At 32.6% G+C, this 144,179-nt stretch overlaps 9 protein-coding genes and 2 pseudogenes across 12 annotated transcripts; 2 read left to right on the top strand and 9 right to left on the bottom strand.

The window, feature by feature from the left end:
* Window positions 1-9,082: 9,082 nt before the first annotated feature.
* Window positions 9,083-9,612, bottom strand: LOC148763218 (uncharacterized). The gene is made up of 2 exons (XM_088805753.1): window positions 9,380-9,612; window positions 9,083-9,257 (listed from the first exon to the last, which is right to left on the bottom strand). The coding sequence occupies exons 1-2, from the start codon at window positions 9,610-9,612 to the stop codon at window positions 9,083-9,085; spliced, it is 408 nt and encodes a 135-aa protein (XP_088661879.1).
* Window positions 9,613-10,489: 877 nt separating this feature from the next.
* LOC18601769 (uncharacterized) lies at window positions 10,490-12,299 on the bottom strand. 2 transcript variants are annotated; one of them, XM_088805634.1, is made up of 3 exons: window positions 12,005-12,299; window positions 11,116-11,904; window positions 10,490-11,037 (listed from the first exon to the last, which is right to left on the bottom strand). In XM_088805634.1, exons 1-3 carry the CDS (start codon window positions 12,159-12,161, stop codon window positions 10,778-10,780), a joined length of 1,206 nt encoding a protein of 401 aa, XP_088661760.1. In that variant the 5' UTR covers window positions 12,162-12,299; the 3' UTR covers window positions 10,490-10,777. The 2 variants fall into 2 exon arrangements, with proteins under 2 accessions (XP_088661760.1, XP_017975578.2); XM_018120089.2 differs by having other exon boundaries at window positions 10,490-11,904; window positions 12,005-12,298.
* A 34,345-nt stretch (window positions 12,300-46,644) lies between these two features.
* On the bottom strand, window positions 46,645-47,770 carry LOC18601768 (uncharacterized). Its single transcript, XM_007032822.3, has 2 exons — window positions 47,501-47,770; window positions 46,645-47,410 (listed from the first exon to the last, which is right to left on the bottom strand). The coding sequence occupies exons 1-2, from the start codon at window positions 47,667-47,669 to the stop codon at window positions 46,893-46,895; spliced, it is 687 nt and encodes a 228-aa protein (XP_007032884.2). The 5' UTR covers window positions 47,670-47,770; the 3' UTR covers window positions 46,645-46,892.
* A 1,135-nt stretch (window positions 47,771-48,905) lies between these two features.
* Window positions 48,906-49,783, bottom strand: LOC108661590 (cytosolic sulfotransferase 17 pseudogene; annotated as a pseudogene).
* A 76-nt stretch (window positions 49,784-49,859) lies between these two features.
* Window positions 49,860-51,871, bottom strand: LOC18601767 (glycerol-3-phosphate acyltransferase RAM2 pseudogene; annotated as a pseudogene).
* A 5,709-nt stretch (window positions 51,872-57,580) lies between these two features.
* On the bottom strand, window positions 57,581-65,988 carry AUG5 (HAUS augmin-like complex subunit). Of its 2 annotated transcripts, XM_018120235.2 has the most exons (11): window positions 65,188-65,988; window positions 63,915-64,180; window positions 63,638-63,758; window positions 62,749-62,890; window positions 62,307-62,480; window positions 61,960-62,169; window positions 60,972-61,157; window positions 60,047-60,206; window positions 59,521-59,716; window positions 58,524-58,656; window positions 57,581-57,922 (listed from the first exon to the last, which is right to left on the bottom strand). In XM_018120235.2, the coding sequence occupies exons 1-11, from the start codon at window positions 65,730-65,732 to the stop codon at window positions 57,794-57,796; spliced, it is 2,262 nt and encodes a 753-aa protein (XP_017975724.2). In that variant the 5' UTR covers window positions 65,733-65,988; the 3' UTR covers window positions 57,581-57,793. The 2 variants fall into 2 exon arrangements, with proteins under 2 accessions (XP_017975724.2, XP_007032877.3); XM_007032815.3 differs by having other exon boundaries at window positions 63,638-64,180.
* A 24,421-nt stretch (window positions 65,989-90,409) lies between these two features.
* LOC18601761 (E3 ubiquitin-protein ligase At3g02290-like) lies at window positions 90,410-95,733 on the top strand. Its single transcript, XM_007032814.3, has 5 exons — window positions 90,410-90,695; window positions 91,324-91,692; window positions 92,477-92,897; window positions 93,710-93,819; window positions 95,431-95,733. Exons 2-5 carry the CDS (start codon window positions 91,573-91,575, stop codon window positions 95,455-95,457), a joined length of 678 nt encoding a protein of 225 aa, XP_007032876.1. The 5' UTR covers window positions 90,410-90,695; window positions 91,324-91,572; the 3' UTR covers window positions 95,458-95,733.
* Window positions 95,734-96,548: 815 nt separating this feature from the next.
* On the bottom strand, window positions 96,549-99,986 carry LOC18601759 (Thioredoxin superfamily protein). The gene is made up of 8 exons (XM_007032811.3): window positions 99,869-99,986; window positions 98,555-98,722; window positions 98,363-98,482; window positions 98,208-98,251; window positions 97,976-98,101; window positions 97,260-97,344; window positions 97,086-97,142; window positions 96,549-96,996 (listed from the first exon to the last, which is right to left on the bottom strand). Exons 1-8 carry the CDS (start codon window positions 99,911-99,913, stop codon window positions 96,919-96,921), a joined length of 723 nt encoding a protein of 240 aa, XP_007032873.1. The 5' UTR covers window positions 99,914-99,986; the 3' UTR covers window positions 96,549-96,918.
* Window positions 99,987-100,854: 868 nt separating this feature from the next.
* On the top strand, window positions 100,855-106,968 carry LOC18601758 (Regulator of chromosome condensation (RCC1) family protein). Its single transcript, XM_018120310.2, has 9 exons — window positions 100,855-101,000; window positions 101,667-101,925; window positions 102,604-102,797; window positions 102,892-102,939; window positions 104,002-104,074; window positions 104,274-104,445; window positions 105,608-106,033; window positions 106,112-106,303; window positions 106,605-106,968. The coding sequence occupies exons 2-9, from the start codon at window positions 101,667-101,669 to the stop codon at window positions 106,666-106,668; spliced, it is 1,428 nt and encodes a 475-aa protein (XP_017975799.1). The 5' UTR covers window positions 100,855-101,000; the 3' UTR covers window positions 106,669-106,968.
* Window positions 106,969-107,951: 983 nt separating this feature from the next.
* Window positions 107,952-118,004, bottom strand: LOC18601756 (agamous-like MADS-box protein FUL-L). 2 transcript variants are annotated; one of them, XM_018118824.2, is made up of 8 exons: window positions 117,543-118,004; window positions 113,742-113,820; window positions 110,242-110,306; window positions 109,655-109,754; window positions 109,518-109,559; window positions 109,351-109,392; window positions 109,114-109,244; window positions 107,952-108,397 (listed from the first exon to the last, which is right to left on the bottom strand). In XM_018118824.2, exons 1-8 carry the CDS (start codon window positions 117,725-117,727, stop codon window positions 108,289-108,291), a joined length of 753 nt encoding a protein of 250 aa, XP_017974313.1. In that variant the 5' UTR covers window positions 117,728-118,004; the 3' UTR covers window positions 107,952-108,288. The 2 variants fall into 2 exon arrangements, with proteins under 2 accessions (XP_017974313.1, XP_017974314.1); XM_018118825.2 differs by having other exon boundaries at window positions 109,114-109,238.
* An 11,040-nt stretch (window positions 118,005-129,044) lies between these two features.
* Window positions 129,045-136,868, bottom strand: LOC18601755 (agamous-like MADS-box protein MADS2). The gene is made up of 8 exons (XM_007032803.3): window positions 136,574-136,868; window positions 132,316-132,394; window positions 132,045-132,106; window positions 131,750-131,849; window positions 130,540-130,581; window positions 130,409-130,450; window positions 129,480-129,616; window positions 129,045-129,383 (listed from the first exon to the last, which is right to left on the bottom strand). Exons 1-8 carry the CDS (start codon window positions 136,756-136,758, stop codon window positions 129,299-129,301), a joined length of 732 nt encoding a protein of 243 aa, XP_007032865.1. The 5' UTR covers window positions 136,759-136,868; the 3' UTR covers window positions 129,045-129,298.
* Window positions 136,869-144,179: the final 7,311 nt, after the last annotated feature.

Genomic DNA, 144,179 nt, shown 5'->3' with positions numbered 1-144,179 from the left:
ATAACCAAATTAAGATGGCACCAGAGGATAGAGAAAAAACTACCTTCATAACTATGTGGGGGACCTTTTGTTATAAGGTAATACCATTTGGTTTGAAGAATGCCGGGGTAACTTATTAGCAGGCCATGGTGACTCTCTTCCATGATATGATGCACAGAGAGGTTGAGGTGTATGTGGATGATATGATTATAAAAGCTCACAAAACAGAAGACCATGCGACCAATCTTGAAAGGATGTTTAAGAGGTTACGAAAGTTTCAGCTCAGATTAAATCCGACAAAGTGCACATTTGGAGTCACTTCAGGAAAGTTACTTGGTTTCGTCGTCAGTAAAAGAGGAATAAAAGTTGACCCGGATAAGGTTCAAGCAATCCGTAATTTGCCTCCTCCCAAAACGCAGAAAGAAGTTAGAGGATTCTTGGGAAGGTTGAATTATATAGTCCAGTTCATATCACAACTCACACTCAAATGTGACCCGATCTTCAAGCTCCTTCGCAAACACAATCCTGGGGCATGGAACGAGGAGTTCCAAGTTGCTTTTGACAAGGTTAAAGAATATCTGTTAAGTCCGCTAGTGTTGGTGTCACCTATAGTCGGGAAACCTCTCTTTTTGTACCTGACAGTAAATGAACGATCCATGGAATGTGTGTTCGGACAACATGATGAAACTGGTAAGAAAGAAAGGGCAATTTATTACTTGAGTAAAAAGTTCACTGAGTACGAATCCAAGTATTCTTCGTTGGAAAAGATGTGTTGTGCTTTAGCATGGACGACGTATCGACTCAGGCAGTACATGCTATATCATACCATTTGGCTCATTGCAAAGTTGGACCCTATTAAATACATCTTCGAGAAACCATCCTTATCAGGTAGAGTGGCAAGATGGTAAGTGTTGTTGTCTGAATATGATATTGTATACGTGTCCCAAATATGAATATGAACCGATGGAGTTTGAGTTCCCAAATGAGGACTTGATGTCAGTTTGTCAAACAAATAAGGAAGAATCAGAGGAGAAAGATAATTGGAATATGTTTTTCGACGGAGCTTCGAATGCCTTAGGGCATGACATAGGGGTCGTGTTAGTGTCACTAGAAGGAGATCATTATCCTGTCATAGCTAAACTCAACTTCTATTACACTAATAATGTGGTCGAATATGAAACTTGTGTCATGGGTCTTCAGGCAGCAATCGAGAGGAAAATTCACGTTTTGGAAGTGTATGGGGATTCTGCTTTGGTCATTTATCAGTTGCGAGGAGAATGAGAGACACGCGACTCGAAGTTAGTCCGGTATCATAAGTATGTTTCAAAGTTGATTAAAAATTTTGATAAGATTCGCTTCACCCATTTGGCCCGAAAGGAGAACCAAATGACGGATGCATTAGCCACGCTGGCAGCAATGTTCAAAGTTGGTACTGATGTCAAGATTCAACCCATCATGATTAATCTTCGAAAGTGCCCCGCACACTGCTCTAGTGTAGAGGGAGAAGTAGACGGGAAACCGTGATACCATGATATTGTGCATTATCTCAAGTTCTAGCAGTATTTGGAGCAAAGCTCAAAAAATGATAAGAAAATCATTCGAAGGTTGGCAATGAATTTCTTCTTGGATGGGGACATCTTATACAAGAGAAGTAGGGATCAAGTGCTTTTGAGATGCATGGAGTCAGCCGAAGCTCGAAGAATAGTTCAGGAAGTTCACGAAGGAATTTGTGGAGCACATGTAAGTGGGCATATGTTGACAAGACAGGTCATGAGAGTAGGGTATTACTGGCTCACGTTGGAAACAGATTGTATAGATTTCGCTCGAAAGTGTCACAAGTGTCAGGTATACGCAGACAGAATCTACACTCTTGTAAATTCACTGAATGTACTGACATCACCATGGCCATTCTCAATGTGGGGCATGGATGTGATTGGGTTAATAACCCCGAAGGCATCAAATGGGCATCGATTTATTCTGGTGGCGATTGACTACTTCACTAAGTGGGTAGAAGCAGCATCTTATGCCAATGTTACCTAAAAAGTGGTATGTAAGTTCATCCAAAAAGAAATAATATGTCGCTATGGTTCCCGGAAAGGATCATCACAGATAACGCTAGTAACCTCAATGGTTCAATGATGAAAGAGGTTTGTGCCAAGTTCAAGATCAAACATCACAATTCAGCGCCTTATCGCCCAAAGATGAATGGAGCGGTAAAAACAGCCAACAAGAATATCAAAAGGATAATTGAAAAGATGACAGATGTATACAAAGACTAGCATGAGAAGTTACCATTTGCTTTGCATGCTTATCGCACAACAGTCCGAACTTCCACAAGAGCTACGCCGTTCTCTTTGGTGTATGGGATAGAAGCAGTTTTGCCACTTGAAGTAGAAATCCCTTCCCTAAGGGTCCTTAAAGAAGTACAGTTGGAAGAAGTTGAATGGGTTAACGTTCATTATGAGCAATTGAATCTCATAGAAGAAAAAAAGTTGACAACACTTTGTCATGGGCAGTTATATCAAAAGAGAATGATGATGGCATATGGTAAGAAGGTACACCCTCGTCAGTTCCAAGAGGGAGAGTTAGTATTGAAAAGAATTCTTCCGAACCAGCCGGATCCTCACGAGAAATGGACGTCAAATTGGGTAGGACCATTTGTGGTGAAGAAAGCTTTTTTAGGGGGAGCACTAATCTTGGCAGAGATGGACGAAAGGGAGTTTTCCAACCCAGTGAATGCCGATGCTGTCAAGAAATATTTTACGTAAAAAAAAAGAGAAAAAAAAAATAAAAAATTTCAAGTTGAAAACCTGAAAAAACGGCTTGAATATAGGAGATGTGTTTAGGGCGAAAACCCGAAAGGGCGGTTTAGACACGAAGGAGGTCCAAGAACTATAAGGGCTTAACACAAAAGGGGTGAAAATCATGATCCGAGATGTGCAGACCAAAGACAAGGGAGTTGACGCTTGTGTCTGCTTTGAGATAAAATTTCGAGGCTACTGTCAATATCTATCGGAACAGTCATTAAGAAAGAACTATATCCCTTTTGTATTAATTGGTTTTCCCTTGTTCCTTGTCATTATGCCTGATTGTAGAAACTTCCATTTCTCTAATGAAAAATAGCCTTTCTGCTCCCTACATGGTCATCATTTCCATTCTGCCAAGAGAGGAGATATGATTACATTGCATTGCATTTGTCATAAAATTGAAATGATATTTAATAAAGAGCATGATAAAGTAAAGAAATGTTTGCAGTATTTTGAAAAAGGATCATAATTGACCAGGAATGAAATTGAGTCTGGTAATGTAAAAAAGGGAAAGAGAAAAGACTAAGAAAAAAGAGAAAAAAATGGAAATAGCAACAGAATGGAGAACAGTAAAAATGTGAAGAATGATTGGACCATGCATATGATAGAGGAAGAAAACAGTTGTGAGCAATGAATCGGGGAAGACGAGAGATCAGAAGCATGATCGATTCATCCCCCATTGATAAAAGAGAAGGCTCTAAAGAACTAAAAAAAAAAGGGGGTCTCGTTGCCTCAATTTTGAGTAGTTCATTTTTAAAAGTTTCGTTGCCTTGATTTTGAGGAGTTCATTTTTAGAAGTTTCATTGCCTCAACTTTGACGAGTTCGTTTAAAGAAGTTTCGTTGCCTCAAGCTTTGAGGAGTTCATTTTTAAAAGTCTCGTTGCCTCAGCTTTGAGGAGTTCATTTTTCAAGTTTCATTGCCTCAATTTTGAAGAGTTCATTTTTAAAGTTTCATTGCCTCAGTTTTGAGGAGTTCATTTTTTAAAGTCCCATTACCTCAGTTTTGAGGAGTTCATTTTTTAAAGTCCCATTACCTCAGTTTTGAGGAGTTCATTTTCAAAAGCCTAGTTGTCTCAGTTTTGAAGAGTTCATTTTTAAGTTTTGAGGAGTTTATTTTAAAAGTTCGTTGCCTCAGCTTTGAGAAGTTCATTTTTAGAAGTTTCGTTGCCTCAGCTTTGAAAAATCTCTTCTAAATAAAAAATAAAAAAATAAAAAAAATATATAAAAAAAAGACTTGGTAAGAGAATTAAAGAATTAGTCAAATACAATGTTTACGTCTTTGCACTATTTCGAATTTCCGAAATGCGCAAAGAGGGGCAGTTGTAGACACTATAAAAATTATAATTTTATTAAATAAAAATCATAAACAAAAAATAAATGAAAATGACAAAAAAATAATAATGAAAAAATGAAAAAAGAAAAAAAAAGGTGGAAAGAGGTACGACTGGCAGGGTGCGTTCTGCTAGGCACCTCCCTCACCTTGCCAGACGTGAAAAATTCGCGTCTGGCAAGGTAGTGAAATGTGCCCCCTTTAGAGGCCAAGAACTGGGTATAAAGGAGAGGGGGCACTGTAGCAATAGAGGGGGGGATCCTGCAAACCAAAGAAAACAAGTACAACCAAAAATTCCTAAGTCTCTAGTAGCCACAACAATCCACAAAAAAAAAAAAAACCAAGAAAGATACATCAAAAAGAGACACCAAAAAATTAAAAAATGTGTAATGAAATGAGGGGAAAGCGGATCGATAGAGAGAGAGAGTGAAAAGGAGCTCGGGTTTGCGCCTGCAGGAGAAGAGTGAGAGAGAGGAAGCCCGACCGACGTTGGATCTGGTGCTTGGGTTACCGTCGGTTAGCATGGGTAGAGAGAGAGAGAGAGAGAGAGAGAGAAGCTAACGCCGGATCTGGTGCTTGGGTTGCTGCCGATTAGGGTGGGTAGAGGGAGAGAGAGAAGCCGACGCTGGACTTGTTGCTTGGGTTACTGCCATTTAGCTGGTGAGATCTTAGAGAGAAGGCAAAGAGATTTGTTTCTAGAGAGAGAGAATGGTGAAGAAAATGAAGAAGAGATGAGGAAAATAATGGTTTTATACTTAAGGCTTTGTGGTAAAACGGCGTGGTTTTGGGAGAATTCAAAAAAAAAAAAGAAAAAAACCCTTCCCAGGCATTCGAAACGACAACGTTTTGATCTTTGAAGGAGACTGCTAAAGTGGGCCGACCCAAACCCAAGAGGAGTCATTGGTTTCCTTGGACGTTGGGCTTCAATAGTCCAAATTCGGTATGGACTCTTTTGGACCTTACTGTTTGGATTGCTATTGTGTTATTGGTTTATTATTCATTGGGCCATTTAATATTTATTAATTTAGTTTTTGGGTTATTTGCCTATTATATTTATTGGGCCATTTATTTTTAGTATTAATTCTAATTTAGGTCTTTAAATTTTAAAAAGGCTTGCTTTTAGTTTAATTCAAGGTCATTAATCAAAATAATGACTTATTATTTAGATAGTACCGATAATGGGATGATTGGTCAAGGACGCGAGAAGTCGTAATCCCGAGCTAATTTTTTTTAGGTTCGAAATCCGAATTAAGGCTCCACCAGTACGATGGGAGGGCCTCGATTTCGAGATCCCAAAATTTTTAATAAATAAAGAATTCGACTATACAAAAAAAATTAATTACTTAATAAAATTAACAAATAAATAACAATAGATAAAAAAGAGAGGATAGAAACAATAAATAAAAAAATAATTCAAATATACAATAAAATAATAAATTTATAAAAAATGCAATATAAATAACAATTAAATAATAATAAATGATAAAAAATATATATAATAATAAATAATAATAAAAAATCTAAAACAACAACTAATTTAAAACTAAGCATTAAATATCAAGTGGCACAAGCTATGAATTAATAAATATTATAAAAAAAATACGAAGACAAAGATAAGAAAAAAAAGAATAAAATATAGATATATAAAATAAGATTTTAGGTTTTAGGTTTGGATAAAAGATTATTTACGAAAAAATATAATAATAATAAAAATATACAAATATACAAAAAAATAGAAAAATATAAAAATATAAAATAAAATAAAATAATGTAAAATTTTTGTCATTAAAGTAACATGGAATCATAAACAATTTATCTAATTATAAAAAGAAAATATAAGAGTAACTTAAAATAAAAAATGTAAAGTATAAAAAATAATAATTAGAAATGAAATAGAAAATATGATAATAAAAAATAAAATAAAATGAAAATAATAATTAATAATAAAAAATGGACAATTGCATTAGCATAGTATGTACATATATATTGCATCATGCATATCATTGCATATAAATATTTCTGTTTTCGAGTTTAAACCTTGATGATGAGATCTTTCGAGGATCTTGCGAAAACGGGTATTTCTCAAAAAGTTTCCTAGGTGAAAAGATGTCTTCGGATCCCACCAGTATGATGGGAAGGCTCGAGAAGTATCTTTAATAAAAGGCTTTTGCCCGAATTAGGTTCATTATGCACAAAAATATTATTTTAAAAAAAAAACGTACGATGACCCTGATGACAGGAATTATTCGTCGAATTTGCGAAGGCGAATTTCTCGGATAATTCCCTAGGTGAGAGAATGCCTCGAGTCCCACTAGTATGATGGGTGGATTTGGGAAAATATTTTCGATAAAAGGTTATTCGTTCGGCATTTTTGTCTCACGCCATGCATTTCATCTTACTTCACATTTGCGTTCCATTTTAGGATAAATAAGGGATAAAATAAGAGAATCATAACTAAGGAAATATAATAAAAGTCTAATAGGATAATCTAAAAATGGTACCGTTCATGGAAAGGGTGTCCCGGGGGTGCTAATCCTTCCCCGGGCGTAACTGTACTCCCGAACTTAGATCTAGAAAAATGTAGACCAGTTTAAGGTTCTTTTCGGTGGGCTTAAAATTAATTTAAGGTTTTATCGATTAGAATCGAGTCAATAGGTGGCCAATCGCACCTGGTAAAAAAGATTGGTGGCGACTCCTAATTTTTAGTTTTTTTTTAGAGTTTTCACCTCGCGTCTGGCGATCGGGTTCCCGGACCCGCACGTTACGACAGGTTGAAGAGGTAAAAACAAAAGAACTTCGCATTCTTTACCAACAAATCACAACAGCCAGCAAAAAATACATCAGCCAATGATTGAAAATAAACTTTATCCTTTTTTTACACCATATTTTGCAAGCCTATCCGCAAAATGATTTGCCTTTCTAAAAATGCGGTAACATCCCATTTAGCAATCTATCTTCCCAACTTTTCCATATGAAGAATGATCTTCCTTATGTGCCACGGGGCTGTTTAGATGTGTTTACACCATTTAACAACATTAATGGAATCACTTTTAAGGACAAGATAATAGTTATTTCATCTAGAGGCTAAAAAAACAGGAAAGGCTTCTCTAATAACTATCAACTCTGCCAAACTTGAATTAGTAATCCCAATAAACTTAGGAAAGATAATTTTGACATCCATGTTGGAGTCCCTAAGAACTCCCCCTATGCTTGTTTCCCCAAGGCTACCTCTGGCAACCCCATGCACATTAAATTTAAGTTTTCCTTCACTTGGCCTCATCCATTTAACCCCATACCTACCTTTTGTCTTTACCTTTATTGTTTCCATAATATTTGGAAAATTAAACACATTTAAGACTGAATTACACATTTTTGCCACTTTGCATTAGCCTAAGTTGCAACCTTCAACTTTATGATGTCAAAGAGCTGCCTAGTATCTCAACACTTACCCCAAAAAACCATTTCATTCCTAAATGTTGGACTGTTTCTATTTCCTTATTACAAATGCAACACAAAGCTGAGTTATTTCTCAATAATCCTTTACGCACTAACTCGTTTTTGATAGTAATACGATCATGGAGAAACTACCAACAAAAAGCTTCCATTCTAAATGGAGCCAAATTAGCCCAAACTAGTTTTCAAACCCCACTCTTGTGCCCCATATCATCCATAACAAGCCTGCAAAAGGATTTCGAGCTATACACCCCGTTGGGAAAAGGTTTCCACACAAGTTCATCCTCCAAAAGTCTACTAAGGTGATATTTACCTAGAGTTTCCTTTAAATGCAGCCACTGGTTTTGTTTCTAATCAAAGGGTTCCCATCTAAAACTAATATCCCACTGCCACTCATCATCATGCCATCACCCGAAGTTAGAAATTCTGCCCTCTTTATTATTTGTGAGAGCATACATTCTTGCACCATCCATTGGAGACTCGTACCTTTCACCCAACAATTAATCTAGAAAATTGAGTTGTCTCCCTTTCTCACCACAAGCTCAACATTAGAAATAATCTACAGAAAAAATTTACAAGTTGGGGAAAGAGGATTTGTGATGTTCAACCAAATTTTAAAACTCTTCCTACTATTATGGTCCACAAGGAGAAGGTTGTAATGGTCAACTCCATATTTACTCAATTACCACCCTCATTCACAAACTACTCTTCTCATTACCAAATTGCAAAATCCATTTGTTAATGATAGCTTAGTTTTTTACCTTAAGATCTAGTACCCCGATCCCTCCATTTTCCCTATAATTACATATACTTTCCTAATCAACATAATGTATTTTCCTTTTGGCTTTCGTCCCACACCACAAAAACCCTATAAATTTTGTCGAGTTCCTTTTCATAATGATAAGCAGTTTAAAGACAGACATGTAAAAAATGAGGAAACTAGAAAACACTGAATGGAGTAAAATGATCCTACCACTTAAAGATTTATTACTTTTCCCTTCCATCCTGCCAATCTGACCTTAAATCTATCAACAACCGCTTCCACACTCTACACAAATTTTGGACAACCTCAAGCGGAAGGCTAACACTGTAGGGAACTCCCCTACCCTGCACTAGATGCTAGCTGTCTAACTTTCCAAAGAGCTGCTCTCCACACCCACATCAATTAAACTGCTTTTCTGGAAATTAATTTTGAACCTTGAGATAACTTGAAAACACGTAAGGATTCTCTAAACACTTTGAAGATCCCTTAACTCTAATTTACAAAAAATGAGGGTGTCATCAATGTACTGCAAATGAGAAACAACCAGTTCATCCCCCTAATGCTAATCCCACTACACAGACCTATTTCCTCAACCTTACGCATTTGAATGTTAAAAACCTTCACCACCATATTAAAGAGGAAAAAAGAAAAAGGGCATCCCTGACATAACCTTCTTTTCATTTTAAATGGTTCAATTGGGACACCATTCACTAAAATAGAGACAATGGTCATGGTTGTACATTCCTTAACTCATTCCCTCCAATTTCTTCCAAATCCCAACTTTCCCAAAGCGAAATCTAAAAAACTCCAATCAACACTATCATATGTCTTTTCCAAATCCACTTTAAGTAGAAAACCCCTCTTTCCCTCATTCTTGAGCAGGTCAACAATCTCATTGGCACTCAAGGAACAATCCAAAAAGTATCTACCACAAACAAATGCAAATGAGTAAGCCCCAATAACCTCTCCAATGACTATTTTCATTCATTTGTCAAGACTTTTGCTGCAATTTTGCACAAACTCTCAACCAAGCTAATCGGTCTATACTCATTGATCTCTGAAAGATTTGCACACTTGGGAATAAGTGTGATGAAAGAAACATTCACTCCTCTAAGAAATTTAGCATTACAGTAAAACTCCTCCATAAACTTTATAACTTCACGCTTCATCACCTCCCATTGTCTCTTAAAGAACTCCAAATTAAAACCATCAAGGCTTGGGGCTTTGTTACCATCGTAACCCCTAATTATATCCCAAACCTCCTCCTTAAAAAATGGCATTTCCTCTGAAATGGCAATTCCCAAACATTGAAATTGAAATAGAACTTGGAAAACTCATAGCATCAAGAACTGAATAGCTAGAATTATTTTAATAAAATTAATTTTTAAAGGATAAATATAAAAGGGTCTTTATTTTTTATTATATTTAAAATTCCTAATAGAGTAATTATTTGGGTTATATTTATTAATTTTAAAAATTAGTATTTGAGAAACAAAATAAAATTATAATATTAAATTTAAGTTTGGATCATTTTGAGTTATTCCATTTTAATCATTTTGAATTTGAATCGATTTAGATATTGATCAATTCGGGTTTGAATTGAATGAGTTTGAGTTGTCAATTTTTTTTGACAAAATTAGATTGATGGAGTTGGGATTCAGACCGGTGATCTTATATGGCCAAATATGACAGCTCTAAATTTAGTTGTCTTGGGTTGGGTTTATGGGGATGGATAGTTTTAAATGATCTAAAAGTTAGCACCCAAAACTTGAAATGGATCACGTGAAGCCCAATTTCAAGTTTGGGTTTAGAAAAAGCCTAATTTCAAGGATTGGGAGTAGCCAACCTAACCAAGTCCAAGTTCTCCCCCTGTAACCAGTTAGAAATTGACCCTCCAAAGCCTTTCCTTGTGGTTAAATAAGAAGGAAAATACTACTCCATAGTCCATATAATTACTAACTGTGGATGAAATTCGAAATATGTGATGCAACTTTTGCATTAGGAAGGCACTAAATTTTTTTTTTGGCAAATCCCTTTTCAATGTCAGAGTTAATTCATCCATCAGAGAATTTAAACGTTGTCACCTTGATCTAATCATTGCAAACAGCACCCCCATCTAGTCAAACAAACTAAAAGATTTTCCATGGAAAAACAAGAAGACCAAATTAATCATGCTTTTCTCTGATTCCTTGTGCACTACTAAGAATCCTGCCAGATAACTCCAGGAATGGATTTATTATAGTACAATAATTGTATCACGGGGCTTCTTATTGACAATCGGCACTGTCATAAAAACAATTCAGAGACGACCCCACAGTTTGGGCACTTACATGACTGTATAATTTCATCACTAGAAAAGGAAAATGGAAAAGAAACAAAAAAGGACTGACTAGAGTGTGACAAATATTATTGGAGAATTATACATTGAGGAATAGTATTCATTAATCAAGGAGAAGATTTCGTTGGTGAAGTCGATGCAGGGGGGATGCCGGGGAAAGGAGGTATAGGTGGGAAAGGGAATGGAGGAAGAGGAAATGGGAAGAATGGTGGTGGTGGTGGTGGTGGTGATGGTGGAGTTAGCCCTGGAATTGGTGGAAAAGGAAACAATGGTGACGGAGGTGCTCGAGGAGGCCGAAACGGGTTTGGAGGAAAAAGTGGAGCCGGGGGAGGCTGAAACGGGTTTGGAATAAGTGGAGCTGGAGGAGGCTGAAACGGGTTTGGAGGAAAAAGTGGAGCCGGGGGAGGCTGAAACGGGTTTGGAGGAAAAAGTGGAGCCGGGGGAGGCTGAAACGGGTTTGGAATAAGTGGAGCTGGAGGAGGCTGAAACGGGTTTGGAATAAGTGGAGCTGGTGGCGGCTGAAAAGGGTTGGGAGGAAGCAAGGGAGGAGGCTGAAAGGGGTTTGGAGGAAGCAGGGGAGGTGGCTGAAAAGGGTTGGGAGGAAGCAAGGGAGGAGGCTGAAAGGGGTTTGGAGGAAGCAGGGGAGGTGGCTGAAAAGGGTTGGGAGGAAGCAAGGGAGGAGGCTGAAAGGGGTTTGGAGGAAGCAGGGGAGGTGGCTGAAAAGGGTTGGGAGGAAGCAAGGGAGGAGGCTGAATGGGGTTTGGAGGAAGCAGGGGAGGTAGCTGAAAAGGGTTTGGAGTCAGGATGGGAGGTGCCGGAACAGCGTCATCTGGTGGAAAAACTGATGGTGTTGATAAGAAGGACTCAGGATGGAGTACATTTTGTGCTGGAGGTTCTTTGTTTTTGAGTTGTTTTGGATTTTGAGTACTTGGTTTTTGGCTACATAGGGTCGGTTGTTTAAGTGGCTTGAAGGTAAAAAACCCAGCAGAGAAAATATGAGTTCCGTGCATTCTTGACTTGAGATGGAGTGAAGAAGAAGTTGCCGTTGAGGCCACAGCACAGTATGGCTCACGGCTTCTAATCAGTTTCACTGAACATCCCTTGATTTTCTTGACATGTTTGCTAACTGAAAAAGGCAAATGAATTTTGAATTCTCCATGCTCATTGGTTTTCACTTCTCGCCGAAAAGATGGCCTTGAAGTCCCATCTTTGCATTCCACTGCAACTGATGCCCCTGCAAACAAAATCCAAGAAACTATATCAATTGAGACTAACAGATGGAGTCAGATCAAACTTAGGGAATTGGAGGTAATCATAGAAGTTTGGAGTTAAACCTGAAATGAAATAGCTAGTCCTCGAGAATTCCTCTTGGAAACATGTATCACAGTAGACAGTTCCAACAACAACTGCAGATAGTTTCTGATCATGGCTACTCTCGGAGAAATTATTAAAGAAGAAACCGAGCAACAATAAGAGGAGAAACCGAGACATATTTCAAGCCTCTTTTCCTTCCTGGAAGCTCTCTGGGTAAGATTAAGGATATGCTGTTTATAAAACTTCCTGAAATTCTATTATATTCTCCGATTATAATATAGAAATCTCATCTTTAAATTGTGTAAATTCAGTAACGGAGAAAGCTTATCAATATTTGTAGCCTGTCCCACCATGCCTTCTTTATGTCATTCATGCAAACACCAGTCAACTTCAAACTTGCAGCCGTGAATATAGGTTTATTTCCCACAATCAAACAGCTCAAAAGGAAGGGTAATTTGCTTGTATGAAAGCTCCAAGATATGACGTTTTCCAGTTTTGTTTTGCTTAGGTTTGTTGATTTTGTTCTTTTTTCGTGCTGTAAAACTTCCACTGGCCCTGGAATAGTTGGGTCCCTGTTGGTTCACGAGACTTTTAGAGTAGCCACAAAATAATTTCATGTGCCACTGATGCCCTGACAAAAAATTGGCTGTCAACTTGAAAATGGCAATGTGTCTGTTGCTCTTCAAGTTCCAAACAGAACCAAACATGCTGCAGGCTGTAGCTTTAACTTCTAAACTGCAACCAAGAAAATTATTAATGCTAGTTGGCCATACCAAGAAGTAAAACCCTAATTTCCAATCTCTAATATATACAATAGTTTCAATCTTCACCATCAGTGTCAAAGATTTAAAGTAGGATCTCTCATAGCCTGACCTCATAAATCTGACCGCACAAAGTGGGCTTATCTGATGATAAAGAGATCTTTGCACTAATCAATCAATACATTTGTTAAATAAACTAACAGAGTTGATAAGCCAAGATTATAACAATGCATTCCGTGCTGATGGCCATAGGAGGGTTAATGACAAACTTAAAAGTTGCTAGGATTTCATGAAGCTTTTCTTAGACAGGTGAAGAGATGAATTGAATCACATAATTGTTTTGATGGTGAGGCATAGTGGTATCCATGGATGCATCATTAGTTGACTTGGTCTGTATTTTCACAACTTTGCGGTGCAATCAGGGATCTCTGGCACCGCCAGCAAAGTTTATCAGAATCTGTGCTTTACTTTCAGTCCATTGTTACCGGAGATAGTAATAATTAATTCATTTACGTATTGGACCAAGATCTTGAAAATGGTCCTCCATTTGATTTGACAATATGATAAAGAAAGAATAAAATTCCACCTTTGGTTGACGAGTGTCAAAAACATGCACGTTGTCTTTTCCTTAAAGACAAGCTTCAGAAGTGTCCAATGTGGTTCTCCCTTGCCTCTTATTTGCTTTACTAGAAACAAAAAGGTTAGAAGCATCCACGTGAAGGTTTATTTCGAGTGACGTTATCTCAAATTTTACTGAAAGTTTATATTCAACATCCCGTTCTCCATGCATTACCACAATGATTTGAGTATCACTATCATTGAATTTACCCAAAATTAATATTCATCGTTTAGTTCTCCACTTATTACCACAATGATTTAAGTAAAAACATATTGAATTTCGCAAAAATACAAATAAAGGTATTGCAAAAGGAAAGAATTTCGGGGGCATGCCTTTCAGATTTTCTTCATATTTTATTTTGGTAACCAATTATATTTTTTCAAGTGTTTACCATATATAGTTAGGAGTGCGCACTCATTTAAATCAGTTAATTTGATTAAAGAATACCATTAACCAACTTAATTGATTTTTTTAAAAAAATTAACTAAATCGAAATGACTTAAGGATTTTAACCGATGTTAAATTAACTGATTTTAGTCGATTAAATCGATTTTAACTATTTTAATTTTTTTAACTTTTTTTTGTTTTTTAAATTTATTTAATAATATATTAATAATGTACTTTATGTTACCACATATTAAATTATTAATTATAATTTTACTAATATGCTAATATAGTATAATGTTAATATATAATTTTTGACTAATTAGTATATTAATAAGTATTAATATATTACTATATTTAGTTAATATACTTAGTAAAATTATATTACTATATATAGTCATATAATATATAGTTTAATTGTATATTGTTATATATAATAACATATTGTTATTGATTAATTAGTATATTAATAAGAATACTATTAATTTTTGGCTTGTTTACTCTTGCTTTTTTATTAGTTGTTTAGTTTAGTATTTGGTCATTTGTGGTTTTCAATTCTTTTTATTATTTTCAGCTCATTTTCCATTCTGAAATGCTGAACTTTTGTTTTAAATTTCTGATCGGTCGTTTTTGTAAATTTTTCTTATAATTTTTTATAATTAAAAGTCTAGAATTTATGTAGCAAATATTTTGCTATATTTTCTCTACTACTACAAAGTCAACATTGAATTTAAAAAATGGGGCAAAGATTTTTGTAGTTTTCTTATTTTTAAGATTAAGATTTTACTTTTTAGTTTTTGTTTTGTTTCCTTCACCTTGCATTACAAATTAAAGGCTATTGATGTCATGCTTTACTTACGTGTTTATCTATTTTTAAAACATCCTATTTTTTTCTTTTTTTTTGTTATTTATTTTTGCAGATGAGAAAAAATTTGAACAAGCAGTGGCAAGAAACACACTGTTTTGGACCAATTCGGTTCTTATATTAGGTCGGGTAAACAAATTGTTTTAACGGCATCAAAGTTAATTATTTTTTTTGTTTTAGCATTAATCTGATATTGATCTGAACGGTTAAATAGATTTTTAGCCAATTTGACTCATGGTTTTTTTTTTTTTATTATTATTTGGCTTTGCAGACAGGGGAAAATTCCAACGAACAGTGGCAAGAGTAACATTGTTTTGGACCAATTCGGTTCTTATATTAAATCCAGCAAACAAATTGTTTACACCCCATCAAACTTAATCAATCTCTTTTTTAGTATTAATCTGTATTGATCGAAACTGTAAAATTGATTTTTACCCAATCTAATTCATGGTTTAAAAAATATATTAAATTAAAATGACTTAAATGTGATTAATAGAATTTAAGCAGTACCATCGAGGAAGATGTAGCCTTTATTGTATATACAATATGTTTTGATATTTTTGCGCTGATTGCTTGCAGTTTCTAATCTTCATTACTGTTATTATTCAATCTCTATTATTGATGAAAGATTTTTTTTTTGCTATAATTTTTATTTGTTGCTACAGTTATTTTGGACGATGGTTTTTCCTCCTCTATATTTGTATTTTTTTTCCTTATCCTATTTCACTTATTTATTATAAACTAATACTTTTGTAATTTTCTCAACAAGTTTACTTTCTTCTCTAGCGTACATTGCAACAGTGGGGGGGGGGGGGGGGGGTCATTAACTATAAGTAACACTTCTTGATCTTATAAGTTTTGCTGATGTTATTTTTCATAGTCTTTTTTTTTTAATTTTCTTGCTACCAGTAGAAAACCGATTTCTTTATTTGTTTTTCTATGTTTATTTAAATATATTTGTTCATGTTATTTCAATTTTCTTTTATTTCACTTCTTTTCTTCAACTTGCATTTATGGTTGAACTAAAATGGCTATTACTAGTGTTACATTTGTAAAATATTATTTATTTTAATCTCCGTATTGTTATATTCATAAAGGATTTTTTTAAGTTCGTATAATTGTCAGGTTGTTTGTACAATTATTTCTTTCAATTTTAGTTTTCTCAAAGTACTTATAGAAATTTAAAAGTCTCTCCGGAGGGATTTAATTGGGATAAATTTTTTTTCAATGATTAACATATGATCATTCCTCAGTTGCTGCCAGTTTGTTTACTACATTTATCTCTGCTTGGTTATGATTTGTATTATACTCATACATATTTTTGCTTATGTTAAATTTACTTGTTGAAATAACGTTGAGTAAAATTTGATGTATTTTTTCTATTGTCTTTAACAGTTGTTTACCTTTTCCGTGGTGTAATATCAAGTTGGTGTAGTGTTGTATATTATAAAGCACTCAAACTCCTTTCTCTTTATAATTAGTATTTTGTTATTGTTTGTTCAATTTTTTCTATTGTTGTATTGTTTATGTGTTTATAATTATATTTATGTCAGCAATTATTAATTTTGCTGCTCATTTATATTTTGTGGTTAAGATAATATGTTCATTGGATTATTTGTTCTTTTCATTATCATAACAATTGAAATATATGTAATTTCTTATTTGTAGGCTTTTTTATTAGTCTTTTAAACTTTTGTGTTATAATAGATGTCACTCATCAAATAAGACTAAATAGGTTTAAGAGGAAGGAGCTATTAAAAGCTAAAAGATTGAGTATCCATGTTAATTGTATTGAATTATGTGCATCAATGTCTGGAATCATAATCGATTTCCTAAATACATTTTTGCTTTGATGATTCATTTTGTGATTATTAGTTGATAATTTTGTTTGCGATGATTAATGCATTGTTGTATTTTATTTATTGATCGTTATATTTATTTCATATAAAGTTTTAACCTGTCAAACAATATAACTTATATATTTGCTCTCTCAATTTTCTTTTATGATTTCACTTGCTATTTTGTTGTATAGAAATTGAAAATTACTTTCTTTTTGTTAATTTCTCTTTGATTTCTATATTTTGTTATTTTACTGTATTGTTTGCTTGAGTTGGAGATCTATGGTACCCACTGGCTATAATTTTTTTTAGTTCTTTAATATATTTTGAGAGAAAAACAAAAGTTTTGTTCTGGCATTCTGCTTTAAAAATTTTTATTACCAAGTTTTGTTTAATTATTAAGTTATTGAGCTTGAGTATGTTTGATAGTATTTCTATGTTGTTTGGTTAAGTTTAAAAACCATCTTGGTTTCTTCATGCAAATTTTGTTCTTTCTACTATCTAGATTGCCCATAATATTGTTGTAGTTAATGGTGATATATATTGTAAACATCTATGCACTTATTCATTACATATAGAATTGTGGATCAGTATTATCTGATTTTACTTACTGTTTTAGTCTATTGAAATTGAAAAGTACTTTTGTTCATTTCAATTTCATTTTTTCTTTGTTTGGCTGCATATTTATTGTCTAAGCTTCATTTTAATCTTTCTAGGTTTTATTGTTTTTGGTGCTTCACTATTCTATTTTTAGAGTTATAATTTTATATTTTCTCTTCTTTTGCTCTTACGAAAATGGAAATTAAAACTTACTATTTCTTGCTTTTTCTATTTTCTTTTAATCCAGGATAATGGTAAAGAAATGATGTTTAGAATCTCCTAACCTTCAAAGAAATCTTTTTATTTATACAGATTGATGGATTGAGTGTTGAATGAACATTTTTGGGTTGATATTGATAGGACAAATTGCATATTGTCAACTCCCTATCCAAGCTACCTATAAAATTTTTGGATTAACTAGCACTCAGAAACAAACACTCACAAAACCGTATAGCTCCTATAGTAATTTTTGTAACGGTGATGTATATCTAACCGATTAGGAAATCTCTGTCTTCAAGCTTTTCTATTTTAGTAGACTTCTTTTAACTGGTTAACTCTCTTTTTAACTGATTGGAGCTTCACTTCCTTTAGCCTTAACTGATTAACACAAGCTCTAATCAATTAAAAATTCTTCGAATTTACACTTCTTTATTTTGACTCCATTCAACTTTCATCTTCACTTTAAATTTAAATTTTGGAGCTTTGGATATTCTTCAAGTCTTGCGCTCTAATTGATTAACCGTATGCCTTAACCAATTAGCACACTTTTGTTTTCCTTTTTAACTGATTGGAGCTTCACTTCCTTTAGCCTTAACTGATTAACACAAGCTCTAATCAATTAAAAATTCTTCGAATTTGCACTTCTTTATTTTGACTCCATTCAACGTTCATCTTCATTTTAAATTTAAATTTTGGAGCTTTGGATATTCTTCAAGTCTTGTGCTCTAATTGATTAACCTTATGCCTTAACCAATTAGCACACTTTTGTTTTCCTTTATCCAGCACCTTCCTAATCAGTTAAGCCTAGTGCTAACTGATAAAGATTTTTTTTTTTGTTTTGCTTTAACTTGTAGTCTAGCCATTCATTAACTGATTATGGCCTTTTGATAATTAGTTACAAAAGACTTATCTTCACAAACTCTTTCCATTTTTCCCATTTAACTAATTAAGCTATCTATTATATGTGTAAACACCTTTCTTTACATATATATATATATATATATATAATGAAATATAATAAAACAAATTAAAAAAAATAAAAAATAAGAAATAAATTAAAAATAAAAAAACAAAAACAAATAAAAAAGAGAGAAAAAACAAGGAAATGATTGAGAGTACGCTCAGCCATCCCTCCCAAGTTAACCATGGCAGAGCATTTAATGACCCTGAAAAGGGAAGAGTGGACCTCCGATTACCAATTCCCCTTGTGCCAGAGCCTTCACCTTCGGATTGTCCAAATTTTTCGACAATCTAGCTTTTAAAAGAGGATTTTCTAAAACCAAAAAAGGGGGATCCAAAAAAAAAAGTAACCAAAAAAGAACCCCATCTTCTTCAAACAAAATCCAGCAATCAAGAACACCAAAAAAAGGCAAAAAAAAAAACACAGATCTTCAAAAACAAAAATCCTAAGATCTACCAGCCAAAACACCTGACCACAAGCACTAAAAAAAAAAAAAACAGAACCAAAATCACAACAAAAAGGCACAAAAAGAAAAAAAGGAGAAAGCCAAAGAAAGGGGCCTCAAAGACCCAGATTTGGTCGGTGAGGGAGAAGGGACGCTGGTAGGGAAAGAGAGGGAAAGAAGCTGGGAGAGAGAGAGAGGAGGGAGATCTGCCAGCCAAGAAAGAAAGGAAGAGAGAAAAATAAAAGAAGAAGAAAAAAAAAAGGGAAAAAATCTTAGAGAGAAGAGAGACAACTGGCATCGCTAGAGAGAGAAAGTGAGAGAAGAAAGTGAAGAGAGAGAAAGTGAGAGAAGCTTATAAAGCTAGGTTAGGGTGGGTGCAAATGGTGCCGTTTTGCTGGTGACGATTAGGTGTTGGAAAAAAGTTGAGAACGACGCCGTTTTAAAAGAAGATGGTTGAACCTTGGATAAGATTTAAATCTATAATTTATTGGGTTATTATGTGGTATTTGTGTTGATTGTTTCAAGTTAGGAAATATTCATAATATGACTTTATATTAATGAAAATAAAGTAATAGATATAAAGTGCATTAATGTTGTAGTATGAATTAAAAAATACTAAAAGAAAAAAATCATTGAAGTAGAAAATATAAAAAATAGATAATTACTATAAACAAAATGTTGAAAAATAAAAAGGGATGGGATGGATAGGAAAATATAGAAATTATTATAAAGTTAGGCAAAAAATAAAATAAAATACTTGTATATTATGTAGTTATGAAAATGTATACAAGAATAAAAATATACATATAGGGATATTATGAATGAAAGTGAATTTGGAGAAATGAGAAAATGAAGAATGTATTAGAATAAAATATGTAAGTATTTAATTATTTACAAAATAGATTTATAAAATGGATGAAGTTATAAACAAAAGGAGAATGAAAATGGGGGCAAGATGAAGAATTATTCAGACAAATAAGATGAATATTTAATTCAAACCGATGATGGGATTTTCTTTCGGAACGCGAGGAGTAGCAATTTCGGAAGGAATTCTCCCTAGGCTCGAGAATTAAATTAGGACCCCACCAGTACGATGGGAGGGTCTTAATTCTAAAATCTCGGTGTTTCTAGTTTTAAATAGGCAAAAATTATTATACAATAAGTTAGTCAAAATATAGAAATGAATATAATAAACATAAAAGAATAAATAGCATATGCTTGTCAAAAGATAAATGTAAAAATTACAAGATAACACTAATTAAATATTAAGATGTTTAATTATGGAAATTCATAATAATGAGCATATTTAAGGTAAACGCTAGGTGAACAAAGTATATAATAAAAAGGGTGACATTGAATCAAAATTGTATCTAATTATGAAATAAGATGTCTTACTAATACACTTAGATAACACATAAACATATATATAATCCATGATATACATATTTATAAAGAAAAATGTTAGAAAAGGGAAGTCTTAAAGAAATAAAAAAGATACATGAGGACTTAAGAACAAAATAATGAATTTCATAAGCATAACATGTGTCATAGTTCGTTGTAGAATGTCATGGCATATAGATATATTCTGTATGTGAGTATAAGCCTCGATGATGGGACTTTTCGAGGAAGCTTGCGAAGGTGAGTTTTTTTGGTAAACTCCCTAGGTGAGAAAGTACCTCCGGATCCCACAAGTACGATGGGAGGGTTCGAAGAGATATTTTTGATAAAAAGCTTTTGTCCGCATTAGGATTTGCATTTACGAAAATACTGTTTTTACTCACAAACGATTGTCTCGATGATGGAATTTACCTAGTAAACTTGCAAAGGCGAGTTTCTAAGATATTTCCTTAGGTGAGAGAATACTCCTGGATCCCACCAGTATGATGGGCGAATTCAGAAAATGCGCTCAATAAAAGATTTTCGTTTGACATTATCTCGATTTTATGCCATGTATTTCACAATTGCATCACGTGTACGTAAACCCGTAAAATATTTTAACTTAATTAATAGAATAAAAGACAAATTAAATAAATAACAATTAAGGAAACATATGAATAAAATTAATGGGTTAGGATAATGTATGATTAAATGGTACCATTCATGGAACGGGCATCACGGGGGTACTAAACCTTCCCTGTGCGTAACCGTACTCCTGAACCCAACTCAAAAAAACTTCGTAGACTATTTATCGTTCTTTCGACAGACCTAAAATTAATTTAAGATTTTGTTGAATTGAACAAATTTATTAGGTGGCCAATCACACCTAGGTAGAAAAAAAAAGATTGGTCCCAAATCACTCCATGTCAGCGGTCGGGTTCTCGAACCCGATACGTTATGACGGCTTGGCGACTCCACTGGGGATCAAAGAGAGTTGAGCCATAATTAATCATAGGTTATTTTGAGCCCTAAATAATTTAATGTTTCCTTTAAATTTGAGCATTTGTTTTATGCATTCGATTTGGTGCATTAATTGTTTTATAATAATTATTTTATTGATTTTTTAAATTGTGGGGGATTTAGGATAGAGGGATGTGAGATTGTTCGTCAAAGGTTGGTATGTTCCTTCACACACATGACACATGTTGCATTCATGCATAAGCCTTCCACTCGAGCTTTATCCTTAATTAAGAAGGGGTTAAGTAGTTACGCTCTCGTGAGGTGATAACCTCTACATGGGCTAGTGAAGACTCTCACTCAGATCAAACCCAGTCCATTTGAAGCTTGTAATAGGTGAGGATCTAGGTGCCTTACTAGTCCGTGTGGACGACAGTAAGGAGCGATTTGGGAACCTTTAGCTCTATTTTCAACCCAAACTCAGTATGTAGAATACCGAGAGTCACCTTTGCCTAGGTAGAGCTGTACCCTTGAGAATATACCCTATGACTAGGTACACATGAAGGAATTTTCATAATCCCCTTGTTCTAAATTCTTCTCCTCAAAGTAATAAAGATATCATGCTATTAATTATTTTCATTCATCTCTTTTAATTAGAATAACTTTTGGAAGTCCTATTTACTGTACTAACTTGAACTTTTGTCATTTTTATTTTGCATATGCACATTTTCATCACAATTTTGCATATAAGAAAAGTATGTCACCTGACAACCATTGACGGAATAAATGTAAAAGATGACTTTCGAATTGTAATAAAAAACAATATCTTATGCAATGGATTACTTTGTTGATGGGTTTTATGTGACAAATACTTTTAGTACATGATCATTCATTTATACATGCATAAATCCTCATTTCATGACAATAAGTTTTTTCGCCTGTAAATAAAGATAAGAGGTTCATTTCCTCATTTCATTCATGCATGCATCTAATTCATGTTTATGATTATAGTGAGGTTTCAAAAATAGCTCAACCACCTAAACGAAGTGATCAATGTGTCCATTACACTCGTCAACGAATAAGGATCATAAAAGAAAACAAAGGGAACGAATAGCTAGGATGGAAAGAGCTTAAGAAGAAATGAGAGAACAGTTAGCAAAGATGATAGAATTGATGACGAGCTTAAGTAAAGAAAAAAGAGTGGTTGAAGAGTCAGCTCCATCAGAAAACCCATAAACACAAGATATCGGCAACCCGAGAGATGATCCGCCTTATCCCCCAAGGTTCATTCCATCCCATGCCCAAACTTTTGAAAGGGTTCACCCACAAGTGATGCCACCTACTTATTACAACGTACCAACCTCAATAGGTCATCAATCGATCCATGGGCAATTTGGGTCAAATTTTGGAACAAATTTCGCTGAACCAATACACGTTCCGGATTTGGACGATTGAAAAGAGCAAGAAAAATTAAGAAAAAGTTCATCACAAACAGAAAAAATGAAAAAGTCCAGAAAAGTACGATTTGTTGAAAGAGCGCCTTCGTGCTATGGAAGGAGTGGATAGGTTCGGAATCATGGATGCAGTCGAGTTATGCTTGGTTCCCGATGTGATAATCCCTCCCAAATTCAAGGTACCAGAGTTTGAAAAATATGATGGGACAAAATACCCGATGGCACACATTACCATGTACTGTTGGAAGATGGTTGTATAGTCGCATAATGATAAGTTGTTAATTCACTTCTCCTAAGATAGCCTAACTGGATCGGTAGCCAGATGGTATGTACAGCTTGATCAGAGTCATATCAAAACTTGAAAAGATTTGGATAGAGCCTTTTATGGCATAATACAAGCATGTTGCTGACTTAACCCCTGATCGCTTATCACTTCAGACCATGAAAAAAAAAGCTAGTGAGAGTTTCAAGGAATATGCACAAAGATGGAGAGATGTAGCGACACAAGTGCAACCGCCCTTGACAGATAAGGAGATGATTGTATTATTTATAAATACTCTTAGGGCTCCTTTCTATGAACGGTTGATTGGAAATGCGATCAAAAATTTTACAAATTTGTCTTCTCAAGGGAGATAATTGAAAAGCAATTAAGAATGGGAAAATTGAGTGGAACGAAACCACTAGCTCCAAGAAAAGGACCACATTCAAAAAAAAGGAAGCAGATGTACAAGTAGTTGCTTATACTGGCCCACAAACCCAAAACATCAACCCTTACCATCCATATCATCCGTATCTACCTTTCTATCCAAGTGAAGCCAACATTGACCAGAATCTTTATATCTATCAACCTGCCCCACAACCAGTATTTTGAACCAATGCCCTCACACAAACACTAGCACCAAAACCGATATCTTCGACCAACAACTCTGGTAATACTCAGAAAGGATCTAGAACTACCCAAGAAAAAACCCAATTTGATCCCATCCCAATTTCTTACACCGCCCTGTTACCGCAATTGATTAAAAATCGACTTCTTGTCCGTACCCCTATAAAACCACTGAAACCTCTTTTTCCAAAGTAGTATGACCAAAATACACAATGTGACTATCATTTTGGGATTCAAGGGCGCTCTACGAAAAATTGTACTGTATTAAAACATAAGGTCCAAGCACTCATTAAGGCAGGACTCTTAAATTTTTCTAAAAGGACAATTCAAATGTTGACGGGAATCCCTTGCTTGACCATGGAAGGTCGATAGTGAACGACATACATGAAGGGATGACTCAAAGGGTGAAAAAAAGTGTTGATGAGATTCAAATGCCAATAAATAGAGTGTTTGAGGCATTGTTCAAAATAAATGCCATCACTCCAGAACCAATAGACACAAAGGAATTAGGGCATGATCTTGCTCATTTTTGCAAATTCCATATAGGGGCCATTGGACATTTTGTTCAAAATTGTGATGGCTTTTGTCGTAAGTTGCAAGAGTTGATTGATTTGTCAGTAATTGAGGTTTATGTAGCAGGCGAAGAAGAATTTGAGAAAAAGACAATTTCGTACTTGTATAATTCTTCTCGCTCCACAGGTTACATTCATCCTGAAGCGCCAAAAAAGGTCAATCAAGTTCTACAAATGTTTGATGAGCAGTCAATCCATATGACTAAGGATGAAGAACCTAACGAAAAGGTCCTTGTGGTGTATCCAGTACTACCGGGAAATGAGCTAACCAATTGGACAGCCACGGAGTTGCCTATCATCTTTAAGTTTTTTGAAATGTAATGAACAATTTTACCTAAATGCTTATGCCTAAGGGCATTAGGAGTAATTTTTTGCTTAAGTAAGGCTTTCTATTATTTTAATCATTCCAATAAATGACAAAGCATGATGTGTTCCATAATTCATCAAATTTTTCGCATATTTCCTTTTCATTCATTCTTTTAGCCAATAAATACTTGCCCATACATATATCCAATTTTACGTATTTGCAGGTCTTTCAATAATGAACATGAAGACAATCTAGAGAACAATGTGAATTTTGATTTCGAGAAAGTTTCGAACATTGATGAATTGAAAAATGAGAAGGAAGTGGATGGTTATGGCTTACCCTCTAATTTGTTAAGATTGTTGGAACAAAAGGAAAGGGAGATTTTACCTCATCAAGAACTCACAAAAATGATTAACTTGGGAAATGGGAAAAAAAAGAAAAAGGTTAAGATTGGTACTTCGTTATCATCTAGTGAACGACACAAGTTAGAAGAATTACTTCGTGAGTGTGTGGATGTGTTTACTTGGTCATATCAGGACATGCCTGGTCTTAATACTGACATTGTTGTCCACAAGTTACCTTTGAGATTGGATTGCAAGCCAATTAAATTGCAATTGAGAAGGATTAAGCCAGATATGTTGCTGAAGATTAAGGAAGAAGTAAAAAAGCAATTTGATGCTGGGTTCCTAGAGGTGGCTAGGTATCCTGAATGGGTAGCTAATATAGTCCTAGTTCCTAAGAAGGATGAAAAAGTTTGAATGTGAGTAGATTACAGGGATTTGAATAGAGCAAATTCGAAGGATAGCTTCCCTTTGCCACATATTGATACTCTTATGGATAATACAATAAAAGGTGTTTTATTCTCCTTTATGGATGGTTTTTCTGGGTATAATCAGATTAAGATGGCACCCGAAGATATGGAAAAAAACAACATTCAGAACCATGTGGGGAACGTTTTGTTACAAAGTAATGCCATTTGGATTGAAGAATGCAGGTGCCACCTACCAAAGGGCAATGGTAACTTTGTTCCACGATATGATGCATAAAGAGATAGAGGTATATGTGGATGACATGATTGCAAAATCTTGTACAAAAAGGCATCATACCGTTAATCTTAAGAAGTTGTTTGAGAGATTGCAGAAGTTTCAGCTCAAGTTGAATCCTATAAAATGTACTTTTGGTGTTACTTCCTGAAAATTGTTGGGGTTTGTAGTAAGTGAAAAAAGAATTGAAGTGGACCCGGATAAAATACAAGTTATTCAAGAGTTGCCACCTCCTAAAATGCAAAAAGAAGTGAAAGGATTTTTAAGGAGGTTGAATTACATTGCTCGATTTATATCCCAACTCATCTTTAAAAGTGATCCAATCTTCAAGCTGCTTCGAAAGCAAGACCCAAAAGAATGGAATGAAGAATGTCAGATAGCCTTTGATAAAATCAAAAAGTATCTCACAAATCCACCGATATTGGTACCACCAACGACTGAAAAACCTCTTAGTTTGTATTTAACTATGAACAAGAATTCCATGAGATGTGTATTGGGGCAACATGATGAAACAAGAAAGAGAGAACAGGCCATATACTACTTGAGTAAATGAAAAAAGAAAGAACATGCCATATACTACTTTTTGTGTTACTTCTTGGAAATTGTTGGGGTTTGTAGTAAGTGAAAAAAGAATTGAAGTGGACCCGGATAAAATACGAGCTATTCAAGAGTTGCCACCTCCTAAAATGCAAAAAGAAGTGAGAGGATTTTTAAGGAGGTTGAATTACATTGCTCGATTTATATCCTAACTCACCTTTAAACGCGATCCAATCTTCAAGCTACTTCGAAAGCGAGACCTAAAAGAGTGGAATGAAGAATGTCAGATAGCTTTTGATAAAATAAAAAAGTATCTCACAAATCCACCGGTATTGGTACCACCAACGGCTGAAAAACCTCTTATTTTGTATTTAACTATGAACAAGAATTCCATGAGATATGTACTAGGGTAACATGATGAAATAGGAAAGAAAGAACAGGTCATATACTACTTGAGTAAGAAATTCATGGAGTATGAGTCCAAATACTCTACGCTCGAAAAGATGTGTTGTGCGCTAGCGTGGACGACCTAGAAGCTCTGGTAATATATGTTGTATCATATAACATAGTTGGTGGCAAAATTGGATCCCATCAAGTATATCTTTGAAAAACTTTTCCTGTCTGGAAAAATAGCACGATGTCAAGTTCTATTGTCTGATTATGATATTGTGTATGAGTCCCAAAAATCAATCAAAGGGAGTGTCATCCCTGAATTTCTTGCAAATCGAGCTGTTGAGGATTATGAACCTGTAAGTTTCGATTTTCCAGACAAAGATTTGATAGCCATCTTGCACATCGAAAAGGAAGGTACCAACGAACTTAATCCCTAAAAAATGTATTTTGATGGGGCATCTAATGCTTTGGGGCACGGAATTGGAGTAGTATTGATTTCTCCGGATGGAAAGTATTATCTAGCCACGACAAGATTGAATTTCAATTGTACTAATAATATGACAGAGTATGAGGCGTTGGTAATGGGATTACAAGCAATAATCGACATGAAGGTCGACAAGATAGAGGTTTATGAAGATTCGATCTTAGTGATATGTTAAATGAGAGGTGAATGGGAAACTAGAGATTCTAAACTGGTTCCATATCAAAAGCTAGTTGTAGAATTAAGTAAACAATTCGAGAAAATTAACTTCAATCATTTGCCTCGAAAAGAGAACCAGATTGCCGATACTCTAGCCACTCTAGCAGCAATGTTCAGAATAAATAACGGGGCTGACATACGTTCTTTTAATTTTGGAATTCGAGGGGTCACTGCACATTTTTTGAATGTTGAAGAAGAACCTGATGGCAAATCATGGTACTATGATATTATGTAATACATTAAGCATTAGGAGTATCTTGAGAATGCCACAGAGAATGACATGAGATTTCGCAGAAGGTTAGTAATAAGATAATGTGGAGCTCATAAGATGTGTGGATGCAGTCGAAGCTAATAATATAATGGAAGATGTCCATGAGAGATCATGTGGAGCTCATGCCAACGGACATATGTTAGTCAAAACAATTATGAGAGTTGGATACTATTGGTTGACATTGGAAGTAGATTGTATAAACTTTGCTCGGAAGTGCCACAAATGTCAAATCTATGCTGATAAAATCCAAGCTCCACCATCTCCATTACACGTCTTCACAACACCTTGGCCTTTTTCAATATGGGGGATGGATGTGATTGGGTTCATTACTCCAAAAGCTTCTAATGGACATTGATTTATATTGGTGGCCATTGATTACTTCACAAAACGGGTAGAAGCAACTTCCTATGCTCATGTGACTCAAAAAGTGGTGTGCAAGTTCATCAAAAGGGAGATAATATGTCGATATAGGCTTCCAGAAAGGATCATTACTGATAATGCAAGCAATTTGAATAGTACAATGGTAAGGGAGGTTTGTGCTAAATTCAAGATCAAGCATCATAACTCAACACCTTACAGTCCAAAAATGAATGGAGTAGTAGAGGCAGCTAATAAAAACATCAAAAGGATTATCGAAAAAATGACTGAAGTTTATAAAGACTGACATGAGAAACTTCCTTTTGCCTTGCACACATATCGAACTTCTGTGCGTACCTTCACGGGAGACACCCCATATTCATTAGAATATGAAATGGAGGCGGTGCTACCTATTGAAGTGGAAATCCCATCCTTGAGGGTGTTAATAGAGACAGAATTGAAAGATGCTGAGTGGATCTGCTCTCATTATGAACAATTGGATCTGATTGAAGAAAAGAGACTCGCAGCCCTATGTCATGGTCAAATGTATTAACGACGAATGATACAAGCATATGAGAAAAAACTTCATCCCAGGTAGTTTCGAGAAAATGAGTTGGTTTTCAAGAAAATACTCTCTAATCAGACTGATTTTCGAAGAAAGTAGATGCCAAATTGGGAAGAACCATATGTGGTAAAGAAGGCTTTTTCAAGAGGAGCTTTAATTTTGGCTGACATGGATGGGGAAGACTTGCCTAATTCGATAAATGCAGATGTGGTGAAGAAGTACTATACTTAGTAAAAAAAGAGGGAAAAAATAAAAAAATATATAAATAAAAAGGAAGGGGTTTCGTGTTGAAAACCCGAAAAGGGTAACTCGTACCCAAAAGAGGATCACACTAAAAACCCAAAAATGGTGGCTTGAGGCTGAAAGGCAAGAAGCTAAAATGAAATTTAAAGATGTCAGCCCAAATGGAATACAAGATTGAGATAAAAATATACTATGAATGGAGGTCCACAATTTTAGCAAAACAAGGGGAAGTTATGAAGTCTGCAACCTATAGATTTGCTCAAAGCATCAATCAAGGACAATTCTTGAAGTCAAAAATCAAATTGTTTTCTCTGAATGGTCTGAGTGTTTATTACTTAAAAGATCTAATGTTTGCTTTGTAAATTCTCTTTTCCTTGAATTATTTGAATTCTCATATATGAAACTCTCATTCTCCTCTTTATTTCAACCCCTCTGTTCTTTACCATCCCATGATTTCACATAATGATTGTCATAGAAATGAATGATGACTGGTAAAAGAAATAAACTAATTAAGCAAGAAGTTACATTCATTGCTCAATAAAAGACTTACTAATGAAGAAAAGGAATGGCAGAACTTTAAACCTGAGCAAAAAAGTCAAATGTCAAAAGAAATGGTGCTTAAGGGAGATCAAGAGTTACCTAAAGTAACCAGAAGAAAAGTAAACAGGCCAAGATGATCAAAAGTTGTAGCAGTGAAAAATGGGATGAAGCAAAAGAAGGGTCTAGGAACCTTAATGAATCATAAACATGAAAGCATTCTATAATTTCAATCATGCATACATGCCTAGCCATGCACATGATTATTTTCAAAACAAAAATCAAAATTAATTCATGTTCCTAGCTTCGAAGGTAGGAATTCACCCGACCTAAAGAGTTGATGGAAGGATTTGAGTCTTTCATTTTCATGTTAATCCAATTAAGTGGCATTAGAGAATTAAATCGAACCTGTTGTGAGATAGGTTGAGCCTAGATTAAGTTTAGACATTTTAATTTTTTAAATCGAACCTGTTATGAGATAGGTCGAGCCTAGATATAGTCTAGAAATTTCAATTTTTAAATCGAACTTGTTTTGAGATAGGTCGAGCCTAGATCAAGTCTAGGAATTTCAATTTTTAAATCGAACCTATTTTGAGATAGGTTGAGCCTAGATCAAGTTTAGGAATTTCAATTTTTAAATCGAACCTGTTTTGAGATAAGTCGAGCCTAGATCAAGTCTAGGAATTTCAATTTTTAAATCGAACCTGTTTTGAAATCGGTCGAGCCTAGATTAAGTCTATGAATTTCAATTTTTAAATCGAACTTATTTTGAGATCGGTCGTGCCTAAATCAAGCTTATAAATTTCATTTTTTCAAGCCCAGGTCAAGCTTAGGGATTTCATGTTTTTAATCAAACTTGTTTTGAGATAGGTCAAGCCTAGATCAATTTGCTTAAATCAAACTTGCCTCAAGATGAATCGAATACGGTGTCTATGTCTTTACACTATTCTTGATTCTCAAAAATGTAAAAAGATGGGCAACTGTAGACACCTTTCTTTTATATATATATATATATATATATATATATGTATATATATATAATGAAATATAATAAAACAAACTAAAAAAATAAAAAAGAAGAAATAAATTAAAATTAAAAAAACAAAAACAAATAAAAAAAAGAGAGAAAACAGGGAAAGGACTGAGTGTACGCTCAGCCATCCCTCCCCAGTTAATCATGGCAGAGCATTTAATGCCCCTGAAAAGGGAAAAATGTACCTCCGGCTACCAACTCCCCTTGTGCCAAAGCCTTCACCTCCGGATTGTCTAAATTTTTAGACAATCTAGCTTTTAAAAGAGGATTTTTTGAAACCCAAAAGGAGGGATCCAAAAAAGAACCTCATCTTCTTCAAACAAAATTCAGCAATCAAGAACACCAAAAAAGGCAAAAAAAAAAAACACAAATCATCAAAAACAAAAATCCTAAGATCTACAAGCCAAAACGCCTAACCACAAGCACTAAAAAAAAAAAACCAAAATCACAACAAAAGGGCACAAAAAGAAAAAAAAGAGAAAGCCAAAGAAAAGGGCCTCGGAGACCCAAATCTAGTCGACAAGGGAGAGGGGATGTCGGTGAGGAAAAAGAGGGAAAGAAGTTGGGAGAAAGAGAGAGAAGGGAGATCTGTGAGCCAAGAAAGAAAGAAAGAGAGAAAAAAAAGAAGAAGAAGAAAAAAAGGGAAAAAAAATCTTAGAGAGAACCGACGCGCTAGAGAGAGAAAGTGAGAGAGAGAGAAAAAAAAAGCTTATAAAGCTACGTAGGGGGAAACGGTGTCGTTTTGCTAATGAGGATTGGGTGCTGGAAAAGAGTTGAGAACGACGTTGTTTTGAAGGAGGAGGGCTGAACCTTGGGTAAGATTTAAATCCTTAATTTATTGGGTTATTATGTGGTATTTGTGTTGATTGTTTCAAGTTAGAAAATATTCATAATATGACTTTATATTAATGAAAATAAAGTAATAGATATAAAGTGCATTAATGTTGTAATATGAATTAAAAAATACTGGAAGAAAAAAATCATTGAAGTAGAAAATATAAAAAAAAATAGATAATTAATATAAACAAAATGTTGAAAAATAAAAAGGGATGGGATGTGTAAAACTCGACCCTATAAACACATGTCATGACATACATGCACTGAGTAGCATGTTATTACGCTAGGAAAGCACTTCAGAATAGACGAAACCCGGTATTATATCTAACGGTACACTTGAGTTGATTTAATCTTGAACTAGTTCAAATAGGAATCATAGGATGAAATTTAATATTATGCAGTCCAAAAAAGACTAAAAATGATTGTTCGGAGTTCGATGGTGCACTTGGGGTAAAATGGAAAATTTCGATGTTTATGGGCAAAATCGTCATTTTGCCACCTAAGATAATAATTTGATCACGGAGTGAAATTTTTGACCAAGATTAACTATTTTGAGTATAATTTAATGATAGGAAGTGAAAATTTTCAATTTCGGCAATTTTAGAAACATAAGGGCAAAACGGTAATTTTATCGTCTCGGGATAAAAACCGTAATTTTCACCACCAAAAACTTTTCAAAATCATAGGATTTATTTATTTTTTGGTATGAACAACTATGGTATGTTAAGTGGTGAAAAATTGAAGTTTAAAAGATGAAATTTTAAAAATGGGCCAATGGGAAAGTGACACATGGCACTTTTTAATGATTTAATATTATTTTAATGAAAAGTCAGCCTATTTAAACCCCATTTTAAGTGATGGCAGACCATAAGGGAGAACAAGAGAGACAATACAGAGGAAAGGAAGAAAAAAAGAAAAACGAAAGAGAAACAAGAAAATTCAAAGGGAAATCGCGTTTTTTACCCGTTTACGTGTCTAACGGTAAGATTGTTCGACTTTAGCTTGATTTCTACCTTTCCTATGCCTTTGTTTCCATTTAGCATGCTTGAGGAGAGAGATCTAAAAGTGACAGCAAGGGCTGGCCGAATTTCGAGGGGGGAGAAATTGAAATTTTTAAGTTTTGATTTTTAGTTAAATTGATAGTTTTAGTTAGTTAAATGTGTTTAGAAATTAAATTGGGCAAGAAAACATTAAATTTTCACAATACCCACCCTTGGCCGAATCTGAAATGAGGTACAATGATGATGATCTGATTTTTATTCTAAGAGAAATGAAGAGAAAATGATGAAAAATGGTTAAATGTGATAGAAAAACAAAGTAGAAAATTTACCGAGTTAATGTCTCATTTTTGGCCTAATTTTCCAAGGAGGAAAGTGAACTGATTTTGGTGATTTTAGAAGGTTATTGGCTGATATTTAATGGTTAGAAATGTTGGAGAGAGAATGGAACGATTTAGAGCTAAAATGGAGCGCATTAGCAATTTATCGGGTAAAGTGCCAAAAATAGGTTAATACCACGTTTAAGCCGTTTTAGGCTATTGCATTTCATACCATGCATTAGTATAGGATTTAAGTCAATTATATAGTGATTTAGCATCAATGTGGTGAATTGGGTAAATTTTGCAATGTGTCTAGGGGGAGAGCCTTCCGGTAAAGGCAAGGAAGTCGTACCCGACCAACAGTGATCGGGGCACCTATGAAGCATTTCATCTGTACAAATGGTAAGTAAACCTATTATTATTGTAAATTATCTAGAGTTTATTTTTAAATGCTCTTTATGTATTTTATGAAACGAAAATGAGATTAAAACGAAATTTTTGATGTTTTAGAAATAAATGTGACAAATAAAAATATATTGTGTTGATTATGAAATTGAGTAATTGGAGACTGTCAATTATTTTGAAATATATATTTTCCTATGAATGGCTTATGATATATGAGTATATGTGGTTATATGTTATAATTGCATTGGGAATTTATGTAAGCTGTCTTTTACTATGCAGGCTGGGTAAATAAATAAAAGCCACGTTATACTATCGAAATTTTATTAAAATTGGTGGGTTTAGTCACTGTAGTGACGGGTTTTCGTGGACTGCCTATTAGAAGGGCATGGCAAACCCGGTTTCATAGTTACGCTAGTTGTAGAGGCGAGGAGGGTAACTCCCAGGGTAGTGTTAGAGTTCACTTCAAGTCGAACCCCCAGGTGAATGTGTAACTCGGCCAACGCCAAGGAACGACTTGTTTTCAAAACTAGAATGTGTTTAACATGTAAATATCTTAACAACCTTGGCGGACTCGATTAGATGCCTCGGCCAAGGTATCCCCGAGGACTAGATTTTGGCTTGAGTCATGTTTTTAATAAAGGTTATAAGCTTTGACAACTGTTTTGGTAAATTACAAATGTTTTATAGTTTAAGAAAGAAATTGAAAACTTTATGAAATGGTTTGTGATTTGTTGTTTAAACTGGCCTCCATTTTACTCGCCTTTAGATATTTATGATAACGTCTGTTTACTCATTGGGATTGCAAAATCTCACCCACCTCCTTTCCAAACATTTCAGGCCTGTGGTAGCTTGTAGATATCCGATTTTGTCGAGGATTCCAGTTAACCCCTCTATCCCACAAACAGTAGATTATCACCAATACTGGGTGTATTTATGGGCCACTTGTCATTGTAATTATTATTATACATTATAACTTTGTAAATTATTGTATGTATGAATTTATTTTATTCTCACGCTGCAAAAATTATTTATGTATAGTTCTATAAAAATTGTTTTATAAGAAAATGAAATATATTATCAAATATTTTTATTTAGTTTAATTAGTCAACTTTTCACTCTAAATGAATGATTTAGATTACAAAAATTTATTTTTAATCGGCAGTGGATATTTTTCTACCATTCGTTGTATCTTTATCAGGTTTCAAAATTTTTTGGTTAAAATGACCAAAATACCCCTATGTGACGAAAATTTTATTTTGATTGTTTTCAATCTAAAATAGTTTATATTTTCTTAAAACTCGATATTTAACAACGAATGCTCATAGGAAAGGCAAGAAACTAATTCGTTAGCCTTGCGGGGTTCCGATTGGCATTTTGGATAATGAGTGTCAATCGGGACGTCGCGGCGGTTGTCATGGGCCCGAGAGAGGTTCCGGGTTGTGACAGGATGGATAGGAAAATATAGAAATTATTATAAAGTTAGGCAAAAAAATAAAATACTTGTATATTATGTAGTTATGAAAATGTATACATGAATAAAAATATACATATAGGGAAATTACGAATGAAAGTGAATTTGGAGAAATGAAAAAATGAAGAATGTATTAGAATAAAATATGTAATCATTTAATTATTTAAAAAGTAGCTTTATAAAATGGATGGAGTTATAAACAAAAGGAGAATGAAAATGGGGGCAAGATGAAGAATTATTCATACAAATAAGATAAATATTTAATTCAAACCAATGATGGGATTTTCTTTTGGAACGAGAGGAGTCGTAATTCTAGAAAGAATTCTCCCTAGGTTAGAGAATTAAATTAGGACCCCACCAGTACGATGAGAGGGTCCTAATTCTAAAATCCCAGTGTTTCTAATTTTAAATAGGCAAAAATTATTATACAATAAGTTAGTCAAAATATAGAAATGAATATAATAAACAAAAAAGAATAAATAGCATATGCTTGTCAAAAGATAAATGTAAAAATTAAAAGATAACACTAATTAAATATTAAGATGTTTAATAATGGAAATTCATAATAATGAGCATATTTAAGCCAAATGCTAGGTAAACAAAGTATATAATAAAAAGGGTGACATTGAATCAAAATTGTATCTAATTATGAACTAAGATGTCTTACTAAGCATACAATTAGATAACACATAAACATATTTATAATCCATGATATACATATTTATAAAGAAAAATGATAGAAAAGGGAAGTCTTAAAGAAATAAAAAAGATACATGAGGACTTAAGAACAAAATAATGAATTTCATAAGCATAACATGTGTCATGGCATATAGATATATTCTATATGTGAGTATAAGCCCAGATGATGGGACTTTCCAAGGAAGCTTGCGAAGGCGAGTTTCTTCGATCAACTCCCTAGGTGAAAAGGTACCCCCGGATCCCACCAGTACGATGGGAGGGTTCGAAGAGATATCTTTGATAAAAAGCTTTTGCCCGCATTAAAATTTGCATTCACGAAAATACTGTTTTTACTCGCAAACGATTGTCCCAATGATAGGATTTACCTAGTAAACTTGCGAAGGTGAGTTTCTAAGTTATTTCCCTAGGTGAGAGAATACTCTCGAATCCCACCAATATGATGGGTAGATTCAAAAAGTACGCTCAATAAAAATTTTTCGTTGACATTATCTCGATTTTATGCCATGCATTTCACAATTGCATCACGTGTACGTCAAACCCGTAAAATATTTTAACTTAATTAATAGAATAAAAGACAAATTAAATAAATAACAATTAAGGAAACATAAGAAAAGAATTAATGGGTTAGGATAATGTATGATTAAATGGAACCGCTCGTGGAATGGGCATCACGGGGGTGCTAACCCTTCCTGTACATAACCATACTCTTGAACCCAACTAAAAAAAATACGTAGACCAGTTTATCGTTCTTTCGACGGACCTAAAATTAATTTAAGATTTTGTCGAATTGAACAAATTTATTAGGTGGCCAATCACATCTAAATAGAAAAAAAAAGATTGGTGGGGACTCCCAAATCACTCCATATTTAGCGGTCGGGTTCTTGGACCGGGTACGTTAAACAATATGATCTTGTTTTTAATAATTCATTTCATTAAGGGAATTAACTTTATCCTGCACACTTAAATAGTGAAATTAGATATTAATGAATGAGGAATGTTTTGTTATCATCGAAAACATATGGAGTCAACACTTGTTTCGCTGGAATCAAGATAACTTGTTATCCTACCCCTCCAAGTGAGCAAGGCAGAGGGAGGGCCTATCATTCTCAGAGGCAATGGGATCATCTTCACCATCCCTAATCAAGTCTGCCCTCATAAGCTCAACTGACCTATCTTGAATTGGATTGGATGATTAGGCAATCGTGTTGTCAAGGCTAGAAGGTTTAGACATGATTATGAAAGAAAGAGACAAACTTTTACTAGGCTTACAATAAGAAGAAGGCCTAGCCAATTTGGGCTCACTAAATGCTTTAGGCCCAACTATAGCCTTACTAGCATTATGAATTTTGAAATTTGAAAGGTCCCACTCAACCATTTTTCCAACTGTCGGTGATTTGGCTATGATATTGCTGTTTATTTCATCATGCCCACTCGAGGCAGCCAAATCCACCACAGCAAGATAAACACTATCAGAGGAAGACATAAATAGACCTTCAGGACAATTTAGGTCTTGATTGTCCATGGATAACTAGAGCACCACTTGACTTTCGTTGATAACCATCTCCTTCCATTTTTGGATGACCTTTTCTTCTTCATGTAAAATCAATACTCTGGCATGATCCAACCTTTGCATGGAAACTGTAGCCCAGTTAACTTTAATGACTCTGCCTAGACTCCTAATATTTTATAACATGGCCTCACTCCATAAGCGAAAGGGAAAATTGACAATAAAGAGCCAAATTGGTCTCATTCTTTTTTTCATGACTTAAGGATAAGGAATAATATAGTGAAACTAGGAATTGAACATTTTAGGGAACTTTTCAAGAATAAAATTCATTTTTGAGGTGTCTCTAAAGGTGATGAGCATCTTTTTTTAAAAAAAAACCATCAAATTTCATTAATAAGTAGGATATACAAAAGCAGGTTTTTCCAAACCTGTAACTCTCTGCATGAACAAAAAAATGCAAAGTTACCAGAACTTGTCCATGACCGACAAAGCCAATTCAAAGCTCGTTGGTATCGAGACAACCAATTTGTACATGGACAATATATACAAAAATCATATTCACCCCATGATTCTTTCACTTAGTCTACCTGTGGAGTACCTCAGTTGGGCTTTTATTCTGTGTTATTTTGTTGAACCCCTTGGTTATTGACCCATAATAAGTTTTGTAATCTTGTTACCCCTCCTTTAGCTATGACGTAAACCTCCCCATTTGCAAAGCATGGAGTATGATTACCCTCCCAGTCAATCACCTTTGCTAACAGTTGATGGATTTGTATAAACTTTTTTCTCATTCTCCATGGAACCTTATTTGATTTGCGCTCCCATTTAACCACATTGGATGAATCACTCTCAAGGGAGAGTTTATGAGAGTTCGCTCAAGTTGAAGCCATGAAAATTAGGACTACTTCTTTGGAAGTAAGAAGCTCAACAAAATTAAAGTCATTTTCCCCAATTGCTCTTGTTCCTAACTTATTTCATTGGGACAATACCCATATTAGGTATTCTCATCAGCTCATTATGTCACGACCCGATACTCCCCTCGAGCTCGTGACAACCGTCGCTGTATCTCGATCGACACTCATTGCCCGGAATGCCAACCGGGACCCTGCAAGGCTTTAATATCAGCTTCTCATTTCCAACTTAAAATAATATTTTTCGAGTCATACGTAAATAATTTTTGTTGTGTCAAAGCTAAATAAATTTATACATACTGTAATACAGTAAGCCAGAATATTTAATTTAATTTAATTTACAATAACAAGAGGGCCCCCGAATAAACAAAAGTAAAGAGGACTGTGAACCTACGGTTTGGAAAATTGCAATTCCAACGGTAGTCCTCGATGAGATTAGTTATCTACAGCCTTTTCTGAACCTGAAATGGGTGGACAGGAGAATGGTGAGATTTTATAATCCCAGTGAGTAAACAGACATCATCATAAACATCTAGAGTTGAGTACATGGAGACAATAAAGTAAATCATCGTAAACTGGTTTACAGCATTAGAACACATTTCATTTAAAATACGTAAAGAGGCTTATGAATCTCATAAAAACTAGGCTTGTGCCATAAATCCATTCTTGGGGACACCTTAGCCGAGGCATCCTACCAAGACTGCCAAGGCTATTAAAAATTCACATTTCACATAAATCATGTTTTTGTTTTGAAAATATAGCCGTTCCTTGGCGTTGGCTGAGTTCCCCCTCACGTGGTGGTTTGGCGTGAAGTGAACCCTAAGCTTTACCCGAGGAGATACCTTACTCGCCTCTCCGTTCGAGGTAAGAATATAATGGGGTTTACTGTGCCCCTCTAAAAGGCTAGTCCACAGAAACCCCCTACTGCAGTGATTAATTAATATATAATCCACCATATAATAAAGTTTTGACAGCATGACAGGGCTAATGAAATACTACCCATCCTGCAAGGGCAAAATAAATATATTGGTATAAAACTAACCTTGTATAGCACTAACATTGTTTAATGTACAATAGTGGGATATAATGATTGACTAGATCTTGAAACTCAAGATCAGGACTAGCGGAAGACGTCCATAGAGGTTCAGCGGCTAGTCTAATGACGACCACATCTAGCAATAGAAAGATAAGCTTTTTTCTATGTATGTAAGGAATCTTAGCCTTACCACTTCTTGGAAGTTATTGACGGATAGCTTTCGACCTTTCGGTGTCACGACCCGAAACCTCCCTCAGGCCCATGACAACTGCCGCGATGTCCCGATTGACACTCATTATCCGGAATGCCAACCGGAACCCCGCAAGGCTTACATAGTAGTTTCTTTCCTTTCTTGAGAGCAATCGTTGTTAAATATCGAGTTTTTAGAGAATATACACTATTTTAGATAAAAAAATAATCAAAATAAAATTTTCGCCACACAGGGGTATTTTCGTCATTTTTTTCTCAAAAATTTTGAAACTGGCTAAAACGTAATATACAAGTACAAAACACATAATTCATATTCAAAATGAATTTAAAAGTCTAAAATCTTCATTTAAAACGAAATTACAGTTATTTGAATATAATAAGAAAATAAAAGAGATATTAAGGGAAATATTCTATTTTCTTATAAAACAATATTTATAGAGTTATACGTGAATAATTTTTATAGCGTAAAAGCTAAATAAATTTATACATACTGAAATACAGTAAGCCAAAAATATTTAATTTAATTTACAATAACAAGAGGGCCCCCGAATAAACAAAAGTAAAGAGGACTGTGAACCTACGATTTGAAAAATGCAGATCCAATGGTAGTCCTTGATGAGATCAGCTATCTACAGTCTATACTGAACCTGAAATGGGTGGAAAGAAGTTGGGTGAGATTTTGCAATCCCAATGAGTAAACAGACATTATCATAAATATCTAAAGGCGAGTAAAATGGAGGCAAGTTTAAACAACAAATTTCAACCCATTTCATAATGTTTTCAATTTATTTCTTAAACCATAAAATATTTGTAATTTACCAAAACAGTTGTTAAGGCTTATGTCTTTTATTAAAACAAGGCTCAAGCCAAAACTAATTCTCGGGGATACCTTGGCCGAGGCATCTAACCGAGTCCGCCAAGGGTGTTAAAATATTCACACGTGAAACACATTTTTATTTTTAAAACAAGTCGTCCCTTGGCGTTGGCCGAGTTACACATTCACGTGGGGGTTCGACGTGAAGTGACCTCTAATACTACCCCGGGAGTTACCCTCCTCGCCTCTACAATCGGAGTAATTATATAACTCGGTTTACCGTGCCCCTCTAATAGGCAGTTCACGGAAACTCGTCACTGTAGTGACTAACCCACCAATTTTAATAAAATTTCGACAGTATAACGTAGCTTTTATTTATTTATCCAGCCTGCATAGTAAAAACAACTTACATAAATTTCTCAATGCACTCACAAAATATAGCCACATATACTCATTTCTCATAAGCCATTCCTAGGAAAATATATATTTTTCAAGTCAATTTGTAGCCTCAAATTTCTCAATTTCATAATCAATACAATATATTTTTATTTGTCACATTTATTCCTAAAACATCAAAAATCCCGTTTTAATCTCGTTTTCATTTCATAAAATACATAAAGGGCATTTAAAAATAAACTCTAGATAATTTACAATAATAATAAGTTTATTCACCGTTTGTACAAACTATGAAAATCAAGAACAAAAGCATGGGTAAACTAGGTATCAAGGAGAATTAAAGAAATTTTAACTTACCTAGCTTGTTTCCTTGAATTCCAACACTTTCTCTTTGATTTTTTTCACCTAGGGCTTGTTCTTCCTTGGTTTCTCTTCTCTTCTGGTTTGGCTGATCACTATGGGAGAAATGGGCTGATTTTTATGTCTTTTATAAAGAAAATAATGAATGGATGAGATTTTGACACATGTCACCATTCCATTGGTCCATGTGTCATACTTAGCCATTAAGCAATCTCTCTCCACCACACATTTCTCATGTTTATCCATTTACATGATGAATAAAATCCCTTGGCCTTGACAAGTGCTGAGGCGAAAAATTTACTGATTTGCCCCCGGGTTAAAAAAATTATGATTTTGCCCCTATACTCCGAAATGTACCGGAATCAAATTATTTCTACTTTTCAACCTCAAATAACACTAACATTGATCAATATTAACCAAATGGGGCAAAAAACTCGTTTTATAAAAATTTTCGTTTAGTCTTCTAGTGGCAAAATTACCATTTTGCCCTTGTGCTCAAAAAATACCAGGAATCATAATTTTTTCACTGCTAAACATCATTTTATACTCTAATAATCATAATTATATTTCATATAATTACTCTTGGTCAAATGTGATCAAATCTTGGCTAAAAATCTCCATTTTATCATCAAATGGTAAAATGACCGTTTTGTCCCTAATCGGTCAATTTTTCTGATGGACTCTAAACTGGACCTTAAACTCCAAATCACTATTCTAAGTCATTCTGTGGGTTTCAAAATTTTCAATTTCCTCTTAGAATTTCTATTTGAATTAGTTCAAGACTCGATTTAACTTAGTTGTACCACTCGGTACAATACCATCTTTTAATCGAGCTTGACAGGGTCTCACAATTAGGGTATCCTTACATCAAATTAGTCAATTTTTATACTTACTAAAACTTAACTTAGTTCTAATGTTAATGATGAATCCAATAGTCAATCAAATTAGCTTATATTCTTTTTCATGTTAAGTTATATATAGAATGTGTTATACAAATACAATAAAACTTCCATAAATTAATAACTCTGGGATCATGAAAATTTATTAATTAATTAAGATATTATTTAATCGATAAATTAATAATTTATTAATTTATACATTAATTAATAAAAAATTAATTTTTCAAGGCATTTTTTGTTTTTTAAAAACATTAAATTTAATACATGTATTGTATATTATAAGTATACGAATATTACCAAATTACTTAATTATCAAATTACGAATTATCATTATTCTATATATTTGTTTAATCAAAACAAGTTCATGAATGTAATTAATCTTATTAAATAGAAGTCATAAATCTATCTATTTTTACAACAAACTAACATTAAATTCGATATATACTTAATTAAAATACTTCATGAACATTAAGTCAAGCAAAAACATCTCTAAAAAGAACATACAGTATCACAAACAGTAAAATTAAACACCAATGGTTTCTCATCTCAAAAGTGTAAAAAAATCAACAATGATAGATGAAATGCGTAAAGCATTGTGTGAGTACAACATAGAAAATTAAAATTGCACCCAAAAGCAATAATCACATTGCATAATTTTCTCTTGCAATACGAAAACATTACACTAGAGTTTCTTAATGCACCAAGAAAAGTTAGAAATGAGGTCCAAGAATATATTAATTTCAATAAAAAATAAGTAACATTAGAATCATATTTTACAAAAGCATCCTAATTGATTCATATGTATATAATTTTGATATATAAAAAGATTATTAATTTATATATCAAGTAAGACCTATGTGTTTTTTGGAATGTATTATCTTATAAATTTAATGAACTATTAATTTACCACATTGGTCCCTAGTCAAAACCAATCAAAAATATTATTTAATTAAGGTTATTAATTTGTTAAGTATTAATTTATAGAGATTTTACTGTACAATATGAAACAAAACTGTCATAAAAAGACAATTGTTTAATATAACTATTAAAATACAATTAACTCATGAACAGTTTATACAATCTTTCAGTGTTAAGTTTTGTATGATAGTTTTATAGAAGTCAATTAACTGCAAATGTAGTTTGTAGTTGCTTTGGTTGGTTTCAAAGACAAATAAAAGAATTCCTAAATGACTCACCAACAAAGAAAATCAAAACCAAGTATGTAAATTATGTTAATCAACATACTTTTTATTGACCTTATAATGGAATGACAATCAATATATTAAACACATATTATCATTCTATGTTAACAATAGCTTTACAGAAACTAGCACAAGTACAGGAACTAGAAAAATGCTTTATGGAAAAAGGCGCAAGAAATTTTTACTAGAGTTAAAGCATTTTTTTGTAACTCCATTGTATTACAATCTTTATGGTAGATATGAACAAAAAATCAAACAGGGATGACATTTCTATGATTCTACAAGACAACTTACTGCTATACTATTGTGATTTTTTGGGGAATCTAATTTCCACACCTAATGAAATAGGTATATTTGACAAGTTGTTGAAACAATGTTAACTATAACATCTATCCAACCATTTATAATTTTTGTGACCATATTTCAATTTATATGGAATGTGTTTTTGTATGTCCATCTTAATCTCATTTTGTTGATCAATGTTCCTATAGTACTCTCCAATATATATCTAATGTTTATGTGTGTAAATAATCAACTGTTGCTTTGCGTTGTAAACGTAGCAAACGCTGCTCTTTGCTATTTCTTTTGCATGCTGAAAAGTACATTATTATATAGATAAATGATGCTGTGATGTAATACAAAAATAAACATATTATCGATGATAATATAGCTATTTTGAGCAAGTACTGGTTTTAAACAATAAAATTCGATTAATAAGTACAATGCAACCAACTTTTATATATTTAAATATACTTTTAAACAAATTTTATAGTTTTACTAAAAATTTATTATAAATTCAATAACCCACGGCAACACACACGCCACCCATCTAGTTACTATATAATACTAATACTTATATAAGTTGCTTCAGTTATATAAGTTATATTACTATAGTATACTAATATTAATAATTTAATGTAACATACTATGTTAATATAAGTTATATTATATTATATTACTATAATTAATTAATAACTTATAAAAAGTAAGTTACTATAGTTTTTAGTCTATAGCGTATAGACTATATATTGTATATCAATAAATATGCTATATAAAAAATAATATATTAATAAGTTAATATAATAAGTTACATTAATATGTTAATACATTATTAATTTAAATTTAGGGTATAGCTTTCATTATATTTTGCATTTTCTTTAATTTTAAATAACTTTTTGTATGATTATATTTATATCAATAATGTTAATATTTAAATAAAGCGTATTTTAATTTTTATTCTTTAATGCTTGATGATTAAATCTAAGTCATTTATTCATACATAAGTATAGAAAAATGTGAGAGTGAATACATGTAAGAAAAACCCTTTTGATGATTAAATCTAGCCTTTCATTCATTCATATATATCTGTGTGTGTAGAAAAACTGTGTGAGTAGATATATGTAATAAAAACCTTTAAAATATACTAATTTCAATATCGGTTAATTCGGTTAACTAACTTAAAAAATTTTTAACCAACCCGAATCAACTTAACCGAACTTTTTAACTGATTTAACCGAATCAAACCAAATTAATCAAACTGAATTAATTGCATTTGTTAGTTAATTCAGTTAATTCAATTTTGACTAAATTTTGCTAGCCCCTAAATAAATTAAGTGAAGATTTTTCAAGCCATTTGACATATTCAAGCTAAAGACACATGGTCTGATCAATCAAGTTTTTAAAACTCATAGTTCAATTAAAATTCAACTATCATATTTATCTCTAATTAAGTTAAAAAAATTGTGAGTCATCATATTTATCTCTAATAAAGTTAAAAAAAAAAAAAAAACTGAGGTCTTATATTTGGATCAAGGGGAATTTGAACCCTACACTTTAGAGAAAGAAATCATACACTAACCAATAAGTCAAATGTTCAAGTGCTAAATTGAAATCTTATAGAACTTTCTTAATTAGCACTATAAATATAATCTTCCTCTAAGTCATATGACATATATTTAGGGATGAGAAAATTTTGAAGAATAAAGTCTCCAAAACTCTCCTTATTAAAGTCTCTAGAATTCCAACAAATCAAATCCAAAAGATCTGAAGAACAAAACAAATCCAAAAAAGACGGTCTATGAAAAATGAAAGCTCTCCAAAATTTCAAGATATCAAGATTTGAAGATCAAAGAATTGAAGTCTCAATAATGCCCAAAGAATTTCAAGAAATCAAATCCCAATATTCTCGAGAACTTGTCAGAAGAATAAAAATTTAAAGAATTCCAAACTTTCAAGAAATCAAGCCTTAAAATTGGAGAAGATCAAATCCATTCAATTCAAGAATAAGTAATCATGACCCTTGAAGTAAAAGAAAAGAATCAAAGGATTTTTTTTATTGAAAAATTTTTCAGAGATTGTTCTTGGATTCTTGAATTAATTAAGTTTTTTATCTAACTCCAAAATTTTCATATTCAAATTTTGGTGCATAAAATTCTGACACATCCAGTGAAACAATGTCTACCTCTAATCTCTCTTCTTCAAAGTTCAAGTATTCAAATTTCAAATTTCAATATTCCCTCAAAAGAATTATGCCAACAAGCGGCAAACTATCAAGTCTTCTCCAACTCAAAACTTAGAAGAAGAAATTTTTGCATAATCACTAATTTGCCAAAATGCTGCCACTTCAATGATGTAAAACTAAAAATCTTTAAGAATATAAATTTAAATATTAAAAAATTTTAATAATTAATTAAATAAAAATAAAAAATTTCCTTTTTTTTCTCTTCCCAACTCCCTCACAACATTATTTTATTGTTCTCTATTTTTTTTATCCATCCCTAACTCCATCATCTACTTCTCTACTTCTTCCATTAAAATTAGGTTTGGCAAAATTGTTCAACTTTAAGAAATTTTACTTGTTGACTTTAGTAATAAATTTTATAAGTGACTTTTACATTTGATTTAGGGCTATAATGTGATAGCCAATTATTCTTTTTTCAAATAAATAAATTAAAATTTTACTGTTAGTTTGATTTAGGGTTATAATGTGATAACCGCGTAAATGATAGAAATGGTAAAAAGTAATTAACTAACCTTAACTTAATATCAAATTCAAATTCTAACAGAAGTTGTGACAAAAATTTTTCTAACACTGATACTATCCCACAATACTGTCACAACTTAATGAAATATTCTTCTATCACAATTGGTGGTCAAATTGACCAATTGCCTACCCCATGTACTACCAATGCTAACCAACAAAAAAATTACTTCCTTGTTGAGCTACAAGGCCTTTTGTTTCAACAGCACTCTTTCTCTCTCCTTCTCTTAACAAAAAGAAATCTCCATACTAAATTCTTCCTTCTTTCTCTCTCTTAAGGTTTCAATAGCACTCCCTCTTAGGGATACAACATGATTTTTATATGAATGCTTGTTGAATAACAGGAATAGAAGGTGAAAGAGATTTTGGGGAACAATGAAAATATTTTAATTTTTAATTTTAGTGGAAGAAAAAGGGAGAAGAAGATGATGGAGTTAAAGAGAGGGAAAAAGAAAATAATAAAAGAATTGTGGGGGAGATGCACAGAAAAAAAATATTTTTTTTATTTTTTATTGAATTATTTATTAAAATTTTATAATATTTAAATTTAAGTCTTAAAAATTTTTAATTTTACATACCGTCAATGCATCAATATATACCCAAAGAAATAAAATAGCAACCAAAAAAGAGGAATTATATTGAAAAAAAATTAAGAAATAGGCTACAAATTAAATTTTACTATTAGGATCTAGATGGAAATAAAAAATTAATATCAAGAGTACTTAACTAAAAAAGATAGAATAAAAATTGATTAAAATGGATCTACTGCAAAGCACAAATATCTACTTTTATTCTTATATGGATCATGATTTTACTATTAATTTTATAATAGGTATAATATCTAAAAAAACCTCTTAAATTATTTTACAAAATTCAAATAAGTTATTTTTTTTTGTTTCGTTCAATCGAATCTTTATATTTTTTGTTTAAATCAAATAAATTCTTATAACTAACGGTTAACTAACTACCATTAGTTAAAATAATATTTATCATTTTTATCCCATGTAGCATTAGAGTGATATGTTAACATGTAATAATAAATGATGACGTAACATACTGATGTGGCATAATAGTGTGATCATGCAGTGGTTTTACCCTTCATGTTAATGACACATTAGTGTCACTTAGTATAAAAATGATAAAGATCATTTTTTACTAGTGACAATTAGTTAACCATATATCATAAGAACTTATTTATCTCAAAATAAAGTTATAATAACTTGATTGAATATAATAAAAATTAAAAATTTATTGCAATTTTTTTAAATAATTAAAAGACGTTTTAAAATATTATGTCTTTTTTATATTTATCCTCTAACACTATGTTAGAATAAACACAATATATGAAATGTTAATAACAATTATTTTTATATCTACTCGGACAATAAATACTGCCCGCTCCTTAGCATTTTCCAATCTCTTTGGTCTTTGGTATTATAACCGTCATCCGTTAAAATCATTAAATAACAATTGTCAAGTTCTGTTGCAGAAAATTTCTTTTTCTTTTTTCTTGTGTTTATAATAAGTGGGGATTTCGTTTCATTAGTAGTAGTCGTTGGTGTTGGTCATATGTATATGGTGTTTCCTAGTCTCAGCCAAGCATTTTCCTCTTATTAAATGCAATTCTGATATATAAAACTCCCATTATATTATGCCAATGAAGATTCTCCATTGAAGGCTAAACCACATCAATTTTCAACAGGAAGATAAAGGGGCGGGAATAGGGAATTGAGCAGCTGCTCTACATGAAAAGTGAACTTTACCTATATATAATTAACTGGCCAACTGAAGAAATCTTAGATTGGAGAGAAAGTAATGAACTGATCACATTGGTTGGTTTTTCTGAGTTGCATATCATATTAATTAATATTATTATTTTTTAATTCCTTCCAGGAATTGGTGGAATAGGGAGCCCTGGAAGGGATGGCAGGGGTGGCAGGGGAGGGAGTTGAGGTAATGGTGGGAGGTTGGGAAGCAGGGGACTTGGTTGTGGGGTTGCTGGCTGTGCAAGTGGAGGTGGGAATGTGGGAAAGTTTGGTTGGCCAAACCTCAATGTGTTTTGGGTGTTGACTTGCTTAGAATCTTCAACACTTGGTTTTTGGTTGCATATATTTGGTTGTTTCAATGGCTTGAAGGCGAAAAACCCAGCTGAGAAAATGTGAGTGCCTTGCTCTCCTGACTTGAGATGGAGTGACGATGAAGTTGCTGTTGAGGCCACGGCACAATATGGCTCACTGCTACGGATAAGTTTCACTGAACATCTCTTGATTTTCTTGACATGTTTGCCAACTGAGAAAGGTAAATGAACTTTGAAGTCTCCATGCTCATTGGTTCTCACTTCTTGTCGAAAACTAGGCCTCGAAGTCCCATCTTTACATTCCACCGCAACAGATGCACCTGCACAAACAAAATCCTAGCGAACTTGTTAATTTTGAGCCTAAACAGATCAAAATAGAAGGCTAGGAATTTGAAACTGAAAGAACTGACCTGAAATCAAATGTGCGGCCTTAGAAATATCCTCTTGGAAACAAGTATCACAGTACACAGTTCCAACAACAACAGCAGAATGAAGCTTACGGCTAGCCTCTGAGAGATTATTGATTGTTAAACTAAGCAACAATATTAAGGGAAACCAAGACATTTTCAGCCCTCCCATCTCTTCAAGAAGCTCTTTTGTTTATTCTGATTTTAAGAAGAAACTATATAGGAGACGCCTTGGACTTTAATCTTATATTGAAAAGTTTGTACAAGGCATAAACGATTAGCTCATCAACCTTTTATAGCCTCACCCATCAAGCTTCTTAATGTAATTCATGCAAAAACCAGTCAACTGCAAACTGGTAGCAGTGAACTCAGGTTTAATTTCTCCACCTCCAAACAGCTCAAAAGGAATGCATAATTTGGAATGGAAGGTTTCAGGCCGGCAAACTTTGATGGTTGCAATTATGTTCCATTTATTGAATTCGTCCCTTTGATAGTGTAAATTCAAAAATGTGGGGTAGTTGGATTCCTGCTGGTTCACGGCACACTTAGAGCGGCCACAGATGTCATGTGCCAAGGCCATGAAAAATACCGGGAAACTTGAACAATGGGAATATATTTTATTTTTGCTGCATTTATGTTCTTCACATTTCAACCTGCTTTGCAAGCCAAGCACCCTACGTGTTTAGTTTCCCTCGTTCCCAGGAAATGCAATCAACACATAATCATTGGTTAGGAATTGTAGGTTAAGCCATTTTAGCAGGTTTTCCAATCATTATTCCAAATGAGGGAGAAAACTATACCCCTCTCTTCCCTTCAAGTGTGTGTGAACAGCATTAAATTCGAATTTAAAAAAAAAAAAACTCTGCTAATTTCTTGGTTTGAGTCCAAGAGATTGAAATTGGGTTGGGCCTGCGGATTCCTGGCCCCTTCCTATCATTGACACATTTAGAACAAAAAAGAGACACTATCAACAAGTACAGTGACAGTTTAAAACAAACTTCCTATTTAACAATTGAACACTGTATGAATTGATTTAACTATTCTTGTTTAGATTGTTGCCTTTAATGTTCATAAGAATTAAATATTAGTAAGGGGAGGGAGGGCAAAACAAACCGCAATCATACTTAGAGTTTCTTTATTTTTCCTTTATTTATCTTCTTTATCCCAAAAAGTAAAGTACTCAATTACTTCAGGACCATTCCATCTTATTGCAATTGAACGGTTTTTGTTGGAGGCATGGTCTCATTATTCAATATTTAATTGGAATACATTAACATAAAGCTACGATCATGGATATACCTCTATAATAAGAAGTCTTAACTTTGAGAAAACGAGACATTTGAGAGAGGCTTAGAACAGCTAGCAAAGATAATAAGGAAGACATCAAACAGGCGACATGGGTTCATCATCAAATCTGAACTTCCATGCCAGATCCCTCAAATTTCATATGTGTAACTTTGTCTAACCTTTCTTTCGTTTCTTCAGCTAAGCAGTTCTTCTTATCGCCAACCAAACCACGCCTGAAATGAAAATTGCGGTCAACATCCACCCAACGGTCCATTCTATTTTGGTTCACCTCCATGTTTTTAAGCCTTTCCAGGCTGCACCTCCAGACAACCTTGTATACCTCTTTCTCCTTGAGAAATATGGCTTTCCAAGAAAAGAAGCCAACTTCTTCACTTGCTCTTTTGGATCTCTCTTCATATCTTTATTTCTCAAGAAAAGTATCTTCACAGGATTCTTCAAACTCTCCATCCAATAGTACAAAACATGATCATGGAATGGCCCAAAGGCATGAACCCCTCTGCAAAAGCTCTCAAAAGCTTCATTGATCCGCCATGGCGTTTCTTCAAAGGCAGGCATTGAATTCATGAAGTGCCACAATAATACTAATGCATTTTTAGGGCATCCAGTGATATACACAAAATACCAATAGATTAGTTTTAGAATCAGAAAAACCTTGTTTTCATTAACAAGATGAAGAATTAATATATATATATATATATATATATATATATATATATATGTATAATTTGTACAAATCCTATCACTCTTAAATATCTGCTAAAATCCCTAAAAATATGCTGAAAATAAATATGAAAAGAATTAAAAATTTTGTCAAATATTATTACTTAAAATATGGAGAATATTGAATAATGAAAATATCCTGTTCCCTGATTTGAAGATAATGGACATATTCTGCTCTTTGATTGATAGATACCCGTTCGCAATACAAGCAGAGTTCTTCACAGACTATGGCAGCATAGGGTAAGAAAGTTGCTCCATTATTACATATTTATTTCAAGGTGATGTTTTAAGTATCTAACAATTTTTAATGAGGCTTTGAGCAAAAAAAATTTTGTTAATGTGGCAAAATATTTTCCAGCACCCCATGAAAGCTTTGGCTTTCCCGTACAGTACCATCTTTTCCTGTCAAGGCTCTACACTTATCTTTCTTAGTGAAACTTGTGCATTTATAAGACAAGCTTGTAGCAATTATTCTTTGAATATACTTGCTACCTCATGGCTTGATTTCCCAGCATTACAAGTTAACTCATACGGCAACTTGTTTAAGAATGTTACTTCATAAGCAGGGTTAGGGTTCATCATGAAGTAAAAAGCGTCCACCCCTTTCCACCCTCTGGCTGTTGTTCCATGGAACATACTCATCCGATTTGCCATAGCCACCGGAACAAGTTCATCGGTTAACTCGGCTAATTAAGGCGAAAGCCTTATCAAAAACGGTTCCCTACGTCTTTGTTCCTTCAGGGCATATAACAAGGTAACCTTTTTCTAATAGCTTTTTGATTATGGAAGCATCGGTGGCTCGATCAAGACAAAGGCGAGCGGTCTTGATGGGGGAGATGATTTCGGAGAGACCCGATATAGAGTACGTCGCGGTAGGGATCGGACGGCATAAAGCGACGGAGAGCGCGATGGGGTCAAGCAGGGTTCTGTGAGAGCAAGCGAAAAGGACTACAGTTTGACCTATTGACTTTTTGGTTGGTTGGGGTGGGGTGCCTTTGATGTGAATTCTGAAACCAAGTGGCCACATGGCATAGTAGACTAATGGCGTTGGTAGGAGGATGCCGACGGCGATGCGGAGGCAGGCGAGGAGGAAGCCGACTGGGATCCACAGAATGGTGAGAAGTGCCATGAATGGGGTTGGGTTTTGAACAAGCCGGCCATCGTGGAAAACTATTGGCTTTGGCAGTTTGTCATGGCTTACTGCTCCAGCCTCGGCCTTTGCTGGAACCACATGGCTTTCCTGCACATGAAAATTTCATCATTAGCAAAATCGTTATGATAGCCCATTTTATTTTTAAAAAAGAAATTTTTTTTATTTTTATTTTCATTTTCATTTTTAATATGAAAGAAAGAGGAGAATTTAAATAGAATAAAGGACAAAAAGAGGACATTAATAGCCTTTATAATGCATTAAATCGAATTTAAAGCATTAAGTTAAATAGGTCCATTTTATGACTCTTAATACTAACTAGTTTCTTTATGATTTGACAATTTATGTATCAAATTAATTTAAGAGATGCAAATTAATTTATACTTCTTTCGGTTCATTTTAAATTAAATTTTTTAAGATGATTAATTTGGACAAACTAGCTATCTTATTATAAGTAATTAGAATTAAAATACAAGTTATACTTAGCAGATGGCGGAGACTTAATTAGAGTATGGCATGAAAAGTTTAGTCCTTACTAAAAAAGGGAATATCTTAGTGTTAGATGGCATACCTTTCACAACTTCATAAAAGGATAATCAGTCTTTGGATCCCCAAGAGCTATATCTGGGACAGGCTCACCCTTAAGCACATACTCAAGTGCATCAGCCTTGTTCTTCCCTACAAGAACCCCTGGACTCTTCACTAAACCAGTTGCTCTCCCTCTAAACACATGAATCTCAGTTCCCATAACCCTATCGGCCCTCAAATAATCATTCAAAAATACCTCCACTATGACCCTCGGAGTCGCCGTAAGCACACATCTCTTCCCACATGAAGCGAAAACCCGGATGCAAATCACTGGAATAAAACTTTGGCAAAACAGCTCTAGCCACGGATTCAATATCAGATACTTTCATTCCTACAAAGGTTGCAAAGATAAGAACTCGAATATCGTGTGATTCGGAGGTGAAGTAGTAAAGGGTTCCAGCTAAAGGGGAAGCTAAAAGCAAGAAGAGAAGCCTTAATATGCCACCAACTTCAAAAGCAACTAACGCAAAGTAAGGGAAAAAGCTACGTCCTCTTAGTAGGGTTCCGTCCATGTCGACGACGACCGTGTGTTTTTCACGTCCGATTGATGCACATCGAGCAATGTTTGGAAAAATTAATGGAGTAGGGTTTTCTTTTGTTTTTGCCATTGTTAGCTAGGCTTTCAGAAGAAAACTTTTCTTGGTATTGAAGCTTACTTGGTTGTGGCATAGGTTTTGAGGTTTGCTTGAGTTATATATACAGAGAAGTTAGAGTTGGTGGTGCCAAAATTTCCAAAACATTTCTTTGGAAACAACGATTTGATTATTTTCTAGTGGTCTTCCTTTCTTTATTAAGGCTTGTGGTTATCAAAGAGGGTTGCAGTGGGCTGTAGCTGAGTATGTTTTTCATTCAGACATACTGCAATAACGGACAGAAAGAATTCCGCATTGGATTTGGACAGCCCTCGTGGTAATAACAGTGAGCGTTTTAATGCTGCCGTGACCAGTTTTTAGGAGCTAGATATCCCAGTCTAGCATACCTCATCTTTTGTACCGTGTTTGATCACATCAATTGTCACGTGTACTAACATATCATCTTCTATGTCGTGTTTCATGTCACCTGTCACGTGTATTGTCACGTCATGTTTTGTCATATCATTATGTCATACAACTACTAGTTGATTGATTTCAAGACTTAATTGTCTGAATTTCTAAACTCAAGTTGACATTTGCTATACTATCTTAAGTTTGAATATTTAGTTAGTATTATAATACAATAGTGTAATTTAGTTAGAATTAAACTATGAATAGGATTAGCTTATATAAATCATTCTTTTTTATAACATATACAATTTAATTTTCTCATTAACATAAACAACGTTCATGACATAAGATTTCTCTTCTTGTAATAATTTGCATTCTTTTTTTTTTTAAATGCAAATAAATACAGCAAGGACAATTTTTTTTCTTTTCTTCCAATAATAAAATTCTAACAAGTATGTTAGTTTGTGTTTATTTGATTAAGTATATTAACTCAATTAATTAATATTACTTTTCATTTTGCAAATTTATTTTTAACTAACATGTGGCAAGGAGACACAAATGAATTTAGTTAAATTTGTACTTCACGATTAATGATTTATTATCCTTCATTTAATGATTACCTTCTTCAGCCATAGCAGCCTTAAATTATTTATGAACTTCTTATTCTCGTTATTTCATTTTTAATTCAAATGTTATACCCAAAGCGTTAATCAACTTTTCTAAATTATTCAAAATTTAATTTATAGGGAAGAATTAAATCTGATCATATTGATTTCTAATTTAATTGGACCTTGCATAAAACAAATGCTCAAAATTAAAGGAAATACTAAATTATTTAGAGCTTAGGATAACCTATTATTAATTACTGGCTCAACCCTCTATTTTCCCCAGTGGAGTCACCAAACTATTATAACATGCGGGTCCGAAAACCCGATAACTAGACTTCGAAATTTAGAAAGTCACCACCAATTTTTTTTGTCTAGCTGTGATTGGTCACCTATTGATTTTGTTCTAGTCAATGAGGTCCTAAATTGATTTTAAGTCTATCAAAAGAAAAATGAACTGGTCTATGAGTTCTAAAGTGGGTTCAAGAGTACGGTTACCTACGGAGAAGGAATAATACCCCCATGACTTCCGTTCCACAAACGGTACCGGTTAATCACACTTATCCTATTTAAACCTCAATTTTTATTTATTTTTATTTATCCTTACATATTATTTATTTATTTTATTACATCAAGTTACAACTTATTATTACATCATGCAAATGATGCAGTCGTGAAATGCATAGCATAAACATGAGCAAAATGTCGAATGAAAACCTTTTATTAAGGTTATCTCCTAAATTCACCCATCAAACTAGTGGGACTTGGGGATAATCGCTCACCTAGGGAATTACTTGACAAAATTCGCCTTCGCAAGTCTACCAGGTAAATCCCATTATTGGAGTAATCATCCATGTTTAAAAATAATATTTTTGTTAATGCAAACCCTAATACAAGCAAAAGCCTTTTATTAAAGACATTTTTTGAATCCTCGCATTGTACTAGTGAGACTCAAATATACCCCTTCACCTAAAGAATTTTTCGAAGGAACTCGTTTTCTCGAACTCCCTCGAAAGGTCCCATCATTGGGACTTCAATTCGTGTACAGAATATATCTAAATACTATGACATTTGAATAGCATAATGATAATGTGTGGCATGCTATAAATTATGATACTAATCATTATTTATATCATATGCTCATTGTTATTATTTATCATTTTATTATTTCCACTTTTTATTTCATTCCTATTTTATGTTTTTTTTTTTCATTTTATTAACATCCTTTTTTTTAATATTTTAAAGAAATGTTTATTCAAGTTAACATATTAGGGCTTAAGATTAAAACTCTCCCATCTTAGTGGTGAAGTTTTAAATCAAGTTTTTTACCTTGGAAAAATCAACTCTTGCTCCCTCACAAAGTACTGCCTCTTTTTTCCTTTTCTCTCATTGCATGGTTTGGTTTTCTGCTCTACGATATTTTTTTATTTTTTGATCGTGGTATGCGTCCAGTAAAAAAGCTAGGATCTTTTCCTTCTTTGATTTTCTAAGTTTTCTTAGGGTTTTCTAATTTTTGGTTCTAGTTTTTTTTTCTCTACCTAATTGTTGTGTTTTTCTACGGTTTTCACCTCTTCAATCCTTCTTAAAAATCCTTTGGTTCGGCCTTTTTATAAACAAGGGAATGATTTTCAAAATCCTTCATCCTTGTTTGCTGTCATTGGCAGTGTCTTGGTGGTTATATGCTACAAATGGCAGCGTCCCTTGACTTTTTTAAAATTGACTTTTAAATCTTCATCATATGGGAAAAAGGGGAAAAATAGATAAATTTGAAAAGGTAAAAATCTTAGTGAGAAATGATGTCCTTTTTATTTTTATATAGAGAAAAAAGTGTTGAGTCTTAGGGAGGTGAGAAAGGATGACTGCCTAATAGTCCAGCCTTTGCTGGTTGTCACGACAATCGAGTCTTGGCATGGTAGCAATTCAATTTTTTCTTTTTTTTTTCTTTTTTTTTGGTTTTTACCTCTTTTTTTCTCATATTATTTTCTTCTTTGATTTTACCCTAATCTTGGTTCATTTATGTTTTAATCCATTTTAAATCTAATTTCTTAATTGAATCTGAAATTAAAAAAAAATAATGTAGTAAAAGTGGGTGTCTACAGTCTCCTAAAATAATGTGAAACTTATACTTATTAATTAAGCCTAGTATATAAATTCTAATCTAATATACTAAGCTTATCAAATTTAAAATTTATAAAAGTAAGTCTACTAACCTAATAGCCCAATATGCTAATTAGCAATTGAAGAGGCAAATAGAAAATATGAAGAAAATAAGAAAGCTTCCCATTTTGTACAGAACACATAAGTAAATAGACATTTCATTTGAGTTTGAAAAATTGTTTTCTCTTTCACTCTTACACGCAAAGAGTAAGAGAGAGTCTATTTGGAATCTGCTTCAAATTGTTGAGGTTTATTCTTATATATATATATATATATATATATATATATATATGACATTGTCACTATTAATGTGCATCTTTTAGTATGTCTAATGTCTTATGAATTTTATTTAATTTTTTAGATTAGTGAGAATTGGATGATATACAAAGTTCTTATTAACTATTAGGTGTCTCTTTTTGTTTGACCCTTTTAAAAATGCTCTAATTCCGCCCTTGAAATTTCCAATTCTAAATAAGATAAAAAAAATGCTCTATACTAACATATAAATTAAGGGTTCAAATTGTATCAACCAACAAAAAATTAAATAAACATAGCACATAACCTCATTAGTATTTTATTTTTTAATTTATTTTAAATTTTATTTATTTATTTTTATGTATATAAGTATATAATTCATGCCAATATTCAACTTCCTAATGCAACAAAAAAATAAATTTGTATAATAAATCTTTATTTAAACATTAACATTACGGATATAATCATATAAAACACCTATAGAAAATTAAACATAATGCAAAACTATATCAAAATTTCTTTGTCTACAAGATATGTGACCATCATCTCACTCATTTATTCAAAAATGAGAAAAAATGAGAAAAAGTTTTTCTATTAATCAAATTTTTTTATTTGAACAAATCACTTAAAAAAATTACAAAGCACTTTAATAGATTAATTAATTAATCCAAGTGGCCTAAGTCTTAAGTCCTAACATCTAAAGGATTAATTAATCAATTAGACTCTCTTAAATATTAACTCTTTAGATCTTAAGTTTTAATTACATAATTAATTAATCATATAATTTGTAATATATATTTTATATTATAAAATATAAACCTTACGTTTTTCTGCATCCTACCTCTCCTAATCTAATTTATTAATCTAAGTGGCTTAAGTACTAGCTCCTTACATCTAAGTTATAAAAATTAATCTATTTAAACTACTTAGTAACTTAATGTAATTATCCTAATAATTTGGTTAATTAATATAATTTTCATCACCAAAAAATTAACATAAGTCCCTTAAAGTTTAAAATTTGTAATATAAATATAGATATATAATAACCCCTCTCCCTTTAAAGCTTAAAAATTAAAATAAGTCCTAATATCCTATAAGGCTCTAAGCTTAAAATTTGTACTACTGTCCTGGACTTTGGATTTTGTGAGTCTTGAGAGTTTGTGATTCTAGCAAAATGAGACTAGGATAACTAGTTGTCTAAATTCGGACAAATTGTGTAACATGCTAGAAATTAGTGTGTACTTGTTGATGTATCTGGACATTCCCAAGTCTAGATTCTTTAGATGTCATGGGGTTATTATTCTTTCATGTTCCTTATGTAATTAATAACTGACTAAGCTATGTGTTAGTTTATGGTTCTAAGCATCAATAAATACTTACTTTCAAAATATATATATATAAAATAATTTAATTATCTAATTTCCATCATCAAAAAACTAAAAATAAAGTTAAAAGTTAAAATAAATCCCTTAAAGTTTAAAATTTGTAACATACATATAATTATAAAATAACCCCTCCATTTTTAAAGCTTAAAAATTAAAATAAGTATAATGTCCAATAAGACTATAAGTCTTATCTAATTATCTAGTTATCCAATTTCCGTCCTCAAAAAATTAAAATAAGTCCTTTAAAACTTAAATTTTGTGATACAAATATAAATATAAAATCCCTCTCCCTACCTTCAATTTGGTCATTTGTCATGACTATTTTACTATATATGTAAAAACTTATGTCACTAATTCATTTTATTTTAGTATTAAAATGTGTTGTATTCTTTTTATTTTGATGTCAAAGCAAATGTTTAATTCTTCTTCCAAAACAAGGTTATATTAACCATATGAAAAATATAATACCAATAATTTTTTTCAAATAAACTAATAAATGAATCTAAAAATTAACTAATCAATTAAAATCAAATTGACCAACTAAAAACAGTAAAAGTAGGTTAGGTGTAAAATTCAACCAGTTGGGTTAAATTTCTATATAAAACCGGTTAAGTCAGTTGTGGAAATTTTCTAATTGAATTAACCGAATGCTCACCTCTACCACCATTTATCTTTAGGTACTTCATCGAGCAAAGTATCTAAAAAAAGATTAGGAAAGTTATTAGACGGCTCCATAACGCAGAATAATACTAAAAGATGTTTTCCAAATAGCCAAACAATCCTTCCTACAAGTTGATGATATCCTTCCTGCACTCCTTTATATGATAATACAAGCCCTCATTTAAGGAACTGAGGATAATGATAGGGAACCCCAAAAAAATCCATAAACCCAAATCAAAATTATCTGGATCTTTACTGAAGGGCAGGCTATATTCTGTTTTAAGTCGATGATGATTTCACAAATTTGGCAAATATCTCTCTACAACACAGACAAGGTTAGCTGAATTTTATTTACAGAGTTTTTCTTTTGGGAAATTCATTAACTTCAAGCTATACTACATACAGGGCCTCAGTGGAAAATAAGTGTTTCCAAACAAAGGAGAATTCTAGAGATAAAAATAGCAGCACCAGTTCAAAGACATTGTTCACAAAACCTCCTTATCATAAAATGCAAGAAGCTGCTTCAGATGAGTATGCCAAGCACCAACATTTTGCCCATCAACTGTAACCCAATCTACAACAGTTGATGCAGGTTGCTCCCACCACTCGTCAAGCTGTGGCACAACATTCAATCCCAAGGTTATATTAAAATACAATTGAAGGGGAACAATCAAGAACCTTTAAATCAAAATAGAATTCTTGGCAATAAAAGTTGATGATTCAATAAAAACAGTAAATAAAAGAGAAATGAACAGAAAGGCCATAATGATTGACACAAACAAACACTGTGAAACATGGCACATAGGCGACTAACAAAGAAGGAAGCTCAATTGTTGAGTGAAATACTTTAAAAATAATTACCATTGGACTGTTGTAATTCTTTTGGAAACTACAAAAAGCTAGAAACTATAAAGCAAAGTATTTTGAAATTTTGCATAAAACATTTAAGTGTGATACCCAAGTCAAAACCATTCCATGTTCAAAGCAAATACCCTCTCAGTCCAAGGCATCTCCAATCAAACTATCACGGCTCCCGACCTCAACTACCCACCCCACAACTCCAGCTCACTCTCTTGAATACAGACAAATACAATCATTTCCCTCTTATTTCATGAACAAAATTCAGATAGATTGCATATAAAACTGAAGAAAAAAGTCATATGCAAAGTGAGAGACATATAGATACAGCCAGGGAAACATAAGGCAGTTACTTACCAAACCCCGCACATATTTGCAGTCCTCCAAGCACTTCTGAGCATTCAAAACTGCAGATTTAAGTTCAGGAAGCCATTTCTCTGTGACAATTTTCTCTTGCTCAGCAGCCAAATTCAAACAATAGTTTGTTGTCCTGCATCATGTGGCAAGTAAGCACACAACAAATCGTAATCTAAGCAAACTCTATAACACCAGTCCATCTAATGCAAATATATGTATCTTTATATATTTTCTGTCCGAAAAATGTATACTGATCATCAAAAAGTCAAGGTACAACTTATTCCCACTCTGTAATTAGGAACTTTGACAGACCACACATGAGATGTAAGATGTGTTACCATACTAATTGCTTCTTAAAAGTTAAGGCTCTGTATTCCTACTGATTTTGCTTCTAAAAGCAAAGAGTTAAAAGTTTGTTAGGATACAAAAGCATAATATTTTCTAAAAAATTGAAAATAACAATTTGCATTACATGGATAAAAAATCATGATTCTTTTTCCTACGTAAAGACGTAACACAAAAATCGGTGTTAGTTCTCAGCTATTTCTTCATTTGAACCAAACTGATTCTGCCTTTTACTAGTTGCTATTCCTAAACTTTCTGCCTCTTAAAAAAGTGCTGTAAAGTAAATGCAAACAATGAAAAGAAAAATCATAATTAATTAAAAATGAAAAAAAAATTACTAAAATGCAATGCTAATTGTAATGTATTGTGAAAGTAAAATCATATATTTTGTTATTTAAAAAAATTATTCATTTTTATTTCTTTAAAAATATTGTCTGCTTTTGTATCCAAATGAAATTTCCTTTTTATTCTTTGAAAAGTGAAAGGCGAGAACAAAAGCAACCAAAAGATACCTAAGAAAGAAAATAGCATAAAACAAGTAATCAAATGGAGCACTATCTGTTGATACAAATGAAGAAGAGAGAAAAAGGGGGGGAAAGAAAACAGAGAGATGGCACAAGACTTCGAAGAAGTCAAAACAGTAAGGCATTACCTTGCATATTCTTGTTGAGCACGGTAAGCATGGTTCAATAGTGCATGGCCACTTTCCACAAGATCCTGCCGAATATGGACCAAATTTATTGCCTTTGCCAATTCCTCCAACACACTAGCCTCGGAACCACGAAGCTTCAAACAGAACTCCAGACACTCTAACACTGATGCCAAACCAGCATCAGAACCCTCCAAACCTAACCATAAGAAAAGGTCATTAGGTTGACAACAGTTCTAATTAAAAGAAAGAAAGAAACACACCTTTAAATGGGCTTCAAGATCATTCAAATCATCCACAAGCAGGCTAACATATCAAACTTCTAAATGTTAGAAAGTGTTTTCAAAATGAGAACTGGGTAATAAACCAAAATAAATCTTTATTGGGTACAAACCAAAAATGAATGTCATTTAACCTTTTCAACCTCATCTGTCAATCAAACACCCCTCAGCACAGTAACCAAGTCCATTCAAAACCACAACCATGCCTAATATGAATCTACCCTGCATCATTAGAGAACAAAACTCACCAGCAGGGTATTGAAGGGCGGCAGAAACACGGCATATGGATGGAATTGCAGATGGATCCCTGGCACCAGCCCTTGCAGTCAACAAGGCCGCATTCTTCTCTGCTGCAGCCACAGCTTCAGGTCCTGTAGATCCATTAGCACCCATGGACTCCAGAAGTGCCTGATAGGGAAGTAATGAAACAAAACAACTGAGACATGTAGTTGGAATTTGCAATATATTATAGAAGACACAGGATTCAAGTTCATGTAAGCCAGATTTTTCACAATATCTCCACAATTTTTACGAGAGCCAGCCATAGCTCACAAAGAATGAATGGAAAAGGAACATAAAGTCCTTTGACTTGATTCATAAACCAAGAAAAAGCTTCAAAGGATGAAGGACTGAACAAATCTAAATATCTAATAATTACATTATATAAACAAAGAAGACTTTTACTAGGGGCTTCAAAAATTACATATGAAAAAATCACATCTAAATATATATTAACCGCAGAAATGGCTAGGGTGAAAAAAACCATGATAGATCCCTTAACATGAAACAGGATCTATAGTTCCTAGATCATCTGATGAGAGATATGAGAGTGTGTACAAAATTAAAATCCCCTGAAACAACTGCAACTCGTTTAATGTCAATAGACATGTAATTGATCAAGAAATATAAAACTTGGTCCAAAATATAATGATAGATGACAACTCAGACTCTATTTTCTGCAGACCGAAACCACCCATCTGCACTATGGTCTCAATAAGAACAGGTTATGTCACAGCCCAGTTCATCATGCCACATTGCATCCGAGACAAAACAACCAAACACCTTATTCAGAACAAAAAATGAAAATTTTGGCTATTTACTATAGCACTCACTAGTTTAATATCTATTATATTTATGATTGAAAAATAATTGTACAGTTAGAGTCTTACAAACCTGCGGGCTTGATGGAAGCATATAGAGACTATTATCAGGACTTCTATAAAATGCAGAAACTTCTTTATCAATAAAATCTTTTGCACGGTTTGAAATGTCTGCAACAACATTGCATGCTGGAATAATGGTGCTGGAAGCATACTCCCTCGCAGCTAATGGCTGTTGATTCCAGAATGCAGCTGCATCCTTTAAAACAAAATAATTCAGAATAAGTACCTACATTTTTAGTTGAATGTAGTATATGCTCAAAACCAAAACCAAACTAATAAAATGACAAAATATCTATATCAAGAAAACAAAACAAAATACTTTCCACACTTAAATCCACTTTTGTTAAACATAAGTGAGATTGTCTACACTGTTGATAGTAACTGTATCATTTAACTGGTGCTACAAATGAGTACTACACATATATCTCCAAAAAACCCAGTACAACATCAAAGTCCTGCTTTTTTTCACCCACTGTTTCTTCTTGAAGAGCTGGATACAGATAAGCAACCCCAAAGTACATTCTCCACTATTTTGGTCAGAGAAACAATGAAACAATATACATGCACAGAAAATTAAGTTATAGATCATTAGATCTGAGAAAATGGTTTTATTCTTTTTTGACTAGTAAGATACTTTAATAGAGCACTACAAACCAGAAAAAAAGGCTCAAGTTGACCAGATAATACTATGAATCCTCTCTGAAAAAGTAGACTAAAAAGCCAAAACCAATACTATCTTAAAGATTAAACCGTCATACAAGGTCCCAAATTGGTTTGAAACAAATACTTATCAATGGGACAAAGAAGAGACAAAGTAATCCAAGAGAACATGGATCAAGGAAGGAAGGCTAATAACTTATTATTCCATGAATTTAACCACATTAAGTAGCTCCAAGAGCAGCTATAAATTAGTAATTCGTTCCAAGTAGCATCACAGATGCACTGACATATTCCTATTGCTGTGTTTTAGAATAAATATCAAGGATGGATTACCTTACCATATTAGCCTTCAGTAGAGCAGTATATATGGTTTCAAGTTCAGATCTACGAGAATCAAACTCTTCAATCTTCTTCCACTTCTTTCTTAGTGAATCTTCTGCCTCTTTCCTCTCTGCACACAATTTATTCAACCGCTGTATTTCAGACATTAATGTATTTAAGCTTGCCTTTATTCCAGCAGCTTCTCTCTCCTTGGCCCAGACCTCCAACTGAGAAAATTAACCATGCAGTTCATGCTATCTGATAAAATAAATTTTAAGAGAGAAAAAGGGACATGTAAACATCTAATCACAGATGCTTACCAAAAGAACTAGTAATGTTTGCCATAAAATTATTCAGGAATTACCTCAAACTGTCTAAGACTGCCAACATTCTGCGTTGCGGCTCCAACAAGTGAGTGTGAAGGAACTACATCACTACCTCCTTGCAGACGTTTTATAAGCTTTTGGCACAAGTCCCTAGCTTCTGCAGCTTTGTTGAGGGCATCTTCAGTAGCTAAAAATTGTTGAACATGTGCTTTCTGCAAACAAAGACATATCTTTAAATCAAGCCACAAAAAAGTAACTGAGCAGAACCAAACATGTATTTTAATAGTTGGGAGGGGGGAGGCACGGTGTAACAACCAAAACAACTGCCCAACCCGCATTCATTCATCTTATACAGATTGAATCTAGTTCCACAAAGCCCCTCAACCACAAGATTAACAGATGAAAGGCCTACACAAAGGAGTGGAAAATAAATGTAATAGCAAAATCCATTTAAGTGATTATCTCAAAAAGAAAGAAGACCTGTCTTTCAAGAAGTTGGTTTTGTGTTCCTCTAGAAGGTACATCCTTTCCTATCTTCCCATTACCATAAAGTTGATAGTTTAATGGTGAGCTCACATCTGGAGAGGAAACATCCATAACTCTGTCGTTCTCATACTTGTACCTGATAAAGATATTAAGTAACTCTTATCTAAGATGCATTCAAACAAAACAAGCAACCAAGAAACCTACCAAAAGATATTTGCATGAATAAAACAATGCTAGGAGGTATATTCTATTTTAGACAATTGAAGACAGATGAAATCAAAATATTCATGAAAAAGAAAAGGGGCAAAAGTGACTATGGACAAAACCTGAAAAAGATAAAATCAGCCTCTCCTAAGAATAAAAACCTTATCAGGCGTCCTAATGGTACTACGTTCCAACAACACATTCCACACAGAATGTGTCTTTGCTCTCAAGGCCCACTCATAAAGGAACTTAGAAGCTAAAAGTAATTCAAACAATTGGAGGATTTATATGTAGATATAATTGGTGACCAAAACAAAAACCCAAGTATGTCACTCACATAAAATGAGAGAGCTACAACCAAGTACTTACAAAAGTCATCCTAGTTGCAGCATTAATGATAAAATTCACCATTTATTTACCGTGCCCTTTTCTTCTTTTTAGGTAACAGCAGGATCAAATCAAAGGAATAACTAGCCAAATCAACACTACAGCAAATAATCACTAGGAAAACAAATTGCAGCTTTAAAACTCTCAAAAACAGTACTAAGCAGACAAAAGTACTCACCAATTTGTGACCATACAGCCATAGACAAAGCCTGATAAGTAGAAGAAAAAGGAAGGGAAGGTGATCTGAAATCCTATAACCACCAATAAGAAAAAAAAGAAAGTACAAACCTACCTTAAGATTTCGGCATCAGCTCTTACATCAACTTTCTCTATTTCTCTAGAAACCATAGTTTTAAGCCTTGAAGTGTATGTGGTAATTGCCTGAAGCAATTGAGGAGGACTTTTGAGGCAATCTACAATGACAGTTCTAACTTCATCAGGTATCTCCCCATCAAAATCAAAGCCTAATTTGGTAGCTTCTAATTGAGGACTCAAATGGATCCCAGTTCCTTCATAAGCTGGAAAAGAAGTGCGCACTTTTTCAATCATGCATTCTACAAGAGACTCACATGCCTTGCGAATATTTCTTTCACGCGTTGTTTCAATAAGAATGACATCATCTGCAGCTTTAGTTCCCTTAACAGTTGAATATACAGCTTCCTTTTCACTATTTGCACTGAAGTTGCTAACCATTTCAACAGAAGAGTCAACACTTGACCTTTGAGCATCCCTTGCTAGAGTTACATATTGATGAAGACGTTTATGATACTCCGCAAATATTTTCGCTGCTTCATCACATTGTTGATCATAAGCTTCCAACATCACCTGTTTGTGCCTGCAGTAAAATAAGGCATGTAAAAATACAAGAGCTGCTAAAGAAATTTTACTAGAAACAAAATACACAGAGTAGTTTTAGTTTAAAGCATGCTAAGGTCATGCTTATAATATCTGAAGTTCACAATAATAAGGACTGTAATCATGCTTGGATTAACAAGAAGCACATTAATCCTCATTTATTTGTTAATATCGTGCCATAAGCAACACCCATCACCAACCATTCATAACTTACAAAATAAGTCCTCTTATGCAGCTTGACAAAGGATAGGAGCACATGAACTCTATTCTACTAGTAACTGTGAATCCGTAAAATCAAAATAAGAAACAATTTTATCATCTCAATAGGAGAGCTAAATGTCAAATCCATTGAGCAAAGTACCTTGAAAGAATGTGAGTAAAGAAAACCATAGTGATACTTTTGGCTGCCAAAAGCCCCAAATCAAATAATACACTAAAGTGAATAAGATGGTCCATAATTTCAGAAACACAGTGACTCTAGTTAGAATTAATCACCCTATAAGGCATCTCCATAGTCAATACAGAGTCAATCGAAACTAATCCAAGTCAGCAAAACCAGATCAACCAATAACTTAGTGAACAACCACTCTACGCACACAACAAAAGTCGGATAACATTATAATGTTAGGAAACTAAGTAAAGAACATCAATTTTACTGAGCTTACTGAAGATATGCTCTTAAATATGGCACAATCACACAAAGTGATGCATATAACCAACCTCGAGTAAGGGGAAAAAGGCTTAGTTTGATCTTCTCATAATGATATCATTAAAAGGCCACAAATTATAACACAAATCCCAAAATATAATGAAACTTATATAGTCATCAAAAAAATCCAATGATAAATCTACCAATTCAAAGGTTAAACCTTCAAACTAATAAAGAGAATGTTAAAGCTGGCAATTTTCAATCCTATAAAATATTGAAATTGCATGTCTTTTGTTCAAGGGGAAAAACGTCCTAAAGAATTAAGCGGGGAAAATAACCTGTAATGGGCCCTTTCATCAAGCATTCTCTTCCTTTCAGCTTCCTCTCTGGAAACCTCCAACATCCTCGCCTTCAAATCTTTCCTCTGTCTCCTCACAATATTCCTAAGCCTCTCCACTTCCTTTGCCGCCGCTTGCCGTTCCCTTACGGCCGCTTCCCTAATCTCCGCCGCACCGGAACCCTCCCCCCCACCACCACCAACCACCTTCTCTTTCCTCCTCCCCCCTCCTTTACTCCTCCCCTCCTCTTTCCCCAAATTCCCACCACTCTCTGTACTGCCCCCCCCTCCTGCTCCTGCTCCTGCTCCGCCGCCGTGGACGGTGATGTTTTTCCGGATATTTTGGACTGTTTTCTCGGATTTAACACGGGTTAACAAGAAATGCCAAATGGGTAACATGTTTCCTCTACAAATCTTGCGAAGCGAATCGATTGAAGGTAAATTGGACTTGTTGGAAGAAGAATTATACGGTCCTAAAGGGCGGTAACCCATTTCCTTTTGCAGCCATTCCAATATGGCCTCTGGTTGTACATTTGAGCTCAACATTTTGAATTCAATTTCAAAAATGATCCCAGAAAAAAACGAAAATTTGGGAAAAAAATGAAATTTTTGGACTAAATTGACATCTGGCGTTCTCAATTAAACCCTAATTAAGCTAAAAAGGAAGGGATTTGGATAGATCTGAGAATGAAAAAGGCCAATGGCCGGCAAAAGGGTAGAGGGAAGAGTGAGGAAGCTGGTAGAATGGCAGTATTGTAATTTCGGGGACGTTTATTGAACTTTTATTTTTCGGATGTGAGAAAAAAGAAGTTTAAAATGGAGGTCCCGCTCTTTCTACACCGTGGTGGGTTTTCTTTTTCTTTTCCTTTTCCTTTTCCTTTCTTTTTTTTTTTTTTTCTTTTTCTTTTGCATGCATTAGTAATTTTTTATTGATGAAATAAATGCTAAAGAGGTCAAATTATTATTAAATATTATGTACATCAAATTAATGGATTAGCATTTTTTTTTTAATTTTGGTGTTGTTAGCATATTGTTTTAATGGTAAAGCAAATTCTCAATATCTATAATATTTTGGCTGCTATTAAAAATTATCTAAATTATCTCTTTTTATTTTACGCATGCTTTTATGGTACGTATTTATGTATTATATTAAAAAAAAGATTCATTAAAATGAGAAATATAGTTGTTGTTATTGAATTTTGTGTGTCTTAATTTTTACAAAATTATAATTAAATCATTTTTGCTCATTCAAATGAGATTCATTAAATTATAATTGTATCTTAATTTAAGATGAATTTTAAATCATTTTCAAAATAAAAATTACAAAAGCATACAAAAATATTTTTGCTCATCTCAAGATTATTAGGTAAGCTCTTATTACCATGTCAATTATAGTTAAATGTTGTCGCCTGAGCATACATTAATTCTTTACCTACTTATCATTTTTACTCACTCTACAACATTTAGCAAGATTAAAGGGGGAAATTTACAATTTTAATTTTTTTAAATTATTAAAAAAATATTAATTTGTATTCTATTTAAATAAATTTTTATTCTTTAAAAAAAGAAAAGCAGATAGGCAAGTTATTTGGACTTAGAACCTATTTTTGTAATAAGTAGATTATAAGGAATTTGGATACTTTTTGATAAATGGTGAAACCTCTAAGTGTTTATATCTTTTTTTGAATTTCTCATTTCTCACTTTTTTTTCCACAACTCAAATTGGTTGCCAATAAGTACGTTTATATAGACTTCCAAATATCTCTTCTTTAAGGACGCAATCTTTTCATTAAGGTACCTCTTTGTCTTAAACACACTTTTACATGTTACAAGACATAACTTTTGGATTGAGGTACTTTTCTAATAAGTACCTAATAAAAACACTACCTTTCATAATATAAGATATAACTTTTGAATCACAATATAAAATGACAACTTTTCATATCATAACCTTTGAGTAGTAATGTTTTTCAATTGTTTCATAACCTTTTATATAAAAAAATCACCAACAATCCAATAATCACAATATGTAACATAACTTTTCAATCGAAATATCTTTCTAATAATCACTTTATCAAGAGGCAACTTTTCATATGAAAAGACATAATCTTTCATTTTAAAAGTACACCAACACCAAAAGCATATATATATATAAAGATAAATTGCTCCTACTTCTTCAAGTTTTAACCATAATTCACTCAAATTCATTGGTATTTGAAATGAACATTTCACCCCAAAACCCTTAATGATGATAACAAACTTAAGAAAAGGACTAAAATAACTCTTAAATAAAAAATACCAAAATCTTTAAGAAGTTGGAAACCTTTAGTTTCTTTCTTCTTCTTTTCTCTCTAAAATTGTTTCTTCTTTTTGAATTCTCTCTTTCTAAAACCTTTTCCTTTGAACTCTCTCTCTTTCTAAATCCTTTCTTTCTCTTTGAAAGTCTCATCTTTTTCCTATCTTCTCATGACATTACCTTTCTTTTGCATTCCCTTTCTTTCTCTTCTCCTTGTTGAAATCCTGACAACTTTAGTCAGCTTCTCCTTAGCCATTTTTTCTTTTTTTTTTCTCAAAAAATTAAATTAAGAAAATTATAATCACTAGAAATCTAAAACAGTACAATAAAACTAGTCTTGGAATATCCATCCAGAAATTTCTTGCTATTCATCTTCACTTTGCAAAATGCTTCACTTTTACCCCCATGTAACTATTGAAATCTGCAATAGCTTGACAGATTGACACCTACCTTCCCACATGTCACTCTCTAACCATCGATGTTGAATGTGATATTAAGACAACATATGCTAATTAGCAGAGGCTTTAAACCATTTCCTTGGCTCTCATATTTTCCTCCTAAATTCTCCCTAGATAATGAGCGTGCTAAACTAATGAGGTACGTACGGTAGCCTTTAGAGAATCTTGAATAGAATAGATCACTTTGTCAACTAATGTCATCACACAAACTTTTCTAATCATTGATAAAGAAACTCTACCTTAACCATAAAAAGATGCCTAGTGGGTAGTCTACTTATTCCTAATTTGAGCAAGTGAAGAACGGTTGAACTTCATTAGCAAGTCCAAATTTATCAAGCTATGTCATGATAGATTTTGTGGTTTTTTAGGAGCTGATTTTCTATTTTTTTTGGAAGTAATGTACTTTAGTGTTTCCATTTTTGTGTATTGATACTAAGTAGGAAGAGAAATTTTTCCTAATCAATTTGTTTGTGTTGGTGGCAATAGTATGTCAAGACCGACTTTAATGATAGGTCTATTGCTCCCAATGGAGTGTGAGAGGAAGGTGAATAGCATTAAAAAAATTTTAAAGGAAACTTTTAAGTTTGAAAAACTTTTAAATGATTTTGAAATGGAGAGTTTAAAACTCATTAAGACTAAAAAACACCAAGTAAATAAATGGTAAAGAGAAGTGGACAAAACTCAAGTATTTATAGTAGTTTGGTCCGCTTAACCTACATCCACTATCTTAATCTCTTAATCAAGGATTTTCAACCCAACTTCACTAAACCAGTGAAATTGACAGCTTTCACCAAGCTTTTACAAGGTAAGCTTCTAACCTTAGCTCAAACCCTTACAAGATTCCTTAAGCTTTTTCAAGCTTAGTCTACCCCTTAAAGTGTCTCTCACACTCTAAGTAAACAAAGAATAAAGAAAAGATAGAGTATAATTGATCACCTAGTGTCATAACGTGCGAGTTTGGGAACCAGTTTGCCTCGACATGGAAAATTTAAAAGTCACCACCAATCTTTTTTATAAGGTATGACAAGTCACCTGTTAGATTCGAATTATTCAATAAAGTCCTAAATGAATTTTAAGTTCGTCTAAAGAACAAAAAACCTAGTTTATGAATTTAAAAGTTAAGCTTGGGAGTGCACTTACGAATAGAGAAGGATTAGCACTCGTAACACTCGTTCCACAAACGGTACCATTTAATCATACATTATTCTTTTTAGCCTTAATTATAGATTTTTGATCTCATGTTTCCTTAATCATTATTCATTTATTTTTCATTTTCTATGTTCTTTATTAATCTTTTTTCTCTAATTTATTTTTGTTATTTATTTATTTTATTAATTATTATTTATTATTATAGTTTTTTATCAATGCGTGAATGAAATCTTCATCTCAGAGAAATTTTATAAGACTATTCCAACATTTTGGTGAAGTTTAAGAATTTCTTCTTACCAAGGGAATTTCTCTAGAAAGCTCCTCTCTACAAGCCCCTCAATAAGATCCTATCATCAAAGATTGTCACTTATGAACCAAATTTCTTTTTAATACACATGAGGCAATTATGAAATGATGATATGATTTTCCAATTTTAAGTAATGGGACACAAAAACTTTATATCAGAAAAATCATTCATACACTATCCCAACACTTTGGCAAAGTCTAGAAATTTTTCCTCACCCAAAGAGATTCCTAAAAGAACTCGTTTCTACTAGCTCTTCAAGAAAATCTCATCATTGGATTTTCGTACCCATTGGCAAGAGAATCAAATTGCATGGAATGCTAAGTATCATGGATGATGTTAAATGAACGTATTTATGAATGAAATTTTTTTTAACTCTAAATTTTGTGGTAATATACTTAGTTTTTTTATTTAATTGAATATCTCTTTTATTTTTATTATATTTTAAAACATTTATTTGAACTAATGAAATTTTGGAATAAATAATTGACTTCGATCATGGAATTACTTTTTACTTAGTAAACAAATTAATTTCAGAAGGTCTCCTATTTAGAATAATTAATTGAGTTAATTGTTGAAAACTATATTAATAAAATATTTAATGGATTAATTTCCTTAAATTATTATTCCCATTGGAATAATTATTTGAATTAACGAAGTATTGAAATATAAAACTAGGGTTTATCTCCACGTTTTGGTGAAAACCCTAATTAAATTCCGCACTTAGGAAAATCGTTCCAAAAAACACGATTATTCGTTTCCCGAATGAAATTTCATTATTGGGTTAATTCAAAATAACCTTTCTATTTTTATGCTTATAATTTTTTTATTTTATCATATTTTCCTTCACTCTTTTTTATGTATACCTACCTATAATTTATATAACTATCTATTTCATAAAAACTTAACATGATCTCATTTTATTTTATTATTATTATTCTCATTAGAATAATTATTTGAATTTACGGAGAATTGGAATATAAAACAAAGGTTTATCCTTACACTTTGATGAAAACCCTAATCAAATTTCGCACCTAGGAAAGTCAACTCAAAAATGTGATTTTTCGCACTTCTTGAGTGAAATTCCATCATCGAACATTAATTCAAATAATAATTTTCCTATCTATAAAAATTTCCTATCTATAAAAAATTAACTACACCAGACATTGATTAAAACTAACAACAAACACACAATACAAATAAACATTAAATAAAATTATTAAAAAAAAACCAAACAAGTAACACAAATCCCATTAATTTTGGAGTCCAAAACCATACCTATCTTGAGCTAGGATTAACCTAAGAAGACTCGGCTTGGATGAGCTGGCGGGCTAAAGCTTTCTAGGCTAACCTCTTTTCTCTTTCGTGCGGGCTAGAAGAGGTTTGCTTCAGCCTTGCTGTTGGCCTGGCAAAGCTCAACGTTTAAAGGTGTAAAAAGCATCGTGAAATGGCGTGGTTTAAACATGAACGACAGCTCTCACCTTAGTTCCCCAAAACGGCACCATTTGGTGACCTAAGCCCTTCCTTACTCTAAATATTTAAGCCTCACTTTCTCTTTCTCTCCTCATTTCTCTTTATGTGGCTTTCTCTTCTTCTTCCTCAAACCCTAGCCCGAAACCTAGATATCCTCGCCTCTCATCGCCTTGTCCTCGTTCATTTCTCTCTCAAACTTCTACCTCTTTTTTTTAAACCCTATGGATCCCAAAAACAAGAAAATTTCCCCTATTAGAGCACTGTTCGCTCTCGCTTCATTCTTTTTTTTTTGTATTATCTTTTTCTTTTTTTTTTTTTTGCTTTGTTTTTTGTTTCATTCCTTTACCAAAACTTGTTATGGCTAAAAGATAACAAGTAAAGAAATGGTAAAGAGAAGTGTATAAAACATAAGTATTTATAGTGGTTCGGTCTTCTTGACCTACATCCACTACCTTAATCTCCTAATCAAAGATTTTCAACTTGGCTTCACTAAACCAGTAGAATTGATAGCTTCTACCAAACTTTTACAATGTGAGCTAAGACACTTCTAAGCTCAATCCTTGCTCTTGGATGGTTCTCTCTTACATTTATGACCTTTTGAAACTCCTTAAAAACTTGGAGGACAGTTTCTAGCCATTAGTAACAGTTTTGAACTAATATAATAGTTATTTTGTCTTCTAACAACTCTTTTCAAAATTGCTAGTTATAGCTCTTTAATTCGTTAAGATGACCTTTAATTGATTAAAGCCTTTCTGTTTGGCAATTTGCTTTATAACGTTAACCGGTTAAAGGGGACTTTAACCGATTAAGACCTTTTTGTCCTCAGACTCTTTCAAGTGACGTTTTTCACAACTTTCTTGTAATTGATTAATCCTCCCTTTAATTGATTAAAGCTTCTCTTTCTTTAACTTTAATCGATTAAAATAAACTTTAACCAATTAAAAAAATCTACAAACTTGACTTCCTTTATTTGGCACCTTTCAACAATCAATATCATTTTGGATTTGTTTGACACTTTTAGGTACTCTAAATTTGAACTTGAATTGATTAAACCCTTTGGCTAATTGATTAACGTGTTTCTGTTTTGCATCCAGTACCCTCTTAATTGATTAAGCCTTGTGTTAATTGATTAAGACTTTTCTACTTGATTTTAGTGTAACACCTAGTACAACTTAACTGATTAAAGATCCTTGTTAATTGATTCAAATCTTTTTGCTTCATCTTAATGTGCCTTCCAGTATTATTTTCATCGATTAAACCTTTGTTTGTCTCAATGCGCCTTCCAATGTTAATTTAATCGATTAAACATTGTTTTAATCAATTAAAGTCTTCTTTGAAGTTTTGAGTTCTTTTTTTATACTTCATTGATCAATGAAACTAAACTGTTAACCAATTAAACTTCACAAAATGTCTTTTAACTTGCTTGAATCACTTTTTTTGAATTTGAAACTTATCTTAGGGCATTTAGGGTGTGAGATAAACAATAATATACCAATTTTACCCCTACGCACTCAAGTACCATAATTAGACTTAAAGAATGGAAAATTTTTTGTTATCATAAAAAACATATGGAGTCAACAATCCCCCTTTTTCTTATGATGACAAAACACCCCTAAATTTAATAGTGTAATATCTTTAAAACTATGTTAAGTACTTAAACATTTCAAAAGCAGATGCATGGCAGTTTTAACATGAATAATTTAAGTGCAAAACTCATTCAAGCAATTTTGATCATTTTTGTGATTTCAAAAGTATAATCAATTTAAAACCAATAAAGCTAACAAGGTCAATGTTGCTGAATTCGGGAATTAATCATGAAAGATGACTAGTTAGTGTGTTTAAGTTTAGCTGGCTGTTTTGCATGATTTGCCCTCAAAGGATAGCTTTCAATTAAGAGTTGGTTAAATGTGATCGAGATTCACCTTTTCAATGCGAAAACTTTCTAGTGTGTGATTGAAGTTATATCTTGGAAATGATTTTTTGCAAAGTTGATATCAACCAAATGTTTGCTATTGAGTGATGGTTTAATTTGTACGGTAATGTTAGTGGCTGATTTGTGACAGTCTTGTTTTGTTAAGCCTTGTCCAATTTTGGTTCAATTTGAGGCTAGTTTCTGTTGGCTATAGACCCATATAAAAGAGTTATGGTTTGTTGTAGTATGGCTTTGATTATACAATTGGAACAAAGCCTACGGCAGCACTCTGTAACTCGATTTGATGAAATACACAAACTTTTACATTTAAAAAAAGAGTCAAAGTTTGCCAAAAAAAAAGGAGCGTGACTTCCAATCCAGATAAAATACATGAATGGTGGTAAAACAAGCAACTAGGGAACATTCCAAACAAAAAGAAAAATAGTGCATGAATTGGATGGTTATAACATAAACCAACTTGGCTAATAATTTATGGAATCTGAAAATACAAAGAAAATATGAATTTATTCTAAACAAATGTTTCCTTTTTGATAGCTTTTAAGTGTCAAGCAAATGTTCCTTTTTCTTAATTGAATTTGGTCATTTTATTAAATAGTAGAAATTGATACACAACTTATTGGATAAAACCAAGACTTTAATCCACACCAGAAAAATAGACTTCTTGGATAAATTTGGTCATTTTATCAACAACATAACCAAACTTTGACTCTGTAAAAGGGGTTCTTGTGATAGGGAGAGGAAGCGTTACAAACAAGTAAAAGGATGTGCCAGAGGCAGTAGAGAGGAAGATTGGAGTAGTTCTTAAAGTATTGGGTGTTGTGGCAGGTGAAAGACAATAAGAAGAGAATTAAAGAGTAGAAGATAATTTGAGAGAGAATTTAGAAAGAGAAGCTCTCAAGTTGAGAATGTGTTAGCTCTAGGGGGAAGAGGCTCTTCTAAATGAATTGTGAGGCTCTATATATAGTGCTAAAAGTGGTGGTTACTCAAGAATAGGCTTTAATGCGCCTAATGAATGACTTTATTATGAAGAACATTAATGTGAGTAACTGTTACTGTAATTAAATGTAATAAGACTTGTTTTCAAGTAAAAGGTAATAGAAAAGAGGTGTATAAGAATAAGTACAAGAGAAGAAGCTGTATGAGAATAGGTACAAGAGAAGAAAAGGTACAAGAATAGGTACATAAGAATAAGGTAGGAGGGTGAAATACTTATACTTCAAAAAAAATGTTAAGAGGAAACCTCTTAACTACCTCCATATTTGAGCCACCAAGCCAAACTCTCCGGAGCATCTCAAGATGAAAGTAACTCATGAACCCTACCATTTATTTCAAGTTACTTTCACTGTCATCCAAGTGAAGTGGTTATTCTATTCGAAGTACTTGTTCTACTTGTATTAGTTGCTCCATATGGAGTAGTGCTTTCATTATTCTAGTTGTTTTGCTTTAAGTAATACTTTACTTGTTCTAGTTGTTTTACGTGAAGTAACACTTCACTTGTTCTAGTTATTCTGCGTGAAGTAGTACTTCACTTGTTCAGGTTGTTCTCTGTGCAATATTATATTATAACATAATTCTTTAGAGTAGAAGTATTAACCAAAATCAAGTATCTACATTTTGCCCCTTGCATAAGAATTCATTGTTAAAAAATAATTCTTATGTATTAATTTAAAGTATAAATTCTTTTTTTTTGTACTATAACGTATTGTACTATATCACTTTGAGCAGTAATGCCTTGGGCAGTACTACTTTAGACAGTAACACATTAGCCAGTAATGCTTTAGGTAGTAACACGTTACTGTCTTATGTAAGGTGTAATACCAATTTTTTTTTTTGTAATGTCAATATCTTTTGTAATATTTGATTGATTATGCAATAATATTTAATATCTTTCATAATATTTGATTGCATTTTTCTTTTAATGTCAATATCTTTTGTAATATTTTATTGATTATGCAATAATATTTAATATCTTTTTCATAAAAAACCTTGATTCTATTTGTAATATTTTATTGATTATGCAATAATATTTAATATCTTTTTCATAAAAATCTTGATTCTATGTGGCTTATAAATATCAAGTTACTATGAATAATTTTCTTCATTCATATTTAGATTTAAGAGCAAAGTCAATTCTTTTGCAAATCTTTTCAAGTAAGTAAGTTTTTCTTTCTTTTGTAATTTCTTGTTTTGTTTTTTATTGTTATTTTTTTTAATTTCTCTTATTCGTTGCCCCCTGCATGAATTTTTTTTTTAAAAATTGGAACATGAGAAAAGGAAATTTTTCATGCATAAAGTGAGATTTTTTTTATATGTATATATATATATATATATATATATATATATATATATATGTTCAAGATATAATTATTAAACACATGAAACTGGAAATATTATTTTCTTATTAGATATAAATAAGATTCCTATAAAATTAGATTATCTTAGACTTTTTTATTTTATTTTATATGTATAACTTGACTTTGACTTTTAGTATTGGCTTTTCTTTTGGCGCAGCAAGTGTTATTTTCTTTTGCTTGTGTTATTTTACTTGAGGTTTTTTTTTTTTAATTGAAAGCTAGCATGATGTAGCCTAATGTAGCCTTAGAAAAGTGAATAAAAGAAGTAAGTAAATGCTGAAGTAAAAGGAGCAAACAAAGGCTGACTAACTTGTCAAAATTTTTCTTTTTCTTTGATTTGTTGGCAGCAAAAAGCTGCAATTTGTAATTTAATTTTTTTTATATAAAGAACACGGTTCCTTGGATTTATTGGCAGTAAAAGCTGCCAACAACATTTTTTTTTTTATATAGAGAGGGGGGAGTGTTTACTTTGGAGGCGACACAAGCTGCAAATTGCAGCATTTTTTTTTATATGTACAAGGAAGAAGCTTGTACTTTGGGGAGCTCTTTCAGTTGGAGCTCGCGGTACGTGCTGCGACCCCTTTTTAAGTAGAGCTTGCGGTACATGCAGTGAGTTCTTTTAAGTAAATTTTTTTTTAACTTTAATTGATAATTATTTTTTTAGTTGATTTTTTTATTTTTTTATTTTTTATTCATTTTTATTATTTTTTATTATATATATTAATAATGAAATTTACAATTTTGATAAATTTTATTATTACACTTTGTGGGGTTTTTATTTTATTATTTTATTATTTATTTATATATATATTTTTGACAAATACATAAAAAATAAAAAATTATTTTACGTGTATACTTATCTCTTTTTCCATGATCATGTTTGTAGGCTTCTTTTCCATCTTCCCTTATGCATAGGACGCGTCTCCCTCCTGATGATCCATTATGGTGAGCTTGGGAGGGCTACAACAAGGAGAAAGACCACTGCACACAAAGGAAGAATAATGATTCTGAATTAATTGCTCCCAAAAAAATTAGAGTAGGAAAGAGTGGTGAAGTTTCTCTTGTCCCTGAAACTGGGAAGATGAAATTATTAGAGAACGAGGAGAAGATCATTTTTGGGAAAAAGTTTGTGCCAGACAGGTTGACGAACATCCCTCTGAGTCTGTTAGATATGATTGGAATCGTCTATGCTCAAAGGCAACTCCTCATAGAAGAAGTGGTATTCCAAGATAAGCTATTTTGAAATTCAGGTTTAAACGTGGTGAGTTTCCCCTTTCTGCTACTAAGTTAGGCTCCAATTCTCAATTTGTTCATAGTTGAGATAAATGGGTAACTAAGGTGTTGAAGAATCCTTCTTATGTTAAACTTCTCTCTTCTACAGGGATACTTAATGCTATACGTATCACTTTCAAGCTCAATATTCGTAGAGAAAAAAGGATGGATGTGTGGCGTGCTATTCTTGCTAGGTGGAGCACGTTTTCTCATTCTATGATTACTGCATGGGGGGAATTTACCTTCACTCTAGAATATGTATGTGTTCTCTTGGAACTTCCTTGTATAGGAAAGGATGATTTTCACTTTATTAAGCTTTCTGAAGAAGAGGTATGTACTCGAGACTTTTTCTTCGATCTACTTAAGAGTTTGAGTAAAACTTCAAAGGTTGCACGATTCTCCAATTGGATAGGGGCTTTTTATAAAAAGTTCAATGCTAAGGGAATTGAAATTGGTTCTCCTAAGTACCCAGACCATAAGTATGAGCTAGTAGCTTTAATAATTTTTTGGTTGGCACGACACGTACTCCCAAGGTGTCCAGATGATGGTATCTCTTCAACAGTTGTTCTTTTAGCAATAAAATTGTTAAGGGAATACGTTTTCCTCTTGCTCCACTATATTTAGGATCACTATATAAGAGATTAGACTTGTTTCAACTCAAAATTGTTGAGTCAGCTGGGTGTTACAAAGTTTTAACTTATGTGGATGCTTCTTTTATTCAGATGTGCCTATGGGAAAGGTTTGGTACTTGTGCTCCCGTGCCTAATGCATACCCTTTTGCATCTTTTTCTGTGAATAACCCTTTATCCAGGAATAACTACATAGCTTGGGCATGGCATGATCGACTCCCAAGAGGTAATGTTTTTGAAGTTATGGATGTTACAAAAGACTTCGATCCCAGACCTTATGTGCAACCTATAAATGGATTTGGTGATCCTGCAATTTATTATGACCTTCATCCTCTATAGTCTAGAAGAATGAGCTCACGAGGTATTAATTTTTGTATATGGGTTCTTAATTCCCAATTGCCTTCTATGATTGAGAGTTCCAATTTAGGTGGAGATAGAAATATTCTTTCTGTTGAGGTATATTCTCTTTCTAGAGTGGCACACCAATTTGGGTTTGACCAACCAGCTTCGCCTAACTCTTCTTCAACTATCAGTTTTTCTTCTTGCATTTCTTCATTCCTCATGGCAAGACTTCAACTCCGTTTAGATAAACTTAAGAGTTGTACTGTCTCAGCTTTTGATAGAGTTGGTATCCACACTTCTGGATGGTTTGCTTATTGGATGGAGTGTGTTGAAGAATGGAGATCTTTTATTATGCCTTTGACTAATTCCAGAGCTTGTCTCTACATTCCTCCTATAAGTAACTCTGATGTATCCTTACGCTTGATTTCTCTCAAAAAGAAAAAAAAATGTAAATGAAGAAGAAAATGATGCTCCTTGCGCTCTTACTCATCAAACAAAACATGTGCATCGAAAAGTAAGTTCATCCTTTACTTCTTCTTTTACTTCTTTTTTTTTTTCAATTCATTTCCTCATCATACGTTTTTTTTTTTTTTTGTAGAAAGAAACAACTGTGAGAGTAAAACTTAACTCAATTGAAGAGGAAGAGACTTTTGAAGCTGAGACTGAGGAAGAATAATGTGATTTTGAACGTAGTGATGAATCTGATGATGAATCAGTTGATGTTGATAAAGTTGAAGTTGAGGGTGAGCTAACCCCTTTTGATGATTTCATTGATTTGGATGTTTTATTTCCAAATTATGTTCAGAGCTCTACCATGAACCAGGTATAAACATATTACTATGTTACTCCGATTGATGTTGTTCCGTTCCTTTTTTTTTTGTTAAATTAAGATTGTTCTTACTTCGCAGGGTATTCGAGATGAGATTGTTCTTGATACTGAGACTATTCCTACTGTTGAAGTTGTTCTTGAGGCTACTCCAAATGTTGAGGTTATTCATGATGTTGGAGTTGATACTGATGATGTTAAAGCTATTCCAATGACTCCTCATGCTTTTTCCTCCCCAGTGCCAGAACACAGAGATGCAAGTAGTGCTTCTGGCACTCAAGTAGCACATACTGAACAAAGTGGTAAGAAAGTTGACTTCCATGGCTTTCAAGTTTCATTGGAATATGTGGCATGCTTGGAGCATGTTTTCAATATAGAGGGAGAGTTTTGGAGTACCTCCTTTGTAAAGAACGTAGACGTCATTTGCTTAATGATGGAAGTTGTCACGACCCGAAACTCCCCATCAGGCCCGTGACAATTGTCACGAAGCCTCGACAGACATTCTTCACTCTGAATGCCAATCGAAATCTCACAAGACTCTCGTATCAACTTCTGCATCTCCCTGGTGAGCGACAGTTATTAAATCTCGCATTTCAAGAAAATCATAAGTCGTTTTCAAATATAATATTATTTTTTGGCTCACAGGGGCATTTTCATCATTTTTCTTTGAAAATATCGAAACCCGCCAAAAACATGGTGTAAAAGCTAAATATGTTCATACATACTTTAAATCAAATAACTAAAGTATAAAATTAGTTTTACAATGACACGTGGGCCCCCAACTAACCAATAAGATGTGAGTTTGTGAACCTACAATTTGGTCGATGCAAGGCTAACTGAAGTCCTTGATGTAATCGGCTATCTATCGGCTATCTATCGGCTATCCCAAGCCTGAAATGTGGGGAATTGAGGGTGGTGAGATTATAAAATCCCAATGAATAGACAGACACCATCTAAACTATCTAAAGGCGAGTAAATTGAGACGAATTAAAATATTCTTTTCCAATATATGTTTCATAACATGAATATTCAGTTTACTCAATTAATCAACATGGCTTATATATCTCATAAAACTTGGCTCCTACCAAAATCATTCTCGCGGGTACCTTCGTCAAGATATCCCACTAAGACCGCCAAGGCTGTTAAAATTCATATTTCACATAAAACACATTTTTCATTGAACATCACAGCCGTTCCTTGGTGTTGGCTGAGTCTCACTCTCACGTGGTGGTTAACGTGAAGTGCACTCAAAAAGCCCACCTCAGGAGATACCCTACGCGCCTCTACGACCGAGGTGAGAATATAAAGGAGTTTACCGTGCCCCTCTAATAGGTTGGTCCATGGAACCCCCCACCACTGCAGTAGCTAATCTTTTATCTACCACTTGATTTATAAAATCTTTTTCTGCATGACATGACAATTTATCGCAACCTAGCCTCTCAAGGCTGAATACACAGTACAAATAATTCTAACACCAAAATCAGTTTAGCCATTCATGCTCATTTATTGTCATAAGCCATTCAATTTAAAATCATAAATTTACAACACAAGCAGGCAATCTCCAATTACTCTATTTTCAAAACCAGTATTCGATTTTCTAGAAAATTTATAAAATCATTTTATAAAATTATAATTTCTCCTAAAACATAGTAATTTACCATTTAAACCCATTTTCCATAAAATCGCACAATTGTATAAAAATACTCTAAATAATTAAGACGATAATAAGTTCACTCACAGTATTAGGAGTAGAAATACTCCTATTTTCAGTCTGCGGGTACAGTCCTTTACTCGTATCCAATGGCTCACCACCTAGCCATAATCCATGACACATATTCCAATTAAATTGTGTCTAACAGTCATAAGCTATTTTAGGCTCGATGTATATGCATGATATGATATGCAACTTATCCGACTACTGCTTAAATGCGGTGCTAACCTAATTCGACCTATTACCCAATTAAATCGATATACGCGTCCGTTTAAACTCCAAATTAATTTTTTTTCAGTTTCTATACCTCAATTGCACCCAAATTGACTTAATGTCCCTCAGTGTGGTGCAATTTATCAGTCTCGATAACAAATTACGAAAATACCCCTAGTGGGTAAAAATTCATATTTTTACTCCGAAAATTCTCATTATTTTTCTAGGCTCATAATTCATCATTATTCATCATAATTCCTCAAATAAACATCAAGAGCAGCAGCCAATATTCCCCTAGAAAATTTGGCATAATGGGTTTCCATGGGAGAAAATTATTTCTCTAGCTTATTTTTGCTATATTTCAATATAACCTAACTAAAATCACTTAATTCAATTAAAATCAACCAAAACTCAAGCTCAAAACTCATCCATGGAGGTTTGGCTAGCATGGGTGTCCATACCCACTTTCTAATTTTGCATGGAAATGAGAAAAAAATGCATGGGTAGTGAAAATCACAAGGAAAATCAATGAACTTTACCTTTTTAATGCTTGATTTCTTGATTTCTCTTGATTTTTCCTAAATTTTTCAGCTAGGGTTCTTATTTCTTTTCTCCCTTTTTTTCTCCTGGTTTGGACAGCTTGAAGAAGATGAGAATTCTGGAAATTTTAACCTTTTTAAAGGCTAAAATAATATAATATTATTTTATTCATTTTTTTTGTTTTATTAATTTCTTAAATTCTAGCCATCCATTTGTTTCCAAATTTTCACCATACACTTGTCCCACATATCCATAGCTTAGATAAAATTCTCAGACTTATCCAAAGTCTTGGTGGAGTAATTTTTGAAATTTACACTTTTACCCCCGTAAAAATCAAAAATTACATTTTTGCCCCAAAAACTAAAAAATTGCCCATAGACATATTTTTCATCCCTTATACTCATAACATTCTCCAATTTGTCAAATGTGATCTAAATTCTCTCAAAATCTCCAATTTTATCCATGAGTGGAAAAATTACGATTTTGCCACTACACTCCAGAAATGACCGAAATTAAATTTTTTCACTGGAAAACCCTCAAATTATACTTCAATACTCAAATCATACTCCAATAAGTTAAATGGGCCCAAAAAAATCTTTTTTAAAAATTTTTATTTTGTCCCCAAGTGGCAAATGACCATTTTGCCCCTAGATAGTGAAAATTCCGATTTGACTCTGAATTGATCCTCGAACTCCGAATTACCATTTTGAGTCATCCCTAAACTGTGAAACTCTTAATTTCACCTTAAAATTCCTATTTGAACTAGTTCGAGGCTTAATCGACTCAATGGTACAATTAGGGGCAATATCGTCTTTTAACGATTTCTCGAACTTCCTAAATATGCAAACATTCGATTGAGCATGTAAATGACGTCATAATTATTTTATAGAACAGGGTTTGACAGAAGTATTGGGTAGAGCTTTAGCCATTTTCCATGCTCCACAAATGAGTTCATCACTAGAGGAATTGCAACAGATGTTACAGGATTTCGATGATGCTTGTAACTTTGGATTCAAGCTTGAGTGCCTCAGTGATTGTAGATCTAAAGCCAAGATTTTTCTCAACAAGTCTTCCTTGGAGAATGAGTTAGAAGACATTGCAGTGAAGATAGCTTTACTGAAAAAACGTGAAGCTGAAGTACAAGAACAATTAGATGTATTTGCCAATAATAACTCTTCTCTATGGAGTATGTAATTGACTAGTTTTTTGCTTTTCCTTTACTCTTTTTGAAAGCTCATTTGAACTAGTACTTTGCTATTGATATATCATATTTCTTTTCTTTTGCAATAATAATAATGCTATACGCTTGTTGCGTATTTATTCACAATTCATATTATTGTATATGGTCAAAAGGGAACTCTCAACTTTATATCAAAGAGATTAGCTCTAACTTGATATGAAGGAGATTAATTCAACCTTTAAAATAAGTAAGCATAAGAGCTGTGGCCAATTTGTGAGTAATAAGCTAGGGTCAAGAAATTAACGATAAAGCTTGCGACCAATAACATTACATCATTACATCCAAATTATGAGCGATAAAGCTAGCGGCTGAAATATGAAAAATCAATTATGGTCAAAGAATAAGCGATAAAGCTTGCGACCAATAGAAAAATATCATTGCAGCCAAAATATGAGCGAAAAAGCTTGTAGCTAAAGTGAGAATGATCAACTATGGTCAAAGAATGAGTGATAAAGCTTGCGACCAATAGTATAATATAATTACAGCCAAAATATAAGCGATAAAGCTAGCGGCTGAATATGATTTTTTTTTAAACGTCAAATTGCAATTCATAAAGCAATGAAGAGTCAAGGTCATAGAAATATCATACATGAGCAGGAAGAAGGTTGTTCTAGACCTTGTTGTTCTTAATCAATAACTCTCTTACTTGCATTTTCTTTTGAAATATTCCTTTCTGAAAAGAATCTCTTCTTTCTCTACCTCCTCCTTAAATTGCATTCACTGTTAAAATATTCCTTCTATCGAAGCTAGTAACTTCCCTTTGTCTGAGAACCGTATTGTTGGTTTTTCGTGCTGCTTCCACCAAGGTAGCAAAAGTTGGAAAAGGTAAATTTTGCTAATGTAGCCTACACTCGTCAAACATTTTTTTTAATGCAAATCATCACCAACTCCTTCTCATCATGAGACTCTTGTCTATTCAACACCCTTTCTTTAAAGTGTTGGATGTATTCCATGGGGTCTTCTCTGGACTTTTGATATTCTCTTCCCAAATCAAGGAGATTAACCTTCTCTTGAGTAGAGAAGAAGAACTCCTCCCTGAACATCCACATCAATTACAGTTTCTCCATTTCCTTAATTCCGCTTAGTGTTTATAACTAGATGAGTGACTTCGTCAGGTGCACTCTCATTAAGGTGTACAGATTGGGCTTGAAAAATGGTGGGAGTGAAGGATGCAAGTTGAGATATGGTCTCCAACATCCGCTTATTGTTGTCTTCCAACATTTGCATTCTCTCTCAAGAAGCCTTAATCATTTTTCATTAGCTTTTGGATGTAGGTGAGAATAGCTTGCGACCAATAGCATAACATCATTACAGCCAAATTATGAGCGATAAAGCTAGCGGATGAAATATGAAAAATCAATTATGGTCAAAGAATAAGCGATAAAGCTTGCGACCAATAGAAAAATATCATTGCGGCCAAAATACGAGCGAAAAAGCTTGCAGCTGAAGTAAGAATGATGAACTATGGTCAAAGAATGAGTGATAAAGCTTGCGACCAATAGTATAATATAATTATAGCCAAAATATAAGCGATAAAGCTAGCGGCTGAATATGATTTTTTTTTAAACGTCAAATTGCAATTCATAAAGCAATGAAGAGTCAAGGTCATAGAAATATCATACATGAGCAGGAAGAAGGTTGTTCTGGACCTTGTTGTTCTTAATCAATAACTCTCTTACTTGCATTTTCTTTTGAAATATTCCTTTCTGAAAAGAATCTCTTCTTTCTCTACCTCCTCCTTAAATTGCATTCACTGTTAAAATATTCCTTCTATCGAAGCTAGTAACTTCCTTTTGTTTGAGAACCGTATTGTTGGTTTTTCATGCTGCTTCCACCAAGGTAGCAAAAGTTGGAAAAGGTAAATTTTGTTAATGTAGCCTACACTTGTCAAACATTTTTTTTAATGCAAATCATCACCAACTCCTTCTCATCATGAGACTCTTGTATATTCAACACCCTTTCTTTAAAGTGTTGGATGTATTCCATAGGGTTTTCTCTGGACTTTTGATATTCTCTTCCCAAATCAAGGAGATTAACCTTCTATTGAGTAGAGAAGAAGAACTCCTCCCTGAACATCCACATCAATTACAGTTTCTCCATTTCCTTAATTCCTTTTAGTGTTTATAACTAGATGAGTGACTTCGTCAGGTGCACTCTCATTAAGGTGTACAGATTGGGCTTGAAAAATGGTGGGAGTGAAGGATGCAAGTTGAGATATGGTCTCCAACATCCGCCTATTGTTGTCTTCCAACATTTGCATTCTCTCTCAAGAAGCTTTAATCATTTTTCATTAGCTTTTGGATGTAGGTGAGAATAGATGCATCTTGGTTACTAAAAGAACTGTCTATTTCTTCCAGTAACGCAAAGTTTTTCTAGTAAGCTTTTACTTAATGCAATCACTCCTCCCCAGTGGAGTCGCCAAAATGTAAATTGGGTTCTTGTGATAGGGAGAGGAAACATTGCAAACAAGTAAAAAGATGTGCCGGAGGCAACAGAGAGGAAGATTGGAGCAGTTCCTAAAGTATTGGGTGTTGTGGCAGGTGGAAGGCAATAAAAAGAGAATTAAAAAGTAGAAGATAATTAAAAAGAGAATTTAAAGAGAGAAGCTCTCAAGCTGAGAATGTGTTAGCTCTAGGGGGGAAGAGCCTCTTCTAAATGAATTGTGAGGCTCTATATATAGTGCTAAAAGTAGTGCTTACTCAAGAATAGGCTTTAATGCGCCTAATGAATGACATTATTATGAAAAACATTAATGTGAGTAACCGTTACTGTAGTTAAATGTAATAAGACTTATTCTCAAGTAAAAGGTAATAGAAAAGAGGTGTACAAGAATAGGTACAAGAGAAGAAGTTGTATGAGAATAGGTATAAGAGAAGAAGAAGTACAAGAATAAGTACACGAGAATAAGGTAGGAGGGTTAAACACTTATACTTCAAGAAAAGGTTAAGAGGAAACCTCTTAACTACCTCCATATTTGAGCCACCAAGCCAAACTCTCCGGAACATCCCAAGATGAAAGTAACTCATGAACCCTGCCACTTATTTCGAGTTGCTTTCACTGTCATCCAAGTGAATTATTCTATTCGAAGTACCTGTTCTACTTGTATTAGTTGTTCCATATGGAGTACTTACTTATTCTAGTTGTTTTGCGTGAAGTAGCACTTCACTTGTTCTAGTTATTTTGCGTGAAGTAATACTTCACTTGTTCAGTTTGTTCTCTGTGAAATATTATGTTGTAACATAATTCTTTAGAGTATAAGTATTAACCAAAATCAAGTATCTACAAGCTCACACTCACAAACAGAATACAAAAACAGATTTAATCCACACCAGAAAAATAGGCTTCCTCCCTGTAATACACAAGATCAACACTAAAAAAGCAACAGACAACATAACATATATAACACCCAACAGATCGTAATAATATATTGGGTTATTTAAATAGAATAAATGGTGCAGTGAGATCTACCAAGAAAATTGTTCAATGTAATGTCTTGAGGTAAGGGATTAGCGTTTGGAGAAGTGAGGGTTTGCGAGTTTGAAAGAGCAGAGCATTCATGGTTTGTTGAAGAAGATGAACAAGAAATAAAAGGGTAAAATAGGTATGAAATTATTGCCAAGTTATTAAATAAACAAAAACACTAACAGCAGGATAACGACTGGACTTATGTATCTAACAATATATAAACTTTTGAGACGGACTGTTATTTTCAATACTAATAAATTCAAATTGAATTATGGTCAATAGTTGAAAGGATTTGTGTATTTTATCTTAAAAAAATAAAGAAAAAACTATGAACCAAGAACATGACTAGCCATATATATATTATTACTTTCGATTGAATTTTTATATTTTTATTTTGGATCAGATAGGTATTTTTATATTTTTGTTTTGGATCAGATAGGTCCTTATGACAAATAGTTGACTAATTGTCATTAGTGAATATGTCACTTATTAGTTTCTATGTCATGTAGTATTAATGTGATATTGATATAAAAAGTGAAAATGTTATGTGATCATATCATCATATCACATTATCACACATGATAACATATTAGTATATCACATTAGCATCACGTCATATAAAAAATGACAAATAATATTTTTACTGATAGTAATTAATCAATTATTAGTTATAAGAATCTATTTAATTCAAAATAAAAATAGAATGACTGAATTTAATGTAATAAAAAAAATAAAATTTTGTTTAAATTTTTAAAAGAAAATTAAAGATTTTTTTAAAAGTGTTATACCTTTGAAAAAGTAGTTGAAAAGGATGGATCCGTAGAAATATGTGAAATAGCGAGTAAGATTGGTGATCCCCATAAGGTATAAAACTGACCTGATAAAGGTCTAAATGTAAAATAAAAGGAGGAGAGGGGTAGAGCGTGTATCCTACGACTTCTGGTTTTGTACAATAAGTTAATTAATTCACGTGTTTGATCTTCGTTAATGATCATGGTCTAATCAAATGCGTGTAAGATTCTTCTTAAAATTATAAATTTATTAGGCCAATGAATGTTATATACAAGTAGATAGAGCAAAATCCCATAATAAGAATTAAAAATATATAAAAATATTATTTAATATGAAATTACATTTCGTATTTAACTTTAAAAAGAATTCTAAAAGACCCATACTTTGAGCACAGCTTTGGTTCTATCTTTTAATTTAAAGGTTACAAAAATGCAATATGTATTATTAATTAGAGTCAATTTTTATATTTAATTTGGACCTTACGATAAATTAATTATTTTTGGTGCATATTGAACTACACGAAAAAGGGAACTCATTTCAACCTCTATATTGGAATCTTAAGTTTTAACTATTGAAATTATTAGAAATTAATGTTTATCCTAATTATTAGAAATTAAAAAGGGAACACTGTAAAGGCTATTTGACAAACAAAAGTTTTGATTTAGATGTAGAGTATAGATTTTATGATGTCCCATTGTAGAGATCAAATCTCTTCTCATAAATCATAGGTTAGAGATTAATTTTCCTCATTTAATTAGATTTTAACAAAGTTTGTTTAAAAAAAAGGAGGACTTATCTCATTATTTTCAAATAAAATATCCCCAATGTTTTGGGTCTTAAGATTTTAACTTAGAGGTTTTGAATTCAAATTTTAAGATCTCAAAGAGTAAGATTATGGATAAGAGAGGAATATTTCTCATTATTTAGACTAAAGCTCAATTGATCTCGTATAGTTAAGAAAAAAACAACAAAAGACACATAAACTTACATAATGAAAATATATTAAATTAATTGATTTTTTTTTGTAAATCAAGTACAAAGTGAAAAATATTAAGAATAAATAGAAAAATATCTTTATATAAGAACATTAAAAGTTCAACCACATCATCGCAAGGCATATTCCCAATTTATTATGTTTTTGAAAACAGTCGTGCTTAAAATTAAGAAATTAAAGTGAAATTCATCATTATGCTATAAGTTAATATTGAATTTTGTTATTTTACTTCAATGTTATTAAATTTTATGACTGTCTTTGTCAATTTTGTTGATTTTTTTTTTTTGTATAAAGTAACAAAGTTGATGAAAATTTGTCATTTATATAAATAAAATATTTCATTTAATATTTCATTTCATTATTTTCTTGTTGAAAAATAATGAAATTAAAAATACAGAGACACAATTTGTCATTTATATTAACAAAAATGTTTTGTGAAATATTTTAATTCGGTTACCTTTTTTTTTTTCAAAAATCAACAAAATTAAAAGTATAATAACAAAATTTAATAAATTTTAAGTAAAGTAACAAAAGTCAATATTAAATCATATTATAATGATAAATTTGACCTTAATTCTTAAAATTAAGGATGACTACGTCTTATCTATTGTTCTATCACAATAAAGACAAATCGAATTAATGGATATTAAAAATATAATTAGAATTTTCTATACTTTTAATGGTTTCTACATAAATATATATGCAATAAAAGTTCCAACTTGCAAGATTCTCTCACCCACCACCACTCCTCTCTCTTTTTCATCATTAAAAGGCATCAAGTCATTATTATAATTCATCAAAACCATATATTTCATTTTTGTAACAAAAATTTCCAAACTGCATTTGCTAGATTCTTATAACAAGTCCAACCTTTTCCATTGTAAATTCTCATATACATTATTGCATTGCAAGATTCCTCTAACAAGTCCAACGTCTCCCTTTCTCAATTTCCATTTTTTTTTTTAGAATGAGGGATTTAAATTTATTTTTTTAATTGGTTCAAGACTTGTTATGATATATCAGTTATGTTGTGTTAATAAACCCGTTTTTCGAATTGGGTTATTGCAAAATAGAGCTCCAAGTTGATAGCAAGTTAGTGGTGCAAGTCATAATCTCCCCCAAGGGTCATCCGTGCTCAAATTCAGATTTGATTGAAGTTATCCGATATATACTTCAGTGTCAATGGGAAGTCAAAACACGACACATATTTAGAAAAGAAAATACTCTCGTTGACTTCTTAGCAAACAAAGGCTTTTCTATAGAAGAGGATTACGAATTTTATGATGTACCACCCATAGACATTAGATCTTTTCTCATGAAAGATATGTTGAGGATTAGTTTTCCTCGTTTAATTAGTGTTTAATAAAACTCCTTTTCAAAAAAAAATATCGTTTTTCAAAAAAAAAAATTCATCTCTTTAACTATTAAACTAAATGCTTGGATAACTTAAATTAATTGTAATTAAAACTTATGTCATTAAGAGTTATAAGATAACTTGACTTTTTAAAATTTCACATTTAAGTTTTAGCGCGTGTGAATTTAATCTATTTTTATATTGTTTGTTTATTGATTTTTTCTATAAATATAATTTGTGATATATATATATTATTTAATTGTTATTTAAATTTCTACATTGGAATTACAAAAGCATAATATTTAAAAAAATCTGAACTATTTAGAAAAAATTAAGTAAGTATTTTTTTATTACATTCAATTAATTTTTTGTATTTCCTTATTTAGATTTATATTTGATGCACTGACAGTATATAATTTTTATACATTGTCAGCTTACCAAAATGTACCACCTCATTAATGAGGTAAAATAAAAAAACTTTTAAGGACTTAAAATTAAATATTAGAATTTTATAATAATTAATTAAAAAATAAAATAATTTAACTTTTCAATCTTTCTCAACTATTCTTTTTCTTTTTTTCCTCTTTTCTATTTCTTTCTAATTCCATCATCTTCTTTTTCCATTAAAATTAGGTTTTTCAAAATTTTGTAACTTCAAGAATAATTTTTAGATTCTTTTCTTATTTTGTAGAAATTGAGAAAACAAGATTCAAATAAATAAATCTTATTAGTATAATTTTATTTAGTCAACAATTTTTTCTTATAAATAACAAATTAAGTCTAAAATTGTTCGTTTTCCACAGGCATTAGGTTTTTTTTTCTAAATCTTATTAGAATGCGCGCATAAAACTCTAAATTCCTATCAAAACCAAAATTCTTTTAAGGTGTTACTTTACCATTTCACTAAAACTCAAAATACTAATAAATTTAAACTTAAACTAAATCAAATGTTTTCTCGGTATTTAAATCAAAATCATTATTCATATGATATGTTATATAAATATTTTAATTTTTAACTAAACCTCGCGTTTTTAAGATTTTAAATGAAAATTAGTTATATTTGATGGAATGTTACTAACCATTTTAGAAGGGTGTTAAAATCAACTACGTGAATGAAACATCACGAGAAAGGAAGGTGTGATAACAATATTTGACTTAATCCTGTTAATTAAAAATAAAATTGTTAATTTAATCAAATTTTGCTTATAAGATTTATATATTTAAATATTGTTCTCTCATTTTTTTAAAATATGTTTTCTCAATCTCTTTAGAAAAGAATAAGAATAGAATTTAAAAAAATAAGAAAAGAATCTAAAAATTGCTCTTAGAGTTGTAGAATTTTACAAAATTTAATTTTAAAGGTAAAAGAGGAGAAGAAGATGATGGAGTTGAAGAGTGATAAAAGATAAAAATAAGAAAAAGAATATATGAGAGAAATAAAAAAGTGAAAATATTTTTTTGTGTAATTAATTATTATAAATTTTTTAATATTTAATTTTTAATTTTTTAAAATTTTTTATTTTACTTCATTAATGGGGTGTCAGATTTTGATGAACGAGTGCATCAAATATTAATATTTTTTATTTTAGATCAAATAAATTTTTATAATTAATAGTTAATTAATTATATTAATTAAAATTTTATTTATTATTTTATATCAAATGAAAATTAATTATATTGATTTATTAAATTAAAAATAAAAATATAAAAACTTAATTAAAAATAATAAAATTTAAAAATAATTTAATTGTTTTTAAAATATTATACGGATGACAAATTATTGACCTAAGTCTTTTTGTAATAATACTTCTTAATAAGTTTACAAAATAAATAACACAATAATAATATTTTATTTTATTACGATGAATTAGCAAGCAGCCAGCATCATCCTCCACTAACACCAAGGAAAACAAAGCAGACAAAAGAGGGAAAGGAAGCCTCTTTCGCTTTATTTCCGGGCTTTCATAGCTTTTCTCGCCGAATAAAACTTCAAAACCAACACTGAACTCTTTTTCCTTTTTTCTTTTTTAATTTAGATTTTCTAAAAATCGGAGCTCTCTTAGCTTCCCTGTCCCTCTCCTTCTCTTTTCCCTCTCAGAAAAATAAAAAAAACCCAATAAAATTTCTCTCTCTTTACACTTCTCTCAGCTCAATTTCCGTCAAGGTAACTATTTTATTTTTTTTATCACTTTAAGATGTTTTAATTGATTTCTTTTTATTGGGATTATCTAAATTGTGTATTTTTCATTTTTTCAGTCCATGGGTGTTTTGAACCAAATTCTGTGCTTTAAAGTTACTTTTTTTTATTTGGGATAATTTAAATTGGGGATTTTTTTGGATTGATCCATGCTTGTTTCTGGGTTGATCTTGTGATTTTTGATGGGTTTTTGGGTGTTGATTTTTGATGGTTTAGTTATATTCTTTTTTTTTTTGGGTTGAATTCAAGAGAGAATTTAGCTGTAATCTGTGGTACCCAAACTGATTCTTGATTTTCTTGTTGATATTTTAAATTCTTCCTATTAACTGAAAAACCCTTTCGCTAATTATGAGCAAAGGCGTAAAACGATGGTCACTTTCATAAGAAAAAAACAAGGAAAATTGGACAAGCAATTCTTTTAAAGGAATTTTTTTTTACCTGAAAGGGGAAGTTCATTGGTTTTTTACTAGTGGCATTTTGAAATAGGCATTGGTTAATTGAGGTTACCAACTTGCTATGAAGATTGTTTTGTTGGCTCAATTTGGTTTATGTTATCCACAAAATTGACTTACATTTTTTGTTTTTAATTTTATAGCTGAAGAAATAGCTATTTAGCTAAGTTATACAAGGGCATTCCACATTGTATATATAGAAGAGAGAGGGGGTACTGGTTCGTGGGGGTGGTGAGACTTCTGCGAGCTTAGCGTCCTCTCTCATTGTCTATTTTTTTTCCTTAGCAACAAGACCTTTGTTCTTCATGCATTTGCATGATTTGAATGGTTGAGCTTTATTGATGAGATTGTGTGGAGAGTTTTAACTGAAGGGGAAAGTTCAAGTTAACATTATGGGTTCTGTTTGTTGCTGCTTGCACGCTGAGGATTTTGAGGACTATGTGAATCCAAACAGTAATGTATATAGGAACTGCATGTGCCTCAGTTGCTTCGTTCAGAATTTCCTACACGTGGTATGTTTTATGATTCCTGTTAATAAGCATTGTTTTGGAATCTAGTATTGTTTCTTCATATCACATTATTTTCATGTCTCACTTGAGGTTGTAAACATGGTAGTTCGATTGAGTATTTCTTTTGTTGCTCTTTTATGTTGTCAAAAATTAGGCCTGTCATTGGAAATTTTAACTCTCTTATCTTTTCGTTCTTTGGCACATGTGGGTGCCATAAGCGAATCTTTTCACAATAAATTTGTCTAGAGCATTGTAATGTGCTAAAGATTATCTCTACTATTAATGCAAGCAATGTCCTTGGTGAACTTTTTCTAAGTCAGGAAAAAAAATCCCTCATGTTCATATGATCTGTTTGGGGCTGTTAGAAGCTACTTGCCTGCTTATACATTCAGTTGGAATAAGGCAATTAACCTGTCAGTGTCTAAAAGCTTTTTTGTTTAATGAATGCTCTTAATGGGTTCTAGGAAAACTTCTTACTATGTCCACACCTGAGTTCTCAATTTAGAAAATTCCCTCAGCATTTACCTATATTGGCTTCTAGGTGAATATATATCTACTAAAGTCAATTGTGGACCATTAAACACTAACCAAATCTATAAAATTAGTGGTTGGTTGTGTACAAAAAGAAGCATGTGTTAAATTAATATTAGGGATGAGGAAGTTAATTTGAAGAGGTTTTGGTCTTACATATTTCAGCATTTATCAGAAAAAGTAATCTTCAATAATTTCATTTATGGAGTTCCAGCTTTCTCATGCTTCTTTTTTTCCTTTGTCACAATAATTGTAGTATACCACATTATTCCGAAGAGGGGAAGTGCATTCTGTCCCTTCATCCATTCAGGGGACGGCATCTATGAACTCTTCTGCATCACTAGACAACTCACTTTCTGACATGTACCGCTCTCCTCCAAGGCCCTTGCCTTATGATGCTGACACCAGATATTTCATCTTACAACGTGATGGTCTTGTTTCACGGCGTGAGAAGGGTTCAAGTCATTCACAAGAGGAATCAGAGCCTTTAAGAGGTGAAGATGATGCAGATTCAGAATCTTTGAGTACAGGAGACAAATGGAAAGGTTGTGAAGAAGGCTCAAAAGAGCAGCATTCCAAATCCTCACAAAAACTCTCATCAGCAAAAGCACCAGTTGGAATTGGGTACATCTATTCATCAACAGAAGAGGAGGATGTCTGTCCAACTTGTCTTGAAGGTAATCTTTCTTGACAAGTTTTAATGGTGTTGTAGCTATTAGACTATGCTGTGAAATTTTGTTACTGAAGATCATTGCTAATTTGCTATGATGATGTAATGCTGGTCAACTCGCATTTCTTGCCATGCACCAATCCTAGTTTGGACTCTTAACCACTTGTCTATTCCTTGCTTATAACCTGTCAGAAAAGTAATTTAATTATCAGGCCCATTGGTCAAAACTCCAACATCTTTCATTTGTATGCATGTGTGGGGTTGTGTGCATTTTTGGTATTCATGTTTGTTTGAACCTAACGTATAATTTTTTTTAAAATAAAAAATTGTGGACGATTGTTGCCTTAAAATTGGTGAAGAATAATAGGGCTGTGTTCCTCTGCCTTTGGAAGTTTTTAGGACTCAACAATATCAATTAGAGTCTCCCACTTTTCATGTAATCAAAGTTAAATGCACGCCAGAATTGACTTGTCTATTACTCTTTCCCAAACAAGAAGGTTTCCTCAAGGACTTAATGAAGAGGCCAAGCTTTTCTATTACTTAGGAAGGAGGGATGCATTGAAATACTAAATTTCTGCTATATCTTGCTTCTCTAACCTGGATGCTTGCTTTCACCATTAGTTGGGCCCTGATTGTAGTGATTGACAATTAAGCAACCTTGATTTAATTGGGGAATTTACAATCAATCCATAGTTTTGTATTACGTCATTTACTGTAGAAAGAATCACTGCTAAATTATATGAAAAAACTCATATGAGTTTAGGCTCTTAATAGATAAATTATCTTGCTTTTAAACTTATCGCTATCATTTATGTGCAGAATATACTCCGGAGAATCCCAAGATAGTAACAAAATGTTCCCACCATTTCCATCTTGGTTGCATTTATGAGTGGATGGAGAGAAGTGAAAACTGTCCTGTCTGTGGAAAGGTAACCTTTTTGCACTAGTCAACTTTTTCATCTTCGTGGTAATAATCCATCAAGAGGCACGGTACTTACATTTTACCTGCTTGATCAGTTATTTCTTTTCTTTTTAGACTTCCAATTTACTAGGATGTTCAAGGTTTACAAGCATTAGCTTTTAATTTGAATTTGATATCTTTTCGAAGTTCTTAATTTTTTAATTAATATCTGTATAACCAATGTTTTTTTTTTTTTGCTAAAAATCTGTATAACCAATGTGAGTTCATATGTTTTTTATTGGTTGTTTATCATTTTAGTATATGTAGCTTTTCAATGAGTCTCTTTTAATGGTTTAGAAATATTTAGATATTTATTGACTACATCATTTCTTCTTTTCTTTGATGAAATAGCTACTCTTTGTTTGGTTTTAACAAAAAGTGATGGAAAGAAAAACTAATTGGACAAATTAACTGCAAAGAAAAATTCAGAAAATGAAATTCCTATCTTGTTTCAATGGTTAGGCAAAAATGAGGAAAAAACTTTTTCTTAACTAAGTTTTCCTTTTGGTATACTTTTCAAGTGATAATCTAACTTATCCCTGAAGTGTCTTTCCACTACTCCTCTTTGGTCAGAAGATGGGTTCATGGAAAAATTAGTCAGAAATAAGTAGAAATAAACAAAATAAAAGATGAAAACAAGACAATAACAAATGACTTGTTGATAGTAAAATGAGTTTGTCATCCATCTTACTACCAACAATTTATAGGGTGCTTATCCAAACACCACCATCTTGAACTTTTTAGGTCTAACAAGTATTTTGTCACGGGTTCTAGTTTTCTGCTCATTCTTTTTGGTTTATTATTCTTTATATCTGTTTTTTGTGCTGATTGATATCTCCCATTTTCAGCCAGAAACCAACTTTGTAAAGAGGTATATGCATTTTATGCTCAAAAAAATTATACGCTTGGTGGGCATTATGGTTTAAACTGGTATTCTTTGAGTTGCATGTTTACTAGCAGCAAAAGAGAAATCTGTGGTAACAAAAAATGAATTGGAAGAATTATTAGTAGTTAAGTGGATATTGATAATGTAGATATACTAGGTGTTTCAGAGATTATTGGACTCTGAATTGGGAAAGCAATCGGTCATTAGCATTCATGTTAAGGGCAGACAGCAAGATTGCTGTCAAGCCTGATAATATTTCCTCCTGACTTCCCAATTCTTTCCTCAACTTGTCAAATAATCTCAGTTCCAAAATAATGAAAAGAGACTGATTGGAGATGTCTTTGAGTTCCCTCTTCGCTTGCTTCTCTAAATGCTTGTCAGGACTGTGAATTCTGATGCCATATAGTTGATTAGCTGGCAGGAAATGATTAAACACTGTGTTTGCTAGTATATGGAATTTAAAGATCAATTTTGGAAACTGCTGCAGTTATTTTATTTGCTGAATATGTATGGTTTTCTTATATTTTTCTTATTTTTTTTTGGGAATTTACCAGTTGTTAGCCTAGATGCTTAGACATATGATCTAAATCTTTATATAGAGTACTATACATGAAAATGAAAATAGCTTGTCTACATTATTACTTTATCTTTCTCATCTCAGCTTGGTATTTGTTTTGTTCGCTTTATTTCTAGGTTATGGTGTTCGATGAAACGACTTAATCTTGCTTGAAAGGTTTTGTTGTGGATGAAAACCAGCAATAACAGAAGACAAGGAACCGAAAAAGACTTGTAGAGTGCTTTGTAAATACTTCAGGATAAAGTGATTGTCACATACAGTAAATATGAAAAATGTTCTGTAAAAAGATTGCAAGTACATTCTCTTTGTAACCCTTTTAAGTGGGGAAAAGCAAAATCATGCATGATTGTTGGAAATCTCATGAAAGTTCTAAAAATAGTTTTTGTCAATGGGAAGAAGTGTGAATTTGAGGAAGCTAAGTTGAATCCCATAATTTCTTTACATTTTTTATTTTGAAATGTTTACTATTTTCTGTGCCTGGATGAAATTAATGTAGGAAATAAGACGGTAGGGAAGAAAGATTTTAAGAGGTTCAGCTCCCCATCACGATATTAGCCTCCGACCGTCGTTCCCCTGATAAATTTGTTACTCTCATGTATGGTAGGAGGCTTTTACGTGACTGAAAGAGAAACGACATTGTCAATTATTGTTCATACTCATTAGAGGGAAGCGATTACATAAGAGCAGTATGAACTTTTATACGAACTCTATACCATGCATTTGACTTGTATGCTTACGAAGTATATGGTCGTGTCATTCCTTAATACTCAAGAGCCTCCTCAATCTCAGTTTTGTTATCTTGCGGCCAATAGTTAGCCTACAATGCAAGGGAGAAAGCATTGTATCCTTTCCTTCCTACCAAATGCACAAAATTATTATTTGGGAAGCTAGATGTGGAATGAAGAGAGATGGCCTGCTCATAACTTATTAAGACATTGTTTCTTTTAAGTACTGCGGTATCACTAAATCAGCTAGAGGAAGATGCTTAAGTGCATTCCAGAGTTCAATGGAGATGTTTGTTCAGCAGATATGCTGACGACTATGATCCCATAAATCATATAATTCCTCCAGAACCATTGTGATTTTTTTTTTATTGTTGTTCCATGTATTATTGTGATTAGACAAATACTTAGTAGGTGTTTGATGATTATAGGCTATAGTTCAGTTTAAACTTGCCATGACCTCTTCTTATCTGGATTGGATACAATCAATAGACAGAAGAAAAAGAAAAGAATTGACAAGAGGTGTTTGATATAACAAGTTTACTGTTATTACAGCCAATCTATACTTATCAGTTACAAAAACATTGAAGTTCAGGGACAACCTGTTTACGAAATATACTAACTGTTTTGGCATGTCATGGACGTTGTATTGGCCAACTGTAGGTGTTTATTGTCAAAGATGGTAGCAGGATTTAGAACAGAAAGGGGGAGAATGTACTTATAAGCTACTATTGGATACCGCAAAGACTACTGGTATTTTGCCAAAATACACTCCTGATACAGATAAGCATAAACACCTAATATGGCATTTGAGTTTGTTAGAAAGCCACCTTATTGCTTTTGTAACATGTGACAAAGCTTGAAGATATAAGATTCAAGGTGTCATTTTGCTGCCACTTCAAAAGCTCTCATGAACACTTCAGGTGGTTGGCCACCACTCAACTGGTGCTTTCCGTTTATCTGCCAAGAGAACCGTTTTTAATCAATGGAACTCAATGCTCTATCAATCCAAAAAATTAAGCTAAAAGATGTGAATTTTTTTCACCTACCATGTAATTTGGGACTCCAGAAATGTTTGCCGAGTACTTCTCCAGCTCCTCATTAACCTTCATTGACTCAGAAAAAGCAACCTCAGTTAGCTATAAAATATATCAGAAGGAATGTACCATGGAATCCTAGAAATGAGAGCGATAGTATAACCAAAGTTGTATAACGGAGCAGACCTCCTTGAGTCCGTTATTAGGGTTTTCAAGGAACTCTGCTGCTCCTTCAACTCCAACCTTCCTAGCAGATTCCAGAAGAAACTCCCTGTGTCCAATTGCATTGTTAGAGGCAATCAATTGGTAATGCAAAGATGCACAAGTATAATCAATTTTATTCATAAATGAATGAGACCACAAGAAGGATATTGTAACAAGCTTGTTTCACTTCCGAGTTTTATTCTCCATGCTTCACCCAATCTCAAGGGCGGAATGCAACATTCAATGAATCACATAACTTATAAACCACCCATGATAAGAATGACAGTCAGCCACATTGATCATGTTATACGGCAACATACCTTGTATATTTGCAATTGTCTGAGAGATATAGAGACTGAGTTGTCGTCATTGTTATATTGGTTTCTGGTAACAATTTAGTTGCACTACACGTTAAATGCATGAAATGGAAAATCAATGGTTGGTCAATCCCTCCCCTGATTTCTAATAATATTTTCCATTTCCTAGTGCCTAGGGAGAACAAAATGTCATACCAGAAGGCCTGCCTTGAAAGCAGGCAGGAGCTTAGATGGGTTGGATGATGAGAACATGGCATATTGAAACATTTCAAGAAAATTTTCAATCATGTACCCCAAGTGTAGAGAAAAATCATGAAGAATATTCAAAATCAACCAAAGACTGAACCTTTTTGGTAGCTTTTAAGCATGAACTACACATACCGATCACCAATGTATTTCCCCCGGGTGAAGTACCCTAGAAAAAGCTCCTCCACAAGATTATGTTGCTTATCAAGATCTTGTTTTCCAGCAAAATATATCAGCCTGTGGCTGTCTAGAGTGTTTCCCCTGTACATATCCAAGTCAATATTAGGGGTATATCTATTGACACTGCCCCTTGAAAGCTTGTCTCTCATTACACAAAAGGATGAAAAAATAAGTCATAAAAACATACGTGAGCCCAGACATGTCATATTCCAATCCAAGATTCCTAAAAATCTGCAATTTTAGGAGCGGCCACAATGAGTCAGGCAGTTAGCAGCAAATTCGAAGGAAGGCAAATCAATCTATAAGAATAGGAAGTTCAAAGCATAATAGTGATAGTAAGACCTCCGTCATTCGAGCTAAAATTCCTTGAGCTCGAGATCCAAACTTCCTCTCATAGAATTCTCTCTTGTTGACTCCTTCCTTAGGTGCAGAAGGATCAAGAAAAAATGGATGCCATTTTATCTGAAAAGAACAGTTATAAATGAGAACATTGCATCATGCAAGTGCTAATGTCTGTGCATTCATGTGAGAGACCTCAAAATCAAATTGATCCTTGGATGCAGCAATTGCTTTGTCCAGGTTTCTTTTGCCCACAAAGCACCATGGGCAAACGCTGTCTGAACTGACATCAATTCGAATAAGCTTCTTTCCAGTGTTACTACCGGATGACTGAGCCATTATCCTCCCGTGTCTACTGTCTTTCTGCATAAACATAGCAGGGAAAGCTCCAAATCAGCCAAAAAAGAAAAAGAAGAAGAAGCTAGAGAATCTCCTTTGGAAATTTTTCCAAAGAATCAATTATAAGCTTATATGCAATCATGTATGTATAACTATCACCTCCACACATCCCTCCAACTATCCAAACTTTTGTATTCAAGGACTGTTACATAAACTTAATCAGGAAACTCCATTTAGTCTCCCTGGCGCGTAGATATCAGATCTCATATAATTTAGACCTCTTGTTAACTGTTCATAAAATCCTTATCCATTTTATTCTGGCAATGAATATTTTTTTCAAGAAAATGTGCCGTACTTCCTGGATCCCTCTTTTTAAACCTTATCTGCCCTCCTCCTTTATTCTCTTCCCAACTGTTCTCATCCTCAGTGTCTAATGCACCTCAATTGTTCAGGAAATGAGAGACATCAAGCATTACCATAAAAACTTGATGCTCCTCTTCTCCCAAATGTATAGCTTAGATCATTTGCAGATCTTAAGTTTGAGGATATTCAAATGAAAGGAGGGAGCTAAAGAAGAAAAATATAAAAGAAGACCTAAATCAGATATAAATAGATCTACACTTTCACCTATTGAAATCTCATTAGGTAAAAGGCTGCACTGCTTAAAAGCCAACAACTTTTTACATCCCATATCGAATCTGACACATTACAAACAATGCTTAACAACAAAATTAAGAAATAAAATACTATAATCCTTATGAATTGCATCTTAAATACTGTGAAGCTAGGCAATTAAGACAAATCAAATACCAAACTCTGTCAAATAGGAATTTTCATATACAAACCTTACAAAATTTACTTATGATCAACCTTTTCCACTTCTACTCCCATATCCAAGAAAAAGGAACTTTCATAGTGAATATCAAATTTGCAATTTTGGGTTTGCTTTATGAGTTACATTTGCAAACAAACTGAATCCTTCAAAGCCCAAGTGTTCTAGTTTGTAATAAAAAAATTACAACTTGATCACAGTTATGGTAAATATCAATAAAAGGGTATCAGAAAAAAGAATGAAGCAATGAAATGATCTAAGGGATAGAAACATAATTAGATAATAAGAATGAGACAGTGGGAACTGGGATTTTGTTCTGTAAGAGAAAAAACGGTTACCTGGAAAAGGAAACTGAGACTCTTCTGAACACCAACTAAACGCATGGGATGCTGGAAAATGCAAATTGGACAGAAGAATGGAGTTTATATATAAGATAATGTTGGACTTTTTGATTGGTCAAAGTGTCACCTTTAAATATTATCACCTACCACCAAGACAAAGACTTTTCCACTTCTGTACTCATTGTTTGGTTGCATATATAAAAAAGATTTTAAATTTTTATATATCATAAAAAAAAAAGAAAAAAGAACACACCAACACAATTGACCATAGCCAACTTTAATATTAGTTTTTTAGTAATATATTCATGTGCAAAATGTAAATTATGTGATTAATTTTTTTAAAAGGAAAAAAAATGAAAATAAGGGATTAAGTAACATTGATATAAAATTAATAAGTTTGAAACTTTTTTTTATAAGCTTTGGTAAAAATAATATTTTAAAAATCCAACCATCAGATTTAATAATAGTTTAATATTTATTATACATATAAATTTTTAAGTCAATCTCATTATTTTTTAATTGTACATTAATTAAGAATATCTTATAGAGTATAAAATTTTATATGCTTGGTCTGTATGTATAGAGTATAAAATCTAATTAGATTGATCTGCAAGCTGAACTCGAGTCAAATTTTTTTTACTTGAACTTGGTCTGTAATATTATTATTATTAATAAATAATTATTTTTATTTAATTTTAATTTTAAAATATATATTTAAAAATATTAAAATATTAATATAAAATACATTTTAAATATTAATTTTATAAAGTATTGATTCTTCAAAAAGGAATGATAGCATTGATTTAAATTAAAAAAAAGTAAAAAAAGAAAATCACATTTATATACGGTTTCATGCATCTAGAAGATTACCGGTGCTGACGTAAGGCATATCCCAGATTTTTTGCTAGACGTTTGCTTTGGTCTAGAAGATTCGGGTCTTTTTTAATTCTTAAACTCGACCCGACTCCATCTGATCCGACTCCCAAGTTTCTGGAACACCAACGCTTGTAAATCAAAAGGAAACAGAACCTGTGTCTCTGCCTTTGTCTTCTCTTGAAATAAAATCTCAGTTATTTCTATTTTTATTGTCTCGAAGAAATTCGATCCTAATTTCATCCTCAAAATTCAGGTACGTTCTTTAATTTTTCTCCAACTATTTTTCTTTTCTGTTTTTGAATTCAATGAATGCATTTTCCGATTATTATAAAATGAAAAACTGATTCGAAAAAAGAAAAATTTATGTTTGAAGTTTCCATTCCTTTCCTCCATTTTCTTTGTCAACCAAACACATATAATGTCATGAATCTTCACCATGTTAACTCAAAAACACTTGACCCTTCATCTGGGTTTTTGTTGAATTTCTCTGAAATTACATTAAGTGTACGACTTAGTTAGAACAACCATATAAATCTTCCTTAATCATTGCTAAGACCTTAAATTTTCAACACATGTTGTCATTTAATCTCAGTATATTTATGTATGCATTTTTTTGGTAGATTTTTCGATAAAACAGTTAAAAAAAAAGAACAGAGTTTGCTTTTGAAAACTTTCCTTTCCTTTCCTCCATTTCCCACCCACCAAACACAAGTTATATCATGAATCTTCACCTTATCGATTGAAAAAGATCCTATAATTTTCGTCTGGGTTTTATAAAATTTGTATGAAATTACATAAACGAGATACATTGCTAGAGACAACCCTTACGGTTCTTCCTTAATCATTGCAAAACCTCGAATTTTCAAGAAATGTTGTGAACTTGATCTCATTTTTTATGTGTATATTTGTTTGTAAATAGATGGATATTGTTGCAATTATTGGGGAAACAAGGGCCCGTTCTGTGAATATTCCAACAAAGAGTGCAATTTATGTGTGGGGATATAATTATAGTGGCCAGACTGGTCGGAAAGGGAAAGAGCAACAACTGAGGATCCCTAAACAGCTACCTCCAGATCTTTTTGGGTGTCCAGCTGGCGCTAATGCCCACTGGTTGGATTTTGCTTGTGGCCGTGAGCATACTGCGGCTGTGGCCTCAGATGGGTCATTATTCACTTGGGGTTTGTTTCTATTACTCAAATGAGCTATCTTTTTCTCTTTTATTTGTTGTTATTTTTCAAGTTTGAAGATCATGTGTTTTCTTGTTATTTGTCTTGCCATTTTAGTTCTGTTGTTGATGGCTATAAATTGTGGATGGTATTTGAGAATGTTATGTTTGTTGTATTGGTTGGTTAATTTCATCTGATTCTGTTGGTTTTGGTTCAATTGGTTACTTTTCACCTTGAGCTTGTTCCTTTCACATTTCCCTTTGTCATTAAAGTTTGAAGATAAAATGTGTATCGTGGTTTTGCTGTAATTGCATTGATCTGCCATTGCCTTCTATTGTGATGGCTGGCATTTGTTGAGGACCTTGACAATGATGCATCTTTTTGTATTGTTTAGTTCCTGTGATGTGATTCAGTCATTTTTACGGTTTGAATTGTACTGTTGATAGATTAATTGGGTTGAAGCCCATCTCCTTGTTGATGAGAATTTATCTTTAGTGTGCATAGCCATACAGGGCATTCTGTCATTGATGTAGATTGTTTTGATAAGTGAATGCGTGAAGGTGGTGTGCTACTGTTTACAAATTGAAAGAAATATAATTTTGTCTTTGCTAAGGGATGTGGCTGTTATTGTTGTTTTTGTCTGTTCATGTCGAAAAAATAATGGAATCATATTTTGATGCATCTGGTCAGGTGCTAATGAGTTTGGTCAACTGGGAGATGGCACTGAGGAGGGGAGGAAATATCCTAAGAAAGTAAAGCAATTACAAACAGAGTTTGTTAAATATGTATCTTGTGGGGCACATTGCACTGCTGCTATTGCAGGGCCTCGGGAAAATGATGGAACCATATCAAGAAGTAGACTCTGGGTTTGGGGGCAAAATCAGGTGGTGCAATTTATATCAATAGAATCATTGGTGCTTTTTAGTTTTTAACTGATATTAATCTCTCTTTCTAATTGGTTTCCACTTCTGATTACAGGGATCAAATTTACCTCATTTATTTTGGGGTGCCTTCACCCCTAACATGGTATTGTCTTCAACTCGTGATATTAGTAACTAATCAACTTGTTTAGCTAATTCCATAACCCAAAGCAAGTGGAGAATTTTTGTTAAGATTATTTGGGCCTATATTTTGTTACTTTTTATGATCCTTTCTTTTACTCTTGATGTTCCTATAAACAAATTTCGAGGCTCTTAAAAAAAAAAAATCTGTCAAAGGCAAGGAAAAAGGACACAAAATGCATGGTTTCTTCCTTGCTAACCGCTTTTAGACATTATTCTTCTCCTGCCTCAGTTTTTACTCAAAACCAAATTGGAGATTCCAGCCATCTGCTTCTTAAATGAATGTGGTGAGGATTGCTTTGCTTGGATATGACACGCCTAACGTGTAGGAGATTTTTGCAGTTTCAAAAATTCTCTAGGGTGTTTTAGCTATATCGACATGCCGCTATATCAACATGTTGTCTAGCTCATGACCTAGGAGAGAAATAAGCTGACTGTTTCAGCCCATTTTCAGGCCGACAAGTTGTTGCTCTAGTCAATCTGTTAATTAACCACAAATGGAGAAACACAACTTTGATACCAAACTTGTTTTCTGGCATTTGTATCTACGTATTATTATAATACATAGCTGCCTTTTTCAGATTGTAGAACCCTAAGTAGCTCTACTATAATATTGTGTCTCATCCCTACCCTGGTTGTAAACGCAAATGCACAATTATAAGAGAAAAAAGATCCAACTGTATTACGCCTTGATTAACTTTAATTGAGTTCTGTAAAATGCAGCTTGCATTTTTTCCTCGTCTCCGTTTGAATCAAATATATTGTAGCTTGTAGCTGTGTCATTCAAATTTTCCACTTTAGGGATTTCTAAATGGCCTAATCTTTCCTCATCCTTTATAATTGTCTCTCATTGAATTTTCCTAAATTCATTGTTATTTGTTTTGAGTGATCTTTTTCCATATACATTTTGATTATGATTTATAGCCGAAGATCTTTTTTTTTATGAGATATTTAAGGATCAGATGCTCTGTAACTGTTTGTTGAATGCTTTATTCTATGAGATTAATATGCATTTTGTTTATCACAGGTCATCCGTCAAGTGTCCTGCGGAGCAGCTCATGCAGTTGCTCTATCAGAGGAAGGCCTCCTACAAGCTTGGGGTAAGGCTTAGAACTTCACTTTATTATAATTGATTTCCTAAGTACAATTTGCAAACGTATTAATACTTTACTGGAAAAAGTTTTTGTGCCTATGCACTTCATTCTAGACAGAACGTAGATCTAGGGAAGGAAACTTAAAAACTCATGCCAGTTTCCTGCCACATATTAATCAATATTTATCACTGTTCTGATAAACCAGGCTATAATGAGTATGGTCAGCTTGGCAGAGGCATTACTTGTGAAGGATTACAGAGGGCTCGTATGATAAGTGCATATGCAAAGTTCCTTGATGAAGCTCCTGAGCTTGTGAAGATTACCCAAGTGTCATGCGGGGAGTACCACACTGCAGCTATTTCTGAAAAAGGCGAGGTGTAAGTTATCCAAAGGACTAACTAGATGGAGATAATCTTTCAAAAAAAAAAAAAAAAAACCTAGATGGAGATAAGTTCTACATTTAAGCATGGGAATTGTGGTTATCCGCATCACTTGGGTTATGTCTGGTACAGGAATGATGCTTGTACAGATAGAAAAAAAAAATGGTTGTTTTTTCCCCTCAATTCTTGGCTTTTGAGGAAGGAAGAAAGAAATAGAAGTGCTTTTGAGGAGATAGAGTTACCATTGTCAAAGCTCTTGAAGACTTCTACAGTTTATAACAGGCACCAGGTCTTAGCAGATCTGCAGCCTTTTGGTGATTTTATTGTCACTTAAAAAAAATGGGGAAGAGCGGGGGGGAAGAGTTGGGGGGGGGTGGGGGGGGGGGGGGGGGGTGAGGGGGAGGAGGATTGTGGTTGTTGGCATGACACAAGTTACTTTGTATGAGGGTTTGGAAAAATCTTCTTATTGGAATCTCACATCTAGTCAGGAGACAGGATGCAATGGAAATGGGATGAATTCTGATATGCAAGTCTCTGTTCCCTTACTTTGGTTGTACCATGAAAAAGCAGTCACATTTTCATAAAAACTAATATCTTACGCACTCTATGATAAGTGCATGTCTTCACCTTTTCCCATTCCCTCTCTTAGTGTATAAAGCTGAAGTTTGATGCATTTCGAAATTGTGATAGTGTATACATATCTGAAGATCTGATTCCTGAGTTTCATGTTAGTGAGGCTTTTATTGGAGCTTGCTATCTCCGCACTCATTATCTTTTAGTGTAGGATAGTCAAAACTAGGTTTCATGATAAGATATTTGTGTAGGTCTATACAAAAGCATAATGCTTATCTATACTTCTATTTCCAAGTGTCACTAAATGATTGTTTTCATTATACATCGGTTCCTTGAGTAATACTATTCTTGAAGGTGTTTTTAGGATTTAAACATGCATGAGTGTTCCAATGTGCAAATGCGTACAAGCATTTTCCATAATGTATATTAACCATGAACTCGTGTTATATGAACACGGACATTGTTTGATCATGTTTTAAAGGACATAGATGGTTGATGTCTCAAAATGCTAATCTTATTTCAAGATCTCCCGCCTAGCTATCAACAAAGATTTTATCATGATGATTGTTTGCTTTGAATATTACAGCTATACTTGGGGGTTAGGAAATATGGGTCAACTTGGACACAGTTCCCTTCAATCTGGTGATAAAGAGTTATTGCCAAGGAGAGTAGTTGCTCTTGATGGGATATGCATAAAGGATGTTGCTTGTGGAGGAGTACATACTTGTGCTTTAACTTCAGAGGGAGCTCTTTATGCCTGGGGTGGTGGTCAAGTAGGACAGCTAGGCCTTGGCCCTCAGACAGGAATCTTTTCATGCGACTCTAAGAAATCATTCTTTCGTAATATCCCTGCTTTGGTTGTCCCCACTGGTGTCCAGCTTATTGCTTGTGGACATTCTCATACACTTATTTGTTTGAAAGATGGAAGAATTCATGGGTGGGGTTACAACAGCTATGGTCAGGCAGCTAATGAGAAGTCTGTTTATGCTTGGTATCCGTCACCAGTTGATTGGTATGTGTAGCCAAATTGTTGTATGGTAGATTTTGCAACATCTTGTGGATTTTGTTTGATGACAATACTCCATTGTAGGTGTGTTGGTGAAGTTAGAAAACTAGCTGCCGGTGGTGGTCATTCTGCCGTATTGACCGATGCATGTTCCTTGAAAGAACTGTGTGAGTTTAGGCTTGCAGACAATGTGACCTTATCAAATGCTGCACAGATTGAGGATGTTGCATCTCGAACAGGATCAGATGCTTTAGCACGTCTTTGCGAGAGACTGAGGTACTGGTTAACTTTTTTGGTGGTATTCATATGATATCTTGTCTAGATACTTTTTCCTTATGCTTTTCTTTTTAAAGTAGCATATCATTCTCTACTCCTTGTAAGTTTTCCCTCAACGTGATGTTGTTTATGGTGTATGGTCAACTTTCATACACATTGTCTGCTTTATCTTGTTGTACCACAGAATTGAGATGTCATTAGCGTTTTCTGTTTTTTGTACTGGCAAAGAACCATAACCGACCCCTTTCCCTGTCGTCCTTATTTCTCTTCTCTTGTCTTGTCTTTTTTTTTTTATCTACAGGGAGCATTTTGTTGATGGTGGTGATGGCGATTATCAAGATGACACGAGTAATGTCAAGAAATGACTACAAAGTCGTCAGGTCGCTATGTACTTGCTGTTGTGACCTTCATTACCTATCATTCACAGCAAAAATATAGGATAAGAAATATATTAGTCATATGATGAAAGCAAGGATTGTCTTTCAAATGATTAATTATTATACAAAAATCATTCTGTTGGGTCATCTTGATGGCGAAGGTGTTTAGGACAGTCAACTTAAGCATTGAGAAATGACATGAAATAAAACTTGTACCTATGACTTTGTAAAAAGTTGAACATTGTATGGCTTAAGACTTGAAAGCTTGCTGAAGAACTATTCACCCTATGCATCATTGTGTTTCTTTTTGTATTTTCAACTGCTCAAACTCTTTTTGTTTATCTTTTTATATTTTCCTAATTACTTTTTACCTTCCTTTCTTCCTTTTTTTTCCTTAATTTTCTTTTTTCCCCTTTTTTCTCTAAACCAAAAAAAAAAAAAAAAAAATCAATAGAGTTTTGGAAAGCAACCATTTCTTTCTGACATGTGTACATTTTAAATAATGTGTATATTAATCATTACAAAAATTTTAATTTTATCATTACAAAACTAAATTTATTACATTTGATTATTTATATTTGTATATTTTTATGTATTTGAATAAAAAATTTAAATTAGATTAGGTAAGAATGTCTAAATGTTAGCATTAATGAACATATATATGATGATTTAATGTTAACACTCAAGTTCCAAAAGATGAAACAGTCTAAAAATATATATGGTTTGTTGGAGTTTTAAACCTTCAGGAATAAAGTTAGAATACTATTGTGTGTCTATTTAATTATTATAAAAATTTATTAATTTTTATGATATATATATATATATATATATATTCAATAATTCAAATTGACCTCCCTCACGTGCTTATTTATTTGTAACCTTGAACCCTATAAACAGGAAATGTATTGAAATGCTATGGACTGCAAGTTTTTGCTGGGCTTGATACCCTTTGTTAAAGATGAACCAAAGAATGGCGGTCGTATGTTTTTTGTCTTGGCTTGCACGTCAAAGGCCACTGGATTACTTCATAAAAAAGAAGAGGCACGTGAGGAGGGTGGATATTTCGCGGTGACTGGTGAAAGTGATTGCATGGAAACTAGCTCACCACAAACTTGTTGTTTTCCATTGAAGTTGACGAGCTCCATCTTTGTCTTTTAACAGAATATATATACTATACTTCAAGTACTGGACCCAATATGCTTGCTGAATTGATTTTCAGAATTTTCTTTCCATTTGAACTACATGCAGTTTACCCCTTTTTCACATTCAGGTGATGAAAATGTAATATAGAAGCCAATGAGCGTTTGATCAAAGTGCAAAATTACAGGTTGAAGCTGCCACAGAGTTATGCTTGCCAGTGGACATTTGCATATTCCTGGTCACATAATTGCTTTAAGCAATGCTATTTAGTCTTACCTCTTTACTATATATTTCTACTGGGACCCCAGGATGCAGTCTCAAAAACAGTATTTTTGAGTTTCAAATAGACAACTTAGAGTTTTCTCATCGCATTGGAACTTAATTTTGCCATGGCATATATGCTGGGTACTCTCACCCTATAAAACATAGCTTGAGATGTTCGCCTTGAACAGCTCCTGCTGGTCTCAGCTATCTGTTTACATGGCGAAGCATCCAGGGCGGGATTACAGTATTTGTACTAGGCTGGGGTTGAGTCTCAGCCTCCTTGTTTGCACCTTCTATGGCCTGGAAACTCCCTCTGCATGATTCATATCAAAACTGGAGATTAGTCTCATTGCAGGAGTAATACAGTGCTGAATTTTGCTTAAGTCGTTTCTATGACTGATTTCTATAAAACTTAACAGAAAAAAAAAATAGTTTGTGTAGATAATGCCTATCAGCTAGCTATGATTAGGGTTATGTAAACAGAATTCGGTGTGACTACAGCATGGAACTAATTAAGAAAATAACTATAGTTCTTGCTAAATCTAGGCAGTAGGCTGCACTGTTGGTAAAACTGGTGGCAGCACTTACCCTTATTGGCAAAATTAAGTAAGGACCAATTGGCTGTTTAGGACAAAAAAGAAGTAAAAATATACAGGAAAATAATCATCCCTAGGAATTATTACTTTTTTCTGGCCACAACTTAAGCAAATTATAGAGAGGATGCTTTTGCATCCTCAGAGATATCTTTTAACTACACTATGATCATCCATCTCATCAGCGGGACATCACTTAATAGCAAGTAGACCCATGGCAAGCTTTGCCTTAGTCAATTAATTCCTTACCGTTGTCACTAAGGTAAAAGAAATCAGTGCAAAGAGGGAAAATCATAAAGTACGAAATAAAGAAAATCCTAATCAATCAAACAGTTAAAGCATACGAGCAGTAGTTGAGGCGACCGGATGTGTACATAAATTACATATGCAATGGCATTCTCAGTTAGCATGAAAGATTATCAGAGAGAGAGAGTACCCAATGGTCAAAGAAGGAAACTCTATTGTTGCTGGTGGTGGTTGTATAAATGATGATGAGTTTTGGGAAAGGTTTTGCTGCTCACATTGTGCATGCTCAGTCTGTGTCTTCTCATTTTCTTTGAGCTGTATCTATGCCAGAAGTATCAATGAAAGTCAAAAATGATTCAAGAAACTTCGTATTTAAACAAGAGAATGCATGCTTTGGCAGTTAGAGGGTAGAAGTCGTGGTTCTTACTTTTTTGGCTAGCATGTTGTTCTGGTTTTGTAGTGCCCTTTCCTGTCACAAGCTTCAAGTATGAGATTTTCATATGTGGCAGTGTTCTTTCATGGGATTTAATGTCGATTTTAGAATACAATCTATAAGTCATGATAAACGTTTTATCATATGTTAAAGTATCTTACTCTCTTCTGCAGCTCTGAAATGGACTCATGCATGAGTTGATTCTGCATATCAGAACACGTAATTAATGAGTGATACAAAGCATTCATAAAATATGTAACATAAATTTTCATAGACCTCATTGAACATGCTAATTTACCTTTCTAGTTCGTATGCGCTTCAGAGAAGTATCAATTTGTTGTTCCAAAAGTTGCAGGTCCCTTAGACTCAAGGGATCAAGCTCTTCTCCCAGGAAGTGCCTGCATGATAAATATAAAACATATCATTTTCTTGAGTTGATTAAGTTGCCGGTAAATCCAATCCAACCCTAGAAGCATGTAACCTCATATTCCATGTAGCATATTTATTTAAGGTAACAGGACAAAGCTGCTGCTAGGCCTCAGTAACTTATCAATTTTACAACATCAGTATGCTTCATCAAGTTTTAGCACTAGGATTTATATACAAAAATGATAGGCTATAGCCCTTCTTGGGAATGAGAATTTAACTTGTGGTTATTGACTCTTTTCAGGTAGATATACTATTTTGAGTGCTTCCTTTATTAGGGCATGGGGACTGGATCACATATGAAATGAGATGCATGCTCTTATTTAAAAGTTTTGTGAAAAAAGATAGTACTATTCTTTCAACAGGCAAAATATTGCACAGAAGTTGACAGCTCTACATGACTGCTGCCTGCAAGCCACTTTCAAAGTTCTGATAGTTCACATGAAGTTACATTTGTACCTCAAGTTCCTTTGTAAAGCTTCAATAGTTGACATGAGTTTGGGGCATTCCAAAGACCAGTTTCCCTGTTATCATTTAGAAAAAGGATTTCAAGAAATTCTGATTTCATCTTCATTTTAGTAAACAAGCACTAATAATTATTACAAGTTTCAACCTTAAAGAGATTCTGACTATCAAAGGAAATTTCAACAACTTATAGTAATGGTTACAGTTGCATCAGGGACAGTAAGAATGCATGAAAATGAACTCTTTCAAGTTTGATTTTGGAACAAGCTGAACAAGAAAACTGCATGGTTTAACAGCAGTGACTAATTCTGTGGAAAACATATGCAGTACAATCAAATTAAGAGATTTATACCTGTGAAGAATAGAAACACACAGTCAACCATGAATTGAGGATTAAAATCTGAAAGCAAAACTCACCATAAAGCTCTGTTAATTCTTATCTGAAGACAGATAAAGTTACAATGTGAACTTTTACTCACAGGCACGGATGGAAGAAGATAAAATTACACTAGGGTTTCCCAACAAATTTATGAAATTTAAGTTTCATTCTTGACTTAATATTTTTTGTTACACTTTCCATGTAACAAGTGTTAAGTTAGAACAAAAGAATAGTTGCAAGGTCTCAACTATTTTGGTCTTCCTTGAAAGCAATTACAGCTTCTCTTTCTTCCCCTAAACACAAATATTTACCCCAACTCTCAATTGGTCTTCATCATTTTTTTTTGGTACAAAAGGTTATGGTGAAAGATGCTGGCATTCTTGCTTGTGTGTCATTATTTTTATGTTTGAATAGGTGAATGAGGGAGTCTCTATGACCTTATCAATGGAATTGGTGAAAAGATGAAGTTAACAAAGAGTAAAGAGTAAACATCTCTTACCTTTGTTGGAGTTAGGCTCTGCTTGCAATACTCCTTAGTATGAAAAGTTAGTTTTTAATTTAGAGATGTAGTGCTGTGTGCTGATTACATGTCTTTTACTTTATGGTTATTTAATTTCTTTTATTTGGTGGTTATTTGGTTTTTCATGTTAGTCATATTTTGACAGTTAAAGCAAATGTAAGGAACAACTCACAAACTTAGTGATGTGGTAATCCCAAATAGTGCTATTTATTTTCTTTTAATTTTATCAATTTGTTTTTTAGCATTATATTTTGTAAGGCTATAAAAGTTGTTATCCTTATTAATGAAATAGTGTGTGATAATCTTCTTCTTTTTTGTTTTTTAGCACTCAACAATCTCTTAAGTTTTTCAAAATTTTAACATGGTATCAAAGCATTTATCTTAAGAGATTGTGTTAGTGTAAAATCACTTCAAAAAAAATCCCCATTAGTTTGTCTTCCTTACCTTTTACTGTCTATCTTCGAAATACCAAGAAAATGACCTTTACAAATTTCAATGCAACTGCTCCACCTGTTTTTACAGGAGAAAACTACTCAATATGGATAGTAAAAATGAAGGCATATCTTCGTGCGTTCGATCTTTGAGAAATCATTGAAGTTGGTAAAAATCCTCCTGAGATGAGGCAATTAAACCCAATAATCGCACAGCTAAAGCAGCATAGCGAAAAAATTACGAAAAGGTATAAAACTTTATCCTGTATTCATTCTGTTATTTTCGACTCGATTTTTACTCATTTAATGAATTGTGAGTTTGCCAAAAAAGCATGGGACAGGTTAAGGTTGAGTTTCATGGTAGTGATAGGACCCGTCAAATACAAGTCCTAAATCTGCAAAGAGAGTTTGAAGTATGGAAGATGAAGAATGAGGAAAGTGTGACAGACTACCTAGAGAAGGTTTTGAAAGTAGTCAATCAGTTGAGATTACTTGGAAAAAATTTACTAGAGAGAAGAATAGTCAACAAATTCTTTGTAAGCCTGCCAGAAAAATTTGAGGCCAAGATATCTTCTCTGGAGGACTCGAAGGACATGTCCACATTGACCGTGACAAAGTTCGTAAATGCTCTTCAAGCTCAAGAGCAAAGAAGAGATTTGAGGCAGGAAGATCATGTAGAAAACGATTTACTAGCACGTGCAAGTGAGAAGAAAATGGTGATAAAAAACAAGGTAAGCAAAAGGCTCAATACTCTCCCTGTTCTTATTGTAAAAAGTAAAAAATGCAACCATACTGAGTGTTTTTGCTGGTGTAGACCAAATGTTACATGCAAGCCTTGTAACCAGCTTGGTCATGTAGAGAGTTTGTAAGAATAAACTCAATCAAGGAGAAGAAAAAGCTGTAGTAGCCAAAGAAAATGAGGTGAATGAGGTGTTATTCATGGCTAAGAATCCCGAGAGGTCAATAAGCTCTAGAGAATTAGAAGATATGAGAAGAAAAAGCTGTAGTAGCCGAAGAACATGAGGTGAATGAGGAGGTGTTATTCATGGCTAAGAATCCCGAGAGGTCAATAAACTCTAAAGAATTAGAAGATATGAGTGTCCATCAGCAGCATGTTGCCTCTTTTGACCAAGACAATGATGGAATTATTTATCCATGGGAGACTTACAAAGATAAGCATGGGAATGATTCAGGAACTTATGACTCTGAAGGATAGATTTGAATTCTAATCCAAATTAGAAGTATTGATAGCTGATCCTAAAGAGATGTGTTGGAATTAGGTTCTGCTTGCAATACTCCTTAGTGTGAAAAGTTAGTTTTCAATTTAGAGAAGTAATGCTGTGTGCTAATTACATGTCTTTTACTTTGTGGTTATTTAGTTTCTTTTATTTAGTGGTTATTTTATTTGGTGGTTATTTAGTTTTTTACGTTAACCATGTTTTGGCAGTTAAAGCAAATGTAAGGGACAACTCACAAACTTAGTGGTGTGGCAATCCCAAGTAATGCTATGTGTTTTCTTTTAATTTTATCAATTTATTTTTTAACATTATCTTTTGTAAGGCTATAAAAGCTGTTATCTTTATTAATGAAATAGTATGTGATTATCTTTTTTTTTTTTTTTAGCACTCAACAATCTCTTAAATTTTTCAAAATTTTAACAACCTTGTTGGGGAGCAAAGAGGGAAGTAGAGTAGTATTAAGTAGCTAGTTTAGTCATTATTATCATTTCAACTCAATTTAAAATCATTAAAAAATGTAATTTTGAAGGGTAGAAGGGACAACGAGCTCTAATCATCAGAATGGAACACACATCATATGAATCAATCAACTGTCAACCTCATCCTCCTCCCAACTAGAAGGAATTTGAAAAGTGAGGTTTTGAAGGATTTAATTTACCTCCAAACCCTCCAATCTAGATAGGCAAAGCAAAATTTTATTTCCCTCTACTCTCTTATTCTTCCATCATATCCTAACATACTTTCTTTTTTTTTTCTTTTTTTGGATGGAATATCCAAACACATTTAATGTATATGCAGTTAGTGTCATACTGTGTAGATACATTCTCCAATAAAATCACAACATAGACACCTTAGCTTCGCAATGATTATATATATTGTGATTTATTTTGGACAAATTCATGATTTGCTGCAAGATCTAGACATACCTGTGATTCAGAACCAGTTGGGACAAGCTGTCTCTCTGCATTTGATTGTTGTTCATAGCGATCTAGGATCCTTTCCATGCTGTAATAAAAATTAAAGTTAATCAAGGAAGCTCTACACAGGTATATTGAATCTGGTTAATTAGACTTAATACAGAATTCAACAGGAACACCCACACTTTCAGTACAGGAATGTCATTGAATGTTATGAAAGTCCATGCTGTAATAAAAATTAAAGTTAATCAAGGAAGTTCTACACAGGTATATTGAATCTGGTTAATTAGACTTAATACAAAAATCAACAGGAACACCCACACTTTCGGTACAGGAATATCATTGAATGTTATGAAAGCCTTCATTACGATTTCTTTACATTGAATTTATAAAAAAAAAAATGACCTTCTGATTTTGCTAAAATCTTTCACAAGAATGTGTCTCAATTATGGATTTACCAAAGTTCTAAATTCTAATCATTTTAATGGTTGAGTTATGATGCACCTAAAGAGAAACTGCCTCCTTAGCTATGTTAATGCTTAGTTCAGCTGGTAAAGACCTTTGGTGGTTGTGTCAAGCTCCCAGATTGAATCCTAAATGTCATAATTAAAAAACTGAGAGGTTTACGAGATGAAAGATGGTTGTTTCTCATTGCATAGTCTAATTATTAGACAAAACTGAAAAGGAAAAGATGAAAAAACAAAGAAACCTAAAAGGGCATGCTTGACATCAATATCAGGACTAGATCAATATTCACCATTAAAGCTTATTGAAAAAATAGAAACTAGCAGCTCCTAAATGTTGGCATTTTCACTACTTAAGATGCACAAAAAAAAAAAAAAAAAAACTCTTAAAGTGAGACAACTATAAATGCCAAATGCCATAGTGTATATATCAGATTCTACATTTTATTGGTAAGTAGTAAGTAAATATTATTACTGCTGATTGCTATCAATAAATATGAGTTCAAGAATCAGATCAAGCTGCTATCAATTGCATTCGTAATCCTAGTTCACTTTCACTAAGAGCAAATACTAGTTAACTTTGTATCTAAAGGATGTACAAGGATATTTCCAAATATAAAGAGCAAGAACCAGTATATCAAAATGCATTTACTTTCATATTATCCAAAATGAAATGTATTTTTCTGTTTAATTCAATATATACATGAATTTTTTCTTCACACACTTCAATTTTACATGAGAAAGGTAGTATGTACAATCTCACTGAAATTTGATGACTTTTAAAAGAAGCAATAGACAACTACTGCATGCCTGTATGTTCTAGCAATTCCCCCATGCCCTTCCTCCATGTTTGTTTAATTAACCATTTTTAACAAGATACAAGTTGCAGCAAAATGAATAGGAGAAATATACACTAATTAAAAAGAGTTTGTTATTTAATAACAAAAGCTTTTTTGGAATAACTTTTTATAATGTTGCAAATAATGCTTTTGGGTATAAAAAGTCTTTTGCTGCAATAGATTGTTACAAACTAAACTAAATTTTGGAAGAAGAATGTGCATAAATTGCTACAAATACTTTTGCATCACAATTACTCCATTTCTTGTTATAAAAAGATTTTACAATAGAATTTGAATTGCTTCAAACCTATAATAATGATGCAACAAGCATATTTTATAGCAATTTTATGCACTCTTGTTGCAAACTGTAGTTTGTAGTCACCTATTTCCGAAACAAGACTTTTCATACTACCAAAAAGTCAAATTTTACAACATTATATACAAAATTTTCTTTGCTAAATGTCAAACTCCTAGTACCTAGTAGTGCTATATATCTATCTATATATATATATATATAGATATATCCATTCAAGTTCTTGCAACTTCCTATGTATGATCTTTCCCTGAGTACTGGCTGACTTTTCAATGCAGGTTGGACCACAACTAGGCATGCTTGTGAAGCCATCGAAACATACATATATCTCATGCAGGATTTTACAACTATATCTCCGCCAAAGTCTAATGAGATAAGTAAGATGAACTTCATCCCAATCTAATATACTTATGTCTAATGAAAATAACAGTTACATGCTCCCCTAAGTTGTTGGCAAATAAGATCTTTAAGCTGAAAATTTAAAGTGTTAGAGAGTAAATAAAATTGTTTTAGGGGCTAGATTCTGCTTTCATAGCTTATTCACTTTCTCAATTTTTTTTCTTTCGTTTGTGACTTCTCTTTTGAGTATTTTTTTGGTAAACCTCATTCCTTTCTGCAGTTACCATAGATGGTTCTTTGGTAATTGCATTGGTATATCTCTTCATAAAGTTAATGGAAATGATAAAATAGTGTTACATTCCATAAATTAGGCTACTTTTACCACTAACATCAGTATAAAAGTTATTAACTTTCAAATCCTAATCTCAAAAGACAAGAAGAAACTTTATGAAAATATGCTTGCAATGTTTTAGCACTCAAGTTCAATGAGTCCACAGCATAAAATACGTTTTACCTAATCTCAAGTTAAAAATCTTTTTGGAGTTTCATTTCTCTTTTGGAAAATGCTTTAGCAGCGAAACAATGAAAATCATTATGTGAAGAATTTGAAACAAAGTCACAACAAAATCAAAGAAAAGAGATTTAACTAATTGAAATAAAATAATGCAATTAGACACAACCAAATCATTTTGCACTTTGTTAATATACAAGTGGAAACATGAAATAGCAGTAGCTTGCCCCTAGCTAATTAAAAATGGTTATTTTATTTGAAAAAATTGCACTAGCTATTGGCTAGTAGTAATGCTAAGTGGAAAAATCATTATGGAAATTGCAAATAACAAAGTTACATTGCTTTCCTCACTTTCCTATATATGATGCCCTACGAAGAGCTAATATAATTAGGAGGCAATCTCCTAGGTGCATTATCAACAACAAATTCCAATATCCTAGGTTAAAAATGAAATGCAAAAACATGAAAAATAGAGAAATGCAACAACACCAAGCCCTATATATATGACACAAAGCTCTAGGACATTTTGGTTAAACTTGACTCTTTCAACGTTGAAATCTGGTTTAACCAATTTTGCACATCCAAAATTTTACACCAATTTTGCATTAACATAAGCAAAACGTTCCACAATCTGCTGCTTAATTTCCTGTTAAACTTCTATGAAGGTACAAGTTTATATCAAGTACAACAAATAAAGAAACAATAACATTAAGACTTAATTAACACAGATTATTGGAGAGGTTAAACACAACACATAACATTATTTCACTTTTGATATGACAAATCAATCCAGAAAAATTTTCACGTCATACCTTATCAACAACTAAGCAAGGACAAAAATGTACAGAAATGTTGTTTAACTAAAGGAGGACTCACTTTCAAAACAAAAAAAAAACTAAAGGAAGACTATATATACGAAAAGTCCACTATGTGTGTGTGTGTGAGAGAGAGAGAGAGAGAGAGAGAAAGACCACAGAAATGACACATGGAAAAGTCCTATGTTGTTTTCTCCCATGTTTGGTTTTTTATGAGTATGTACACGAGGGGGACAGATCAAAATAATATTACATCGAAGGCTAGAACTCCAAATATTGTAAAAGCAATCCCTTTAAGATAAGAGAAAGCTGAAGATTTTCGTGTAATGCAAGCCATGAACAGTGCAATAATGAACAAAAAGCAGCAAAAAATAACAAAGACCCAGAACTTCAGTACAATCAGAAAAAGAAAAAAGAGGTTGAAAAGAAATATAACAATAAAGAACAAAAAAAAAAAACAAAAACATGCAATAACAAGAAAAACTAAGAGATCAGAAAGTAAAGTTGTAGAAGAATTTTTGTAAGAAACCTCGAATCAGTTGAGTACTCAAAGAGCTTCCCTTTGTTAGAGAAAACAATCAAAGCTACCTCAGCATCACATAACACTGAGATCTCGTGAGCTTTCTTTAGCAGACCAGTTCTTCTCTTTGAAAACGTTACTTGCCTGCTAATCTTGTTCTCGATCTGCCTTAGCTGAACCCTACCTCTCCCCATTTTCCCCGAAAAATGAAGGAAAAAATTTTCTCACTAAGCAAACAACCAAACAAACAAAAACACAGAGAGAGAGAGAGAGAGAGAGAGAGAGAGAGAGAGAGAGTCAAGAAACCCTAAAGATAGAGTTCATGTTTGCCTTTCTCCTTTTGATTCTAAAAGGAAAAAGAAAACATGAAACTGGTACAAAAATGGAAATTCTTACGAAATGGGTTTCTATTTTTGTGTTGGAGTGCTTCTATTTTTTGCTGTTGTTATAATGGAGTAAATGACCTTGGTTTCCCACATATTTATAGGGAAAAGAAATGGAATGGGAAAATAGTAGTAATATTTTCATTTTTATTTTATTTTTTATTTATAATTTTGCTTTGCTTTGCTTATTTTGGCTTTTTACTGCAAGAGTAAGGAGAAAATATACAGTGGAACTGAGGAAGAATTAATAACGGGTACAATGTGTTGTTGAGATGTGATTGGTTGAAAGGCTGAAACAGTCGTTAATGCCTCGTTTTGAGCCACAGGTTTTGGGAGAGCAACAGCGTCCGTACATGATTTTGTCAGCATTCGTGTGGGACTCGGAAGAGTATGTGTCTGGTTTTGGTTGACGGCGCTAGCTTTATCCTCCCTTCGTTTCTTCCCACTCCCTACTCCCGTTACTACTGCATTTGCACAAGTACAAGTCATCTCAATTAATTTGCTCTGCTTCTGCCTAAGTAATAGCTTCATGCCTTCACCGTCCTTAAGGCTATGACAAGTTGTTCTACGCTTCATCAATTCATTACTCCATCTGTATCTCAATAATCAGTGATTAGACATTCAAGTATTAAAAACTTTTTGTCCATACTAATTAAAATTTTGATTTGGGTTGATGTTGAAAAATAGGGACAGATGAGAAAAAACAAATTGTTTTTCTCCTTTTATGCTTGCTATATATAAGAGATGAAAGATAATAGATATTGAGATTACAATTGTATTCATTTTAATTGAATCGGTGTTTGTCTTTTCATTTTCCAATCATTATTGAATTTTTGAGAATGTAAATCTATCAAATTTTTTCCTTCCTATGAAACATATAGTATGAAATAATTGTACAACAACAATTAACAATTCTAAGAAATACGCAAAAAAGATTCATCATGAGTTAATTATATACTCATATACATATATATATATATATATATATACATACATATATACATGCTTATTTACACATTTTACTTGTGTACTTGTAAGTGCACATTCTTGAATTTATTCAAACAGTTAGACATTTGAAATTGAGAAAACTGCATTAATATTTTTCCTTAAAAGCGTGACGCTGCACATAGACTCAAATTTCACCTCATTCTCACGCTTTTATATTTTTGGCTAAATATGCAAATAAGTTCTCGAACTATACTAAGAAAGTCAAGTTAATTTCTATTTTTTTATTACGTTCAAATAAGTTTTTGAATTTTTATTTTAAATTAAATAAGCCCCTCACACCAACAGTTAACTAACGGAAGTTAGTCAATGCTATGTCATCTTCTAGTGGCATGTTGACATGTTATCTTGATAACGTCAATGTCGTATAGTAGATGTCGTGGCATAAAAAAGTTTTGACTAGGAATTGAGTTTTTTTCTTTTTATATATCAAAATATCCAAAAATTATTGATTAAGGATTTGAAACAAAAAAAATAAAAAAAACTAATTGCTTCAAATTGATTATCATTTTCTTAACTTATTACCATCTTCTTAATTAAAGCCATCATTCTTAACCAAAAAAAAAAACCTTCACTTTCTTCAACATTCTTTAAACTCAACATACCTTATAGTTAGAATATCCTCTCCATGTCTGCAAAATTATTCCTTTTTTAAAAATTGTTCTTTGGGTAATCTTGAATTTTCAAAAACTATGAAAGATGTGAGAAGAAAATCTATTATTGTATATATATATTAAGAAATACGCAAAAAAATTCATCATGAGTTAATTATATACTCATATACATATATATATATATATATATATATATATATATATATATATATACATATATACATACATGCTTATTTTCACATTTTACTTGTGTACTTGTAAGTGCTCATTCTTGAATTTATTCAAATAGTTAGACATTTGAAATTGAGAAAACTGCATTAATATTTTTCCTTAAAAGAGTGATGCTGCACATAGACTCAAATTTCACCTCATTCTCACGCTTTTATATTTTTGGCTAAATATGCAAATAACTTCACGAACTATACTAAGAAAGTTAAGTTAATCTCTATTTTTTTATTACGTTCAAATAAGCTTTTGAACTTTTATTTTGAATCAAATAAGTCCCTCACACTAACAATTGACTAACGAAAGCTAGTCAATGCTATGTCATCTTTTACGTGGCATGTTGACATGTTATCTTGATGACTTCAATGTTGTATGGTAGATGTCGTGGCATAAAAAAGTTTTGACTAGGAATTGGGTTTTTTCCTTTTTTATACATCAAAATATCCAAAAATTATTAATTAAAGATTTGAAAAAAAAATAAAAAAACTAATTGCTTCAAACCGATTACCATTTTCTTAACTTATTACCATCTTCTTAATTAAAGCCATCATTCTTAACAAAAAAAAAAACCTTCACTTTCTTCAACATTCTCTAAACTCAACGTACCTTATAGTTAGAATATCCTCTCCATATCTGCAAAATTATTCATCTTTTAAAAATTGTTCTTTGGGTAGTCTTGAATTTTCAAAAACTATGAAAGATGTGGGGAGAAAATCTATTAAATAAAATTCAACACCATTAGATTTCTCTTATAGATTTTAAAGAAGAAAAGAACATCAGATTTCTTTTACAAATTATGGGGAAGAGAAGAGAAAGATTTGACTTTCTTTTACAAATTAAAAAAAAAAAAAAAGAGTATCAAATTTTCCTTACAAATTATAGGGAAAAGAACAGGAGGATTTAACTTTCTTTTATTGTGGAATAACATTGTGTGTCTTTATTAATTTCAGTATTATAAGCATTGTGTGTCCTATTTTTATTCTTCCTCTTTTCAAAATCATTTTTTGGTATTTTCATATTTTTCTACACTAACTTTCAGTTAAGTAACAATGGCTTCAATCAAATTGAAAAAGTTGGATTAGGTTTTTTTTGTTAGAAATGATGGCTTCAATTAAAAAGATAATAATCAGTTAAGAAAAAATGGTAATTAGTTTGAAACGATTAAGTTTTTTTTTTATTTTTTGTTTCAAATTCTTAATTAATAATTTTTGGACATTTGAAAAGAAAAAACCTCAATTCTAAATTAGTAATTTTTGATGTCACATCATTTACCTTGTGATATTGATGTCATCAAAATGACACGTCAACATGCCACATGGTAGATAATGTGGCATAAAAAATTTCCTGACTATACTGTTGATTAATGAAAGTTAGTCAACAATTAGTGAGAGTGGCTTATTTAACTCAAAATAAAATTCAATAGATTATCTAAACAAAATAAAAAGATAAAAGCTAAATTGACTTTCTTGATATAATTCAATAGATTATTTGAGTATTTAGCCTATATGTTTGCTTGTTCAAGAAAATGGCACTTATATTTTACAAAGTACGAAAATACACTGCAACTAATTAATTTATAAAAAATTCTTTTTGATAAAAAAAGAGATTAATTACATATTTTGTATTCGTATTATAGTAAAATTATCAATTAGTACTAGAAAAAAAATCACAATTAAGTTTTGAACTATGCTTCTATCCATTGATTTGCACCTTTTAATTAAAAAGAAAAAAAATGAGGGATATAAAGGAAATAAGAGAGAGAGAGAGAGAGAGAGGGCTGGAGACAGATTAGCACTGATCTAGCTTGCTCCAATTAGATTGGTGTGATTTACCTGGTCGAGACAGACCAGATCTATTCCTGCTCTCTCTCTTCCGTTCTCCTTTTTGCCTCTCTCTCTCTCTCTCTAGTTTCCCTCTATTTTAAATTTTTTTACAAAAATTTTGTAATGTTTCTTTTTGAAATTTTTTGTTTTTTATTTTTTAATTCAAAAATTAAAAATAAGAAATTAAACAATGACTTAGTATTTTTAGACAAGTAACACATTTTGATCGGATATGTTTTCAAACACATCATCCTACTAAAGGAGTTAGTCAAACGGGCAATCTATTCAAATGGAATGAAAATTTGAGTACTCGCAAATTATTTTCTTCAAATGTGAAATCGATAATTTCACTATAATTCAATACAAGATATGTAATTAATTCAAAAAAAAATAGGTTGTGCAAAATTAAAGAGGGACTGTTTGCCATTTTTTAATTGTTGTATATCACCTCCTTTTTTTCCTTCTTTCAAAGAATAAAAATAGTATTGCATCAATCATATATTTGCATGAATTTCTACTTGGAGCACAAAAGGCAAAGCTTGCTTGGTATAATTTAATAATGGTTTCTTATGTTAGTGGAAGAGAATTTGATAAAAAGATGATTGGGAGTTGGGAGTTGTAGCTTTGACAAATTAAATCTATCCTAACACACCCATTTGAAAACGACCTTTTATACTCAAATTAAATGCTAATGAAAGATTGATTATTGTTGCTCCCACTAGGACTTTTTTCCCCTTATAAACATGCATAAGAATCCTATTTCTTTGATCTAAATTGTTTCTTCTAACTCTTTTGTTTTTTTTCTTTTATTTAAAAATAAATAAATCAGTATGCATTTTTATATTTGACAAAGAGAATAAGTTTGATTTCTTTCCTTATTCTCTATTTCTCCTTTTGTCCTAACTCAACAAGAGATTTAAATTACATAATATGATTAAATTTCAAAACAGATATCTTTGGTGAAGGCCAAAATTTTTGAGTACTAGTAGTAAAATTTGTTGGACTTTATTTTTTTAAAAAAATTATTATATTAATATAATATTGATGATAGATATTTTGAATTTTACAAATGGGTTTAGATGCATTGTGTTCATTCAATAATAATACTAATTTATTAGTTATTTAAATTATAATTATTTAATACGCATGTAACAATCTTCTTGACCCATTTATGACGTATAAGAACAATTCTGTTCGGTGTTTACCATAAGTTTTTATTTTTTTATTAGTACACTGATCATTGCTTCGTTTGGACTTTATTAAGTTAGGTCAGTGGACCGTTGGCTTATTTTGGTGATTGTGATTACTTCATGGATTTTAATCTTACAAACAAGAAATAAATTGCACCAAGAATATGAATATTGTTTCTATATATATATATATATATATATATATATATAAAGAGAGTATAATTTTGTTTCACCTCTCTCTTTAAATCATTTAATACAATGACAAAATCTTTTTTTCTGTGAACTATTTTAATTGGAAAAATAAATTAGGTAAATATTTTTTTTTTTAGATGTAAGCAGGAAAAGGCATAACTTTAGTAGAATGTGACGCTAGCCCCTAGCCCCTAGGTTTAAAAAAAAAGATTAATAAATCTTTGTCGTCACGACAAAGAGTATCTTCTTTTTTTTTTGGTTTTGCCCTACCTAGTAGATCTCCTCATCCAATTTTATGTTCTTAGCTGCCTTGACTCTTGCAAACCATGCAGGTGCTGGGCTACCAGTGTAAAAATTGAGCCTTGCTTTATAAATTTCTTGATTGCCCTCAAAACAATGACTGAAAAAATTAATATTTGATTTGCAAATTGGCACTTATAAGCTAAAAAAACCCTTCATGCCTACCTTATACCCACCTTAGAAATTAAGCTTCAAGTTTCCCAACATAGGTTTGACATTATTTTCCATAAAAAAAATGACAATTAATTATATATTAAATTAGGAATCATTTGCCCCCTCCCCAAAGAGAAAATACTACTAAACCCAAGCTTTCCCTAAAATCCCAATCTCTATACATTACATAAATAAAAAAAATATATATATATATATAAATACTATTCATCCCAACATTTTTATTCCATTTGACAAACCTTATCTGTTAATTTATCTAATAATTGCATGTCGTGTCTGGAATACAAATTTTTGGGACAAAATTGGTGGGGGAAGTAGTATGATATGTTCATATATATAACACTTATTTCTACTACTAAGCTTGATATATTAAAATGCTTTCATAGGGTTATTTTTATTTATTTATTAAATTTATGTTGTTTATACAATTATTTATTCCTTAAATTATATGTAAAAAAAAAAACTGATTTTTCAATGATACAAACGAACTGTTTTTTTTTTTTGTTAAAAAAACAAAACTAAGAGTACCATATATGATATATCTGAGATCAAAGTGGCGAACAAAATGAACTGATGGAAGGTCAATCATTCAAATACAGATTAGGTAAGGTTTTGAAAATTGATATTCTTCTGCTAATTTTAGTTGGAGAGATGGGACAAAATATACCGTAACATTATAGTATAAAATTTGAAGCGTAGTATATATATAAATAATATTGTGGTCCATTCTCTTTTTGCAGGAATGATATTAACATATGAATTATTTTTGGTTAATGAGAGGTTAGTACAGTCCCACACTATTTAATCTGAGAACTTTCAACGTTCTAATGGAAGTGTTCCCAAACCCATAAATATATAAAGAAAGTTTGTTTATTTTATATTGAATTTAAAGAATTGCACCACTTTATAACTTAACACATTAGATCTTTGGGGACCATAATACCACAACTGCACTCCATAACCATTTATAATAATTATCTCGTACCAGTCTTTATCTTTTTTAAGGATGGGGGGACCATATTTTTATAAATTATTGGATGATCCGAAAATTCAAAATAAATTTTCACAAATAAATAAATAAATAAATAAATAAATAAATAAAAAGTATTAGCTTCTGGGGAAAATTATATGGAATTTTAAAAAAATGTTCAAGTTTTCTTGAATAGTGTGAACACGAGAGAATTATCTATTTTTTTTTTTTGGAGTGAACACGAGAGAATTATTAATTCTGCAATAAACATGCTTCTCGGAATACACGAAGCGCATTCAAACTTTAGATCTCACCCTACTCTGTTGGTAGATTAGGGTGATTTCTCCGTCAGTGTTGCTAAACAAAGGACAACTTACATCCTATAAACCTTATTACTTGAATCAAAATTCATAGGAGACATGTAGTGATGCAAAAAATATAATATTAAGATCTACATCTTATAGGGAGGAGAGGAAAACAAGAGTAAGAGAGAAACAACCCTTCGAGCTAGCTAGTACAATTAATGCAACCCTTCGAGCTAGCTAGTACAATTAATGCAACCCTTCCAGCTAGCTAGTACAATTAATGCAACCCTTCCCTTCATCATCCCCCTTAATTTCTCTTTCCCAACAGAACTTTTGCAATCTCCAGGCTAGGGATATTATTGGTCTTATACAACCTAATGCAATTTTTGAGGCTAAATATATAGATATGTATCAATCTATGCTGAGAAAACTAATGAGTTAATTGTGATTTTGATTGACTATGTTTTCTCTTTTTAGATATGCAAGACAAAATTCCATGGTTGTGGTGGGAGGAGAAAGAATCAAGCAAGGGATGTTGAAACTTGAAAAGATGTTTGATCTTCCATATCCTTAATATGGAATCAAATAAAATTTCATGCACTTAATTGTAGTACTGCAACATACCCTACTTTACAACTAATTAATCAATGTTGTTATTTGTTCAATCTCTTATTGCGCTCCCTCACAACTTGATACAAGAATAATGGACCTTTTCCAGCGTTGCATATATATATATATGAAGTGGAGTCACTGTTGGGAAATCATCTCACCCAAAAATTGTCAAAAAAAAAAAAGTTCATACTTATAGAAACTTATATATTCAAAATTGCAAGAAAGTGGAGAATTTATTTGACTTTATTTCTTTTTTCTTCTAATTAATATCCTAACAATCTTAAAATGGCAAACCAAGTTACTACATGAATATTTCCAAAAACATATATTAATCTTTGCTATTGTTTCATAACTTGAAGCACTGACATGGAACAATTACACTTTTTTAGTGCTTTGGATAGAGCTGATCAAATTTGGTGTTTTAGGTTATTTGGAAATGGCTATAAAGATAATTTTGCCCTTTTTTTGGGGGGGGGGGGGGGGGTGTTAATGTTAATGAGTTTATTCAATAACAATATCCATGTTAGTATTAGAAAATTCTGAAAAGTAAGGTGTAGGAGTTAGTATTCCTTCTCCCTCATTAAATAATAGTAATATTGTGGAAAAAAAAAGTAAGAATCTTTTAATAATAAAGCTTACAGCTTTGAAAAGAAGTTCCCCATTATGTGGATGTCATTTCTCAAGGACTAACTTCTTGTACCATAAATCATATTTTAATTAACATAGAAAAAAAGACATATTCCTAACCCAAATTGCACCCAATTATATATTGAAGGGCTAAAATATGGTCCCAAAATTAAATAACAATTATCCTATACGTAGGGTAGAGTTTTTATATTATATATATATGAGAGAAAATTCAGAGGATTGTCACAAACTTTTTATGCTATAATTAAAGAGAATTAGTAAATTAATATAATTATTAAATTGACATGTGACGACTTTATGATCAACTTATTGCGAAGTCCAAATATAGAATAATAATCCATTTAAAAAAGAAAGTAAAAAATTGGAGCATGTAGAATTTGAAAATAAAAATGATTAAAACTAAATTAATCAAATTAATTAAGAAGGAAAGTACAGATGCAAAAGAAGAAGATGCCCATGTGCTTTACTTTTGTGCATTTCAGGCAAATAAAATTGTTGCATAATTATAATTACATGATGTGCTGTTTTTTCTTTCCCTAAAAGAATATGATATATTGCGTATCACCTTTTAATTTGTCTATATTGTCTGCAATGTGATGCCAATATTAATTCAGACAAACTCAAGTTAATTTTCACAATCAGAATTTGTAATACTACAATGTTTTTCTTTTTTTCTTTATCCTCCCTAATTAATTATTCTATATATTTCCTTACTTTCCATTTTCTTTTTACTTTTTTCCCGGTAGCATATCTAGGTGACAAGCCTGTCATATTCTTACAACAGGACACACAGGCACTGAAAAAAAATTGAACTTTAAATCTGGCAGCTTTCTTCATAGCTCAAAGGACAAAAGAAATTGAATCCTTGTGGGGATTTTGATGTTTTCATTTATGTAAATTTTTTTTTGGATGAGAAAATAGGTGGGTTGAAAATTGCATTAAAGTGTCTCATGATTACCCCTCCATTGTCACGTGACTCGACATCAAATTGTGGCTTTAAGCAAAATAATACTAGTAATTTTCTATCCTCAGTAATTTTCAATATCTTTTCGTTACATTTAAATTTGACAATTTATGTTTTTATATCTTAAATGTGTTAAATGCGATTACATATAAAATATGTTAAAGTTAAATATGAATACGATACGGATAATATTTATATTTTAAATCTGAAACACATACACGTATATATTTAATAACTGTATAACACGATACGATACAATTAATATGATTGTTAAACGTGTCAATATATGACACGACACGATTAATAATACGTTGAATACGATTAAATAAAAATATTTACAATTAAATATAATCTTATTATTTAAAATTTAAAATCAATAATTATAAAAATAATTATAACAAAACAAAGTAATAATAATATCAAATACAACAAAATAAAAATTCAAAATTAGAGTTTAGGCATGTCATAATTATATTATTTATCTTTATAAAATTTAAAAAACTTATTAAAATAAGCTAAAATAGTTTTTGATTATTAATTGTTAATAAGTTGATAAACGTGTCACATATACATGTTTAAATACAATTAAACACGTTTATACATTTAAATATGATAATACAATTAGTTAAACTTATTTAAGCGTGCTATTCGCGTCTAACACGTTACATGTCAAACATGATTAGATATAAAACATATTAAGGCTAAATCTAAATTTATTTAACTCTGTATTTTTTCGTGTCGTATCTAAAATTACCAAGATTAATTTTTTTTTTGCTAAGCCATTACCAAAAATAATTACATCCAAAAAACTTGAAATCCATTTTCTCCTCCATATATATATATATATATATATATATATATATATATATATTTCACTTCAATTAGATTTGGTAATGAAATCATCAGGGCACTAAATTGATGACAGATGTGTCCTTTCCCAGTACGCATGTGGTTTTGCTGAAATTGTGATGGTACCCGTATAATGTCCTAATGGAAGCAAGGATACGCTCCTGGCAGGCAAGTGAGCAGTTGGTTTTTTTCTCTTTTATCTTTTTCCCCTTTTGTCCGTACCCCAACCCCCACCACCCACCCCCCCCCCCCCCCCCCCCCCCCCCCCAAAAAAAAAACCATACAAATAATTAAAAGAAAAAAAAAAGGGTCTCATAGCAAGCAACATTTGGTGAAATGATGTCAAAATTGAGGCAGTAATAGTTGTGAAATGTGAATGGGAATTAAATCTCAGATATCAGGAATTATATGAAAGTTTATAGTATTTTTCAAATTTGAATACGAAAGATGAAAAGAAAAAGCTGACCTCTTTTCTCACATGTGTGTCTATGCCTATGGCCTATGGGATTTTTACTTTAAAGACACAGGAAGGAAGCATCTTTGGCCCGCCTTGGACTGGGGAATGGGAAGAGGATACACCTTTTTTTTTACCTAAATATTTGCATGATTTATTATATTATTATTATTATTATTATATGGTCAGTAAAAGCTTAGTTGTTTCTCTGTTGGGCTATCTAGTGGACTTAAAAAAGTTTTCATGGTCAGCCCAAAACTAATTTAGGGGGGGTATTATCTGTTCTTGTTTTCTCAGGTCACATCTTATTACTTTAGACAGCGCAATTCGGAGATGTTTAGCTACTTCTTCCTAGCAATTAAGACAGCTAGATTAGGATAACCTCAATTTGCATCGCCATAGTCCACAAGAAATTAATCAAAGGGCTTCTCATCTTCAATGTTATGAATACACCAGTCTTGGTAAAATAAGACACTGCTTTGTAAAACATTTTCTAAATTCTTCAAAACTGATGGTGTTGGATCCTTATCAAGGTCCCCATGCATTTAGAAAGTAAAGTACCATGTAAGGCAGCTCATTTCCTGCTCAACCAATCTAGCCACTTTCTTAATAATGGCTGGGGCATTGACCTGTCTATCATGGATGACCAACAAGTCAAGGTAAGCAACCATATGCCCTGGAAGATTTTTCTTCGGACTGCAACTTTAACCTAAATATCACCTACAAGTGCTGGCCAGACATAAATACGCCCGACAAATCGTACCAGTGTAGTAAGTGCTTAACCAGTGACACCAGAAATATTTATGTAAGAAAGATCAAAGCAAGGAAGGACTATTAATAAAAGTCTGTTATGTCTTCCAATATCATATAAACTGGTAACATGGCTGTTGTCTGTGGCACAAGGTTTCATTGTCTCATCAAATTCAGTCACTGCTGTTTTTATGTCATTGCAGGTTATGCATGCTCTTGAAACCATTTACACATTGCCAACATCAAGAAGCATTTACCTAGTAGGTAGCTACTAGTTTATGACCATTAACCATATCGTGCAAGCAAAAATTTAAAGCATCCATCCGGGGATAAAACCATTGACTTGCTGGGCATGAGTTGTAGCGGCTATCTGGTCTGAAGCAACAGGATTATACCTTCACCAGGAAACAAATTAAAGAGATGAAAATTAGCATAGACAATGTAGTTACCTAAGAGAAAGGTAAAAGGATTTTAAGGACTTGAAAGCCTACCCTATCTGCAAAGTAGGATTGCATTCCAAAGGCTGAAATAACCCCTGAGATTGAGCCTGCTGGTTACCGTATGGTACACTTTGCTCACCACCTTCCCATGATGCTCGAAACTGGTTTCTTGCACTGATTTCATCAAGCTGCCAAACACACACACAAAAAAAAAAAAAAAAAAGAAGCAGCTCACAATAATCTCAAACATATGAGAAACCTACTGGGAAAGGCAGAAGGCCAGCAAAGCTTGAGATCTTAACAAGTGTCAAAACTCAGTCATTACATTATCATAACATATACAAACTTTACATTTTCGAAACTTATGGGGAATTAAGTAGCAAACCTTCAATAAAATGCTATATTTTCCCTTAGATAAACTAGCAATTTGCCCGTGGAACATAAATTTCGAGGTTTGTTAGTCTCATAAGAAGGCAAGTAATTAAAAGCTTGTGATTGACTCCTCTAGATGCTTGTCAAGGCTGACTTGTATGTTACAAATTCAGCTAGGGTAGACTTACTTGTAAATTTTTTGAAATGAGGGTGGACATACAACAATTTGAGCAATTTCAGGCTTGTAACTTTTCAATCTGCTCACATACAGATGTTATGTGTTGTTTGTCCTTTCCATAGATGACAAATACTTTCAGGTTCAAACATAAAGTACTTATGATCCCAAAAACTTGTTTGCTTTACATTTCCTATGATCTTACATTTCCTGTGACAAATACTAAATCTTACTTTAAAATTGGGCCCAACTTTGAACTCTGGAGTTCCGGTTCAAGTTTGTCTAAAGCCGTATAAGATAAGTCAAATTAAGTTCATTCACCCCGCATCCCAAATAATGAACAGAAAATTCTCAAATAGTCCAAGTTGATGAACAACAAGCTATATGCCTTACATGATATCTATTACTTTTATAATTAGAGATATGATTTTACCTTAATTGACAAAGCCCTGTTAGCTTCCATCAACATTTGTTCCTGTATTTAAAGCCGGTAGCCTGTTAGTATTTTAGAAGACAAAAAAAGTTTACTAGTTTTTTTCTTTTTTTCCTCCAAAATTGAGATACCTTATTCTGAAGATCAGAAAGCTGGTCAAGCAAATATTGGGTCTGAAAAGGACATTGAAATAAGTGTTAGAATATAAAATGTAAAAAACTTTATATTTGGAGCAAAGAGGGGAGGGACTGAAGATATGCTGAAAGAGTTGCAATGACAAGTTAATCATACCATTAAATTACTACATAATGTTGCACAAGGTATAATTAATTTTTTCATGGAAGACAGTGCATATAGACCAGTGTACTGATCTATGCTATTTTTCAAAAGCTTCATAATGAAGGAATGGTTGAGTTATGATTTTGCAACAAGTATTATATGATATACCTAGCTGCTAAATGTCATGCTCTTGTGGAAGTTACAAATTGATCCATCTATTTGGATCATCTAAATAAGTACATGACAGCTAGCAATACTAATAAGAAGCATGGGGCTGCAAGCTTGTAGGTTTGTTACATAGCTGGGAAAGAGGGAAAGCTAAGTGTGGACTACCAAACATATAAAATTGAAAATGGACACTCCACAGAAAAAAGAAAAAGGTGTCAAACTGACCAAAAGAAATAGCCTACTTTTACCTGTTTTTATTTTAACTATCAATACATTAGAACTTTTGGCTGAGTAAAAAAGATACAAAGAAATTAGTTTCAAGTAAGATGCCATTATATTGTTTCCTCTTGATTCCTGTTATTAACCCTTTCCTTAGATCTTTAAGCAGAGGTAGTCATAAAGCCAGCTCTACAGGTTAAACAGATTGTAATTTAAATAGAAAACTGATGGACAGAGACTCTTATTAATAAAGATGGACCTTGGTAGCAAAGTGCAGATAACTTGTAAGAAAGAAACCTGATTTGAACTGAATTCATGGAATCTAATTGGAACATAAATATAGCTGAAAAAGCTAAATTAAAATGTTGAGAATAATTGGCTTGTTGAGCCTCAAGCCCTAAACTAAATCACACATGCCGGACTTGTGAGTTGCAAGCACCAAAAACTTAAATAAAAAGGACCAAATATAAAGCAATTTTATATTCCTATTATCATTGAAGTTTTCCCTTCAACGTCCAAGTTTCATCTACTCCTAGACTACCTACAAATGCAGAACATAACCTACACCTTGTCATTGCAAAGAGAGAAAAAGAAGGGGGGGAGGGGGGGGGGGGGGGGGGGGGGTGGGGTAGATGTTGACAAACAGGTAATTATGGATGATGTAGATTTAGTTACCTTGGTGGAGCGGACATGTTTCAAGGATGTTTCTAGTTGACGCTCAAGCTGCTCAAGCTCCTTTGAGTTTAAGGGGCCCAAGTCTTCACCAAGAAGATTTCTGTTGAACCAAGGATCATATAACAATTGCTCATGTTCAAAAATACAGAGCAGGAATGAGTACAATCCTTGAGTAATTGCCCAATTCTCCCCAACCTCACAAGAAAAGCACTCGAAAACACAAAGATAAAGGCAAAAACAGCCTATGAAATGAATCTAAAAATCCAAAGCTAGGTACAGTTGTTAGACTAATTACCGCTGAGTTCGTTGCAGGGCCTCATATCTAGCTTTCAGTTTTAGGTACTCCCGATAGCTGCTCTGTTACAGCCAAGAATAACAGCATGAGAAACTATAAAGTCATCATCTAAGGGAACAGATTATCAAAAACTTACAATTTTAAGATTATTAAACTAACACCAGGAATTTGTCATGTCACAAATATAGCAAATAGTTTATGAACATATAATATACCCAGATCTCAAATTCAATTGCTGCATTGCGCTATAACAAAGTTATTTTGATCTCACCTCAAGCTCCTTGGCTGGCTTGCTAACTTCCACTGCACCATAACTGCATTTCTGATATCTTTCAAGTGTCTTGAGCATGCTGGGGTGAAGGCAAGTGGAAAGAAATTTATCATGATGCTAAATTTGAACATAGAATTATGAATTTTTTGCATTGAAATGTTCAAGTCAACGTACATAGAGAGCTAGTTAGTGTTATATCTTGGATAATAATAATTTTCTTTTGTTGGTATCTTGCATGAATTATCAAAGAATGATATATTATGTGAAGTTAACATATAGCATATGTAGAAGTACAATTTCAACAGATTTCCACTTCTCTATTAAGGTGAGGGTAATAAATAGTAACATACTTGAAGCAATTAATTAAGTAGGTGCTTGGCTAAGAAGCCATGAGGTTATATTGGAAGATTCATTCCAATGGTAAAGAGACTCTAGATTATATGCAAGCGCGAGTGTAATTTTATGCATGCATGTGACATTGTCAAAATTACTTGCCACGCCCCATATTTATCACGTGTTTCCCAATAAGCCAATGCTTTATTGTAAACGGATAACTTGTTTAACACAAAAAGTATTCCTACTTTTCTGAAGAAGTTAACAACAAGAAACATTAACCTAGTAAACAAAAGAAATTATTATGCGTTATTGATATTATGGGGTCTAGAAATGATAATCAAAAACTCAAGTTATAAAAAGTAGCCACATGACATTACTGGTAGATCAACCGAAATGCAAATACCAAAACACCAAAAGATGGCAAGTATGAATGTTTGCATAAACATGTATCACAAAGCATGTAAGGGCATGCACACGTACTCACATATCCAACTATATGGGAAGAATTAAGGGGAATGTTGTCCAAAGTTTAGTTTTTCCTTTAGCATGATAATTAAGATAATCATATAATGTATACCTTTCAATCTTTTGGCTAAGCCCTAGAATTCTAAATGGTAACCATGTTTGGGAAGGTATCAAACATAGAGCACATACTATTGCTCTCTGAGCGACAAGTATTTGGACTATTTCTCTGAAATTGAATTCCAAGTTAGGCTTATGTGGGTTGGTTCTCTTAGTCGGAATTACTCAGCGAAGTCTTTCTGTAGGTTGGTCTCGAAAGAAGTGGCCCCTATCATGATTTTTGAAAGAAATTTTGGAGGGGTCTTTGTTTTTGCTCAACGTTTTGGAGGGGTATTGTCTCACTAAAAGTTGAAATATTCTGCTAGCAAGTGCTTAAAGGTGAAGTAGCAAAGAAATAGAATTAATGAAGAGAAAGCTACTGGATATTAGCTTGGCCAGCTGGTCGCTATGCCAAAAGGAGAGTGAATCTGTAAATAATTTGTTTTGTACATGTCAAGAATCATGGAAGTTTTGATCAATGCGGTGTAACATTTGGGGAGTAACATGGATTGCACCATGAGAAGCTTTCCAACAAGTTATGACACATGGTGTTTATTTGCCGTCATTTGATCTATTTGCTTTTGTAGGAATAATATCGTGTTTAACAGTAGATGTTTGTATGTTATCCCACTATTTGATGTCATCAAATTAAAAATTGTTTGATAGGTAAAAGCTAGATGGTCAGAGCTTAACTAATCGGTTATGAATTTATTTAGATATCCTAAAGCTGCTGTAGTCCTGAAAAATGTAAAAGTGATGAGGAGTGGAGTTGTGTGGGATTGCCTACTCTTTACTCTCTCAAATTTAATGTCGATGGAATGACAAGGGGTAGTCCAAGGGCTGCTAGAATTGGTAGGGTGTTGCGAGATGAGGTAGGTTCTATTAAAATTATGTTCTTCCAATTTGTTGAATAGGAGATTCGAACCTTCTTAAGAGCTTGCTATTAGAGAAGCTTTCATGATATTTACTGCAATAAATAGGCAAATTCTTATAACTGATAATTGAAAAGAAGTTCCTCTAATATCGTGAATCGGGTTTTATGTCTGCCCTAACTAGAAGACTACATAATTAGTTTGAAAAATTAGTGAATAATTTTTCGTCATGAAGTGAAGGAGAACTATGAATGAAAGATTGAAGTCAAGCAAGGCTGCCACAATGACACAACTACTTGTAAAAGCTCCAGTTCATGAGTCTTGCCAGTTCCTTTTCAATTTAAAACTAGTATGCAAATTTCTCTCCTCTTAAGAACTAATCCTTTGCTACTGTCGCTTCTCTCTTATCAAGTTTACTGATAACAGAACATTTTTCTTCATAACTTAGGATCATCTTGATGTTTATTTCTACAACTAAACCAAGGCTTTAGTGGCATTAGAATAGTATATTGTTGTCCTAAAGAAGCTGCTGTAGACACTTTGTTAATCATTGAATATAGATAATGCAACATAATTTGATTTTTTACATCAATAAAATGCATAATTAGTGTAATGCAGCGTTTATTCGAAAATTAACCTCATGACAATGTATAAAATAATGATTGATTCCATTACCTTTTGAGTTTAATAAAACCATACCCTAGAATTTTCTATTTCACTACTAGTGCAGTACAAAAACTGAAAACAAGAAACAAAAATAAAAATTAAAAAAGGAACTCAATGCATCTTTTCACAATATAAATTTCACATCAAATACATATTCATCCACTTACAGCCTTGAGCTACCAAATTTCTGATATACCCGAGGCAAATGAAGGAAAATAAAAATTGAAATTAGGCCAGTGATTCTCTAAGGAATATCTATTGAGAAATTATCCTGTGGACATTTCAAGACATGACACCCTATTGATCAGGGGTAAGGTAACCCTACTGAGGACATGACCTTTGTATCCACCAGTGTTACAAAGAAGACTCAAATCTTCTGTGGGAACTACTAGGATTATAACAATTTAACTAAATTTATAAAGAACAGAATTAGCTACTAATAAAAGAATTTAACTCAATTTACAAAGAATTATCTGAATAATTACAAGGTTCTATTGCTATGATACATAAATACTTACTGTTTACATAATTTTTTAACACTATGCATACTATAGTATTGGTCTTTTCACAAGAAATCAAACACATATATGTTTAATGATGTAAAGTTATACTACTATGGCAAACCATACGTTTGAAACCCTTATCAAGAGGTGACATCTAATTCTTAATATTACAAATATTAATTCGCAAAACCTGGAAACCTCTAATAAAAAGGACAAACAAGAAAATACTAGTACAACTCCAAAATCTTCACCCTATCAACCTCTCAGTAATAAAGTGTAGCCTATAAGGAAAATCATATGGTATAACAAATCCCTAGAAGTAGCAATCAGTGATTAGTAAGAATATCTGGCAATGACCTTATTTTATGTATTTCTTTAGGAAAATATTAGTAATTTTGTTAAATGGAACTTGACCCATTAAAAAAAAAGCCCATAGGAAATTTTCACAAAAAAAAAAAAAGCAGTGGGGAAGAACCTTCTTTTTTACCTAGCTCTGCCATGAATAGTATGATAGTTCTACACCAACCTGAAAAGTTTCATGCACAGAATATTGCAATGGCAGACTTCAGAATAAATGAAGCTCATGAACAAATTATATAGTTCTCTTTGTCTAGATGGGAGAGAATTGGCTAATGGATTAAAGCCATTTCAGCCGAAAAAAGATCTACTGATCTTGTAAACAGTTTCTCTATAACAAGATTTCAGAAGAAAACCTGGGAAAAAGAGTTTTTTGGATATAAATATTGATTGGACAAAGATCTGTATTTTGTTGCTTAAGATGAAAATTTGTTGTTTAATCATTAGAAAAACTCAAAAAAAGAAAAAAAAAGGGTCTAGACAAATAAAATAATTAAAGGTAAACAAGCAAACAAACAAACAAATAAATCATAAATCCAACTCAGATCTTATACCAAACATAAAAAAAAAGAAAAAAAAGAAACCTAGACTTTGAGCTAAAAAAGAATTACAAAAGAAAAGAGTAAAATATCATATATAAGAATGATCAGAACTTCAAAGCCACAAAAGAACAATAAAAATAAGCAAAAAGTAAGACAATTACAACCTAATGGAAGCTCCTAAAATCGTCATAATGGAAAAAAACAAAACAAGTCAAAGAAGACAAGGATCAAATAATTTAAAATAAAAAAATAACCCAAGTTCAGATCAACAGAACAAGCAAAAGAAACAGATCTTCACAAGTCAAAACAGCCAAAATAAAAAAGGAAAAAAATAAAAAAACGTAGACATATCTTCATGAATGAATATATATAACCAAAAAATAAAAGAAAGAAAGAAAGAAAGAGCTAAAAGGGTAGATACCTAGCACTGCTACAAAACTCATAGAGCTTGCCACGGTTAGAGAAAATGATAAGAGCAACCTCAGCATCGCACAAAACAGACAATTCATAAGCTTTCTTGAGCAACCCATTTCTTCTCTTGGCAAATGTAACTTGCCTGTTTATCTTGTTCTCTATCCTCTTCAACTCCACTCTTCCTCTCCCCATAATCTTCCTCACCAAAAGATTTAAAACCCTTTTTTTTTTCCTTTATTTCCTTACTTACTATATTTATACTAACTACACCTCTACAAGTATCGATTATCAATATATCTCTATGTATATAATTATTTCTTCTTTTGTTAAACTATGTTTATTTTTTCTTCTTCTTTTTATTTTTTTTCTCTCTTTGTTCTTGGGAACCAGCTGCTGGTCGAAGGCTGATCTTTCTTTTGCTAAGTCAGGGACTCATGTCCCCAAATGTAACCAAATTTGTGAAATATACAGAAAAAAGTTGGATTCTTTGCATCCGTCAACAGAAAATATAAAAAGAAGAAAAAAGAAAAACAATAAGAGAGAGAAAATTCCTTGAAAAATTTGGTTCCTTGTAAGTTTGGTTCTTCTCTACTATCAGCTTTCTAACCTCAAGGTTTTAAATATCATCAAAAATAAAATATAAATGTTTTTTTTCCTTTTTATTTATTTATTTTTTTGGTCTTTAGGGTTGTTGCTTCTTTCTAGTTTCATACTATAACCTTGGCAAAATTTTACTGTTCCACTTTTGAGTAAAAGTGTTTCCCACATCTCCGTTTCAGAGCGTGACATGCACCATCCATAAATTATTTGTGTATCATTGTACCCAAAGCGAAGATAGGATAGAATCTTGCGAGGTGATCACGCGCGACTTCAGGGCGTGGTTAAAGAGCTCCTTTGTTTTAATCGAACTTTTGCATATCGATTCTAGTTGTCTTCAGAAGTCTTCAGGACGTCGTCACTTACCTTAAAATGGATCCACACGTGTCCGTTTTTCATTGGTTTAAATTTTTTTATCTTTGCAAAATTCTTTTTTTCCCTCATTTTATTTTTCTTCACCTTTTTGTCCCTACTAAGGTAAAAAAATTACAAAAGGACTCTGATTTTTTCTAAGTTGTTCTTCAATGGCAAATTTGTCAAAAAAAGTAGGCAAACAAGAATATATAATTGCCTTGATGAGTAATGCATGTTATTGATTTATAGAGAAAGATAACCATCTCTAATTAGCAAAAGAATTGCCATTAAAAACACGGAAAGTTGTTAAACAGTGAAAACAGATAATAAAAAGTTTCACGTCCGCATCGCCCTTGATAATTAAATTTTAAGTAAGTTCTTTAAAAAATTATATAACGAATTTCCCCACCTTTTCTATTAAAAATGTGAATAAGGTTAAGTCTAATTAAAATTATAAAAAAGACCTAACATTATACTGCTTCTATGGTCACATTAATTACCATATATGTACATCCATAGCATTGATGTTTGAAGGTAAAACAATAGTTAGTTTTTTTTTTCTCTCTCTCTCTTCTTTCAATCAAAGAAAAAGAAAGCAGAAAAAAAAAGAAAAAGGAAAACATGAAGAATTAGGATTATCAGTATGTTCTCTTGCCATGTATCCCCATTAATGACAGACTACAAGCACTTAAATACTCTTATTCTACAACTGTTTTGCTGACTTCAATATTCCGAGGGAATGGTAGCTAACCCTTTTGATCCTTTGTCCAACCACTTGTTGTGAATGCAAGGACAAGAGAAACTATTGCTTTGACCTCACCTCATATCTTAAAGAACAATTTTTTTTTTTCAAAATCAGCATATATCCCTCTTGAATATGTGTGTTGACATCACAATGTCCTTGACCATCGGTTTATAGTAGTTCCTCTTTTTTATTTTCGTTAAAAATATAATATTCATAAAAATCATTAATATTATCTAGACTTAAAATCACTTATTTCGATAAAGATAACTTGCCAATTGTTAGAATAGTGTGATTGAGCCAAGAGAGGAAGTTCCTTAACCTTGTTTTTATGTTAAGTGATTTCACGTTGCTATCAAAAACAGATAAGGGACAACTTATTTAATGGAGGCGCTGAAAATTGTGGCCATTAAGTGATCCTATTCGTTAGGACAATCCTTTAGTCATCAAACTTTGGACAAAGCATAATCATAATTAGTTGTCATCCCAATCCTTAATAATGATTTAGGTTGGGATTTCTAGACAACTTTAGATAAGCATCTTGCAGCTGAATTATAATGACACTAATCAAAGGGATAATCGGATAACCAATTCTCCAAAATATTCAGAGTTTTGAAAAACAATTAGACGATGTTTGGTGTTTTATTGGAAATACGATTACAAAAATGTGATTATTAAAGAAATAACATTACAATGTTTAGTATATCTAGAAAGTGTTGATTAAAATCTAGAAAGGAACTCTCCTGATTCCAAAAATCCAAACTTAAGTAGTTCATATTTGGTGATCCAAGTATAAGATTCTTTTACTAATTGATTGCCTCTAACAAAAAAAATCCAATTTTATTGAGAAAATTTAGGCAAATGGATTAAAAGTTTGCAATCCTAGAGATATTAACCGGGAGGTGTTGAATCACTTTAGTAAGCAGTATAACCAAAGCTTCACCATTAAGCTAAAAGCTTTTGATTGTCCTTTCAAAAGAATTAGCAATGACTAGTGCTAGATATTTGACTCTCCATTTGAGGATGAAGAAATATGTGCTGTGATTCAAGGTTGTGATGAGAACAAAGCTCTTGATCAAAAGGTTTCAATTTTGATTTCTTTAATAAAACTGGTTTTTGTTCAAGGAATGATGTTATGTGCTTCATGAGAGATTTTTACACTTTGGGATCTTTGAACATAAACATTAACACTTCATTTACTCTAGTGATTACATGCAATAATCGTTCTCAATATGGACTTATAAGTCTTGTAGGTAGCATTTACAAAATTCTCGTCAAGATTTTAGCTAATCGATTGAAGATGGTCTTACACCTAGTGATTGATGACAACCAATTTTCTTTTGTAAAAGGTAAACAAATTCTTCATTGCTTTTTTATTGCAAATGAAGTTATTGATTCTATTAAAAAGAGCTTATCAAGTGGTTTTCTCCTTAAAATGGATTCTGGAAAATTTTTTGATAGTGCGGATTGGAATGTTATTGTTTTCATCATTAAACTTATGGGATTTAGTTATAAATGCGAGATTGGATTAACCAATGTACATTTAATGCCACCATTTTTTTCTTGGTTAATAATCCCTTATAGCATAGTTTTCTATGAAAAGAGATCTTAGGTAAGTGTGTCCACTTTCTCCATTTTTGTTTCATTTTATGGCTTAATCCTTTAGTATACTTTGCAACAACGCTAATTCCATTGGTATTTTTGAAGGAATACAAATTGGTAGCAACTCTTATCTATTTCTCATCTTTAATTGTAGATGATTTGATCATTTTCTACAAATTTGATCTTCAACATCTTAAAGGCACTCAAAGAATTCTAAAGGGTTTCAAAATCATTTTTAGCCTCAAAACCAAATTCTCCAAAAGTTATTTAATGGGAGTTAATGTGGACCAACAAATTGTTCAAGATTGGGCAAAATCTATTGAATGCAAGGCAAGAAAGCTTCCCACCGAATACTTAGGCCTCTTTCTTGGTGCTAGCCATAGTTGTATAAGTGGATTAATAATTCAATTCTCGCCTTCTGTTTTCTTTGTATTTATGCTTTTGTGTCCATCAAGACTGGTTTTGTTATTAACAATGGTTATTGGATTGGTAATACTTGATCTTGGAATGTTAAGTTGCATACAAGAGTCTTTAATTGAGAATTGCAGAAATGGAATGTTTTTAAATAATTATTACAAACATGAAATATGAACAAATGAAATATTCTGTAAATTAGAAATAAAATCATAATATTCATGTTTTTGTGTCGTAAACATTTAATTTAATAAAAATGCAAATAAATAAAAATTCTCCAATGAGGGAATTTCAAGAAGGTTATAAGTGATAACTTTTTTTGTTTACTTAAGACCAACCATTAATATCTCAAGGGGCATATGAGTTTCCTACACCATCGATGAGAGGATATCCTTACTATAATGGACAACCATTGTTCAACCAACTTCAGACATAAGAAGCGACCACTTGAATGAACTCTGCTAATCAATTACAATTCTAGATTTGGATGACCTAAGAGAATAAGAGAAGTTTAAAAGAGGCATGTCAAGGTAGTGGACAATTTTGGAGCATAGAAGAAACCTGACCTCTTAGAGGAACAATTGCGTGCTATGGAAAGGACAAATGTCTTCAGATCCATCAATGCATTAAAACTCAGTCTCGTGCCTAGACTAGTTATCTTTTTTGAATTCAAGGTTTCGGACTTTGAAAAATATGATGGAACTAAATGTCCAATGGCACATATCACAATGTATTGTTGTATAATGGCTGCTCACACTCACGACAATAAATTATTGATCTATTGTTTCAAGGATAGTCTTACAATATCAGCCATCAAATGGTATAATAGGCTAGATTGAAGTCATGTTCATTCATGGAAGAACTTAGCACTAGCAATCGTAGCTCAATACAAGCATGTGGCAGACATGGGTTTAGATTGCTTGACCCTATAAGGCATGGAAAAGAAAGCTTCTGAAAGCTTTAAGAACTATGCTCAAAGATGGAGAGACATTGCCTCACAAGTCCAACCACTATTGATTGAGAAAGAAATAGCAATCATGTTTGTCAATACTTTAAAAGCGCCATATTAAGAAATACTGATTGAAAATGCCATAAAGAACTTTATAGACATGGTTTTATTAGGGGAGATAATTGAGAATGTGATCAAAAGTGGGAAGATTGAAGGAGGAAATTCTGTCAATCCTAACAAATGGAACGTGCTAAGAGAAAGAAGGTGAGGTACAAGTAGTTGCATATGAAGGGCATCAAGCAAGAAGATACAACCCATATCAACGTTATCCCACCTACCAATCTTACTACCCCACTTTAAATAACATCTTTATCGTTAGGTTCCACAACTAACATCCTTGTTCAATGCTTGACCAAATAACTTTCGAAACAATTATAGAGAACCTAAAAGCAATCAATAGAAAATCTAGTTCGACCTTATTCCCATATCTTATACAAACTTGCTTCCCCAAATTATCAAACATAACTTTTTAATGCCAATCCATGCAAACCCTTTGAAACCTTTGTACTCAAGATGGTATGATGCCAATGCCCACTGTGACTACCACTATAGGGTTCAAGGCTATTCAACAAAAAATTGCACAACACTAAAATGTAAGGTACAAGGTTTAATCTAGGTTGGACTTTTAAGTTTTGCAAGAAAGAGCCAAATGTCAACCCTTTGCCCAATCACGTAGGGACATCGACAAATGCTTTGGATGACGAGATGTTTTCTCAACTCAAACAAAATGTCACAAAGATCGTCGATGATCTAGTGCAAATGATCAATAAAGAAAAGAGTGAGGATGAGGTGGCAACACTTTTTGTGTGTTTCAGTTCCCTTAGTTTGAAGCTAAGCAATTGAAAGGCGACTAACTTACTGGTTACCTATGAACCTTTTGGGTAGATATAAAATAAAAATACTTAATGCTTATGCCCAAGAGCATTAGAAAAGTATAAGTAGGATGGACTTATTTGTTTTTTTGAAATGAACCATGTGGACCCATGCTCTTACCCATGAGCACTAGGAAGGTGTTAATGTATGAAGGGCATCTTTTGTCCATTGTATCATTTCTAATAAAGTAACCCATGCAGTGCATTTTTATATCTCCTTTTTCATTTTATTTCCATGCATCAATTTCATGGTACATCTCCGTATTTCTTCAATTTACCCATTTCTAAGCATATGAATAATGAATGTGAAGACATTGATAATAATTTGGGCTTCAATTTTGAAAGGCACACAAACTTGATGAACTCCATAATGAATACGGATGATTATACTTTGTCTCCTGACTTGCTAAGAATGGTTGAACAAGAGGAATGGCAAATTCCATCTCATCAGAAGCCACAGAAGCCATTGATTTAAGAGATATAGGGAATAAAAAGAGGTCAAAATTGGCACATCACTATAGCCAATAGAAAGACAAGGATTAAAAGGATTATTTGATAAATATGTGGACATGTTTGCATGATCATGTCAAGACATGCCAGGACTTAGCATAGATATCGTGGTACACAAGCAGTTTTTGAAACCAGAAGACAAACCAATCAAAATTGAGGCAAATCAAGCTTAAATTTTTTTTTAAAAAAAGATAGTAACACCATGCACTTGAGATGCAGTAATTGGAAAAATCTTTAAGGATTGTTCTTTAATGAAAGTAACTATATTTGAGAAAAAAAAATGGTCATTTTTCATATTCCCTTCACAAATGTGAAATATCCACTTACTACCCCCTTGAGCTTATTGAATTTTTTTTAAATTGAACATTAACCAAAAATCACACTTCACACTAAGGGGCAAATATAAATAAAGATTGATAATGGAGGTCTTACTTCAAGCCAAAAAATGCCTTATATTGATTGGGTTTCAATATAATTGAATACAATTCATCAAAGAAGAAATACAAAAAAAAAAAAAGAAAAAGAAAAAAAAAAGATGGGAAAAAAAAGAAGAAAAGGCAGAAAAAGAAAAGAAGAAGCCCAAAAGCATGCAAAGACTTATGTTCTAAGGAGAAATCTATCACATGACAAAAAATAAACTTTGCATTAATATTGGACACATGGCATCAATAAAAAATTTACACATGGTCAAAAAAGATAGATTATCCACATAAAACTATTTTTTTATATACTTTACCAAAAGCTAAGGTAACTATGCATTTTCCAAAACAAAAAAACTATAATTTTACCTTTCCTCTAAAAAAAAAAACTAATTTGCATTTTCTAACTAAATGATGAAATCACCTAACTCATAATTAATGTCACCCATCTCCAAAGGACACCCAACGTAATAATGCATTATGACTTTTCCTTTGTGATATCAGATTTAAATCATAAAGGAGACACTTACACACGTATTACATAATTATATGTGTGGCCTAAATATGGCTTGATTGCTTAATATTTGGCGGCAGCAAATCACTTATCAAAAAAAAAAAAGAAAAAAAAAGAAAGGGAAATCATTAATTATTATCATGAATGGAGTTATGTCCATTTGATTAACATGTGATGTATAATGTATTATTTGTGTGACAAGTGTATGATGCTTCCATATATACTCCATGCATATATACATGCACGTGTTCTTTTTCATTTGACAAGATTTATATAAATATACATGGCCGTGGTTGGTTTTGCCATCAGCTGATTAATTTCTTGATGTGGTGATTTTATGCTTATGACAAGTAATAATTAATTATTAATACAAGTTAAGGTGATATTTATATAAAATAAATTGAAATTAATGTATTATCTCTTTTTAAATTTGATGAAAATAACATATAATGGATTTTTTTAATTATGTTTAAATAGTGTACATAAACATTCCTTAATCAGACCTTTGATATATTTCATTAGCATAAATTGAGGCCACAATATATTATTTAATTTGACAACACCACAAAAAGATTTCAAA

Source organism: Theobroma cacao, chromosome 4 (assembly GCF_053813885.1).
Source record: "Theobroma cacao isolate CCN51 chromosome 4, ASM5381388v1, whole genome shotgun sequence".
In the NCBI taxonomy this organism is placed as follows: Eukaryota; Viridiplantae; Streptophyta; class Magnoliopsida; order Malvales; family Malvaceae; genus Theobroma; species Theobroma cacao.
Note: the sequence above shows the minus strand (reverse complement) of the source record. Positions and strands in the feature narration are given on the sequence as shown.

Excerpts from the sequence above, each read along its gene's own strand:
- LOC18601769 (XM_018120089.2), bottom strand. The coding sequence starts at position 12,161 with ATGTCTCGGTTTCTCCTCTTATTGTTGCTCGGTTTCTTCTTTAATAAT. Across the intron at positions 11,905-12,004 it reads GACTAGCTATTTCATTTCAG|GGGCATCAGTTGCAGTGGAA; the intron begins GTTTAACTCCAA and ends TTTTGTTTGCAG.
- LOC18601756 (XM_018118824.2), bottom strand. The coding sequence starts at position 117,727 with ATGGGGAGAGGTAGGGTTCAGCTAAGGCAGATCGAGAACAAGATTAGC. Across the intron at positions 109,755-110,241 it reads GCTTTACAAAGGAACTTGAG|GCACTTCCTGGGAGAAGAGC; the intron begins GTACAAATGTAA and ends TTTATCATGCAG. Across the intron at positions 109,560-109,654 it reads AGCGCATACGAACTAGAAAG|AATCAACTCATGCATGAGTC; the intron begins GTAAATTAGCAT and ends TCTGATATGCAG.
- LOC18601761 (XM_007032814.3), top strand. The coding sequence starts at position 91,573 with ATGGGTTCTGTTTGTTGCTGCTTGCACGCTGAGGATTTTGAGGACTAT. Across the intron at positions 91,693-92,476 it reads TTCAGAATTTCCTACACGTG|TATACCACATTATTCCGAAG; the intron begins GTATGTTTTATG and ends CAATAATTGTAG. Across the intron at positions 93,820-95,430 it reads ACTGTCCTGTCTGTGGAAAG|GTTATGGTGTTCGATGAAAC; the intron begins GTAACCTTTTTG and ends CTTTATTTCTAG.
- LOC18601758 (XM_018120310.2), top strand. The coding sequence starts at position 101,667 with ATGGATATTGTTGCAATTATTGGGGAAACAAGGGCCCGTTCTGTGAAT. Across the intron at positions 104,075-104,273 it reads AGGCCTCCTACAAGCTTGGG|GCTATAATGAGTATGGTCAG; the intron begins GTAAGGCTTAGA and ends CTGATAAACCAG. Across the intron at positions 106,304-106,604 it reads CGTCTTTGCGAGAGACTGAG|GGAGCATTTTGTTGATGGTG; the intron begins GTACTGGTTAAC and ends TTTTATCTACAG.
- AUG5 (XM_007032815.3), bottom strand. The coding sequence starts at position 65,732 with ATGTTGAGCTCAAATGTACAACCAGAGGCCATATTGGAATGGCTGCAA. Across the intron at positions 60,207-60,971 it reads TGCTTCCATCAAGCCCGCAG|GCACTTCTGGAGTCCATGGG; the intron begins GTTTGTAAGACT and ends CTTCCCTATCAG. Across the intron at positions 57,923-58,523 it reads GCAAATATGTGCGGGGTTTG|CTTGACGAGTGGTGGGAGCA; the intron begins GTAAGTAACTGC and ends GTTGTGCCACAG.
- LOC148763218 (XM_088805753.1), bottom strand. The coding sequence starts at position 9,612 with ATGCCATTTTTTAAGGAGGAGGTTTGGGATATAATTAGGGGTTACGAT. Across the intron at positions 9,258-9,379 it reads AATCTTTCAGAGATCAATGA|ATACTTTTTGGATTGTTCCT; the intron begins GTATAGACCGAT and ends TGTTTGTGGTAG.
- LOC18601759 (XM_007032811.3), bottom strand. The coding sequence starts at position 99,913 with ATGCGTTTAGTTGGTGTTCAGAAGAGTCTCAGTTTCCTTTTCCAG. Across the intron at positions 98,723-99,868 it reads GTCTCAGTTTCCTTTTCCAG|AAAGACAGTAGACACGGGAG; the intron begins GTAACCGTTTTT and ends ATGTTTATGCAG. Across the intron at positions 98,252-98,362 it reads TTTTAGCTCGAATGACGGAG|ATTTTTAGGAATCTTGGATT; the intron begins GTCTTACTATCA and ends CTAAAATTGCAG.
- LOC18601768 (XM_007032822.3), bottom strand. The coding sequence starts at position 47,669 with ATGGGAGGGCTGAAAATGTCTTGGTTTCCCTTAATATTGTTGCTTAGT. Across the intron at positions 47,411-47,500 it reads GGCCGCACATTTGATTTCAG|GTGCATCTGTTGCGGTGGAA; the intron begins GTCAGTTCTTTC and ends TTGTTTGTGCAG.
- LOC18601755 (XM_007032803.3), bottom strand. The coding sequence starts at position 136,758 with ATGGGGAGAGGAAGAGTGGAGTTGAAGAGGATAGAGAACAAGATAAAC. Across the intron at positions 130,582-131,749 it reads AACATGTCCGCTCCACCAAG|ACCCAATATTTGCTTGACCA; the intron begins GTAACTAAATCT and ends TGTCCTTTTCAG. Across the intron at positions 129,617-130,408 it reads ACAGGGCTTTGTCAATTAAG|CTTGATGAAATCAGTGCAAG; the intron begins GTAAAATCATAT and ends TGTGTTTGGCAG.